Raw genomic sequence first — 140000 nt, forward strand, 5'->3', positions numbered from 1 at the left:
TTAGATTGTTTCTGTCCCTACCTGGTATTTTAGTTATTTTGAATCAAGAAACATTTCAATAAAAAATGAGATTTATTGTGCTAAATTAATTTAAATTATTTTATGAGTTTTTTCAGGATTCTACTAGATTGTTTATGTTATTACCTATATGACTTTATAAGTTTATTTTGTAACCACTGTTTGATTATTTGTACTTGTTAATTGATTTATTTTATTTAAAATCATATTCAGGATGACATATTAATTGTATTCATTCCATTACATTTTATTTAGGCCTACTAACATCGGTTGTTTAAAGTAAGTACTAAATCATCAAGGACATTTTACATAAATGAGGCAATTTTATGATATACAGTCAAAATTTACATACACTTTTAAAGAACATAATGTCCTGGCTGTCTTGAGTTTCCAATAATTTCTACAACTCTTATTTTTTTGTGATAGTGATTGGAGGACATACTTGTTGGTCACAAAAACATTCATGAAGTTTGGTTCTTTTATGAATTTATTATGGGTCTACTGAAAATGTGACCAAATCTGCTGGGTCAAAAGTATACATACAGCAATGTTAATATTTGCTTACATGTCCCTTGGCAAGTTTCGCTGCAACAAGCTTCTGGTAAGCTTCTGGTTTAATTTTTGACCACTCCTCTTGACAAAATTGGTGCAGTTCAGCTAAATTTGTTGGTTTTCTGACATGGACTTGTTTCTTCAGCATTGTCCACACGTCAGGACTTTGGGAAGGCAATTCTAAAACTTTAATTCGAGCCTGATTTAGCCATTCCTTTACCACTTTTGATGTGTGTTTGGGGTCATTGTCCTGTTGGAACACCCAACTGCGCCCAAGACCCAACCTCCGAGCTGATGATTTTAGGTTGTCCTGAAGAATTTGGAGGTAATCCTCATTTTTCATTGTCCCATTTACTCTCTGTAGAGCACCAGTTCCATTGGCAGCAAAACAGGCCCAGAGCATAATACTACCACCACCATGATTGACAGTAGGTATGGTGTTCCTGGGATTAAAAGCCTCACCTTTTCTCCTCCAAACATATTGCTGGGTATTGTGGTCAATCAGCTCAATTTTTGTTTCACCGGACCACAGAACTTTCCTCCAGAAGGTCTTTTATTTGTCCATGTGAGGCCTATCTCAGCTGCATTCGGGCAGAAGGCGGCGTACACCATGGACCTGTCGCCACCTCATCACAGGGCCAACATAGATAGACAGACAACATTCACACTCACATTCACACACTAGGGCCAATTTAGGGTTGCCAATCAACCTATCCCCAGGTGCATGTCTTTGGCGGTGGGAGGAAGCCGGAGTACCAGGAGGGAACCCATGCAGTCACGGGGAGAACATGCAAACTCCACATAGAAAGATCCCGTGCCCGGGATCGAACTCAGGAACTTCGTATTGTGAGGCACATGGACTAACCCGTTCCACCGTGCTGCCATTTTTGAATCCAACATCGTTTAATAATAATAGAACAAGGTAATCATTGGATTTCAGAACAGCAAACTTTTAATGAAGTTTAACAATTGTAATAATAAGGACATCAAATGTTATTCAAGTCTGTCTGCTCGTCTGTGCCGTCATTGCCATTAGTCGGCAAAACAAGCATGGTAGACAGCTACGGTGGCTGAGAAAGGTCACAACAAATGCAAACGCGACAAGACAACATCATAAATTACGAAACAAAAACTTTCAGATACAGCACGATTGCAAAAGCCACAACAAATACAAACGTCGCAACACAATACTATTAAGCCGCAACACATATGGGAACTGCACTTTTTTTGGAATTCTGCCTATCATTCACAATCCCTATGAGAGACAAGAAGACAAACGTTTTTCGTTATTGGTGGCTAGAAATGCAGCTAATGGGAGCAATTAATTCTACTTTTAAAAATGCATTCAAAAACTGTCTACAATACTTCATGTACGTTCCGTAACCTGTATAATAACCAAACTGTAGCAACGTTGTTACTGTAAGAGCGAACACTGAGGACCTCTTTTTCTAGCGTAGTAACTGCTACAGTAATAGCCGTAAAAGCTAGCTACAGCGAGAGATAAGCCAGGTTCTACGTCAGCACGAAACGCGTTTGAGTTTGTAATGCACAACACTGCGATAGGACACCAGTTTGTACAGACTGAAAAACATGAGGGTACAGGGTCATACATTGGTCATATTCAAAGTCCTCATGTGTCCAGGGACATTATTTTCCTGAGTTTATAAACATAATATACACTATAAACTAAAGAAGTTGTTGCTACAGAGCTCCAAACTTCACTTGACCTTCCAATTAGCCCATGTACAGTATGCAGAGAGCTTCATGGAATGGGTTTTCATGGCAGAGCACAGAGTCTGGTGTGGATGAACTTGACTGGCCTTCACAGAGTCCTGACCTGAACCCGATAGAACACCTTTGGGATGAATTGGAACGAAGACTGAGAGCCAGGCCTTCTCGAACAACATCAGTCTGTCACCTCACCAATGCGGTTTTGGAAGAATGGTCGAACATTCCTATAAACACACTCCGCAACCTTGTGGACAGCCTTCCCAGAAGAGTTGAAGCTGCAATAGCTGCAAAAGGTGGACGCGACATCATATTGAACCCTATGGGTTAGAAATGGGATGGCACTTCAAGTTCATATGTGAGTCAAGGCAGGTGGTTAAATACTTTTGGCAATGTAGTGTATGTTTAATGATAAGTTTTATCATAAATGTTATTTTTTTAAATGAAGCCAATAATTACATTTTTTGTAGTCCCCTTTATTTTGAAAAGTATCAAAACTCTAGGTGGGACGTATGTGCAAACGTAGCTATGTAGTCACTTGAGTGCCTGAATGTAAACTAAGCAGTGACGTAAACTAAGCAGTGGTGTCCCAATTACTAGGGAAGATTGCAAAGCGCTACCCCTTTTTACTTCATTTCGAGGGTGTAGTGGTAGTGGGTGAGGGCTCACGGTAAATATTGTACATATTACATATTATGTATGTGTCTGTTACTACATTATGTATAGACTTGCAGTGTGTATACAAAACGTTGATGGAGGGCTTTGAATGCTACAACAGTGACTCCCAATAACTGTATCTACCAAGCGTTTTTTATCATCTATAAACCCCCCCCAAAAAAACCAAAAAAAAACATGTGTGTTCTTGTCTCTCATAATGATTGTGAACGATAGGCAAAATTCCCCCAAAAATTCAGCTTTTAAGCCACATAGGACACGGCGGACACAACGGAAGTGACAGCGGAACAAGTTACGGTGAAGGACCAACTTCCTGAATATAGTATATTAGTATTATAGCAAGTATAAAAAATAGTTACTTATGACTATAAAAGTGGTCACACCTCACTTACTCTTTGTCCATTCCACTGTTTTCACCTTTCTGTCTGAAGTCAGTGAGTTGCCGAAACTTGTCCGGTGTCACTTCCGTTCCGTCTTTATATTATTGTGTCTTGGCTTATAGTTGTTGTGTGATGGCTTTATGTAATTGTGTTGTGGCGTTTGCATTTGTTGTGACTTCTGTACTTTTGTAGCTGTTTATTAAAACGAGAGAAGTAGCAGGTCAAACAACTGCTCATTTACCCTGAAGAGGTTTGGATGCAGTTTATTTTGTTTTTGGATTTCCATGTCAAAAAACTACACTAAAAGTAGCAGGTAAATCTACTATTAATTCAATCTTAAGAGATGTTGGTTGCACATAATTTTTTATTCTCATATTATATTATTTCATGATGAAAAACAAAAGCAGAAGAGGCAGGTAATTCTACTGTTAAAATGTTGGTTACTGCCATTTATTAAAACATTATTGAATATTGAAAAGAGCAGAAAAGGTTTCCGATGGTTAATTCGGGGGTCAGCAACCCACGGCTCTAGAGCTGCATGCGGCTCTTTAGCGCCGTCTTAGTGGCTCCCTGGACCTCTTTCAGAGATGTGTGAAAATGGAAAAAGAGAAGAATATAAAATCAATATATTTTCTGTAAGAGGACAAACTTGACACGAACCTTCCTAATTGCTAGAAATCCCACTGTTTATGTTATACATGCTTCACTGATGAGAGTATTTGGCAAGCACTATTTTGTCCTACTATTCTCAGCAATCCTTGAACTCATCGTTGTTTGTTTACATTTACAACTTTCTACGATGCTGCCACAGAAAGACGTGTTTTATACCACTTCTTCTTTGTCTCATTTTGTCCACCAAACGTTTTATGATGTGCGTGAATGCACAAAGGTGAGCTTTGTTGATTTTATTAATGTGTTGGAGTGCTAATCAGGCATATTTGGTCAATTCATGACTGCAAGCTAATCGATGCTAACATGCTATTTAGGCGAGCTGTATGTACATATTGCATCATTATGCCTCGTTTGTAGGTATATTTGAGCTCATTTAATTTCCTTTATTTATGTCCTCTGTGTATTTAATTTATATTTGCATGTCTCATGACACATTATATGCAACATCGGCTGCATTTCTGATAGTTGTTTGGGTACCATGTTGTTCCAGACCACAGCAAACGTTACCCAGCTTGCAAAGATTGTAATAAATCCATTAGAAGAAGAGAGCCTGCTGTTTCCTTAAACTTGGACACACACATCTATACCTTTGGCCATTCTGAGCCAGTAATTTCCAGAAGTTATGTCATCCTGTGAGAAGCCTCCATTTTACTAATGATTTCCAATGTTGCAAAAATGTGTAGAGTAAAAATTGTAATACTTAAAATAGTTTTTTAAAAAAAAGGTTGGTCCAATATGGCTCTTTTAATATTTTAGGTTGCCGCCCACTGGGTTAATTCAACCTAAAGTGTTGGTTGCACTTTGTTCAAATAAAATGTGAATGCATTGGCCATTCATTGTTGTTAACTTGCTTGTTTGTATCCATAATTAATCTATACCTAATTTCCTTACACGAAATAACAGAAATATAGGAAACTTCACCTGCAATGTCCAGTATCCAGTAATTATTTCACAGTCAAACTGTTTTGTTTTGTTTTCTGCTAAAAAGTTACTGAATCGATTTTAAACTAACTGAATGGTTTTGGATCGTATCGTTCTAAAAATAATAATATTGTCCCTGAATTGTATCGGCAACCACACATTCTAAATCGAATCGAAACGTTGTCAAAACAAGTCCTAGTATTTTCATTCATTTGGTATATCTGTATAATGACACACATTCTGATTAATTGAATATTGTATGAAGAAGAAAATACAGGTAGTAACATACCATTTTCATTTGTATTCAAAAAGTGCAGCCCTTTAATAAAGATATCTGTGAAACCCACAATTCCACTCTGCGTGTTTGGATTAGCGGCTGTCTCATTTGACCTTGATAAGACACGATATGCATTTCGCCCCATTGCGATCTATTAATAAAAGTTACCATTAAACAATTATTGCACCCATGTTATTGTTATTCTATTCAGAGAATACATTTGACTTCTAATGCCATAGTTTGGCATTTCGTTAATTACATGCTATGTATGTGTCAATGTAGGATTCGGTGATCAATTTGCAGTTACCATAAAATAATCATGATGATTCCAAATAATATCAAATAATGATAATACATTTTTTCAATGGATTTATTGCTGTTCCCTTGGTAACAAGAAGGAAACCCTTTGCCCTTCTAGCCTCACGGCATAGGTTTGGACTCAACCACTTGGTTGTGATAGAGGGGTGTTGCCAAATGAAAACAAATAAAGCCGTTCAATGTGTTAATATTTTGGCTACAATTAATACACACGGTTATTTTAATGTATTAGTATTGTACTATACATAATTAAAAATCGTTAAGGTGGATTATACGTTGTTTAAGTGTCGTATATTTTCCACACCCCCCCTCCGTGTGACATCACATTAAAGACCGTACAGTAAGCTGTCAATAGCTTGTTGCTCAAATCAGTGTAATGTCACAAAGTAATAGCTGTTGGGAATGACTTCCGGTAGCCTTATAAAGCATTAAGCCGACATTTATTACAACCATTCGGGCTTGTCAAGCGGTCATTTCGGCCCAAATCGAACTCGCCGTGTCCGTGTGTCCGAGAAGTCCGTGTTCACCCCTCCTGCGGCGGGCAGCAGCAGCTCCATCCACGGCGATGAGGTAAGCAACTTCCGGAGCTAGCAGCTAGCATGTTGCTAACTGCTCACATACAGACGCAGCTTGCTAAAGCGCCTCGGGATGTTAATGTTAAAATGCTATCTTCCCAACACGCCCAATGTTAAACAATATCCAACTATAAAGAGGGCAGTGACGTTAAAATGATGACTTGCTTGTTGTCTTCGCCGACGTTATCTTATATAAAATGAAACGTCGTTGATACGTCTCGAAAACTGAAATTATTCTCAAATCAGTCGTGAGTTGGCTTCTTTTTCGAGAATGTTCCATGTGTAATCATTCTCTAAGTCTTACCTATGAAGCAGTAACTGTTTTCATCGAGGTTAAATTGTGCCCACGGTGATGAGTTGTACATTAACCGTTCTGGCCTTGCAGTTTGTTAGTTAAGCAAACGTCTAATTATTCAAAAATAATAATCCTGATTAGATTTAAGTGTACATTTTAGGCTGCACGCTAATGCAGCGTAACATGTTGATATAAATGAATACTATAATCATATATGTGTCATAACGTACGTGAATGTGCAGTCTTCCTGAGAGCTGATAAAGGAAATGCCTTATTTGGTCATGACAATAATGCTAATATGAAGTCAACCCCTGGTGGTGTATTTATTCTGCTAATGACATTTAGACGTATGAAGTGTACATTGAACACACTTATTGTCACACACACTTGCAAAGGATGTACACACACACATATATATATATATATATATATATATATATATATATATATATATATATATATATATATATATATATATATATATATATATATATATATATATATATATATTGCCAAAAGTATTTGGCCACCTGCCTTGACTCACATATGAACTTGAAGTGTCATCCCATTCCTAACCCATAGGGTTCAATATGATGTCGGTCCACCTTTTGCAGCTATTACAGCTTCAACTCTTCTGGGAAGGCTGTCCACAAAGTTGTGGACTGTGTTTATAGGAATTTTAGACCATTCTTCCAAAAGCGCATTGGTGAGGTCACACACTGATGTTGGTCGAGAAGGCCTGGCTCTCAGTCTTTGTTCTAATTCATCCCAAAGGTGTTCTATCGGGTTCAGGTCAGGACTCGGTGCAGGCCAGTCAAGTTAATCCGCACCAGACTCTGTCTTTATGGACCTTGCTTTGTGCACTGGTGCACAGTCATGTTGGAAGAGGAAGGGGCCCGCTCCAAACTGTTCCCACAAAGTTGGGAGCATGGAATTGTCCAAAATGTTTTGGTATCCTGGAGCATTGAAAGTTCCTTTCACTGGAACTAAGGGGCCAAGTCCAAATCCTGTAAAACAACCCCACACCATAATCCCTCCCCCACCAAATTTCACACTCTGCACAATGCAGTCCGAAATGTACCGTTCTCCTGGCAACCTCCAAACCCAGACTCATCCATCAGATTGCCAGATGGAAAAGCGTGATTCATCAGTCCAGAGAACGCCTCTCCACTGCTCTAAAGTCCAGTGGCGACGTGCTTTACACCACTGCATCTGACGCTTTGCATTGGACTTGGTGATGCATGGCTTAGATGCAGCTGCTCGGCCATGGAAACCCATTCAATGAAGCTCTCTGCGTACTGTATGTGGGCTCATTGGAAGGTCACATGAAGTTTGGAGCTCTGTAGCAACTGACTGCAGAAAGTCGGCGACCTCTTTGCACTATGCGCTTCAGCATCCGCTGACCCTTCTCAGTCAGTTTACTTGGCCTACCACTTGGTGGCTGAGTTGCTGTTGTTCCCAAACTCTTCCATTTTTTTACAATAAAGCCGACAGTTGACTTTGGAATATTTAGGAGTGAGGAAATTTCACGATTGGATTTGTTGCACAGTTGGCATCCTATGACAGTTCCACACTGGAAATCACTGAGCTCCTGAGAGCAGCCCATTCCTTCACAAGTTTGTAGAAACAGTCTCCATGCCTAAGTGATTAGGACACCTGATTCTGATCATTTGGATAGGTGTCCGAATACTTTTGGCAATATAGTGTATATTCTTTTAAATATGTTACACTTATGCATTCCTAATTTCCAGCAGCAAGGCATTGCATTCCTAATTTCCAGCAACAAGGCATTCCATCCTCCCTCCTGCAAATATGTTATTGCATTTTACAATTAAAGTCACATTTGACAATCATACTTTGCTCACTCAGACCCTTCATACAAACCCCGTTTCCATATGAGTTGGGAAATTGTGTTAGATGTAAATATAAACGGAATACAATGATTTGCAAATCATTTTCAACCCATATTCAGTTGAATATGCTACAAAGACAACATATGTGATGTTCAAACTGATAAACATTTTTTTTTTGCAAATAATCATTAACTTTAGAATTTGATGCCAGCAACACGTGACAAAGAAGTTGGGAAAGGTGGCAATAAAGACTGATAAAGTTGAGGAATGCTCATCAAACACTTATTTGGAACATCCCACATGTGAACAGGCTAATTGGGAACAGGTGGGTGCCATGATTGGGTATAAAAGTAGATTCCATGAAATGCTCAGTCATTCACAAACAAGGATGGGGCGAGGGTCACCACTTTGTCAACAAATGCGTGAGCAAATTGTTAAACAGTTTAAGAAAAACCTTTCTCAACCAGCTATTGCAAGGAATTTAGGGATTTCACCATCTACGGTCCGTAATATCATCAAAGGGTTCAGAGAATCTGGATAAATCACTGCACGTAAGCAGCTAAGCCCGAGACCTTTGATCCCTCAGGCTGTACTGCATCAACAAGCGACATCAGTGTGTAAAGGATATCACCACATGTGCTCAGGAACACTTTAGAAACCCACTGTCAGTAACTACAATTGGTCGCTACATCTGTAAGGGCAAGTTAAAACTCTCCTATGCAAGGCGAAAACCGTTTATCAACAACACCCAGAAACACCGTCGGCTTCGCTGGGCCTGAGCTCATCTAAGATGGACTGATACAAAGTGGAAAAGTGTTCTGTGGTCTGACGAGTCCACATTTCAAATTGTTTTTGGAAACTGTGGACATTGTGTCCTCCGGACCAAAGAGGAAAAGAACCATCCGGATTGTTATATATACAGTGTATATATATTGTGATGGTATGGGGGTGTATTAGTGCCCAAGACATGGGTAACTTACACATCTGTGAAGGCGCCATTAATGCTGAAAGGTACATACAGGTTTTGGAGCAACACATGTTGCCATCCAAGCAACGTTACCATGCTTATTTCAGCAAGACAATGCCAAGCCACGTGTTACATCAACGTGGCTTCATAATAAAAGAGTGCGGGTACTAGACTCGCCTGCCTGTAGTCCAGACCTGTCTCCCATTGAAAATGTGTGGCGCATTATGAAGCCTAAAATACCACAAGGGAGACCCCGGACTGTTGAACAACTTAAGCTGTACATCAAGCAAGAATGGGAAAGAATTCTACCTGAAAAGCTTAAAAAATGTGTCTCCTCAGTTCTCAAAGGTTTACTGAGTGTTGTTAAAAGGAAAGGCCATGTAACACAGTGGTGAACATGCCCTTTCCCAACTACTTTGGCACATGTTGCAGCCATGAAATTCTAAGTTAATTCTTATTTGCAAAAAAAATAATAAAGTTTATGAGTTTGAACATCCAATATCTTGTCTTTGTAGTGCATTCAATTGAATATGGGTTGAAAAGGATTTGCAAATCATTGTATTCCGTTTAAATTTACATCTAACACAATTTCCCAACTCATATGGAAACGGGGTTTGTACATGCACACATCCACTCATCCACACTCACGTGCACACTTGAGGAGAGAGGTGCACTTGTACTTTAACAACTCAAGGTTTACAGTATAGACATTATTAGGAAAAAGTACCCAGATATTGTATATATTAGGGCTGGGCGATATATCGATATACGCGATATATCGCAGGTTTTTCTCTGTGCGATATAGAAAATTACTATATCGTGATATTCGAGTATACGTTCTCACGCAGTTGCTCTTAGCTGCTGGCATTACACTACAGGCTCCTCCCACTCCTTCTTGTGTCTCCTTCCCACAGACAGCAAGCGCACCTTCTACATACGTCACATACGTATACGCTCTCACGGAGTAGAGAGGTAGCGGCATGGGTAACGTTAGCTGTGGTGCGAGTGGTAATACGAGAGAAAGAAGGTGCGAATCTGGTAACAAATGAAGGAAGAATTAATTCCCAAGAAAAACAGCAGTGGTCCATCGTCTGGCGGGGGTTTGGCTTTAAGTGGGAATATGTTGAACAGACAACCGTAATTTGTCAAGTGTGGGGCAAAAGCGTTTCTACAAAAAGTACCATTACTGCTAATATGTAGCATCATTTGAAAAGTCACCTGCTACGCATGTCAACATCTCCGGCCGGTGCCACACCATCAAAATGCCGAGGCAAACATTTCCAGATCAACACCGTATGAAAAAAAGAGTCGACAACAAACGGAGATAATGTCCGCAGGAACTTACCACATAGCGAAGGACGAACACTATTTGATTTCCTATTATGTAGCTCATTTTTATTTGACACCTTATTGAAATATCTTGTGTGACATCATGTTTTTAAACTATTGTAGTGGCGTTCTGTACAAAAAGTGCACTTTAATTTAGTGTTGTTTTGATAAGTCATCTTAGTGACACCATGCACAAAAGTGCACTTATAGCTTGTTTTAAAATGTCTCTGACAATCTTGCACTTTCTGTTTTGGAAATAACATGAATGTTTATGCCACTGCTTAATAACACTTTAATAAATACAGTTTTGGTAAATTAACTTAGTTGTGATTTCCTTCTCTGCCTGAAAGTTTAAAATGAGCATATATTAATGCAGTATGAACAAGAATGTTTTAATGTAGACACATAGAATCATCATACTGGTGTGATTATATGCATCAAGTGTTAATTCAAGGCTAAGGCAAAATATCGAGATAAATATTGTGTATCGCGATATGGCCTAAAAATATCGAGATATTAAAAAAAGGCCATATCGCCCAGCCCTAGTATATATCCATCCATCTTTCACTGGCTCAGGATCAGCATACGATCCAGACCATAGCAAGATGGATGAATATTCCTCGGCATCAAGGATCCTCAGGAAGTGATTACTTGATCACCTCCCGGGGACCTCTCCACCTTTCACACTTGAAAAAGAAGAGGAAAGTCAGATTTTCGTGGCTTGATCAGATGCAAAAAACACACAAAAAAGCAAGTAAGCCATGACAAAACCATATCAAAAGTGACACAAAAAAGCAATGGTAGTGTGGGAACAAAACAAAAATTAATAACAATAAGAAAAAAGGAATACAACTGCAAAAAAGATACAACAAATCTTTTTTTCCTTCCTCTCCTTCCCTTCTTCTATCCGTTCTCCATTCTGAAGGAAGTTTTATTCCAGCCAGCAGTGTTTTGCTCCAAGCTGTTTATCCGGCTTTCACTCTTGACTGTGTATTCTGTTCTCCTTTCCCATTGGCCAATTCCACACTGGGAGGGTCTTCCAGGCAGGAAGGGGGGGAAGGCTGGGAATGTTGCAGCCTGAACTTCATGGGACGCTCTGGTTTCACTGTTGTTGAGGAGAAAATGTCCAGAGTACAGATACTTTAGGTAAAGAGATGGATCAGCTTTGACCGTGCGTATCTTTTAAACTTTTTTTTCCCCTCAATACTCATGTTGTGGACATTTGGAAATGCTGCCTTTAAGTGAGAGCACTAAGGTAGGTTGGCTGGACTATTTCCTGACTTATGTGCCCAAAGGAATGTTCTCTTGTGTGCGATGGGATTTCACGATGCCATGCGACAGTAAGGTCTTAGTCCACGATCAGCCAAATCTTAAGCCTTATTCAGTCTTGATGTTAATTACGCCCTATTTTCCACTAGAGTAACTTCTTACAATACACTTAAAATACCACAAATACATGTTTTCCAGTGGATCTGTCAACTTCCTGTGTGTGTCAAGTCAAAGTGTAGAGGACTGTGCATCCTGTCCCGTGTTTGACTAAGACACATAGTGTTTAAATGTTGTCTTAACCTAAAGTAAACCTACTTGACGCGCTACTGTAAAGGGTGTCTAATTGTGGCACACCCAGTCACAATTACTGGGACGTTTTTGCCTTTTATTTCACGTCCTACTACTCACAAATCCCATACAACGGTTGTTGCCTGTGGTTCTCATAAAGTAGCCAATGGCTTTTCTTTACTCAACCTCAGAAGTTTCCAGGTGTTTATTAGGGGTAAAGATTCAATTAAGGAGAACGACAAATAAATTTTTTTAAATAATCTACAAGTTATATAAATGATTGTTGCATTTTGTTGAATTTTCTGCCAATGTTGGGATTAGTGATTAGTCTTAATTAGGGATGGGTACCCAATTTGTTACTTCTTTTAGTACTGACCGAATTTCGCTGGTAGGCTACTACTGATTACCGATTTGCATAAAATCAAACAATACCATATTTTAATAACTTTTGTGCCACGTGACATCACGGCACCGGCTCAAGTATTTGGTGGACAAACAGGCGTATTCGTAGCAAACTGCCTCTAGGTAATGATACAATCTTCCATGCCAACAAAGCAAGCATGCTCAAAAGTAAGGCTTCACTTTTCAAAACGCACTGGCTCGATGTTAATTTCCATTGGATATGCCATATACAGTACATGCTATTTATTAGAATTAGAGATTTTACATGATTTCAACACCTCCAAAGTTGGTAATGAAAACTACAACTAAGATTCACATTCGAATCAAACAGCTAGTGTGTAATAGGTACGAAACTTAGGGCCTGATCTGGGCGCTAAACCTTGTGTGCAAACTAGAGCTGAGTGATTATATGATTGTGATCGTTGATCGCGATTAAATTGAGTTTGATCACGGTGAATAGCTCTTAGCATATTTCCTCGATCAAACATGGCAGAAAAGTCTGTTAGAAATAGAAAACAGTAGGGAAGCAACGATGCTTGGTATTATCCTGCACAGAACAATCCACCTTTATTGACTGTGATCCCGTGTGTGTGTGATCTTTACTTTCACTATCTGCTGCAGCTCACCAGTAATCCTGCCCCAAATGTGGACTGACAGGCACTCAGAGAACGTCTATGTGACTGTATTGGTCCCGACTGGGAGAATCAACGCACTAGTGTTGTATGGTATACCGGTATTAGTATAGTACCGCGATACTGCCCCCGTCATCGTCACGTCGTGTCATTGCTGGTTTACGAGCAGACAAGCATGTTCGGTAGTGCACAATCACGGAGTACTTACAAACAGACACAGTGTGTAGAAAGTAAAGGACGAATGGATGCATTTTGGCTTAAAACTTAACGATAAAGGTGAAGTTATAACACTGAAACGCCCACCAGAAGAGGTGCTTTAAGACATGGTTAGCTAGCCCCAGTTGTCAGTGTTGTAGCTACTTCTAAATCACTAATCCTCGCCTCCATGGCGACAAATAAAGTACGTTTCTTACAAGTATCATCCCTGCAGGACGAGGAATAGCTAAACATGCTTCACTACACACCGTAGCTCACCGGCGTCAGCATGTAAACAAACACCATTGGTGGATCTACACCTAACGTCCACTGTAATGATATAAAGTACAGGCGCGTATCTAGTCGATACTACTATGATTTTTCTTTCGTTTTTAAAAAAAAATGTATATTATGTTTATAAACTCAGGAAATATGTCCCTGGACACATGAGGACTTTGAATATGACCAATGTATGATCCTGTAACTACTTGGTATCGGATTGATACCCAAATTTGTGGTATCATCCATAACTAATGTAAAGCATCCAAACAACGGAAGAATAAATTATTATTACATATTAACAGAAGTGTAGATAGAACATGTTAAAAGAGAAAGTAAGCAGATATTAACAGTAAATGAACAAGTAGATTAATAATACATTTTCTACCACTTTTTCTTAATAATTTTGACAAAATAATGGAATGGAAAATGACACAATATGTTACTGCATATGTCAGCAGACTAAATTAGGAGCCTTTGTTTGTTTACTTACTACTAAAAGACAAGTTATCTAGTATGTTCACTATTTTATTTAAGGACAAACTTGCTATAAGAAACATATGTTTAATGTACCGTAAGATTTTTTGTTAAAATAAAGTCAATATTGCACTTTTTTTGTGGTGCCCTTTATTTAGAAAAGTACCGAAAAGTATCGAAAAATAATTTTGGTACCGGTACCAAAATATTGGTATCGGAACAACACTACAACACACCCACTAATTAAATCAGAAAAGGCATATGTATATCTAAATATTTTTTAATCAGACTTTTTGTTTATAGGTCTGCAAAAATTCCACTCCTCTGATATAACGTGCGCTAAAAAAAACATGTCCCTGTTGTTGGAGTAACAAACATAGTAGTACCGGTATACAAAAACACTTTGTGTTCTTTTTGTTTGTTTGTGGATAAAAAAAACATTTTGTGCCTGAAATAATCATGAAACTGGTTTTATTTGTTGGTACACATAATTTTACATTCCCTCAAATTCAAACTGCACTTTAAACAAACTGTATTTTCATTTAATATAAGATACAGAATTTGAGTTTTAAAAACTCCACAATCTGGGTCACCGCTTGTTGTTTGCCAAAACACTGCTGAGAAGCACTGATGCATACAAGTAATCAAAGAATACAAATAATAATTTCTCATTTGAAAGTGTTGTTTAGTAAATGATAACTTGAAATAAAAGTCTTATAGTATTCCCAACACCAATTATACGTTGTTTACTGCCGAATGTTTGTGATGACAAGCAAAAAACAAAAAAAACTGAGAGGAAAAAGAGTTGTTCTTTTTACCCCCACAAAATGTACCTAAAAAGAAGCAAAACCATGGCCCTAAAACCAGTGTTGGGTTAGTTACTGAAAACCAGTAACTAGTTACAATTACTAGTTACTTTATTTCAAAAGTAACTCAGTTACTAACTCAGTTACTTACACCAAAAAGTAATGCATTACTGTGAAAAGTAACTATTTAGTTACTTCTTTCCCCCCCCCCCCTTTTTTTAAGGCTCCCATTAATGCCCTTTTAGCCTTCATTTCAGTACTGTTATTGCACTGGAGAATAATACAATCTGTTGATCAACTTGAGATGCATTTGCATCACTGAACTCAGAAAGCAATGTGGTCTACATACAACACACAAAGACAAAGATATGTTTCAAAGGGCCAATTTATTTCAGGCCAGAAAAAATTGACAAAACTATTTTAAATAGCTGCAACATAATGGCACTTTAACTTTAACTCTAAGTAGATAGGATCTTTGATCCAAGACACAACTTACATTTAACTAAAATGTTATTTTCTTTGTGCTCGACAAAAGAAAAGTATTGAGAATGTCTCCACGTTAAAAAACTCGACTTTTGGCTTCGCCATGATGTCTTGTTAGTTGTTATGAGAGTAGCGTATGTGTGTGTGTGGCCCTTTAAGATATGACAGCATGAGAGGTGAGTGACATCAGTGAGTGAGTGGGCGGGAGAGGTGAGGGAGCGGCGACAGTGAGTGCGTGTAGGTGCTCTAGCTTGGTGGATGGCTGCGTGCAATAAAGTCACAAAGTTGCAACAAACCGCCGGGCTCGTCATTCACCCTCAGCTGTAAAGACCCTCTTCCGGGTAAAGTGAAGGTTGTTAGACCCGAAGTACGGCTCTGCGGGGAGGCATGCTTTCTGTGGGTGGGGGAAAGCACGCCTCTTCTTTTCCACCGGAACGCTCCAATAAAACACACTCAGATCTTCAGTTTCTAGCCGATACTACATACAAATAACGTAAAATAACGCAGTAACGCATCATGCAGTAACGGTAACTGAGTTACTGTATATAAAAAAATAACGCGTTAGATTACTAGTTACCGCCGAAACTAACGGCGTTACAGTAACGCGTTACTTAGTAACGCGTTAGTCCCAACACTGCCTAAAACCAATTGTGATATTAATAGAGATCGGATGATATGAAAAAAATAATTGTGATCTTTTTTTTTTTTTGCCACATCGCCCAGCCCTAGTGCTAACTATACAATTGTGTGTAAAAATTAGTGGGTGCGTTGCGTGTGATCTACTAAGACTGCGTGTACAATTGGTAACAACTGCAAACATGGTGCAGACCGCCTTATTTAAATGAAATGTTTGCATGTCCTACCTGCTGTCAACATGGAGACACTCCTTACTGCACGTTCATGTTATCATGCTCCTACCTTTGTCTAGGCATTTTAGAAGCAGTCCTGCAGTCCATCTACAATGGAACCCTGTTTTTTTAGCGCGACAAAGGTGCACGCTCGCATTTAGTGTTGCGAGCGTGCTCTCCAGACGTAATAAATGGATTTTGCAAGAAGCTTTTTTCATACAGTATGTATTAAAAAAACAAAACAATGTCATTACAAAAATGCCAGCATACAGAAAAACGCATCCATTTATTATTTTTTTAAATCAGCCCCGTAAGTCATCCATCGGCTGTAAAATTAGAAAATGATATTACTGAATTGACAGTATATCTAATACTTTTTTTTTTTTTTTTTTTTTCCCAAATATTTTTATTGAATTTTGCAGACAATACAGCATGATGAATCATGGCAACAGCAAGTTGGAGTATCTGCACATTTTTCAATAAGTAACATAATAAACCCCATCCCTTACCATACCCACCCACTTAATTCCCAAGGTAATTGTCGCCTAGTGCCCACAACAAATATAGACACACATGAATATATGCAAACTTAGCTTCAATCTAACAAACTATATTGAAGTAAATAAAGAGTAAATAAGGTGAAATAAATAAATAAATAATACCTAAGATATACAATAAAATATAACGTAAAAGTAAATAAACACAAGGAATGAGGGGGGGGGGGGGTCTTCAGCGGTCAGTTCTGTCTAAGTTGGGTTACCCGAATCGCTTGGGGTGATGTCAAGCTTGTCCCTAATAAGGTCCAGGAGGGGGCCCCAAGTTTTATGGAAAGATGCCACAGATCCTTTCTGCGAGAACCGAAGCTTCTCTAATTGCAGACACCGCAAGACATCTTGTATCCAATTGTTATGGCTCGGCGGAGACGCAAGCTTCCATTTAAAAAGAATTGTACGCCTAGCCAGCAGAGTCGTTAACGCAATGACATGACGAGCGGTTGCAGGTAAACCGTCCACCTGCGGAACGCCAAAAAGGGCAGTCAGCGGGCTGGGTGTTATTGTTCTATCAAGGGCCTGCCCGACAGTGTCAAAAATAGCCGACCAAAAACTTGAGAGTTTTGGGCACGTCCAGAACATATGCAAATGGTCAGCTGGGGATTGTCTACAGCGGTTACAAGCGTCGCTATGGTTGGGGTATATTTTAGCCAGTCTAGCATTAGTAAAATGTGCTTTATGTAGTATCTTACATTGTATTAGGCCATGCCTAGCGCATATAGATGATGAATGCACCAGCCTCAAAGCTTCTCTCCACCGCCCATCAGGTATAGGTGCCCCAAGGTCGTGCTCCCAGGATTCTCTGGCAGGTGAAGTGTTGAGTGGATTCAGAAAGCAGATTTCATTATATATTACAGATATCAAACGTCGTTTGTCAGAGTCAAAGGAGAGAAACCGATCAATTTCTGCTTCTGGGGGGCGGTTGGGAAAATGGGGAAATTGTTTTTTAATAAAATGCCTTATTTGAAGGTATCGGAAGAAATGTGTATTAGGTATATTGTATCTTGTTGACAGAGAAGCGAACGAAGAGAACACTCCATCGTGGTACAGGTCGTTGAGGATTTTAAGGCCGTTAGTTGACCAGGTGCGAAACGCAGAATCAGAGCAGGCAGGGATAAAGGCGGGATTGTTCAAAATCGGAGCACCGCTGGAAGCTTTGTGCAGGCCATGATGTTTCCTAAATTGAGTCCAAATTTTAATAGTATTTTTAACAACTGGGTTTAGGGAGGTCCCCAATGAACATAAGGGTAGCTGTGAGCAAATCACCGCGTGCAGGGAACCATTAGACGATGCTACCTCTATGTGAGCCCAAGGTGGACAGGCGGCTGGGGAGTCGCAGCGGACCCAGTACAGAAGTTTATTGATATTGCAGGCCCAAAAATAAATTCTAAAGTTTGGAAGTGCTAGACCACCCTCCGTCTTAGGGAGCTGTAGAATGGCTTTCCTAAGGCGGGCTGGCCTGTTTTGCCAAATGAAAGCAAGAAGTTGTTGATCAAGGCCAACAAAAAATGATTTGTTGAGACATATAGGGATGTGTTGAAAGAGATATAAAAATTTCGGAAGTAAAATCATTTTTATGAGGTTAGTGCGGCCAACCAGGGAGAGGGGGAGGGCAGCCCACCTGGACAAGTCCGATTTACATTTGTCTAACAGTGCTTGAAAGTTTTTACGAAACAGCTCTGTGGGAGAAATCGAGACAAACACGCCCAGATATTTAAAACCGTCCTCCGAGATCCTAAAGGGGAATTGTGAGCGCGGGAGTGACCTTGCCAAATTATTCACAAAAAATAGTTCGCTTTTCTGAATATTCAGTTTGTACCCTGACAAGCGACCGAACTGATCTAGAATCGATAGTATATGGGGAAGCGAGGACGATGGGTCCGAAACGAACAACAGAAGATCATCTGCATATAGGGAGAGCTTATGAACCCGACCAAAACGAGTGATACCCTTAAATTCCTCCGAATTCTTAAGCCAAATAGCAAGCGGTTCAATGGCTATATTAAACAGCAAGGGTGAAAGCGGACATCCCTGCCGGGTCCCACGCTGGAGAGGGAAGTAGGCTGAACGGATGCCGTTAGTATGTACGGAGGCAAGCGGAGTCTCGTACAGGACTCTAACCCAAGAAATAAATTTAGGATCAAAACCAAATTTCTCCATAATAAAAAATAAATAGCCCCACTCCACCCTATCGAACGCCTTCTCCGCATCCAGCGCCACCACAACCTCCGGAGTATCAGATGGCGGAGTGAGAACTATGTTCAACAATCTTCTGGTATTGAAGAATGGAGTCCATATATGTTGACAAGCTTACGTAGGGCAGAGCACAATCGCCTTCTTTCTCAAAGCCATTTCTGCACAACTGCCAGTTTGCACGTCCTTTCTAGACATACTAAATACGGATGCAAAACAGCGGCCGCAGAACAGTTTCAGCTATGATAAATCAAACTTTGTGTGCTAAATAATTGTATTTTAATTTGATCTTTCCAGTATGATGGGCGTTCTGATAATTTGCATACAATATATGCATATTCAATCTTCTGCCCTACAAGTTAAGTGCATCAGCTTTGTGTGGGCTATCAAGTTTGCACATGTTTTATTTATGCACACCTTTAGTAGATCAGGCACTAAGAGTATAAACACTTTGTAGAGTGCAACAAAAGACAAGACTGGCACAAAGGCCTGGGCCAATATTCAATAAATCAAATAATAAACGAAAATGAACTCGATAATTTTGCCGGCATCGATAAATTGTCTTGTCTGTGTGTTTTGATTTCTTTGTTTCTTGCTTTCAAATAAGGCACAAGAGGGTTCACTCTGTGCATTGCTCTAAGCACCTGAGCGCGTTTGTTAAATAGCAGAATGAAATGAACGAAGTGAACCTTCTTGTCAATCATCCATCATCTTTGTTTCTGTGGGTGGAGGTGTGGAGACTGTTACCTTAAGCACACATGGTTCAGCGACAGAACCTCGCGAGTCGCTAGTTAGAAGCACCATAAAGTGGCCAAAATTAGGAGGAGAAAGATGACTGCATAGTAAAATGTCCCTTTGTGGGAGTATTGCAGCCTCAAACCGGATGAGGAGGATGAGCCCAGCCCATCAACACGGCTGGGCTGGGCTGGGCGAGTCAATATGCCAAATTTGTTGGAAAGTGATGGCAACAACAAAACGAACCACCTGAAAGGTTTTCCAATTAAGAATAACTCTTCCATATTTATTGACGTGCAAGTTGCTAACACATTGAGTGTCCATTTTATTTTTATTGATAGTTTACAATTGAGCAAAATGCATGGGGTGCACTACTTAAAAAAAAATTACATTAACGACAAAATAGAAGAAAACACAAATAAGCCACGTGAGCTCTGGAAAATTCTCAACAACCAGCTTCCTGGTTGCAGCCAGAAACTTAAAACAAGACTCACCAACATCAGCATCAAGGAGGGTGACTCCCTCATTACAGACAAAATGGAGGTAGCTAGCAGACTTAACATCTTTTTCCCCAGCATAGCCGCAACTCTTGTCAACAAGCTGTCCCACCACTCTGGTCGCTTTGGTGTAGAACACATCAAAGCCTTATACAGAAAGCTAGGAGTATCCAACGATGATTTCAAATTAGAAATAGTCACAGTTGATGAGGTGTTTAAAAAATTGAGCGCGCTCCACCCTAACAAGGCCACCGGCCTTGATAATATTCCCTCCAGATTCCTCAGGGACTCTGCCTCCATCATTGCCCCGATCATCACGCACATAATAAACCTATCAATTACACAAGGCCAAGTACCAAAAGATTTTAGGATAGCAAGAGTAACTCCCCTCTTTAAAAAAGGAAGCAAATTGGAACCTGGCAACTACCGACCTGTTTCTATTCTCAGTTCCGTTTCGAAAGTAATGGAGAAAATAGTTTATGAACAGGTCGATAGTTACCTTGCCACTAATAAACTCATGTACAAATTCCAATCCGGCTTCAGAACTAACCACTCCACTGACACATGCCTTCTCTATCTGACCGACCACATCAAACATGAGGTGGACGCGGGCAAATACATGCTGGACCTTCAGAAGGCCTTTGACACCGTTAACCACGCTATACTGTTGGATAAGCTCAGAGCAATCGGATTTAACAAAACCTCATGGAGCTGGATGCAATCTTACTTGGAGGGGAGGGAGCAGGTGGTAGAGGTGAACGGCACCTCTGTATCATGAATCAATTTAAGTGGACCCCGACTTAAACAAGTTGAAAAACTTATTCGGGTGTTACCATTTAGTGGTCAATTGTACGGAATATGTACTTCACTGTGCAACCTACTAATAAAAGTCTCAATCAATCAATCAATCAATACTTGGCTGCGACCAGTAGAGGTGCTGCTGATTCAGTCTCAACTAGTTTGTTGCCAAAACAACATAACACATAATGTCAACTAGGGCTGGGCGATACATCGAATATACTCGAGTTTGTAATATATATCGATATATTTTTAAACAAGATATGAATTAAGAAAATATCGTGATATCAATATAATTCATTTCACATTAAAATGACCAAACGTCGCTTATTTGTTGTGTACCTTGTTCTCCCCCGCTTCCCTCCATGGGCTACTAAACCCCTCCCCTTCCTCCTTCCAAGACATGCTTGCACATATAAGAACATCATGGTTGGTTGTTTACTATGATGAGTCACAATTGGTTGAGATTAGGCCAATCAAAGGCAACATTGGGCAGGTCATGGAACCAGGAAGGGAAATCACAACATACATCCCAAATGACGACAAAAGAGTCGTAGAAGAGAAGAGGGAATTTTCAAGCGGGCGATTTATATATTAAAAAAACTAGTGGAAGATGGCAGAGGGATTTTCTTCCTTAGATTTTTCTTTTAGCGATGTAGACGACGTCCAGGAAACCCACAAAGTGTCTACTTGGCCACATTTGGACACATGTATACATCTGGATAAAACATTCATTTGAGTTGTTTACCAAAAGGCTATACTTTTGTTACAGTATAGCCCAGACCTGGGCATTCTGCGACCCGCGGGCCGCATCCGGCCCTTTGTACGTCCCTGTCCGGCCCGCGTGAGGCCAATCATAAATTACAAAATACATTTTAAAAAGTATCTATCTCGAGTGTGCAATACAACGGTGCTGCTTTTGTTTTGAAAAGCGTTATTTGTATGACTTACGTGTGGACGTATGCTTGTGCGCGCAGCGGCAATCACAAATTACAAAATACATTTAAAAAAACATCTATGTCGTGCGTGCAATACAACTGTGCTGCTTTTATTTTGAAAAGTGTTATTTATGGGCGGTCCGCCCGGTTATCCCCGAGACGCTAAAAAAAGAAAAGGTGATGACGAATGGCGTGTTTTCAACAAGACATGGACTGCCAAGTAAAGGTAAAGCCGTGTGCTTAATTTGTGATAGACATGTTGCTGTGTTTAAAGAATATAGTGTAACGACCTGCTGAAGTTGATGTTGTCTTCTTGAGTTGCGTAAATGAGGAGTGAGGATATGTGCGTGTGGAAGGAACGAGATAAGTTGAGCTGTGTTAGTATAGCTTGCTCAATAAAAGTTTAAAAAGAGCGTCAGACTTGGTGTGCACTTCTTCTGGACGCTACAATTGGTGGCAGAAGTAAAACTTTGCGCATACTACACTGCTTAATTTTATGCGCAGCCTGCTACGTCATCGAGAGAGAGAGGCAGTGTCTACAGGTGCAGCTCACGCTGCTTGCCATGGGGGAATTCCGCCCTCAATGAAGACTCCCAGGTTTGATGGCAAGGCAAACTGGGAGGCATTTCATCCCACTTCTGACATCAATTGTAGAGTCCAGAAGAAGTGCACACCAAGTCTGACGCTCTTTTTAAACTTTTATTGAGCAAGCTATACTAACACAGCTCAACTTATCTCGTTCTTTCCACACGCACATCTATCCTCACTCCTCATTTCCGCAACAGCAACGCTTCCTCCTTCTTCGCCAATCACCTTACAGGCGTGCTGCGTTCACAACAAAGAGGATGCAGGATAGAGTGACAGAAATTGAAATTTTTGCATGGTATTATACATCAGGAAGTGTTGTGTAAGAAAGTGTTAAAAATAAAACCATCAAAAGCCATCTGCTTTTGTATAAAGATAAGTTAGGTTAAATGAAAATATTATTATTTTTTATCTTACGGTATATCAAAAATAATTTAAGCAAAATTGAATTGAAATATTGTCGGTGTGGCCCTCCAGCAGTGCTCGGGTTGCTCATGCGGCCCCCGGTAAAAATTAATTGCCCACCCCTGGTATAGCCTGTCTAAATGCTACATTTCAGTTTCATTGGTGTTTTACAACAAGACAGTAGCTGACATTTTGTTCATTATTTCTACTCCTTATATTTCAACATCTGCGATGAGGTGGCGACTTGTCCAGGGTGTACCCCGCCTTCCGCCCGATTGCAGCTGAGATAGGCTCCAGCGCCCCCCGCGACCCCGAAGGGAATAAGCGGTAGAAAATGGATGGATGGATGGATGGATATTTCAACATTGAATAGTTGAATAATTTTGAAACAACAAGATCATAGTCACACTATTAAGTCAAGTCACTTACTTGGCGCTGACCACAGACATGTGGTCGAGTAGGACCACAGAACCATACGTGTGTGACAGTCCATTACATCGTCGACTGGGAATTAAAAAGTGTGTGCCTGCAAGTGTATTTTTTATCTGAGTTTGATACATTTTGTATTATTTGCACAGATATGTTATTTATTTTACGTATTAAGAATATTTTTCTTTTTTATTTATGTTATGTAATTCTGTGCTACTTAAACAGTTTATTTTCTGTGCTGTTGATACCCATCTTCACTAATTGGGTTAATAAAAGTGCCACTGACTGTTTACAGTACAGTTGTCATTCACTTAAATTTCAGTGAATTTCGCTCAAAAATGTATATTTTATATAAAAAATTTCACCGGAAAATATATCGAGATATATATCGAATATCGAGTTTAAGTAAAAATATATCGAAATGTACTTTTTCGTCCATATCGCCCAGCCCTAATGTCAACTATGGCTGTCTTGTTTCTGTGGCTCTATACAAAGCATTTATTGCTAAATTGTTAAAATAGTCATTTATTTTAAATGAAAGTAAGCTACACTATACAGAAAATTCATGTTGTTTTTTCGGCCCTGTCATTTTCTCCTCCAGCAAGGGCACTCTATTCTTGTCAGTATTTATGATTTGGTCACTGATGAAATATCAAGCAGTTTTACACCATCCATCCATCCATCTTCTTCCGCTTATCCGAGGTCGGGTCGCGGGGGCAGCAGCTTAAGCAGGGAAGCCCAGACTTCCCTCTCCCCAGCCACTTCGTCCAGCTCCTCCCGGGGGATCCCGAGGCGTTCCCAGGCCAGCCGGGAGACATAGTCTTCCCAACGTGTCCTGGGTCTTCCCTGTGGCCTCCTACCGGTCGGACGTGCCCTAAACACCTCCCTAGGGAGGCGTTCGGGTGGCATCCTGACCAGATGCCCGAACCACCTCATCTGGCTCCTCTCGATGTGGAGGAGCAGCGGCTTTACTTTGAGCTCCCCCCGGATGGCAGAGCTTCTCACCCTATCTCTAAGGGAGAGCCCCGCCACCCGGCGGAGGAAACTCATTTCGGCCGCTTGTACCCGTGATCTTGTCCTTTCGGTCATAACCCAAAGCTCATGACCATAAGTGAGGATGGTAACGTAGATCGACCGGTAAATTGAGAGCTTTGCCTTCCAGCTCAGCTCCTTCTTCACCACAACGGATCGATACAGCGTCCGCATTACTGAAGACGCCGCACCGATCCGCCTGTCGATCTCACGATCCACTCTTCCCTCACTCGTGAACAAGACTCCGAGGTACTTGAACTCCTCCACTTGGGGCAGGGTCTCCTCCGCAACCCGGAGATGGCACTCCACCCTTTTCCGGGCGAGAACCATGGATTCGGACTTGGAGGTGCTGATTCTCATCCCAGTCGCTTCACACTCAGCTGCGAACCGATCCAGCGAGAGCTGAAGATCCTGGCCAGATGAAGCCATCAGGACCACATCATCTGCAAAAAGCAGAGACCTAATCCTGCAGCCACCAAACCAGATCCCCTCAACGCCTTGACTGCGCCTAGAAATTCTGTCCATAAAAGTTATGAACAGAATCGGTGACAAAAGGCAGCCTTGGCGGAGTCCAACCCTCACTGGAAACGTGTCCGACTTACTGCCGGCAATGCGGACCAAACTCTGGCACTGATCATACAGGGAGCGGACCGCCACAATCAGACAGTCCGATACCCCATACTCTCTGAGCACTCCCCACAGGACTTCCCGAGGGACACGGTCGAATGCCTTCTCCAAGTCCACAAAACACATGTAGACTGGTTGGGCAAACTCCCATGCACCCTCAAGGACCCTGCCGAGAGTATAGAGCTGGTCCACAGTTCCACGACCAGGACGAAAACCACACTGTTCCTCCTGAATCCGAGGTTCGACTATCCGGCGTAGCCTCCTCTCCAGCACACCTGAATAGACCTTACCGGGAAGGCTGAGGAGTGTGATCCCACGATAGTTAGAACACACCCTCCGGTTCCCCTTCTTAAAGAGAGGAACCACCACCCCGGTCTGCCAATCCAGAGGTACCGCCCCCGATGTCCACGCGATGCTGCAGAGTCTTGTAAACCAAGACAGCCCCATAGCATCCAGAGCCTTAAGGAACTCCGAGCGGATCTCATCCACCCCCGGGGCCTTGCCACCGAGGAGCTTTTTAACTACCTCAGCAACCTCAGCCCCAGAAATAGGAGAGCCCACCACAGATTCCCCAGGCACTGCTTCCTCATAGGAAGACGTGTTGGTGGGATTGAGGAGGTCTTCGAAGTATTCCCTCCACCGATCCACAACATCAGCAGAACACCATCCTCACCGTACACGGTGTTGATAGTGCACTGCTTCCCCTTCCTGAGGGGGCGGATGGTGGTCCAGAATCGCTTCGAAGCCGTCCGGAAGTCGTTTTCCATGGCTTCCCCGAACTCCTCCCATGTCCGAGTTTTTGCCTCCGCGACCGCTGAAGCCGCACACCGCTTGGCCTGTCGGTACCTGTCCGCTGCCTCGGGAGTCCTATGAGCCAAAATAACTCGATAGGACTCCTTCTTCAGCTTGACGGCATCCCTCACCGCCGGTGTCCACCAACGGGTTCTAGGATTACCGCCACAACAGGCACCAACTACCTTGCGGCCACAGCTCCAATCAGCCGCCTCGACAATAGAGGTGCGGAACATGGTCCATTCGGACTCAATGTCCAGCACCTTCCTCGTGACATGTTCAAAGTTCTTCCGGAGGTGGGAATTGAAACTCTCTCTGACAGGAGACTCTGCTAGACGTTCCCAGCAAACCCTCACAATGCGTTTGGGCCTGCCAGGTCTGTCCGGCATCCTCCCCCACCATCGCAGCCAACTCACCACCAGGTGGTGATCGGTAGAAAGGTCCGCCCCTCTCTTCACCCGAGTGTCCAAAACATGAGGCCGCAAATCCGACGACACAACTACAAAGTCGATCATGGAACTGCGGCCTAGGGTGTCCTGGTGCCAAGTGCACATATGGACACCCTTATGTTTGAACATGGTGTTCGTTATGGACAATCTGTGACGGGCACAAAAGTCCAATAACAAAACACCGCTCGGGTTCAGATCCGGGCAGCCATTCTTCCCAATCACACCTCTCCAGGTTCACTGTCGCTGCCAACATGAGCGTTGAAGTCCCCCAGTAGAACGAGGGAATCACCCGGGGGAGCACTCTCAAGTACTCCCTCGAGTGAATCCAAAAAGGGTGGGTACTCTGAGCTGCGGTTTGGCGCGTAAGCGCAAACCACAGTCAGGACCCGTTCCCCCACCCGAAGGCGGAGGGAAGCTACCCTCTCGTCCACCGGGTTGAACTCCAACATGCAGGCTCTGAGCCAGTTTTACACGTTCTCTTTAAACCCTATTTTAAAATGTCAGTTTTACAGATGCCATGTGTGCTTCTGCTCTGCAGGCAGTGTTAGTTCATTCAAGCAACTTAGCTTAATCAACCAAGTTTATTAGGCAAGTGTTTGTTTGAGGCAATGCATTTTTGTTTTTGCTTAAACAGACAACAGATCCATCAGTTATTTGATGTCAACATTTATTCCAACATGCCTGCTATATTGGGCTATTGGAGGAGCCTGATTAAATCTTATTTTGTTTGTGTGAAACGTGCATACTGTACATATCGCATATTATGTTGCTCGTACGAGTGTAGATTTGTAACGGTTAGCTGTTGTAATGAATTTGTACATATCTTGCTTTCTCTACCCTTTATTATATACTTTATAAAAGCACTGTGTGTGTGCCTGAGGATAAAGAGTGTAACAGTTACGCTCAAACTAACAACATGTGATCACAATGGGGCTGTTGTAAAGATAATTAAAAATATTGACTAAATCTTAGAGCTGGGTTTTTATTGTGCTTTCAGACACAATCAATTATGTAGACACATCTGTGAATATGTGTCACTCTAAATTACTCGGCAATTTGTTGATAATATAGTGAAGTACAAAATTATTTGCTGTTAATTTTGATCAAAGAGCCCAGTGTAATATTTTACAAAGTGTTTGTAAGTTCTTAAAAAAAAACCCACACATTTACTGTCAAAAGTCAAATTTCCTGGTCAATATTTGATTTAAAGTGTATTTTTATTAGGGGTCTATTCTTTGTTGTAGGTTGAATTGCTGTGTCAAGAGATAGTCATTGACTATCATTAATTCTACCGCATTTTCTTCGAATTACCTTCCGCCTGTCCGACTAAACACACCAATAAGCTTGTTAATAGATGTATATTACAACTCTTTTGTTATAGTACGTGGGACAATGCACATTAATGGACATATAAAATATTATTGTGCCAGAATGTAGCAAAGGCTAATTTTTCATGCTAATTTTTTTGCTGTTTTTATCTGCCACACGTAGAAAGCCGGTCCGTGAAAATAATACATACATTAAACCGGTCCCTGGTGGAAAAAAGATTAGGGAACTCTGGACTACAGGATCCATTCTAAATGTTCTATATTTATAGTTTTGTTTTGAGAATGTTCCAGATTGTTTGACATTCTTTACAATTGTGCTATATGATCAGGGATATGAATACTGTATGTTTATAACACCAATCATTATCTATAGCCTGTTGCACGTTCTTGTGTCATTTTTGTAGCCAGAAAATAACTCTTTAATTTATTTGTATTCAGCTGTATTTGCTTGATGAAGATCAATGGGCAAGTAATCACGTTTTTTTTTACGTCTTTCAGCTCACCAACCTAAAGTGCCTTTGAAAAGAAGTTGGTTGCTGCACATGGAAACCCCGTTTTTTTCTTGGGGCCAGCGAAAAGATCACAGCTTACCTTGGGCCCGCTTTTCTGCACACCATCAAAGTTAAGTAATGGTCTGAAAAAGCAAGCAGCCTTGCAGAGTTTCCAAAGAAAAGCCAATGACTGGCGGTGTCTGACTGATGGGTCATCTCCACCTCAGTGACCCTCCATCTGATCCTTCCGCTCCAGCTAATGGAGCACTCATCAGCTTGTTTTAGGAGAGGACTTTGAGCGCACATCCAAATCCTGTGATCTGCCTTCTGCTTTCGGCATACCGAGATTGTCTTATAATAATAAAAAGCAGTTTATGATCGACATTGACATGGCGTCGCTGAACCTTGCATCGGGAAGAGACACAAAATGGCTCACCCTGGAGGTGTGTCGACAGTTTCAGCGGGGAAATTGTTCACGCAGCGATGAGGAGTGCAAATTTGCTCACCCGCCAAAGAGCTGCCAAGTGGAAAACGGGAGAGTCATCGCCTGCTTTGACTCGCTAAAGGTAAGAAGATCACGTTGGTTCAGTTTCAAATGGTTATGATTTGGCTGGTTGTCAGAATTGGGCCCTGTAGCCATGCTCTCCAAGATGTTTTGCTTTGTGCGCTAATGGCATCCGCTTGCCATGTGATCCCGCAATGAGCATCCCATGACTGTCATAAGCGGCAAACATCCACTACTGACCTCCCTCTGTGTGTATTGTTAGCAACAATGCTCCTGAGGTCACAACTATTAAGACACCTAAAGCCTTTATGTATTGATCTCATAAGCCCTCTAAACAAACATACATTGTGGTGACAACCTTCATTAGGGACATTTTGTAAAAATTCCACACTCAAATCCACAAATAGATACAGGGTTTCCCCCAGATTGCCATTATACATGTGGCGTTGGGGGCATGGCTAGGAGCATAATTAATATGACCTTGTCATATAATTTGCACAAACACCGGTGATGCATATATTTTCTTTAAAAGGGCAAAGAAAAAGTTATACATAGATTTAAAAACATACCTGTTATTAGCATATACACTGCAGTACAGGCCAAAAGTTTGGACACACCTTCTCATTCAATGTGTTTTCTTTATTTTCATGAGAATTTACATTGGAGATTATCACTAAAGGTATCAAAACTATGAATGAACGCATGTGGAGTTATGTACTTAACAAAAAAGGTGAAATAACTGAAAACATGTTTTGTATTCTAGTTTCTTCAAAATAGCCACCCTTTGCTCTGATTACTTTTTTGCACACTCTTGGTGTTCTCTCGATGAGTTTCAAGAGGTGGTCATCTGAAATGGTTTTCACTTCACAGGGGTGCTTAAAACTCATCAAAAGAATGCAAAGAGTGTGCAGAGCAGTAATCAGAGCAAAGGGTGGCTATTTTGAAGAAACTAGAATTAAAAACATGTTTTCAGTTATTTCACCTTTTTTTGTTAAGTACATAACTCCACGTGTGTTCATTCATAGTTTTGATGCCTTCAGTGACAATTTACAATGTAAATAGTCATGAAAATAAAGAAAACGCATTGAATGAGGAGGTGTGTCCAAACTTTTGGCCTGTACTCTATATACTTTCCTATATCGTGTTGCTCCATCTTTCAACTGTCGCTGCTTATTGTACATTGTACTTTGTTGAGAATTTTTCAAGACTTCTTTAATCTTTTTAGTGACTTGTGCTTTATTGAAAACAACTAACAACAAATCTAGCATCTTTTCTGTTGTTATTACAGACTGTACTTGTGTTTAGAGACTCTTTACTGCTGTCGCTCCATGTTTGCGACCAACAGCGAGGGCTGCAGCGAGCCTGACGTCACACTTGCTTGGCACCTTTGCTCCAGTCTTCCTCTCTTTAAAAGCCACCATTGTCCTCCTAATATTTGCAAATTGCACATTTTGTATATCTCTGATATATTAAAGTACATCTGCAATGAAGGCATGCGGCCTCCGCTCCAGACGTGACATGGGTTTGATTCTCGGCAACAGCAGCTCTCGAATGTGTTTATCACTGTAAACATTACGTTTAATAAAGTAACGCATTCTGTATTTATTCATTTTTAACCAGCCACCAGAAACCAATAGCTGGAAGATAGAGAAGTTTTGTCAAGAAAAAACAGAATCACTTAAAACAAAACAAAACAAAAAAACATGAACTAACTCTCCTCTGTTCTGTCCATCATTGTCTGGGTTACATTATATTGTCATCTTCCTCTTTATGCCATTTCATCAAGGTGACAGAAAAAAAGCATTATGCAACAGGCCCTATCATATGAATCTACCATGTTGGCAAAATACACAAACACACAATACATATATAATACATACAATATATTTATTATACTTTTGATTTAACTAGCAAAACCATTCGGTCAAACATTCATTGTGATCTCTTGTTATTTCCAAGAGCCATAACACAGTGTTTTTCAACCACTGTGCCGTGGCAGATCATCTAATTTCACCTATTTGGGTTAAAAATATTTTTTGCAAACCAGTAATTATAGTCTGCAAATTATGTGTTGTTGTTGAGTGTCTGTACTGTCTAGAGCTCGATAGAGTAACCGTGTAATACTCTTCCATATCAGTAAGTGGCAGCCAGTAGCTAATTGCTTTGTAGAAGTCGGAAACAGCGGGAGGCAGAAAGCAGGTAAAAAGGTAACTGATGCTTAAACCAAAAATACACAAAAGGTGAGTGCCCCTAAGAAAAGGCATTGAAGCTTAGGGAAGGCTATGCAGAACGAAACTAAAACTGAACTGGCTGCAAAGTATACAAAAACAGAATGCTGGACGACAGCAAAGACCGAACATGACATTACAATCAACAATGTCCCCACAAAGAAGAATAAAAATAACTGAAATATTGTTGATTGCTAAAACAAAGTAGATGCGGGAAAATATCGCTCAAAGGAAAACATGAAACTGCTACAAGAAAATACCAAAAAAAGAGAAAAAGCCACCAAAATAGGAGCGCAAGACAAGAACTAAAACACTACACACAGGAAACCAGCAAAAAACTCAAAATAACTCACGGCGTGATGTGACAGGTCGTGACAGTACACCTACTTTGAGACAAGAGCTATATTGATGCATGGTTGGTTATGGTTTAAAGTCATATCCAACAATTGCGACAATGACTTTTTACTGTCAACTGAGTTTCGTTTTTAATTATTTCTGCTGGTGGTGTGCCTCCGGATTTTTTCAACGCAAAAAATGTGCCTTGGCTCAAAAAAGGTTGAAAAACACTGCCATAACAAATGCAAAAATTCAATGCATCACACTTTATGTGGTTAAGATGCAGCTATTTGTAATAATAAATTTCACCAGCAGCTGGTGGCTTGTGCCAAAACATGTATTGAAGCTTTGCGAAATTCTCGAACCAATTGGCTCATGTGGTTCAATGCCCTATGAGGCTTCATTTGACCATCACTACTGAGAGACAACAGAAAAAATAAATACTAAAAACAGAACAACAAACACTACAGACTGTGTAACTCCAACAATGATCCAATAACTAACTAAGCTGAGAGAGAGGGTTAAATAGTTCTCAGGTGCTCATGAGCAGACGGTGAAAAACATAATTACTAATCACCCACTGGTGAGGATGAGAGTGCTCAAAAATAGAGCTGAAGCTACAGCAGGACAAGACATACGGAACAGGAAGTGGAGACAAAATAAGAGTGCAAAACAAGAAGTGAACCAAAAAGTGTAAAAGCACCCACAAAACAAAACAAGGAATGACCTGACGTAACAGGTCATACCAATAATCAGATCAGTCATACTAGCAAATTGGAAAAAGGTGTGCTGTCTATCATTCACAATCCTTATGTAAGACAAGAACACATGCTTAGCTTTTTGTATGCATTCGAAATTGTAAATAAATAGCTAACAATTAAGTGAACAGATTGAGGGGGTCCTCCACTGCGCCCACTATACCCTCTCTAAAAACATCCAGAAACCGCCAACAATACTCAAATATTGGAATTATTTCCTACTATTGGCTCTTCAAATCGTTTAGTTTTTGCCCTTAAACCCCTTCTGTGTCCAGGAAAAACAAATATTAGTTATCCATCCATCCATCCATTTTATACCGCTTATTCCCTTATTAGTTATTAATAATACCATTAATATACAATAATATTAACATGTTTTCTTACAGTATATCATCAGAATTACAATCAGCTTTAACACAAGAAATTTGACTTGATAGACTGTGCTCTCTTTGTTCAATACAGTTTCAATTGCTGCTTACTTTAAAAGGTAACACAGGCTAAACTTTATTCTGCCCTCCCTGAATGTTGCAATTTAGTTTGCCAAATATGTCAACACTCCTTTGAATTAGATTTTAAAAAATAACTTTAGGTGATTTGTTGATATTCTTCACAATGAAGTCACTGTAAAACTAACCACACTAAAGAATGTACATTATAAATACACATGAAGTGCACATACATGTAGGAATCCCGTTAGATTAATAATATAATTTGGAATAAACTGGAAAAAAGCAATACAATTACACAGGATCAAAGTTAAGTTCTAACGCCGCTAGTTTAATGCTAACTTACAATGGACTAGCTCATAGACATGCTAACTCAAATTAGCATGGCCAATCGCAGGCACATAGTATACTGTATGTAGACAATAATTGTGTGAATGTTCCAAAGCATTTACACATATGGTTTTCTACACCAAAATTCATCTATTTATTATTCGACTTGTCCAGGGTGTACCCCGCCTTCCGCTCGAATGCAGCTGAGGTAGGCTCCAGCACCCCCCTGCTACCCCATAAGGGACAAGCGGTAGAAAATGGATAGATGAGAACTTCTTCTTCTTCTCCAGATTTTGGCGCTCTCAACCTTCCACATTTTTCACTCGATTCAAAACGTTCCAACTTCAAACTGTTCAGCCTATTCCAGAATCGCGGGCTTTCCCTTGACAAATTCCAAACATTCTCAGATTTCCCAGAATTGCAGGTTTTCTGGGACATTTTTCCCATTCAAAATGAATTGGCCATTTTTCAAACTTCCACCATTTTCAAATTTTTTAACCGATTCAAACCATTCCACCTTTAACACATTCTACCATACTGGAAATTTAAACTACTCTTTTTCCAAGTTAAAACAAATTCCAGGATTTTCTAGAATTCCTGGTTTTCCAAAGCCCTATTTCCACCCTTTTTTCTGCCGACTACTCCTTTCACATTTCCACCGTCAAAACATTCCTCTTAATTAGGACAAAAACAAAGTTGTTCTTTGAAGTGCAAAAATTCACGGTTTTCTCGAAATTCCATATTCCGTAGTACCATTTCTCAACTCAACATGTTACTACTTCAACATTTCTCGACCGATTTGAAAAATTCCAACACCAACCATTTCAACTCATTCAGAACATTCAAGTTTTTTTTCAAAAAAATTCCCGCTTTTCCCGAAATTCCCTAATGTTTTGGAAATCCCCATTGAAATCAATGGGACGTTCAAAGTTCCACAATTCCCACAGATTCAAACTGTTCCAACTTCAGCCTGTTTGGGAATTGTGTGCTCTACTTCAACTTCAGCTTTGGAGCATTCACACGCAATTCCTTAAGGAATTGCCTCATGTAGTTCACTACAACATTCATACATATGGACAATTTACAGTCTCCAATGAACATAACATGCATATTTTTTGAATGTGGGAGGAAACTGGAGTGGCCGGAAAACCGACCAAAGCACAGGGACTAACTAACGCATACATCCACACAAAAATGTCCAAACGGAAGTTCGAAGACTGACTTAGCGTAAAGTTAGACGTTGTTGTCGGTAGTAATGTCAAAAGATTTAGGGTAGTTGACACTGGCCTGAAAAAGTAGTGCATTAATTAGTTTAAAATACCTTTTATTTTAAATTTCCCTCCTTACTTTTGCCAGTTTTCAACTCGTTTAGGTGCGCAACCAGCTTTATTGCTTCTGACAGGTGATTTAGATGCACATGTCATTTTTTTTTTTTTTTAAATAAAGCATTGAGGAACATTTTTATGAGCTGTGTTTCAAATGTATTATAGCCAATAGTACATAAATAATAGACTACATATGGTATATCCATTCATACAATATATTACATACATTTGTTTTCATGTAACACACAAAAAAAAAACAACATTATTTTGAAGGTGTGACGGTAGTAATCTTGCCTTGGCGTTGCGCCACGATCGATGTTGGGGAAACCCTGGACTTATTTCCCGAGTTCGTAAAAAATAACAAAAACGAAAAAGTATTTCGTAATAATGAAAAATATTGATCTAATCACTGTGGTATCGACCATATACTGATACTATACTTACTTTTGATATTTCTTTCAATACGCCCACATCTATTTACATTCAAGAGCTCTAGCTTAGTAGTTAGCATGGCTTATTGTATCCTCCTCCGGTGTGTAGTGTAGCATGGTTTTCTGTTCTTTGTCCTCAAGTAATAATCATACTTGTAAGAAAACAGTTTATTTGTCGCCAAGGATTGAGGAACATTTAGTCAGCCTGCTAGTGAGGACGCTACAGTGCGTTAAAGATGCATTGATTCTCTTGTCAAATTTGCGGGGCACACCGACACAGCTATAATGTGTCATCAACATCCATTATCACAATACATAACACTAGTGTTAAAAGCAGTCTATCGTCAACCAAATTGATATCGTATATAGTCTATATCTTGCAACCTTAGTATATATTCATGTTCTGTAGTGTTTATTTTGTTATCCACATTTTTGGGCCACTCGTATATTACTGTATTTTCTGGACTATAGAGCACACCGGACAGTAAGCCACAGATATACTATATATGTTGTGTAACGAGTTATTTACACAGAAATATTTTGTAAATGTTTATTTAAATACTTAAATTGTTTCCAAATGGTGTCTGTAACACGGCAGTAAAATGGTTGATCTAACAACAGAAGTCACTGCAGCTGCGGAAGCTAACTCTCCAATCAGGTAAACATACTCAATAAGTCCACAGTGACGTTTTAATGAATTTAGGGAGAAGTTTGTGAAACGGAAATAATACACAAATAATGCCTTTAATAATATTAACACGTACACTCATAAACGTGTTAGCATATTAGCTCATTTTAACGTCAGCTTCATTACATTATGATAGCACAGACAAATATGCATGAAAACACTCCTACAAACATCACATATGGGACAGTTTGGTAACTGAATTGTTTTAGTCAAATTTTAAAACTTACAAACGTTCCTTGGAGTGATGAATGAAGAATCCTTTTGAGCAGAAACACAATGAACTGTTTTTACTTTTGGTTTGAGGCAAAAGAGGAAGTACATTTTCAACTCGCAGCCTCTGCAGTCAGCGAACTCGTCCAAAAGATGGCGCCTTAGCACAAATAATAACACACCATTCCAGTCCTGTGCTTGGGTTTAATGTAAACTATTGACCACAAAACATTATGGCAATTAGCGGAAACAAATCCATAAATTAGCCGCACCGTTTTATAAGCCGCAGGGTCCAAAATTTAGGAAAAAAGTAGCGGTTTACAGTCCGGAATTTACCGTACTTATGTGTTAAGTAATATATACCGCATAACTTGACTGTATGTATTATCCTAAACTGCAGTTGCCTCAATCTAAAAGTCAGTTTCAGTTCTAGTTCATTCTTCACTGTTCGGAAAACAATCATTTCCCTGCATTGTGTGAAGCATGAGCCAGCACTAGAGGGAACTAGCTAGCTACCACGTCACTGTGGTTCGCACACTGATGACACCACCGCCACTGTGGAGGAGTGTGGTGATGATCCTAGAGAATTGATTATTCGGATGATGAAACCTTGCTCGAGAACGTCTGTGCTGAGAGACATTTCATTAAACAATGTACTTTCTTTCCCGTTTTCTGAACGCAGGGCCGATGCTCTAGAGAAAACTGCAAGTACCTTCATCCGCCTTCGCACTTAAAGACTCAGTTAGAAATAAACGGGCGCAACAATTTGATCCAGCAGAAGACAGCGGCTGCAGTGCTTGCCCAGCAGATGCAGCTGATGATCCCGACAGCCGGTCTACAGACTGTGGTAAGTACTCTACATGGTTCCTGTGGAGGAAGAACATTTCCACCTTGTGTTTGTCTTCTCACTTCACAAACAACATTTCCTCCTACACAGGGTCTTGGCACAAATTCTGGTCTGGGCTACGGTTCATACTTAACACCCCTGAGCCACGGCATGAGCCTGGTTCCCACAGACATCCTCCCCAGCAACCAGGTTCTTGTTCAAGGGAACTCTCCTGTCACAGTTCAGGGTTCGCCTTCTTCTTCCTCCTCTTCCCCCTCACAGAAGCTCCAGCGTTCTGACAAACTGGAGGTACAGCAGAGCAGGACACATTGACATCTAATTAATTCATTTGTATTTTAAAGCAATGTTTCCATAGAAAAAAAGGGAAAATCCAAATAATCCATCCAAAGTTCAAATTGGCCTTTAAAAAACTATTACTGTATTTTCAGGGCTATTTAAGCCGCACCCACCAAATCTTAGAAGAAAAAATATTTTTTACATATATATTAGACCAAACGGACTATAAACCCCAGATATAAACCAGTACGAAAGATTTTGTAAATGTTTATTTACATGTCACACGGCAGTAAAACGGCTGATCAATCATTACAGAAGTCATCGTTATGGACCCACAAGCTGCGGAAGCTAGCTCTCCAATCCGCTAAACAGAATCAATAACTCCACGGTGACGTTTTGGTGAATTTAGGAAACTGAAATAATACAAAAAGAATAACAAATTATAAAAAATACTAACACAGACTCTTGTAAACGTGTTAGCAATGTAAATGCCAATGATGCTAGCTTCCATACATTATATGCATTAAAACACTCCTACAGACATAACACATGGGACGGTTTAGTAAGTGTGAATTGTTTTAGGTATATTGTAAAACTTAAAAACGTTGCTTAGAGTGATAAATGAAGACTCCTTTCGAGCAAAAACCAGGTACGGACCATAGCATGGGTTACCTGTACTGTTGCACTTCTAGTAAACACAATTATATATATGAACAAAATGACAGTTGTCAGCTGTTGCAATATACTGCAGTAGGGATGCGGTACTCGGTATATATGCACGGGACAATCCGCTTTTTTAATTTTTTTTAATCGTGATATTAATCGAGATCGGATGATATGAAAAATTAATCGTGATCATTTTTTTTTTTGCCATATCGCCCAGCGCTATCTCAAATTTGGATTTCGAAATTTCACTGTATGTCTATGTACGCAATACATAGACATAAATGGTCTCATTTTATGGCGCACACCTTAATGCTTTCTTAATTGCAGGTGTGCCGTGAGTTCCAGCGAGGAACCTGCGCCCGAGGGGAGACAGATTGCCGCTTCGCCCACCCCAGCGACAGCCCAATGATTGACACCATCGACAACACTGTCACTGTTTGCATGGACTACATCAAGAGCCGCTGCACCCGGGACAAGTGCAAGTATTTCCACCCGCCCGCGCACTTGCAGGCCAAAATTAAGTCCAGTCAACATCAGAGTGCCATGGCGGCCCAGGCCACAGCTGCAGCCGTGGTAAGACACCCGTATCCTTCCTTATCCATGACTACTGATTGATGAGTTTATTTCACTCATGTTTAATGATAGCTATTATTTATATTAATCTGTAAACTAAATGTAGGATCTAATTAAAATTGTTGAAGTAAACTGTGATCTTTGTTATGTGTGATGTTCTCCATAGATCACCTGTGTATAACTCAAACCATTTTTACATGTCACTTGTGTTATAGTTTTACTGCATGGCTCTTTATAAGGATAACTTCCTGTATGTTTTCTTAACCAAACAAATATGACACATATGCTCCATTGTTTCCTTTGTTATAACACAGCTAGGTATATTATTTGTTGTGCCATGATGTTTAAAATAACATTTGTGTAACCTTAGTTTTTCATCACATTTCCCACTACATAATATTAATCCGTATGCGTAAATAATTTTATTAAAAGCTGCAAACAGTGTTGAGAACTCTAGAAGCTACTGATTAATTGCACATGTTATATTCAATAATGGAACATTCTGATTTCTGTGCATGACAATTGTGTTTTATGTGGTATACTACATTCAGCTTATTTTTGTTTTCCCCTTCTCATCTATGCACAACGCTGTCCCCCATGATGCACCTCTGCTTGCTGTATGTTAATACGCTTGAACCCCATTGGCCCACTGCCATCATGTGCTCGCTGTCCGCTCTTAAAAGACTCAGTCGACTGCCAAAGCAATGAAGCGACCCCTCGAGGCAACTGTAGACCTGGTATTTTCACCTTTTGCTTTGCATGTAGCTAGTTAATGATACTGTAATAACGTTTCGTTCTGTCATTGTGAGCTTCCTGTAGTTCTCATTTGTGTCACAATGGGATCTTAAAATTTAACGTGATACAATATTTCCATTCGTATTTGTATCCTGAAACCATGAGTGCATGTTGTGTAATTAACAGTCACATTTGTTGTCTAGTTGTTTTCTTTGACTATTCTTTTATTTAAATTACACACCATATATTAAGAACATGGCCTTAAATAAGTCTTGTTTGTTTCCTCCCACAACCCTGTCAGGGCTTCCCCCACAGCATCCTGCAACCTCTACCAAAGAGACAAGCTCTGGACAAAAGCAACTGGGCAAGCGCACTGCTCAGTCCCAGTTTGTTGCACTACCAGCAGGCTCTGGCCAACACACAACTGCAGCAGCAAACGGCCGCATTCTACCCTGCAGGTAAATTGTTATTTACAATATGCTGTGGATGCCAAGACTTTCCTCGATTATAATCAACCACTAGTTTACCATTGGTACAATTGTGTTTGGTCAGGTGTGAACAGGTGTGGGATTTGAGTGTGGACCTAAACTACTTGTCCAAGACTATCTGTAAGAGTTAATCTTGGTACACTTCCAAACAAGCTCTCCGTGGTGAGAACAATCTGACCTCGATCAGAACCAACTTGCAAATAAACCGAGCAGGTTTGACAACAAAGAGCTTGATGTGCTTAAATGTTTGCGTGTACTAAAACACATGCAAACACGCATAGTTGATCTGCTAAGCTTGTGTACTAAGGATTGCATCTCTTAAATGATCAAATTAGCGAGTGCAATCCATTAAGCATACAGAATATACAGTATGCTGATTTCAGAGCACCCACAATACTGGAAGGAGGAGGTGAAAATATGATTATTTAGCGGCCACAATGTGAATTATCGAGCCGGAAACTGTTTTGCGTCTATATTTAGCACATTACAAATTTACATGCAAACTAACACTTACGCACAAATGTCAGTCATTTTGAGGAGGCGATCTCTGCAATGATAGATGATGAAAGGAGAATCCTCCGTCCGTGTGCGGACTTTGACCTGTTATAGATCAAAATATTAGACATATCGTCAGTTCAGCAATGCCATTTTATAACTGCTGGATGATTTAAGGGGCTGATTAAAATTAATTCAATTGATTTGTGTTGGTGTCTGATAGCATTTTGTTTTAATGCTGTTAGTTTTTTTCATAGGAGATATATTAATAATATAGGAGCTATGCTATTAATATATCTCTTATGGTATATCCCTATGAAAGAACTTCTTGCAACATGCATTTTCTCGGCTGAATCATTCCAGTTGCACCATCACAACACCCTGGCCCCTCCCAGAGCGCACCTTTGGTGTGCCAAAAATATGTTCTTTTGTCTAGATTGCGCTTCTAGAAAGGTTGGTACAAATTATAGTTGTGCGCTGCATTTTCCACAACATAACAAAACACGACAGGTTGGAGCATATGATGTAATGGGTCTGCAGTAAAAGAGTACGGCCAGTATAAACGCAAAATCCTCATTTAAATAGGGCAGTCTGCACCACTTTTGCACTTCTTATCAATTGTACACGCAGTCTTAGTTGATCACCGGCACCCACTAATGTTACGCACATTTATAGCTTGTACACTCTATTAGCAGGTGATATTTAGATAATAGTAGATCAGGGCGAAAGTACATTATGGTGACATAACTACATATAGTAAACAGGTTTCCTACGTATGCCATTAACATGAAGCCATCTCTATTTTTGCTATAGCCTGTGAGATTATTAGGTAATAAAGTTGTCAACTAAATACAATTTTGCTTTTTGTCGGTTTATCCAGCCTGCTTCACTCACTATTTCATGTAATCAACATTCTTCTTAACATTAATTAATGGTTTGTTTTGCTTCATTTATTGTAAAAATTAATTTTTGGTACCTTTGTATGTCAATGGATGCCTTGATTTGCTGCCTGCAAAACAAGTTTATTTGTGGGTATAATAAAGTAAATTACCCTAAAACACTGTACTAGTACCCCCATTTGAGAATCAGCTATCTGTAACATTGATTATTAAACAGTTTCAAGTAAGCAGGAAGATCAGGTTTTTTGTTTTTTTAGAAAAAAAAAGAATAAATAAATTGTAACAGGAAGTGGCGGTAGCAAAATAAAGTTATTCTTGAGGTGGTACTTTATGTAAAATGTTGAGAATGGTCCAGAATGTGTAGAATTGATTGTTGAGGTAAAACAGATAGCACCAGCGTAGGCGCTGTTGATTTAGGCTTAACTACATCTACTTAAGAAGAACAATCTAACGTTTTGTTATTACTTATTAGACTTAGAAAGAACAACTTGACATTGTGTTGTTACTTATTATATTGTGCTCATACTGTAATGTCATGTCCATGTCGATGCCTTCCAATGACTTTGCCTCTCTACTACTACACAGGCCCAATGAAATGACTTTGCTCCTTGCTAATGAACTTAATCAACCATGAGTGCTCTTTACCATCATGACTTTGTTGTCTTGTAACAGATGCTGACATTCAGCAGCAGAATGAAGGCTGCTACCTAGCAACATTTTAGTTGGCATGGCAACCGCTTATTTGACCACTCTGCAGTATTTTGCTTTGCACGTTATTTGTCTTCACTCTGAGCCAGTAAAATCAAAAACAGATTGTTTGAATGTGTCTGCAATCTTTAGATTAGTTTCCTGGTATTAAGAGGCATTCATTTTCTGTTTCTTTTTATCACACACAGGTTCTGTTTTGTGTATGACTCCTGCAAATGGCATCGGTAAGTTCCTTACCTTGTCTCATAGTCTGTGATACACAGGTGAAGCTTTTGCACCATCACTGTGATCATTCCCGTCATACACGCAGTTGGAAAAAGTGATATTGCAATCCAGACGACACACACACATCACTTCATTTTATTTCAGTGTTGTGTTTACTGTTTTGTTTTGTAACATACATCCACTTGTTGTGATATGGCATTAATCTTGTATTAGATATTACCACAGCTTTGTAATGTATACTGTATAATTATACACTCACCAGCCACTTAATCAGTTACACCGACACAATGCAATGGCATAACATACAAGAGCTGTTTAAAACAAAAATAATGTAGTTTTCATTGACACTATCATAGAGGTCATTTCAGCTGTATTTGTATTGTATATAGTGCCTAACTGGCATCATGTGAATTAAGGCAGAAATATCAAAATAGTGATTTTAATTCAATCAAAATATAAACATTCAGTTTAGTTAAAATTGTTCATTAACATGTATTTACGTATTAAGTTAAATGAATGTCTACTTTTTCTGGTAACCAACATGCTTGATGAGTTTAGTAAGGAGACTTTACATATAAAGTTCAATGTATTACTTTGAAAAGCTGTGCTAATATTTAGTGGTGTTGCTGTACATGTCTTTGCTTCTGGGATGTCAAACGTCTTAACTGTACAAACTTCTTATTAGCCTTCCCTTTATATTTTCCCCTCTGCCTTGCTTCACTGCGTGATCTCATGCCAGCTGCGGGTCTATCTAACCCAGTAATGCATCGCCGCTAACATCATTTTGTATTAGCCTGGCAAGACACACAAACACATCGCTATGGTTACCATAATGCTCCACCTGCCTTTTCATTGCTTTCATGGTTCCCCTTCCTGAACAAGTCCCCATGATGTACAGTGCTACGCCTGCTAGTATCTCTGCAGCAACTTCTCCCGCCACAAGTGTCCCCTACGCAGCAACAGCACCAGCCAATCAGGTTTGCTCCTTTTATGTTTTTGTTTTTTTAAAGCTTTTAGTCGAGACAACCTTGTGCTCTTTAAATCCAAGGAGTCGCTTCGTGTCCCTGCTTGCATCGGCTGTCATTGAGCTTCATGTGCCTGTCGACCGGCTACTAGGACAGGCCACACTTGTAGATACACTTTCACATCTGCAAATACTTGTGTGTCAATGATTTTTGCATGCCCTTTTTGCTTTTCTCAATGTCTTTGTCATGACATACGCAAAATACAGTGTTTCCACAAATGTTTGCTCAGACAGGGAGTGGAACCTCCTAATTCGAACGTCCAAATGGTTGTACAATTTTTAAATATATGCAAGCGTCACACAACTCTAACGGATTACAGTAGTACCTCAACTTATACAGAGCTTTTAACTTAAAACACTTGTATCTCAAATCAACGTTGCATTCACACTCACTTTCTTGGAGAAACTAAGTTATGTCTATCTCCAGCAATATGCCTAATGCTAGCAAGTAAAACCGGTTGTGTGAGCGGATTTTACGGGGTTCACTGTGGCATGTGGCATGACAACGTCAACCATAACCGTTAACCAAGAGACAGCTCTTTTCTCAAAACACTCCTAAGTTAAACTAAGGTACCACTGTAGTCCCATAAGTGTGTCATTTTGCTTGTTTGGTCACTACAAAAAGATATGTTTGATGGAAATGAGGAAAATTGTGAGGAAATCGTCAAACAAGGAATGTCATTACAATATGGCTAAACCGACAATAAGTCGAGATGAGAATCGGAACGTCTTCTGCTAAATTATCTATGTTTAGTTTTAATGTGAAGACACTACTCTGAGGCACGCGCAATAATTGTCCCTGTTTGTAAAGTTTCGGTGATTACACTATTTATCTTTCTTTTTCTTTTCTTTTTTCGCGATTTGAGTTAAGATGAAAAGGCCTTGTATGAACTCGACTGACTGAACTGGCATTTGGAAACTTCTTTAAATGCTGCACCATGCATCCCCTCTAGGGATGTAAGGATAAACAGTACTAATGATAACCGCGGTAAAACTGATAACGGTTGTTATTACTATTTTATATTTTCAATTATCAAAAACTGGGATTGATAACTGCATTTTAATAAACTTGCGAAACTAAAAGGCGCCAGCTAACTATCCTAAATACTATCGTGAAAACAAAAGACATTGTCTTTCCCCGTTGAGGAATAACATACCCCAATCTAAACTACCGGTAGTATAAACACATTGCTGTCTGAACAACTAAGATATTCAATTGTGCACATTGAACCTACAAGCTGTGCTCTCTGAGCAGAGTGAAACAAACCAATATTTAAAACGACAAAAACTCAGCCATAAAACAAATAAAATACTAAGACTAAAACACTATCAGTGAAGCATAAAAAATACAAAACATGCAACATTTTTGTAACACTGTGTTTATCTATTTTATTTTAATTTACTTGGTCAAAATATTTTAGTGTGTGTATTACTTTTTACTTTTTAAACACATTCAACAATACAGCGATGATAATGATAACCGTGATATGAAATGTTCATATTGTTACATACTCAGTCACTGTTATTTTTATTTTACGACATCAAACTTAGTTTTACGCTTGGATGACCGTTTACATTACCTGTACTATATATAAAGGTATCCTAATTATGACAGTTTATCCCTGGAGCATAATTTTTCACTTTACAATGTTTCCTATTGAAACTTCTTAACATACAAACAATATGGAGTCGAGCAGGGTTCAAGGAACTATGTTCAACCTTAAAAGTTCCACATTAATTAGTAAAATAACAATATATCTAGGATCATATGAAGTCATTTTTTTAATGTAGTGATAAATGTGAAACAACTCAGCTAATAATCAATTTGACAACTTTTCGATTAAGTTATTTATATTCAAAATTGAGCTTCTCCATTTGCCACAAATGTTGTACACTTAGGGTGTCCACTGATATACTGCACTGTATAGTGTGTAGTGGTTGTCTACAACCATGCATTATGTATGTACCTCACAGAAGTGCCCACACCACACACATTGCTGCAAATATGTTATTATATCAACACTGAAGAAATTGCTGTTTGATACAATGTAAAGTAGCTGTGTGCAGCTTGTTGCTTAACAGTGTAAATTGATTGGCACCCCTTAAAGCAGGGGTGTCCAAACTTTTTCCACAAAGGGCCGCACACTGACGAGTCAAAGCATTCGGGGGCCGTTTTGATATTTTATTTTGTAAAAAAAAAAGAATCTAAAACAGACATAAATTTACAGACAAAACAATGTGTCTGCTTCGTATTAATTATTAGTATTAAAATAAGCTACCATAATTGCTTATTATTATGCTTACATTTTTACTGTTCTTTTTTTGTCTGATTTTATTTCGACAATATGCCGCGGGCCAAAAAAACTTGAGCTGCGAGCCGCAAATGGCCCCCGGGCCACACTTTGGACACCCATGCCCTAAAGTTACTCAACACAGCCATTAATGTAAAGTGAAAATGTAAAAAAATCTGGCCAATGTTTCAATATTTTCTTAGGCTACCATCATTTTTTAGAGCTGCCTTAATTCTCATGCGTATGGAGTGTTTAAAACCTCACAAGTTGTTACTGGAATTGTCTTCCACTCCTTCATGATGACATCACAGAGCTGGTGGATGTTGCACCCTGTGTTCCTCTACCTTATATTTGAGCATTCCCCAAAGATGCGCAATAGGGTTTAGGTCTAGAGACATGCTTTATCACTCATCACCTTTACCCTTGGCTTCTTTAGCAAGGCTTTTGTCAGTTGGAGGTGTGTTTGGGGTGGTTACAGTGTTGGAATACTGCGCTGCTGCCCAGTCGCTCTGCAGTGGTATGCAGTCCCTCCATTATTTTGCAGGCTTTTTTAAGTGATTGTTGCGGCCTAAAATGGCTGAATTCCCTGCATCTTTTTCAAAAAGTTGCTGCAACAGTTGCAACGTTTTGTTGATTATTTTATAACATTGAATCAACTTGGCAGCACAGTGGTACAGGGGTTAGTGGGTGTTCCTTGCAGTAAAAGGTCCTGGGTTCGATCCCCGGGCTCGGGGTCTTTCTGTGTGGAGTTTGCATGTTCTCCCCATGACTGTGGGTTCCTTCCGGGTACTCCGACTTCCTCCCACCTCCAAAGTCTAGATTAATAATTCATTTTGTACCACTTGTCCTTAATAATGTTGACAATAATAGAATGGAAAATCACACAATATGTTAATGCATACCTCAGCAGACTAATTAGGAGCTTTTGTTTGTTTACTTACTACTAAAAGACAAGTTGTCTTGTATGTTCAGTATTTTATTTAAGGACAAACTTGCAATAAGAAACATATGTTAGTGCGTATGAAGGTCCTGGGTTCGAACCTGGGCTCGGGATCTTTCTGTGTGGAGTTTGCATGTTCTCCCCGTGACTGCGTGGGTTCCCTCCGGGTACCCCCGGCTTCCTCCCACCTCCAAAGACATGCACCTGGGGATAGATTGATTGGCAACACTAAATTGGCCCTAGTGTGTGAATGTGAGTGTGAATGTTGTCTGTCTATCTGTGTTGGCCCTGCGATGAGGTGGCAACTTTTCCAGGGTGTACCCCGACTTCCACCTGAATGCAGCTGTAATAGGCTCCAGCAACCCCCGCGATCCCTAGAGGGACAAGCGGTAGAAAATGGATGGATTGACTCAACTTTTGGTTTCATGAATTTGTTGTCATTGTTTTTATAGTTCCTTTGTAATCTTAACCTCGAAAAGCACAAGAGTTCAACAAAAATTGGAAAACAAATAGTGAATTGATATTTTACTTGTTTTATACCACGCAAACCTAAAATAACACATTGGATGGCACTAAAAGCACATACTAAGTGTGCATTCTCAAATTACTTCACTGTTTTAATATTTTTAACTAAAGATGAATTATATCTTAAACATTGTTCTATTTTCCAACATATTTACCCTCACACGTTAAGAGCTTTTGTCAACTGTTGCCAGTGATATATAGCGGTCTTTTTGTTTGTAAACGAGAGACGCTGAGAGATTATCATCACACATCAACATCTCCGTCATGTAAATGCTGTGATTTTGCTATGTTGGCATTGCATATGAGAAATAAATATATAAATATTAAAATTGTACATGTAAACTAGAAAGCGAGGACGCCAGTCTGATGCTAAATGTTTATATACTGCTTTAGCACCGAAGACAGGAACTGGAAGTAGTTCTGAGAACAACAATTGTGCCGTTTGAGCAATAACAAGTTGATGTATTGTTACATGTTGCTTTTCCTGCCTCGTCTTCACAAGAAACAAACATAAGTTTTGATTAAACATGCGTGATTGGCCGAAATGCGCAGGGAAGTTGCGGGCGATAGACAAACTTGCGAGGTCACGCATCATTTTCGGGGACTACCGTAAAGTCCAGACTAGTGTTGTCCCGATACCAATATTTTGGTACCAGTACCAAAATTATTTTGATACTTTTTGGTACTTTTCTAAATAAAGGGGACCACAAAAAATTGCATTATTGGCTTTATTTTAACAAAAATCTTACGGTACATTAAACATATGTTTCTTATTGCAAGTTTGTCCTTAAATAAAATAGTAAACATACAAGACAACTTGTCTTTTATTAGCAAGTAAGCAAACAAAGGCTCCTAATTTAGCTGCTGACATATGCAGTTGGATTATTTTGTCAAAATTATTAAGGACAAGTGGTAGAAAATGTATTATTAACCTACTTGTTCATTTACTGTTAATATATGCTTACTTTCTCTCTTAACATGTTCTATCTACACTTCTGTTAAAATGTAACAATCACTTAGTCTTCTGTTGTTTGATACTTTACATTAGTTTTGGATGATACCACGAATTTGGGTATCAATCCGATACCAAGTCGTTACAGGATCATGCATTGGTCATATTCAAAGTCCTCATGTGTCCAGGGACATATTTCCTGAGTTTATAAACATAATATACATTTTAAAAAAACGAAAGAAGATGTTGTGATGCCAGAAAATATCGCCGTAATCACAGTAGTATCGACTAGATACGCTACTCTACTTGGTATCATTACAGTGGATGTTAGGTGTAGATCCAGCAATGGTCCCCGGTGAGCTACGGTGTGTAGCGAAGCATGTTCAGCTAGTCTTCGTCCTGCAGAGATGATACGGAGGCGCGCGGGGGGTGAGGCCGTGGGGGTGGCGGACCGGTCCTTTTTTTTAGAGGTGGTATAGTTCCGAAAATGATTCATTAGTATCACGATACTATACTAATACTGGTATACGTAAAACCCTAGTCCAGACGATAAGCCGCTACTTTTTTACGCTTTGAACCATGCGGTTTATAAACCGGTGCGGCTAATTAATGGATTTTTCTTTGCTTATAGTAATATATGGAAAAATATTATTTTCTTCTAAAATTTAGTAGGTGCGCCTTATGTCCCAGTGCGCTCTATAGTCTGTAAAGTATGGTAGTTGAATTTGCGTGAATTGGGACTGATAATGTTACAGAAAATGTTGGTATTCAGGTTTCCTTCAATGAACTGTAGCTCTCCAGTGCGAGCAGCACTCATGTAGCCCCAGAAAATGACACTCATACCACCATGCTTGACTGGAGGTACTCTGGTAAGACATAGTCATCCTTGTACTTCTCACCTGATTTGCTGCCACTCGCTTGCCACTATTTGAACTAAGTGAGTTTCTCTTGGTATCATCAGACCACAGCACAAGGTTGCTGTAATTCATGTCCTTGGTCTGCTTGTCTTCAACAAACTACTGGCTTTCTTTCCCCACCTTTAACCTGCGCAGCACGCATATGTTTATTGTCTAAACACAATCTCTGGATATGACGCTGAGCACATGCACTCAACTTCTTTGGTCAACAATGGCGAGGCCTGCTCTCTATGGAACATGTCCTATTAAATCGCTGCAGTCTTAGCCACCATACTGCTGGCAACCTTCTTATAGCCTAGGTAGGACATCTGTACATAGAATAACAGTTGTTTTCTTCACTTTTCCAGAGAGGTGCCATGTTGAACTTCCATTTACAAGTATGAGAAAGTGTGAGAGTGATAATACCAAACTTACTATAGAGGGAAACTAGCTCTGGGGGCCAATTTTGACATTTTCGCAATAGGAGTGTATTCCCTTTTGTTGCGGTTTACACAATGGGGCAGTAAAATAACACTGTTATACAAGCTTTACACAGACTACTTTACATTACAAGTGTAATTTCTTCATTGTTGTCCCATGAAAAGATATAAAATATTTCCAAAAATGCAAGGAGTGCGCTCACTTTTGTGCAATACTGTATGTCTTCATTAATAATGATGCCTCATTCAGGAGATATGCATTACAATTAGGGCTAATAAGTGACATACATTCAAGTAAAACATTTAAAAAATCTTTGTGTATGACATTCTGACAATACAATTACATACTGGGGTCTTTTTTTAGGGTAATTTTATATATATTTTCATGTAAATTACTGTACTAAGGGCAGCACGGAGGAACAGGGGTTAGTGCGTGTGCCTCACAATACGAAGGTCCTGGGTTCAATCCTGGGCTCGGGATCTTCCTGTGTGGAGTTTGCATGTTCTCCCTGTGACTTTGTGGGTCCCCTCCGGGTACTCCGGCTTCCTCCCACCTCCACAGACATGCACCTGGGGATAGGTTGATTGGCAACACTAAATTGGCCCTAGTGTGTGAATGTTGTCTGTCTATCTGTGTTGGCCCTGCGATGAGGTAGCAACATGTCCAGGGTGTAACCCCCTGAATGCAGCTGGTAGAAAATGGATGGATGGATTACTGTACTAATCATGATTAATCAAAATTCAAAAGTGTGATTGATTTAATTAAAAAGATGAATAATTTACAGTACTCATAAAGATATATTATTTTTAAAAAAAACACTAGTGAATACATCTAATCCAGGGGTGTCAAACTCATTTTAGCTCAGGGGCCGCATGGAGGAAAATCTGTGCACACGCGGGCCAGACTATTAAAATCATGGCATTAAAACTAAAAAATAAAGACAACTTCAGATTGTTTTCTTTGTCTTACTTTGGCCAAAAATAAAACAAACACATTTTGAAAATATTACAATAAAAATATAGAAAAAAATACAGCTAGCGGTAAAGTTTAGATCCAGGAAGGAAAAAAAAGAAAGTGAATGAATGTTTATAACTAGAGATGTCCGATAATATCGGCAGTCCGATATTATCGGCCAATAAATGCTTTCAAATGTAATATCGGAAATTATCGGTATCGGTTGCAAAATTATCGGTATCAGTTTCAAAGAGTAAAATGTATGACTTTTTAAAACGCCGCTGTGTACACGGACGTAGGGAGAAGTACAGAGCGCCAATAAACCTTAAAGGCACTGCCTTTGCGTGCCGGCCCAGCCACATAATATCTACGGCCTTTCACACACACAAGTGAATGCAAGCATACTTGGTCAACAGCCATACAGGTCACACTAAGGGTAGCCGTATAAACAACTGTAACACTGTTACAAATATGCGCCACACTGTGAACCCACACCAAACAAGAATGACAAACACATTTCGGGAGAACATCCGCACCGTAACACAACATAAACACAACAGAACAAATACCCAGAACCCCTTGCAGCACCAACTCTTCCGGGACGCTACAATATACACCCCCCCTCGCCCCCCCTCCCCCCACCCCCACAACCTCGCCCACCTCAACCTCCTCATGCTCTCTCAGGGAGAGCACGTCCCAAATTCCAAGCTGCTGTTTTGAGGCATGTTAAAAAAAATAACGCACTTTGTGACTTCAATAATAAATATGGCAGTGCCATGTTGGCATTTTTTTCCATAACTTGAGTTGATTTATTTTGGAAAACCTTGTTACATTGTTTAATGCATCCAGCGCGGCATCACAACAAAATTAGGCATAATAATGTGTTAATTCCACGACTGTATATATCGGTATCGGTTGATATCAGAATCTGTAATTAAGAGTTGGACAATATCGGAATATCGGATATTGGCAAAAAAGCCATGATCGGACATCTCTATTTATAACTGAATACATTATGCATGAACATTTTATTTCTTTTGTATTCTTTTTTTTAATGAATTAAGTAATGTTTATGACAACCTTTTTTCAAAACACAATATAGAATGTGAGATATAACAGGATAATGCATATCATTTGTTTTCAAAACGGTTACAAAAAAGTGAGACCCCAAAAATGTACTGTGGGACGCCATTTTTATGACTTGATGGGGTCCCTGGGATTCCATTTTGAAAATTCCTAGCGCCAACACTGATGGAATATTAGTGCGTGCAAAACAGCGGCTGGTGGCTGTGGCCTGCGGGCCGGTTCTAATACTAATGAAATATCATCCCGGGTGCCATAGATAATTAATTACAGCCCGCGAGCCTTGACTTTGACACCCCTGATCTAATCAAATCGCATTTGTTTGCCTTTATCTTTTTTGTGTTGCAAAAACATATTTTTGTCTCCCCCCCTCTGAAACAGATCATTCTGAAGTAACCACCAGATCTCAGTGCCACAATGCTGCAGTGGAAAAGCAACAACCCGTGTGTACATACTGTGCTCACAGCGCACGTCACCTGCAGCAAGCATGCTGAATGCATCACCAGTCAATAGGATGGAGTAAAGAACTACAATACACTAGCTCATTTCTGGATTGTACGTGGCACCTGTAAAGTTGTTGTAATATGCATCATATTTATACTACCCCCAGAGCAATTGGGAAAAAAAAGATGCAGAAATACAGTAACTCCAAATTAAGGTAATGTACTGGATTATATACACACAAACTACACTAACAGCTATCGGTACAAACATTATTGTTATGTCCTGACATTGTAACGATGTAAATAGTCAAATCAGATGTACGTATACATGGTTTGGTAGCCATGCTAGAGATTGTTCAACTTTCTTGGATGCTTCATAACAAATGTAATGATTGTTTTACCTTGTGCCAGATTCAAATTATTTTAAAGAAACTAGTGAAAAGCACTTATATATTTAACTTATATCCATATGCTCTTAGAGATGAAGACCCGCAGGACTGTATGGCCCTAAGCGTACAGCAGTGCTCCCCCACACCTGGCGTGCCTTTGCATTGCATAGAAAGTCTGTTTGCCGATATTGAATATTGCATAACCCAATCAAACGTCACTGCTCATGCTCTGCGAAGGCTGAGATTCAACCTTTTTTTTTTCTGCTTCATTATAGAAAAACAAGCTACTTAGAATGTCTTTACCCATTGAATTTCCTCTAGTTAAATGTGTATTAGTCCAAGTGAAGTGTGACCACGGTGTGGGACTGTAACTCCAACTGTTCGAACACTGTCTTATTTGAATGTTACAAGTGCCTAAAGAGTTGTCATTTTAAGGAGCTTTAGATGAGCTTGACGTGTTGAATCTATTTAAATCAGATGTAGAAAGACGTCTTAAATGCTTTGTGAAGACTCACGAGTCTATATGTACCCTCATTATTAGCTATTCCTTATTTTATTGTATTTCCTATTTAAGATGAGTTTGTAGTTTTCTTCCCCAGCATTGTTTCTTAATAGTTGAACGTGCAGATAATTAGAGTTTAAGGAAGAACGTGACGTGTAGTTAGGTTACTTGAATGAGTACCGGGTCATCGTAAGAGTTCTGTTAAGCAAATTTAAACCTTATTTTGTCACAGACTGAGTATGTTTGATCCATACAATCTTACTTAAGAAGTTATTCTTTTTATTTCCTCTCCATGATGTTCTCTTTTTATTGTGAATACTTTGGATTTTATTGTTGCTGTCTGTATGTATGTAACTTTAAACAAGAAGACACTAAAACATATTTACTCTGTGAATGTAACTTCTTAAAGCGGACTTTTTGTTGAGATTCCTCCCAAAGTGAGGGAAATGATCTCATTGCCTCCATAAAAGTCGTCATTGGTGTTCAGGTTTTTGGAGCTCCAAAAGACTGTAGGGTGGTTGACGTAACAAAGTGCATTGTAAGTGGGGGGAAAAAATCCTTATCTTGTTAGTCATAGTTGTTTGTCTCTGTTGTTGCAGCGATTCAAAAAAAACATTAGATTGTATTGTCACAGATATTTGACTTTATTATGTTATAAAGTTGGACAGAATGAAATGCATAATATGTGGATTTACACCTAGGATGTGCAATTTTTAACACATTGCAGCAATTAATCCACTCAACCCACCAGGTTTTAATTTTATTGTTAAGAAAATAAAGTTTGTATTATTATTTCAAAAAACATTTTACCTGCTACCAAAAAGTTACATTTTGCTTGCCCAGACAAAAAAAAGAAAAGAATGTTCTGTGCAACTGACTAATGGAAACATTTCTTTTAAAGCACTTTCACAGCAGTCAAGATGCTTTTTGTCATATTTGCCTTAGTCTTCATTATACACATTTGATTTCTTTTAAATCCAAATAAAAGAAGATTTTGGGGAAATGATGGCCGCACTGATGATGATGTCATACTGCTATAAATGGTCACATTAAATTGATGTTGATAAAAAGGTACCAGTGTCATCTGCAGCTTTTAACACCGGACCTAATTTTAAAATGCATTCTCTCATAATAGTGAAGCTTGATTTACTGTTGTGTAATTATCCATTTCATGTGAATAGTGATTTCTAAATTCTGTAAAAAAAAAATATGAAAAAAAAAATGTCAATAAACACTGTCAAGTAAAGGCAATGCTGTCATATTGAGTTTTTTCCCCAATACATTTTGTCTTGTATTTTTATTAGTTTAAATATGTTTCAGTCATTAAACATGATTCATTTTAGAATTCCTACACTTAGCAAAAATGTAATTGCATCAAGCTGAGAAATGTTTCCAATATTTTGGAGCCAAATAAATCGAACTGCCAATAAAACCCTCAACAATCAAAATAATGATAAGCTATGGACAGTAATGCGATATATTATGTGAATGTGCGTAATTAGAGTACTTGTTAGTCATAGTTGTTTGTCTCTGTTTTTGCAGCGAATCAAAAAAAACATTAGATTGTATTGTCACAGATATTTGACTTTATTATGTTATAAAGTTGGACAGAATGAAATGCATAATACCGTATATTACCAAATAGACGCCCTTGTGCAAATAGACGCCCTTGTCCTAATAGTCGCCCGGGGTCTGAGCCCATTTTGTGAATTAACAGCCTCTTCCTAATAAACGCCTATGTCCAAATAGCCGCCCATGGGCTGTTATTTGCATAATTTAGATTAAAATCATATTGATTTAATTTTCATTAAACCCAATTTATAAGCTAAAAGGAAAAGCAAAGGTGCAATAATTCTGGTCATTACGGTAACAGCAGACGTCACGTGGGGATTCTGGGTAATCAACATATTGCAATGGGTCACCGCATATAGCGTAACACACAACAAACCCACGAGGAAAAGTTTCAACATGGCAAGCAACAGTAGCAGTGAGTTGAATGAACAGGATACCGCTACACCACAACTGATGGACGGGAATACTTTAAGGGGGAAGAAGAGAAAGTTTGACTTGACTTAAAGTTCAAGCTGGCGATTGTGAAGTATGCGGAGCAGAATTCTGGTTTGGCAGCGGCCAGGCAGTTTAACGTTGACCCAAAACGTGTACAAGAATGGAAACAAAAAAAGGGAGAACTACTATCTCAGTCGGCAATCGATGGAAAACGCCCCCCCCCCCCCCGGATGGAGGTAGGAAGAAAGTGAGCGACGAGCTTGATGCTAATTTGTGTCAGTGGATACATCACGTGCGTGGACTGAACCACCGTGTGTCCCGCAAAATGATCCGCATTAAGGCAAAGGAGTTGTATGTCACCGCGAGTGACACGAGAGACACCGGAGTGGTGTTTGGTGCAACAAGTGGCTGGCTTAATCGTGTGTGTGTGTGTGTGTGTGTGTGTGTGTGTGTGTGTGTGTGTGTGTGTGTGTGTGTGTGTGTGTGTGTGTGTGTGTGTGTGTGTGTGTGTGTGTGTGTGTGTGTGTGTGTGTGTGTGTGTGTGTGTCCGTGTTGCAAACTGTAGCCATAGCTGAATGTTGCTTTCTGGTATCCTACAAGGTGTGTGGGCTGACGGTGGCAGCTGATGGGAGTGAGGACCAGCTCATTTACTGCTTCAAGAAAGGACAGCCATGTCAGGCAGGCAGAGAGATGCTGTTGAGGGCTAGACAGCAGGCTGCTGCTGTGGTTCAGGAAGAGGAGGAGAGTGATGAGGAACAGCAGTTCCTCAATGAACTTGTGATTGAAAAGGAGGATGATGATGAGGGGGGTGAGGAGGAGGAGAAGGAGGATGATGAGTGGGGTTGAGTTGCATTTGGGGTTGCGTTTGCTGCAGTATTATTGTTTTGATGGTTTTATAGAGTACTTGGTACCATAATTGTATTTTTCCTGTATGCTGCTTTATTTAAAACTTGGAGTACTGTAGCCTTTATTTTATTTAAGTGACAATATTATTGTTCTGTTTTGATGGTGTGTTTTTTAATACTTGAGTACTTGGTACCATAAATTTATTCTTCCCAGTAGGCTGCTTTATTTAAAAAGTGTATTTATTTTTAGTATTGGTATTCTATTTGACAATTGTTGCAGTACTGCCATGTTGAGGCCTTGTTGATCTCTTGTCTTTTGATAGTCTTGTTTTTTTGTTTGTATGTTTACAATAGCTTTTACATTTAAAATTGTTTGTACGAAAAAAAAATACTGGACAGTAACCATTGTAACCAAATAATGGCCTGGTGCAGGCTGGTGCAAAAATAAATAAAAGCCTTGTGCAAATAACCGCCCATGTCCTAATAGCCGCCCGGGGTCTGACCCCATTTTGTAAAATAAACGCCCGGGCTACTATTTGGTAATATACGGTATGTGGATTTACATCTAGGATGTGCAACTTTTAACACATTGCAGCAATTAATCCACTAAACCCACCAGGTTTCAAGTTTATTAAAAAATGTTTTGTTTTTATTATTATTTCAAAATACATTTTGTCTGCTACCAAAAAGTTACATTTTGCTTGCCTAGACAAAAAAAAGAATGTTCTGTGCAACTGACTAATGGAAACATTTCTTTTAAAGCACTTTCACAGCAGTCAAGATGCTTTTTGTCATATTTACCTTAGTCTTCATTATACACATTTGATTGCTTTTAAATCCAAATAAAATAAGATTTGGGGTAAATGATGGCTGCACTGATGATGATGATGATGATGTCATACTGCTATAAATGGTCACATTAAAATTGATGTTGATAAAAAAGGTACCAGTGTCATCTGCAGCTTTTAACACCGGACCTAACTTTAAAATGCATTCTCTCATAATAGTGAAGCTTGATTTACTGTTGTGTGATTATCCGTTTCATGTGAATAGTGATTTCTAAATTCTGTAAAAAAAAAAAAAAAATGTCAATAAACACTGTCAAGTAAAGGCAATGCTGTCATACTGTGTTTTTTCCCCAATACATTATGTCTTGTATTTTTATTAGTTTAAATATGTTTCAGTCATTAAACATGATTCATTTTAGAATTCCTACACTTAGCAAAAATGTAATTGCATCATGCTGAGAAATGTTTCCAATATTTTGGAGCCAAATAATTCGAACTGCCATTAAAACCCACAATAATCAAAATAATGATAAGCTATGGACAGTAATGTCATATATTATGCGAATGCGCCTAATTAGAGTACGTGTATCAGGTATAACATAATGCCAATGTAATTGCGAGTATCAATAAATGAAGACACCATTCTCAAATATGGACAGACAATGACGATGCAGCGTTACCATAGCAACAACATCCGGCTCATTGTCCTCCTCTTGGATACACGTCCCCGAGCTGCTTTCGTGATTGGACGGGTGCTGCTCGGGTGTCACTAGGGCAACCGAATGATGGTATTTTTTTTTTTTTAAATATATATTTTTCTAACACATGAACGGAAATGAGAAGCATCCAATCCCTCTCGGCTCCCATTCAAAGGCTGCACGTTGCTACGGTCGCCATTGGTGTCCTCACACGTCAATAACCAGAAGTGGGCGGGACCTTGCGGGTGTTTCGCCTCCCTACGGCAGCCGAGAGGGGACCAGTGGGGGTGCGTGCTTAACGCAGCGGCCGTGGGTCTCCACCCGAGACTATGGCGGCTGGCATTGCACCGGAGAGGGGCGGAGAAACATGATTAAGATGGTGTAACTAGGAATAAATCGTTCAAATGTATTTCTTTTTTGCTAAAAAAAAAACTAACTAAAAAAAACGCGCGTCTTTTCGGAGGCGGGGCGCCATTTTTTTTTAACAGCAACTTAGTTTTTTGTGTGTCTAAACACGCGAAAAAAAACCCACATATTTCCCTCCTTCAACCCTCCACATTCCAGATGGTGGCGTAGCCGTCAAGAGCGTGGCCTGCTCGGGGGGCGAAATTGCCACAATGGAGCCCCGCGTCGGAGCACCGGGTCTTTGTGCGCCGCCGTAGCCGAGAGCGCGGCGAGCTCGCACCGCGTCGTCGTCGTCAAAACAGGCGCCTTAAAAAACGGCCACGCGAAATGGTGAACGGTCCTCGGCTCGACTGAGTGACACGATGCGTGAGTACAAAGTGGTGGTCCTGGGCAGCGGAGGGGTGGGCAAGTCCGCCCTCACGGTGCAGTTTGTCACCGGGACGTTCATTGAGAAGTACGACCCCACCATAGAGGACTTCTACCGCAAGGAGATCGAGGTGGACTCCTCGCCGTCGGTGCTGGAGATCCTCGACACCGCCGGTACCGAGCAGTTCGCCTCTATGCGGGACCTCTACATCAAGAACGGCCAAGGGTTCATCCTGGTCTACAGCCTGGTCAACCAGCAGAGCTTCCAGGACATAAAACCCATGAGAGACCAGATCATAAGAGTAAAAAGGTTGGTGGACTAGACTACACACATACATAAAACATACATATAGACCTTGTTGGAGGTACCAACCCCACCAGTTTTATATGCGCATTCACTGAACCCTTCTTCAGTGAAAAATAAGATGTTGTTTTTTTTTCAAATACAAGACAAAGTTATATGTTTTTGGTAACACTTTAGTATGCGGAACATATTCTAAGTAACAAAGACTTAATTTAGAGTTTGTTGGACACTAGGGGAACATATTCTAAGTAACAAAGACTTAATTTAGAGTTATTTGGTTAGGGTTAGGGTTAGGGCCAGGGTTAGAGGGTTAGGGTTATAATAAGGCCATGCCGAATAAGGCATTAATAAGTACTTAATAATGATTAGTTAAGAGCCAATATGTTACTAATTTGCATGTTAATAGGCAACTAATTAATGGTGAATATGTTCCCCATACTAAAGTGTTACCAAGTTTTTTTTACTGGTGCACAAAATGAACCGTGCATGAATATCACCTTGTTCAAAGAACAAAACCAACACAGTGCATAAACTCAAAACAAATTACACACCTGCAAACCAGTCTGACTTCTGCTGTTGTTGTATCCGTAATACGCCGATAGGGAGAAGTTTTTATTTACACGATGAGTCGGGTGTGTCTTGACCTCCACCGAACCCCTGAGCCCGACTCACCGAACCTCTAGGGTTCGATCGAACCCAGGTTAAGAACCACTGATATAGACCCTATACCAGTGTTTTTTAACCTTTTCTGACCCGAGGCACATTTTTTATTTTATTTTTGAAAATATTTTTATTGTCAGTTTTCTTAATACAAAGATGTACAAATATAATAAAGTAAATAAATAAAATATGAAAATATATCTATATTTTTTTTTAGTTACCGGTAGTTTATTATGTCTTCGGTCAGTGGTCAACAAAATAAACAAACAGTTTTACATAAACAAACAGTTGTACGTTCATAAATTGAAAATGTTGCAGACCGAAAGGGTTTAGGCTGAAGTTGAACACTTATTGCGTCTAACCCTATAAACAATGTCAAATACAAGACGAGCTTCCAAAAAATATGAAATTTCCTTTGCACAACATATTATAAATACACCTTGTACACAACATAAACACTGTTCAATTATATACACAGTAAAGACATGTGAAATATCCTTGTACACGTGTTAGTTAAACCTTTGTACCAATTATATACTATATACAAACAATTATACTTGCATTATTATTTATATCCAACATTTAGTTTGTAATTACCGTATTTTTCAGAGTATAAGTCGCTCCGCAGTATAAGTCGCACCGGCCGAAAATGCATAATAAAGAAGGAAAAAAACATAAGTCGCACTGGAGTATAAGTTGCATTTTTTGGGGAAATTTATTTGATAAAACCCAACACCAAGAATAGACATTTGAAAGGCAATTTAAAATAAATAAAGAATAGTGAACAACAGGCTGAATAAGTGTACGTTATATGATGCATAAATAACCAACTGAGAACGTGCCTGGTATGTTAACGTAACATGTTATGGTTAGAGTCATTCAAATAACTATAACACATAGAACATGCTATACGTTTACCAAACAATCTGTCACTCCTAATCGCTAAATCCGATGAAATCTTATACGTTTAGTCTCTTACATGAATGAGCTAAATATTATTATTTGATATTTTACAGTAATGTGTTAATAAGTTCACACATAAGTCGCTCCTGAGTATAAGTCGCACCCCCGGCCAAACTATGAAAAAAACTGTGACTTATAGTCCGAAAAATACGGTAACATTGATCACAGTATTAACTACTGTGTTGATTCAAGAGTGATATATTTTTCCAAGACATTGGTCTTAAAGTGTTTTTTAAATGTGTGAATGGAACTGGAACATTTTAAGAAATCATTATAAATAAATAAATGATAAATGGGTTATACTTGTATAGCGCTTTTCTACCTTCAAGGTACTCAAAGCGCTTTGACAGTATTTCCACATTTACCCATTCACACACTGATGGCGGGAGCTGCCATGCAAGGCGCTAACCAGCAGCCATCAGAGGCAAAGGGTGAAGTGTCTTGCCCAAGGACACAACGGACGTGACTAGGAAGGTAGAAGGTGGGAATTGAACCCCAGTAACCAGCAACACTCCGATTGCTGGCACAGCCACTCTACCAACTTCGCCACGCCGTCCCGAGAAGTTTTTTTTACACAGATTATAACATGTAAAAACAAAATACATACAAAGAGGCTTACATATATCAGTTGAATGTCCACTTTCATCAATCACATCAATTATGCCAAGACAGGTACTTCTTAGGCTCCGGTTAGGTTATCCAGGGTAAGTCACACCTAACCTTATCGGTGTCCACACACAACAATGCCACCGTTTAAGACCCTCCATCCGCCGGCGCAACGCGACCGAGTACGCATGCGCATAAAATGTGCACGTCGTAGTCATCTCCAGTGTTGCTTTGTGCAAGTTCTTAAATGTAACTTATCTGAACAATATCCAGTGTTGTGGTAGTTCAATGAACTGGAATCCAGTGTACTGTGGGGCCCTATTGTAGTGAATCACACCTGGGACATCATAAATTAATCAAATCTTTATTAGACACGTAAAAAATGTGATAAAGAACATTTTACATCAATCAAACTAGGGATCTAGATATCTGGTCAGGACACTCCTCACTCTTTTGCCTTCACCTTCATTGTCCATTAGTTTTTGGTGACTTTATATACTCTGGACCTAAGCGTCGAGTCCACGACATACAATAACTGATACAGTCTGCTTTGCCAGTCCAAATGCTTTCAACGCTTTCCCCGACGGCCAGGTAATACAAAGCACACGCTACCTTTTTTATCACATCCACGTTGTCTCTCTTTCGACAAATGGACAAAGTTTTTCGCTAAGTAGAAACACAGCTGACCCGGCCGGACATTGGAAAGTTCTCTTGCCGTCTGAGAAGTGTTGTATCCCAAATAGCTGCAATCGCTTTCTCTTAACAGGCATGTGATTTTTCCGTCTAAAGTCGGAATTCCGTCTTTTTTAATCTCGGGGGGAAAAAAATTTATCTCCCGTTTTTCCGTTTTTTTTTCCGACCCTAAATCAAGATTCGAGACGTAGTTTATATTACGCCGTAGTTGATTGGTCGATATGTTCCTTGTGACCAATCAGGACATCTGTTATGAATGATGACGTTAATAACGTCATCATTTATAATGGTTATTACGGCCATTTTCCATATGTAAACAATGCCGGTTCTCGAGAGAAAGGACGCTTTACGAGTAAAAGAAATTGATAAACATGTCAAAAATAAGTTTCGATGGGACTGGATGGAAAGGGAAATCACTGATACTGTTGGGAAGAAGAAAGTTACGACTTTGTTCGGTGATTTTATTCAGAAAATCGATCGTCTCGGAAAGGTTTTGTGCACGTGGTGTCATGATAATATTGACTATGGATCACGAGGTTTCAAGGCTTTGGAAGTACATGCGAAACGCCAAAAACATATGAAACAACTTGAAGCAAGGAAAACGAACTTTTCACTAGCTGGTACTTTTGGATGTCAACCGAAAGTGAGCAAACCTTACGGACTTCATCTTTTGTTTACATCGACAACTGCCGTAGACATCGAGAGGAAAGATCCACCCACTTCAGTTGCAGACAGGGTTGTTAATAATGAGGTAAGCTAAAAAATATTTGCTTGCGAAATATGCATGTTTGTTTTAAATATTAACCAATTATTGCTTAGCGAAATATAAATGGGTTTTTCTAAAAATAAAAAGCCACGTGAAAATATATTATGAAATTACAGAAATTCAAAGAGTCGCATTATTGATTCCAGTTAACAATTTATTTGAAATAAATTTGCATATAATACTATTTTGTAATATTAAGTTCTTATGTAGTCTGTTGAAACTATTGTCAGTGGTGTAACAATCTTGAAGGTAAAATTTTCACACTTGTTTCATGCAATATGTCAGTGTCCTCACATTATTATTATTTCCTATATTCAAATATAAGTAAACAATACTAAACATGTCTAATTATTTTCATAAATGTATATCCTATTTTGGCGAAAATAATGAAATGTTTACATTACATTACATTACATGAACTGAAGTAATGTGGTAATACTGTAAATAAACTGTAGATAATAACACTGATCAATGTGACACCTGTGGATGTGAAATGAACACAAGATGTAAATATTAGTGACTAAATACTGTTGGGACTGAACCATATACAGTGATTCATTAGGGTAATTGGGTTATGTATGTTCTATTGATGATGTTTTCATGTCTTTAAACACTAAAATATTTTCATCAAATGGTGCTGTCTTTGTTAATTTTAGCATGTTAAATTGGTGAAAAACCAGGAGCTTCGGGGGGCGTTGCCCCCCTTGTCCCCCCACCTGGACCTGGCTGGGGGCCTTCGTCCCCCAAACCCCTGGAAGTTTTTTCAGTCTTTTTCATTGTGGTCAAATCACATGCCTGCTCTTAAGGTATTCATGTGTGATTTCCACAAGCGACTGTACATGTAGAAGAAGGAGAAACACGGGCATGTCTAGATGACTCGCCCTCATATTTCCAGTGTTTACCTCCGAGTTACCAAACCGCTTTATTATGAAGATGGCTGTGGCGCGTTCTTTCTGATGTCACTTCCTGTGTGGGCGTGGTCTTTCTGGCGTAACTTCCTCTCCGAACTCACTTTGTAAACGATCAATGAGTCCATACGAAGCTAAGTGCCGGAGATTCAAGAATTACACGGCTGACTTACCCGTGTAAAAATTTGTCCGAGGAGGGGTACCTTAAACGCTGGTTTAGTGTGGCTGAAACGGGGCTTAGGCTAAATGATTATTCGTTTAAGGGGTTAAACGACTTAGTTTAGACATGGCCTTAGGGGGGGTTGACTACAGTTTCAGGTATTCCAAGATAGATCCCCACACATTACGAAATGTATGTAAGTTACCAGAAAGCTCATATCTCAGTTTTTCAATGTGGAGGATTCCCACTAGCTCCCTCAACCAGGCTTCAAACTTAGGTGGTGAGTCAAATTTCCACACTCTCAAAATGCATCTCTTTGCTATGACCATACCATAGGCCACCACTGTGCTAACATTCCGACCCATCTTGTGTAAAGTGTTAGAAATGCCAAGCGAAGCCATCTGATCTCTTGCATCTTTCACACAAGGGGGAAGTTTGGGGAAAGATTTTATACAACTTAACCTTCGAGTAGTGTAACCTGTGTATAACTCTGAATTGAATCAATTGTAACCTAGCATTGACTGAGCAATGGTGAATGTCATTTAAGGCTTTTTCCCATATCTCATCTTGGATAGTGATGTTGAGGTCATCTTCCCACATTTGTTTCAATTTAATATCAGGCTGAAGGAACATTTTTTTCATTGGCACACCACCAACAGAAAACTTAAAAAAATGAAACTCAGCAGCCGATATTGACAATAAAAAGTTGTTCTCGCAATTGCTGGATATGAATTAAAACCATAACCAACCATGCATCCATATAGCTCTTGTCTCAAAGTAGGTGTACTGTCACGACCTGTCACATCACGCTGTGACTTATTTTGAGGTTTTTGGCGTTTTCCTGTGTGTAGTGTTTTAGTTCTTGTCTTTCGCTCCTATTTTGGTGGCTTTCCCTCTTTTGTTGGTATTTTCCTGTAGCAGTTTCATGTCTTCTTTGAACGCTATTCCCCACACTTGCTTTGTTTTCGCAATCAAGACTATTTAAGTTGTGCGGACGCTATCCTTCTTTGTGGGTACATTGATGATTGTCTTGTCATGTACTTTGTAGACGCCGTCTGCTCCACACGCTGTAAGTCTTTGCTGTTGTCCAGCATTCTGTTTTTGTCTACTTTGCAACCAGTTCAGTTTTAGTTTCGCTTTGCATAGCCATCCCTAAGCTTCACTGCCTTTTCTTAGCGACACTCGCCTTTTGTTTATTTTTGGTTTAAGCATTAGATACCTTTTTACCTGCACACTGCCTCCCACTGTCGCCTGCATATTGTGATCACAACAAACATATACACAGCAATTAGCTACCTTCTGCCACCTACTGATATGGAAGAGTATTACATGGTTACGCTGCCGTGCTCTAGACAGTGCAGACACTCAACAACGGCACATTTGCGGATTATAATTACTGGTTTGCAAAAAATATTTTTAACCCAATTAGGTGAAATTACATAATCTCCCACGGCACACTAGACTGTATTTCACGGCACACTAGGCACTGGTTGAAAAACACTGCCCTATGGTACAAGGGTGGGCCTCTATATACAGTACAATAGACCTACAGGCAAAACACATGTCTGGTCTATTTTGGTGTTTACTGCAGTCGTGCCTCAGTTATAATACACTTCAATGAAGTCTCCCATTCATAACTCATAACCACTGTGCTACTCCTTTCAAACCAAAGTGATAACCAGGGTCACTTTAGCGATTGACATGTTTTATTTAGAGGGGAACTGCACTTTTTTGGGAAATTTGCCTATTGTTCACAATCCTTATGAAAGACAAGAAGACAAAATGTTGTTGTTTTTTTCTTTTGCAGTCTAACAAACTGGTAAGTAGTAAAAATCGGTTGGCTTTGGGTGGCTAGCAATGCAGTTTACAGGAGCAATCAATTCTACCTTTAAATCAATTTGAAAATGCATTCAAAAATCGCCAACAATACTTAATTTACGTTCCATAACCTGTATAATAACCAAGCCTAGTGTTGTACCGCTACCAAAATTATTTCGATACTTTTCAGTACTTTTTTAAATAAAGGGGACCACAAAAAATTGCATTATTTGCTTTATTTTAACAAAAAATCTTACGGTACATTAAACATTTGTTTCTTGTTGCAAGTTTGTCCTTAAATAAAATAGTCAACATACAAGACAACTAGTCTTTTAGTAGTAAGTAAGCAAACAAAGGCTCCTAATTTAATCTGCTGACATATGCAGTAACATATTGTGTCATTTTCCATTCTATTATTTTGTCAAAATTATTAAGGACAAGTGGTAGAAAATGAATTATTAATCTACTTGTTCATTTACTGTTAATATCTGCTTACTTTCTCTTTTATCATGTTCTATCTACACGTCTGTTAAAATGTAATAATCACTTATTCTTCTGTTGTTTGATACTTTACATTAGTTTTGGATGATACCACAAATTTGGGTATCAATTCGATACCAAGTCGTTACAGGATCATACATTGGTCATATTCAAAGTCCTCATGTGTCCAGGGACGTATTTCCTGAGTTTATAAACATAATATAAATTTAAAAAAACGAAATAAGATGTGATGCCAGAAAATATAGACGTAATCATACAGACCGGTACTTTTCAGAGGCGGTATAGTGCTGTATATGATTCATGAGTATCGCCGTACTATACTAATACTTGTATTCCGTACAACCCTAACCAAGGCGTAGCGACATTGTTCTTGTAAAAGCGAACGCGTAGGAACTTTTTTTCCAGCGGAGTAATAGATCGGCCTGCTTTGGTATTAGCCGTAAAAGCGAGCTTTATTGTTTTTGTGTGTTTCAAAGGTTTTCATGATCGCTTACTACTCAGTGGCCTAGTGGTTAGAGTGTCTGCTCTGAGATCGGTAGGTTGTGAGTTCAAACCCTGGCAGAGTCATACCAAAGAAAAATGGGACCCATTACCTCCCTGCTTGGCACTCAGCATCAAGGGTTGGAATTGGGGGTTAAATCACCAAAAATGATTCCTGGGCGCGGCACCGCTGCTGCCCACTGCTCCCCTCACGTCCCAGGGGGTGAACAAGGGGATGGGTGAAATGCAGAGGACAAATTTCACCACACCTAGTGCGTGTGACAATCATTGGTACTTTAACTTTAACTTCAGCTTCTGTTTTTTACGATATAGTTTCTTTTTTTGTCGGTTTCGCTTCTTTTTTTACGGTATGAAAATAATGGCACTGTTTTAGTGCCAGGTGCGGGTGCCTGTGGGCGGGGCTTATAGCAAGTTTAACGGGAAGCAGTTTCACTGGAATGTATAAACACAGTAGAAGAAGAAAGGAGGACCGATGGCTATGAAGCCTAAAATGCCACAACGGAGACTGTTGAACAACTTAAGCTGTACATCAAGCAAGAATGGGAAAGAATTCCACCTGAAAAGCTTCAAAAATTGGTCTCCTCAGTTCCCAAACGTTTACTGAGTGTTGTTAAAAAGAAAGGCCATGTAACACAGTGGTAATAATGCCCCTGTGACAACTTTTTTGCAATGTGTTGCTGCCATTAAATTCTAAGTTAATTTGATTATTTGCACACAAAAAAATACGTTTCTCAGTTCGAACATTAAGTATCTTGTCTTTGCAGTCTATTCAATTGAATATAAGTTGAAAAGGATTTGCAAATCATTGTATTCTGTTTTTATTTACGAATTACACAACGTGCCAACTTCACTTGTTTTGAGTTTTGAATGTAAACAGTCCGTGAAGTCTGTAAAACTAAGCACACAAAGGGAAGTGCATCAGTATAAACATGAAGTGCACAGACATGTAGGAATGCTGTTAAATTAATAATACAGTTTGGTATAAACTGAAAAAAAAGCAATACAATTTCACAAGAGGAAGATTGGCTCTAATCCTGACATACGATGAACCAGCTCATTGACAGGCTCACGAAAATTAACAGAACAAACTTGTACATCCATTTATTTCCTATACCGCTTATCCTCATTAGGGTCCAGTGGGGTAAACTGGAGCCAATCCCAGCTGACTTTGGGCAAGAGGCGGGGGGTACACCCTCGACTGGTCGGTTGCCAGCCAATCGCAAGGTACATATAGATAAACAATCTATCACACACATTCACACCTATGTAGTGATGTTGCTAGGTTACACGTCCTGCGTCCCTGACGCAAATCTGAAAGGATGCACACCTAATTTTTCCCATGAAAAATGCTACATTGTGAACATTGAACAACTCATTTTAATCACAGTAACTGGCAAAAAAAAACCTTGTTGTTAGCAGACCGGACAAGCGCTGTTCCAACCCTCTGCGCATTTACTCGATGCAGACATGATCCCCTGTACATGCTAATTTATCCACCACTAAGACAATTGGCCCGTCATTGCTGATTTAATTTGAAATACTAACTTCATTGTAAATAAGCCCACATTTCCACTACTCGATACTGTGCTCATTTGTCTCAATGATGTTTTAACGTTTAGGGGATTTGCTCTAATGAAGAAAATAAAACATAATCCGGTGGTCGTAATGAAATCTACATTTAATGGCAGCCGGCGTTTTGTTATGCCTAAACCGTGTCTGTGCTTACATCATTTCATTTTTCTTGAAGGACTTTCCACTGTGTTAGTTATGTTTCATTTTTTGCTAATACAGTAGCTAAATACTAGAGGTGGGAATCTTTTGGCACTTCACGATTTAATTACAATTACGATTCAAGAGCTATGATTTTAATAAATATCAATTTTTGATGCATCCTTAATTTATGTATATTGATGCAGTTTTACATATCTTTTTGTTTTACTCAATAAGCATTCATCACTTGCAACTTTTAAATAACAGTGCATTTGTAATAAGAAACAGTTGACTTAATTCCCATTACATTTATTAAAATAATGGAAATGTTTGCAAAACTGGAACATGAATGCCCTAAAATAAAGGAACTGGTCGAATCTCTTGGTGAGGTGCATTACCTTATTTACAATAAATAAATAATCAATTATTGATGTTTACTAATTGATTTTACAATTGCCCATGTCCGAATTGCAATGCATCCAAAATTGATTATTTCCCCCACCTCTACTAAATACACTAAAAGTTTCATAGTGATAGTCTCAGTTTATTTGGTTCAGCGGATGTTCAGATGAGAAGATTTTGGTGACAATTCATTTATTGACTCTTGTCAGGTGACAATGTTTTGTTAATTTGTTAAAATTATCACTTTTATTGAAATTTAGTTTTGGTATTACAGACCATAGTGATGCCATTTGTTTTCATTTGAATTGTTGTTATTTATTTTATGTTGCTACAAAAATGGTGTTTGATTTAATGTCCTATGTCATGCCAAAGTGACAGTTGTTTTGAAACAAACTCTTTAGTTTTGAAATTGTATTTGTTTAATTTCAGATACATTTTGAACATATATGAATATATCTGTTTATTCTAACCATATCATACCACCATCAAAGGAGTTTAACACTCAACATTCAAGAAATAAAATAATATAAGAAAGATATCCATTTATTTTGACTCACTACATTGAAAACATATCGACATCACTGCCTATGGATAATTCACAGTCTCCAATTAAAATATAATGCACATTTTTGGAATGTGGGAGTAAACAGGAGTAACCGGAAAAAAAACACACACGCACGGGGAGTCTCCCTGTGTGTATGTGGATGGGTGAATTGAGAACATGCAAACTCCACAAAGAGATGTCCACACGGAGATTAAAAGAAAAAACAGCCTATAGTTAGAAGTTACTGTCGATAGTAATATCAAAATTAGTGTAGTTTTCACAGGGTTGAACAAGAAATGCATTAATTAGCTTGAAATACCTTTCTACTACTACTACTTTTGCAGAGTGCCAACTTCATTCGAGGGGTGAGCAGTTGCACGACCAGCTGTAGCACGAATGCTGACAGGCGATTCAGATACACGTTTAAAAAAAATAAAGCATAGAGGAACATTTTTATGATATTGGACATGTTTTTCCAAATTAACAATGGCAAATAGTGTATCAATAATGGACTATATATTATATATCCATTCATACAATATATTACTTAAATTTGTTTTTACATTAAAAAAACCCCCACATTTTTAAGGTGTGCCGGCTTTTATTTTGTTGTGGCGTTGCGCCACGACTAATTACATGTAGGGGAAACCCTGTTTCATCGAGTCATTGACTATCTTATTGATTAGTCGATTAATTGGATTATGAATTCAGTGGCTCTAATTTAGCCATCCGTTTTTAACTTTGCTTAAGATATTGAGATATATGTGCCAAAATGGGGATGTAATGACAAACTGAATTAATAATAACCACGGTAAAACCTCTGACGGTTAGTGTTACCGTTTTAAATTTAAATTAAATAAAAATCGTGAATGATAACTGCACTTTAATTAACTCGCGGACTGACTGGCCCCAGCTCGATAGCTTAAATGCTAACATGAAAACAAGAGACATTAACGTGTATGGATGTTCTCATTCATCAAGGTTAGTGTATTCTCAGGGCATTCAATCGATCGCAGCCGGACTGTTCAGTTTGCCTTTGAAAACGTTTCGCCTCTAATCCAAGGCTTCAACAGTTCATGCTCAGAGACTCGATCTGCTCTCACTATTGGTACATAAACTTTATGTAAATACATTGCTGTCAAAGCAACTAAGCTATTCAATTGTGCACATTGAACCTTCAAGCTGCGCTATCTTAGAGCTGAGTGATTGTTCTATACTTTAGAGAAAGGTGTTTTTTACAATGCGTTCAAGGTAGAACGCCACAACGCCCGCCAGAAATAATAATAGATTGTATTTGTTGCACAATATTCATTCAAATAAATCTTAAAGTGCTACAGTATAAACCAATATTTTAAACAATAAAAGCTTAGCCATCGAAATATATAAAATACAAAGAATAAAACACGATCAGTAAAGCAAAAGAAACACAAAACATGCCATAGAGGGTTTTCTGACAGTGTGTCTATTCATTTTAGTTATTTAAAACACAATAACTTGTTTAAAAGATTTCAGTGTGTGTATAAGTATTATTTGAGCACATTCAGCAATACAACAATAATAATGATAACCGTGATATGAAATGTTCAAGTATTTGCATCCATAGTGCTAACTAACATTAAAGATGACTACTTTTCCAAAATATTTATTTATATTCTCACTGTGCTGCTCATTAAGTCGTTACAAAAACAACAACTCTATGAAAATTGGGTCTGTTGTTATATTTGTTGTATGTATTGTAAGATAGCAGATGCTCAAACAGCTAAATTTGAGCCACTGAACAGTCCGATTAGTTGACTAATCATTAAGATCGTTGATAAATAGTTGACTATCACAATAGTCATTGTTTGCAGCCCTATTTTAAAGCTGGCAATTCAATGTAAAAAGGTCAAATTAAATTAGATTTAAACATGGATTTCAATATGAATGCAATGTCTGAAGTTGTTCTGATGCAGACCGCACATTATAAAGCAATTTAAAGGCCTACTGAAACCCACTACTACCGACCACGCAGTCTGATAGTTTATATATCAATGAAGAAATCTTAACATTGCAACACAGGCCAATACGGCCGGGTTAACTTATAAAGTGCAATTTTAAATTTCCCGGGGAACTTCCGGTTCAAAACGCCTTTGGAGGATGACGTATGCGCGTGACGTCGCAAGGTCCACGGAAGTGTTGGACCCTTTTGGACACAATACACAGAGCTCTGTTTTCTTCGACAAAATTCCACAATATTCTGGACATCTGTGTTGGTGAATCTTTTGCAATTTGTTTAATGAACAATGGAGGCTGCAAAGAAGAATGTTGTAGGTGGGATCGGTGTATGCGGCTGGCTGTAGCAACACAACAAGGAGGACTTTGTTGGATAGCAGACGCGCTAGCGGCGAACTCACCTTGACTTCCTACGTCTCCGGGCCGCCGACCGCATCGTCGATCGCTGGAACGCAGGTGAGCACGGGTGTTGATGAGCAGAGGAGGGCTGGCTGGCGTAGGTGGAGCGCTAATGTTTTTATCATAGCTCTGACGAGGTCCCGTTGTTAAGTTAGCGTCGTTAGCAACAGCATTGCTAGGCTTCGACAGGCGTCGAATACACATTAACCGTGTATTTACATGTCCAGTGTTTGGTTCGGTGTCTCCTGATAGTAGTATTGTTGATCTTCTGTCTATCCTTCCAGTCAGGGATTTATTTATTTTGTTTCTATCTGCATTTGAGACAGATGCTATCACGTTAGCTCATGCTAAAGAGCTTCGTCGATGTATTGTCGTGGAGATAAAAGTCACTGTTAATGTCCATTTCGCCTTCTCGACTCTCATTTTCAAGAGGATAAAGTATCCGAGGTGGTTTAAAATACAAATCCGTGATCCACAATAGAAAAAGGAGAGAGTGTGGATTCCAATGAGCCAGCTTGTACCTAAGTTACGGTCAGAGCGAAAAAAGATATCTCTTGAACTGCATTCTAGTCCGTCACTCTAACGTTCCTCATCCACAAATCTTTCATCCTCGCTCAAATTAATGGGGTAATTGTCACTTTCTCGCTCCATTGTAAACAACGGGGAATTGTGAGCAGCACTACCGCTTGTGACGTCACGCTACTTCCGGTAGGGGCAAGGTTTTTTTATCAGCGAGCAAAAGTTGCGAACTTTATCGTCGATTTTCTCTACTAAATCCTTTCAGCAAAAATATGGCAATATCGCGAAATGATCAAGTATGACACATAGAATGGATCTGCTATTCCCGTTTAAATAAAAAAAAATAATTTCAGTAGGCCTTTAAACACATCGCTCAAAATATTAGGCATGTAATTGAAGGAGCCGCCGATTTGGGGAGAGGCGTTCTATTGTTTAAATTGATGATGTGTGACTGATTGAGGATTTGAGGCTTGCTGTGTATTAGAGCAGAGCCCGCCACTATACAATGTTAATATGGAAAGTCTGTGTTTTATTTATTTCACAAGTGTCTGTTCTTCGAGACAAGCATAAAACACATGTAAAGCAGCACAAATGACACGTAGACCTCTTTAATAGTTGCCTTTTCTACGTTTGCTCTATTAACCGCCATGTGAATGAAGTAATGAGGTCGGTGTGCTTCCTCCCTTATGAGCTGAGATGTTACTTCTGCTTGTGTTTCTTCCTGTGTGTTTATATGCTAATGTATACACGTGTGCACTCACACACCCGATGCAGCCTGGCTGTTACGTGATTACACACCTAGCACCAGCATGAGTCTGGTGTTGTTCCCTGATGTCACAGCACAGTTTATTTGCACACTTGACACACTACTCCTACACATAGTGCTTGTTACTTTATGTGCATTTTAGAATCAGAATCAGAAATACATTAATAATCCCCGAGGGGAAATTAAGATTTTCAGCACAATCCCACTCAAGAGCAGACAAACATTACAGGGAGACAGAACAAGATCGCTGACGGCTCTGCTAACTTCCGGCGCCCCTTACAAAAAAGGTGAGAAACAGGTAATCGCTGGGGGGTGAGGAAAAAAAAATTCAGTCTTAGCCTGGGCCCCTAGAGAGGGTCCAGACTAAGGCCAAGGAAAAAAACATCATAGCCATAGCACACAAACATGTGTGTAAGAGGGTAAAGGTAAATAGGTTGTACTTGTATAGCGCTTTTCTACCTTCAAGGTACTCAAAGCGATTTGACACACCTTCACACACTGATGGCGGGAGCTGCCATGCAAGGCGCTAAACACGACCCATCAGGAGTAAGGGTGAAGTGTCTTGCTCAAGGACACGACGGACGTGACTTGGTTGGTAGAAGCTGGGGATTGAACCAGGAACCCTCAGGTTGCTGGCAGGGCCACTCTCCCAACCGTGCCACACTGTCCCCAGGGAAACCACAAAAAACATAAAGGATATTAAAGACATTAAAAAAACAGAGCTGATGCAACCAGCCATTTCTACATACAGCCACAAAAGTAAAACAACTACAAAAAAACAAAACTTATACACTGTGGTGGCCTCTGCTGTGTTCCACACCATCGTCTGCTGGGGTGGGGGGAGCATGGCCAGAGACAGGAGCAGACCCAACAAAGCAACCAAGAGAGCCGACTCCACACTGCCAACTCTCGGCCAGTGTCCAGTCCGCATGGATGAGCGAGGATACGTCCAAGGAGACCGAGGTGTCCGATACCTGCTCATTCGGCCAAGACACTGTAAAGTTTGTCCGTCTCTTCATCCGCATCTCCTCCAGTCTCTCCAAACGGACTCTGGTGTGGCAGAGACCCAGCAGCTGGTCTCCATGGCCAAAAAGCTCCCTGGAGGCAGATCCAGAAGTTCACTAAAAAGCACCGCAGAAGTCACGAAAGTGCCACCCCTTGTCACACAATCCCAAAGAGTCCCAAACCAAAAGGCAAACAAAAAACACATGAAAACAAGGGGGAAACATCAGGAACACAAAAGGATGACACAAGAGCACAGAGCTTCTGCCAACAGTAGACACTACAGCGGCGCCATCTTGGGAAAAAACAGTGCAAAGCTGAGATTATGTTAGATTTGGTCATAAGGTTGTCACAAATTGTAGCACATTCTTAGATACACTGTCCATCCCTACTTGCTGCCAAAACATTGATGACCCGTCACGACCACATTAGCTCAGGTCAGGGGCGCGGCTGTGCATCGTTCTCTTTTGCAAGCCTGTCAGCATCCATCAGAGGCGGACGTCACAGAGGCTATGTGTACACATGATTACACCGTGGACTGGACCTTGTGTTAGTGCGCCGTGGACCTCATCAGTCCTCATTCCAGGGACACACTGTGATTGGTGACTTAAGCGACTATGTAAATAACAGTGCCATGGTCAAGAGAGTGATGAGGAAAGGAAAGGAGAAAAAGCAATAAACCTTGATGTTTGCACAGCCGTTCTGCACATTTGTACTAAATTTAAAGAAAACCTTTAACACTATCAATCCCAGTGGCGGGCCGTGCGTTTCTCACCTAGGCCTTCAGTGATGTCCTACTTAGTCCGACTTCACCTCTCAAAATACCGTAATTTATGTCACCACATAGACATGGCTGGAGATACTATACAGAAACACACTTGCACACTACTGGGCATTGAATGCCCTCAATAGTGTACAAAACGGTCTATTTTTCGGTGAATTTAACATTCAATAAACCTGCTTCAGCAATGAAAACATATCTTATGTGGTACTGTCAAAATTAAAATTATTGTATAAAACAAATGAAACATGAAAAAATTTAGAAATAAAATATTTGAACTCACAATTTGTAGCACCCATTCGATGCCGTATAAGCCAGTAGTACCGCTCGTACTTGGTCGTAGTCGGTTGATTCGTGTGAAAGTGGCGAGCAACCATTTCTCCGCCGGGGTAGCTTCCAAAGTCGGCCGACATCGTCTCACAAGATGTAGTTTTTCTTAAGTATCCTTCTTGAAAATGGCCTTGCAAATATATATCTGCCACCCAATCAACATTTTGCTCTCCTTCTTTGTGAGTACCGGTGAGTTTTCTGTGACTTTCTATGGCTCGCATTGCTCCGGTGCCACTTCCTGTTTTCGCAACTTGTGATTGGATACTCACTCGGGACTCCCAAGTGAGTATTCAAACACAGGACGCGTTAGGCCAGCTAAAAGGCCTTACTGACAACAACTTGTGATCGGATTGGCTAAGCTAAAAACAACAGCACTGGAAGGAGGCTAATATGACATGAAGAGAATATGAATATTTTTAGATATTTAGGGAAAGTAAATTTAAAAATTACTTTTATCTTTAATTATGATCATGATTTCTGGTTATGTTAGGCCAGTTGAGAAGGCCTTGCTGGCCCGGACCACCACTGATCAATCCATTGTTTATTATGATGGAGGATGCGGGAAGAACTGTGGACACTCTTGTGTTTTGGATAACATCGGACGGTCTGCCTCGCAGGATTTTTGAGGACCAGTCATAGACAATTTAGAGTGAAAAGCAAATTTTCATTTTCACTCGCATACAAAACATTCTAACTTGGATTGTTTCCCTGGCTTCGAGACTCTCCCGAAGGACAGTGCAGCGAAGACACAACAAACTCCCTTCTTGTCTCTCATGGACACACACCTGTTGTTGTTGACTTTGGACTTATCAGCTGCACAAGAATCAAGGCCGCGGAACAGAGACACACTGTAGGCTTTCGACGCAAATCCCATAGGGGTGATGGAAGGATGGTCAGCGCCGAGAGCTGCGGCCTACCACCATTACTCCGCCCCTTCCCTCTGTTGCTAGATATCTCGAGATGTACGTTGTAATATGTATATGTGCTTTGCTATGGAGTTTTTTCCCACTCCAGACTGAGCCCCCTTAGGAGCCCAGTCTAGATTGTATTTTTTTACTCATCCTTCCCCAGCGTTTTACCTTTTTCCCCATCTTTTACGGGGCGCCTTGTGGCAACCCATCAGCGTTCCTGTTCTGTAACCCTGTACACTGTTTGTTTGTCTAATCTTGAACGGGTTTGTGCTGAAAACAAAGTTTTGTTGTACTTGTGCAATGACAATAAAGACCTACCTACCTACCTATTATGTTTACCTGGCCTAGAGCCTATCATAGCTGCCTTAGGTTGAGAGGCAGGATACACAACTATGTAACTAACTATGGACAATACAGGAACCTCAAACTTGTTTTTGGAACGTGAGATGGAGCCGCAATGGCTCTTAATGCCTCTTACTGTAAATCTGAATTAATATCACCTGGCAACCATGTAAAAAGTTCAATGAGACATTTTTAAAAGTCCCATATTATACTATTTTTTCCAACAAATTGAAATCAGTTGTCGATTTGATTACCCAGCCGATGTCAAAATTGCCAAATTTTCCTTCTTGTCGACTGAAACTTTCTTTCTCCATGGTAGTCTCGGGCAGTATTTTTTGAGCCAAGGCACATTTTTTTCATTAAAAAAAATACAGAGGCACGCCACCGGCAGAAAATGTTAAAAAATGAAACTCCACCAGGTTGTCGTGCCTTATTTTGAGTTTGTTGTTGTTTCCTGTGTGTAGTGCTTTAGTTCCTGTATTGCGCTGTTATTTTGGTGACTGTTTTGTTGGTGTTCTCCTGTAGAAGCTTCACACCTTCCTTTGAGTGCTATTGCCCGCACCTGCTTTGTTTTCGCAATCAAGACTATTTAAGTTGTGCGTACGCTATCCTTCTTTGTGGGGACATTCTTGATTGTCATGTCATGTACGGATGTACTTTGCGGACGCCGTCTCCGCTCCACACGCTGTAAGTTTTTGCTGTCGTCCAGCATTCTGTTTTTGTTTACTTTGTAGCCAATTCAGTTTTACTTTTGTCTTGCATAGCCATCATCCCTATGCTTCAGTGCCTTTTCCTAGCGGGACTTGCCTTTTGTTCATTTTTCGTTTAAGCGTTACATACCTTTTTACCTCTACGCTGTCTCCTGCTGTGCTCTGCATATTGGGTTTACGACAAACCATCCTTGACGCGTTACGACTTCTACAAAGCAATGAACTACTTGCTGCCACCTACTGATATGGAGTATTACATGGTTACCCTGCCAAGCTCTACACAGCACAGACACTAGACAACGGCACATTATTATAATTATTGGTTTGCAAAACATTTTTTTTGGACAATTTAGGTGAAGTTTCATAATTTCCCACAGCACATCAGAAAATACCTCACAGTGGTTGAAAAACACTAGTCTAGGGGTTGGCATGTCGCACAGTCTGGAGATTGAGGTTTCAAATCTCTGTTTGAGCATGTCTGTGAGGAGTTTGCATCTTCTCCCCATGCTTGTGTAGGTATTACAGCTGCAATTGACCGGTGAGCGACCAGTCCATGTACTGTATACCCCGCCTAGCATCTAATGTGTGCCAGCCCACCCGTGACCCTAATGAGGACAAGCGGTGTAGAAAATGGATGTCTTTCCAAACAGCATTGTTGCTTTATTATTTATTTATGCATGGTGCAATTGTTTGTGCACGATATTTATTATTTATTACTAATTTTTAGTTTTTCATTGCATTTTATCTTTGTTGCTGTGTTAAAAATGGTGCCACTGAAGTGGCAGCTGGTTGCAGCAACTCAGTGCTCTTTTTTATCCTTCTTTGTGTTCTTTAATGTTTCCCTCAAGTTTTTAATGTGTTTTACATTGTTTTTGTGCACTTTCTGATTGTGCACTGTAACCACATCATTTCCCCATTGTAGAATAAATAGTCTGCTCTATCTGATCCTATCCAAACATGGCAGTATGCAGTTACACCTTGTGCTTTGCAGTTTATGCCATTATTTTCATTACATCCACCAGGAGCCTAGCAATTTGTTGTATTATTTTGTATCACACAAACATGATATCTCAATTAAGCATGATCTGTTCACCGCATTTTATTTGCGCTAGAAAGTCCCTATCATCTTTATGACGCCTGAGGCACAGAAAGAAATGGGAAAGCTAGTTTTGTAGAGCCATGGGAGAATCCTTGTTTTGAAATACCACCCTTGATCTTCTTTTCAAACCGCGTTTGTCTGTCTTAGGTTGTTTACAAAAGACATAGCAGGGATCTCGATTACATCCTTAGATGTGCCAAGAGAGAGGCGCTTATAATTTCCTGACTCAGTCTTGGAGTGGAGGAATGTTCTCAAAATAGCTGTTTGTTATCCTCCTTCCTTGTCTCAGCAATGTTGGTTAAAGCCAAAAATGTGAGCGTCTTCCACCATCCATCAGTGAGACCTAAGCGAGTTGATGCTATATGCATTATAGATGAGACGTGTCTGGGAATGGGGCGGTCATAGTAAACCAGCGTGGCCGTCCTGAGGCTCACAAGCTCGAGGCTGAAGCATGACATGTTGTCTACCATGTTTGTGCCACTACAATAGCACAACCAAACGTTGTTATTCTACCATATTATTATACCATTTGTTATTCACTTGTCACATATATATAACTAGTACCGTAAAATCCAGACTATACGCCGCTACTGTTTTCCTACGTTTTGAACCCTGTTGCTTATAAAACAAAGTGGCTAATTTATGGTTGTTTTTTTTTGCTGACAGCCATAACACGATAGTTATATAAAATAAGGTGTGATTTTGTTTGTGCTGTGGCGCCATCTTTTGGACGAGTTCGCTCACTGCAAGTGCTGCAGTGTCCTTCCATTTAGTCCATTCAAGTTAACGGAAGTAGAATTGCCGTTCAGTCTTCTAGCCGTCCATAGCGTTTCTATTCATATGAATTTACCATTCATCACTCCGAGCAACGTTTGTAAGTTTTACAATGTAACGTAAACTTTTTATACTTACTAAACCGTCCAATGCGTGATGTCTGTAGGAGTGTTTTCATGCATATTTGTACGTGCTATTGCAATGTAATGAAGCTACCGTCGTTAGCATTAGCTAATATGCTAACACATTTACGATTGTCTGTGTTAGTATTATTAACTGACAATGGCATTCATTTTGTATTGTTTCAGTTTTGCAAACTCCTTGTAAATTTACCAAAACGTCACTGTGGACATATTGAGTCTGTTAAGCTGATTGGAGAGCTAGCTTCCATAGTAGGTCCATGACGAGGATTCGGTTTTGTTTAATCAGCCATTTTACTGCCATGTTACAGGCACCATTTGGAAATAATTAACGGTATGTCAATAAACATTTACAACATCTTTCTGTGTACATAACTTATTTCGCAAAATGTATAAGATTTTTCTTCATCCTGCTCCTTCTCAGGCATTGGTGTGTAACGGTGTAACTGAATAATTGTGTTATAATTGTCTATCAAAGATGCACATCAATGAAGGAGATAAATGAAAATGAAATGAAATATATCTGTGACTTATAGTCCGGTGGGGCTAATATATTAAGTTAAAAAGTTAAACTACCTATGATTGTCACACACACACTAGGTGTGGCAAAATTATTCTCTGCATTTGACCCATCACCACCTGGGAGGTGAGGGGAGCAGTGGGCAGCAGCGGTGGCCGCGCCCGGGAATCATTTTTGGTGATTCAACCCCCAATTCCAACCCTTGATGCTGAGTGCCAAGCAGGGAGGAAATGGGTCCCATTTTTATAGTCTTTGGTATGACTCGGCCGGGGTTTGAACTCACAACCTACCGATCTCAAGGCGGACACTCTAACCACTGGAGACATATATTTTTTCCCTAAAAGTTTGTGGGTATGTCTAATATCCCGGTGCGCACTATAGTCCGGAAAATATTGTATATGTTGTATACTGTATGTGTTGCTGTCAAGTGCGGGTTGCATGTCCCTACTTGGGTGACAGACTCCAGACACAGAGTGGCCAACACTTCTTCTTTTTTTGCCAAGGCCTTCGGAGCTAGGGTGTCTTTGGCAACCTCTGTCTCACACCTCCTGAGAGCAAAAGTTTCCTAACCTTTATTTATAACTAAGTATAGCCCCCTCTCCTGTAGCCCAGATGTCTTTGTGCAACAATGAGACCCCCAGAGAGCTACACAAGTTGCATAAGCTCCTCATTAGCTTGTTTGGTAATATAACATCACTGGCCTTTAAATGGCTAATTAGGGCATGATTGAAGGGCAAGCTCCTGCAGCATTTTCTAAAAATGTAACTATTGTTTGAGGATTTTCTTGAATGGATATGACATTTGAAAATGTATTTACTCATTTTCTATCATTTAACCCATTACCTGTTCGGGGTGATGCATAAACTGGAGCCTTTCCCAGCGGGCTGTGGTCGAGAGGCGGATATACACTGTACTGGTTGCCAGTCAATAACAAAACACATTTAAACAACCATTCCCACTTACATTCACATACCTATGGACAATTTACAAAATGTATCTTGGGATTTTGGGATGTGTGTAGAAAAACTAATATACCGTATTTTCCTGACCATAGGGCGCACCGGATTATAAGGCGCACTGCCGATGAATGGTCTATTTTATTTTATTTTTCCATATATTAGGCGCACCGGATTATAGGGCGCATTAAAGGAGTCATATTATTATTATATATTTTTTTCTAAATTGAAAACACTTTCTTGTGGTCTACATCAGTGTTTTTCAACCACTGTGCCGTGGCACACTGGTGTGCCATTAGATACAGTCTGGTGTGCCGTGGGAGATTATGTAATTTCACCTAATTGGGTTAAAAATATTTTTTGCAAACCAGTAATTATAATGCGCAAATAGTGAGTGTCTGTGTTGTCTAGAGCTCGGCAGAGTAATTGAGTAATATTCTTCCATATCAGTAGGTGTCAGCTTTGTAGATGTCGGGAACAATGACGATGGTTTGTTGTGATCACAATATGCAGACGACAGCTGGAGGCAGTGTACAGATAAAAAGGTATCTAATGCTTAAACCAAAAATAAACAAAAGGTGAGTTCCCCTAAGAAAATGTATTGAAGCTTAGGGATGGCTATGCAAAACAAAACTAAACTGAACTGGCTGCAAAGTAAACAAAAACAGAATGTTGGACGACAGCAAAGACTTACAGCGTGTGGAGCAGAGACGGCGTCCACAAAGTACATTCGAATATGACATGACAATCAACAATGTCCACACAAAGAAGGATAGCAACAACTTAAATATTTTTGATTGCTAAAAACAAAGCAGGTGTGGGGAATAGTGGTCAAGGAAGACATGAAACTGCTACAGGAAAATACCAACAAAACAGGAAAAGCCACCAAAATAGGAGCGCAAGACAAGAACTAAAACACTACACACAGGAAAACACCAAAAACTTCAAAATAAGTCACAGCGTGATGTGACAGGTCGTGACAGTACACCTACTTTGAGACAAGAGCTATAGTGATGCATGGTTGGTTATGGTTTGAATTCAATTGCGAGAACAACTTTTTACTGTCAATATCGGCTGCTGAGTTCAATTTTTTTAACATGTTCTGCTCGCGGTGTGCCTCTGGATTTTTTCAATGAATAAAATGTGCCTTGGCTCAAAAAAGGTTGAAAAATACTGGTCTACATAACATGTAATGGTGGTTCTTTGGTTAATATGTTGCATAGATTATTTTTTACAGATCATCTTCAAGGTGCTGTCTGACAGTCGCTTTAGGATGCACCGTTTTGTGGGCGGTCTTATTTACGTGGCTCACCTTCGACAGCGTCTTCTCCCTGTCATCTTTGTTGTAGCGGTGTAGCGTGCAAGGACGGGAGTGGAAGAAGTGTCAAAAGATGGAGTTAACTGTTTTACCGGAACTGTCTAATGACTAAAGTTCAGTGGGTGAATTATGTAAACGCACTATACCGTTAGTTTTTAGCGCTTTCATAGCGGGCCTACTGACAGATATAAGTTCAAACTTTACACTATATTAGAAATGGCAACAGCGGAGGATGAATGCCTCAAAGCAAGAAGATTGATGAATAGAAGAAGCTTATCGACTACGGCATCGCCACAGACTACAATGGCGGACACACGCAAGTTTTCAGGACTTATGCAGATCACAAATACACCTCAGTAGGTACCAGAATGTAAGAAAAGTTGGTTTTGCATAATATTACGAAACAAAACGCCAGATAGTATGTCTGCTAATGGGTGCCTTATACACACACACCATAACACAGTGTTTCCCACGCATTCATTTATTTGTGGCGGCCCGCCACGAAAGAATTACGTCCGCTGTTTTTTTTTTTTTTTTTTGTCCTGTCCAGCTTCTCAGGCAAATCATATAGTTGATGTAGCTGCCCATATAGGCTGTTCAGATTTACTTTACAAAAGAGAAATGTAGGATACTTCTCTTGTTGCCTTATTTGTATTTGACCACTGCTGTTTTCTGTTTATTTGTTACTGACTGTGGCAGGACACCTCTGCCTCTGTTTCACTTTATGTTGCTGGTAAATAATATGGTTGTAGTAGTAGGCTAAAGTTAAATGATTTAGTATGCACTAATTAAAGGGGCAGAGCTTTAAGAGACATTTAAGCTTTTATATTTTATAAGATATATTTTTTGTAAGAACCACAATTAATAAATATATTTCAGTGAATAACTTATTGTTCAAATCTGTATATAAATATGAACATAAAGTTGTAATTATATTGTAAAATGGATGGGTGGATGGACGTTTAAAACAAAACTGTTATTATTAATTAGTAAGTATTCATTTTTTGAGCCTTTTTAGAGAAAATCATATCATTCTAGTAAATTATGCAAATTACTCGATTATGTCATGGTGACCACGCCCATAGCCCCGCCCCCACCGCCACAGGTATCTTGGCAGTTTATGGGAAACACTGTAATAATACTCGTATGTATAAGCACATTACGTCTGGCCACGGTAGCCGTAATGCTATGACAATCCATAAAGCAGTGCGGTTCCTTAGCTTACCAACGTCGTACTAAAACATTTTGACAGATTTTTGAGCGCTGAGTGTAATGTTCTATATTCTCAATGAAACATTTAAAGTTTAGTGTGGTTTACTGTCGTCATATCGTAGTCTACACGTATCTCTTATGTGTGACTGCCATCTACTGATCACACTTATCATTACACCATGTACCAAATAAAATAGCTTCGAGGTCAGTAAGCACAACCAGAATTATTCCGTACATTAGGCGCACCGGGTTATAAGGGGCACTGTCGATTTATGTGCTCTTTATAGTCCGAAAAATATGATAATCAATTTTCAGTTTTTTTGGAGTTAAGAGTATTCTGAACGCCTGTTTCCATACAGGTATTGAGCAGAAAAAATGCTGTTATAGTGGAGGTCTTTGTGGATGTAGCCCAACTTCTCAGAGCTGATCTTTAGACCGCCAACTAGTTCGGACTAATTTCACAGGACGTCTGTTTCCATTTTGCCTTAATTCTTCAAGATCAATCAATCTGCACAATCAATTCATTGATATGCACATCCATATTCACTATATTAATTGTACAGGCGGATAAACCGTCCCCTCTTGGTTAAACATGGACCAACCTGTGAAAGTGTCCTTTTTGCAGCAAGGGAGCAGATCCAAGGAAGAAGCGACTAAAGATTAAAGTTCACTTTGAATAATGTATTCATGAGTAGATCAAAACGAGATAGAGTCTCTCCTCTCGGAAACTAATTTGACACTGAAACCTGCAGCTGAGCAGAGTTATGCCGGATTCTTGACACGTGAAGTACTTCTTCGACAAACGTACACTACGTACACCTGTTAACATAACACTTAAGCAGGAATAACCTACTGCAAACCTCAGTGATAGAATATGGAATTTAACTTCTGCAGACAAAAAACTCTCATTTGTTAGTTTCACACACATGAGGATAAAAGGTTTAGCAACTCACTGTTTCTTTAAAGGGGAACAGCATTTATTTTTTAGATTATGTCACAATTATTCAAAATCCTTGTGGGAGACAAGCACAGATACAGTATGTTTTTGTTTTAAGCATTCTAAATAGTAAATAAACGCTAGCAAAAGTCAGCTACCAATGGAGCAAACGTGAGTTGCTTTATTCTGCCTAAAAAGCGCTCCAAAAGCATCCATCGTTTTGTATACACACTCTAAGTTAAGATGTAATGTAGTAACAGGCAAAATATTAACAACATGCAACAGTTATATATTTTGCACATTTTAAGTATAAGTATTAATTTCACAGACGCATCACAACCTTCTCTTTTCTCTTCAACAATAACAAACCTACTACTCATTGCAGACTACATGAGAGACAACAACGATTACTTTGGGACAAATGATCATGACAACCTTATATTTTTGGGCCTGAATATAAGGAGGATGAGCTACAAGATTTGGAAGCTCTGTGCTAAAGAGATCCAGTTTTAGTTAATCATTAAAGGCCTACTGAAATGTTTTATTTTTATTTAAACGGGGATAGCAGATCCATTCTATGTGTCATATTTGATCATTTCGCGATATTGCCATATTTTTGCTGAAAGGATTTAGTTTAGAACAATGACGATAAAGTTCGCAACTTTTGATCGCTGATAAAAAAAAAAGCCTTGTCTATAACGGAAGTAGCGTGACGTCACAGGAGGAAGGATTCCTCACAATTCCCCGTTGTTTACAATGGAGCGAGAGAGATTCGGACCGAGAAAGCAACGATTACCCCATTAATTTGAGCGAGGATGAAAGCTTCGTGGATGAGGAACGTGAGAGTGAAGGACTAGAGAGGCAGTGCAGGGTGTATCTTTTTTCGCTCTGACCGTAACTTAGGTACAAGGTCTCATTGGATTCCACACACTCTCCTTTTTCTATTGTGGATCACGGATTTGTATTTTAAACCACCTCGGATACTATATCCTCTTGAAAATGAGGGTCGAGAACGCGAAATTGACATTCACAGTGACTTTTATCTCCACGACAATACATCGTTGACGCACTTTAGCTACGGAGCTAACGTGATAGCATCGGGCTCAAATGCAGATAGAAACAAAATTTTAAAAAACCCTGACTGGAAGGATAGACAGAAGATCATCAATACTATTAAACCATGGACCTGTAAATACACGGTTAATAATTTCCAGCTTGGCGAAGCTTAACAATTGAAGCTAACTAACTTAGCCATGGAGCTAACGTGATAGCATCAGGCTCAAATGCAGATAGAAACAAAATTTAAAAAAACCCTGACTGGAAGGATAGACAGAAGATCAACAATACTATTAAACCATGAACATGTAAATACACGGTTAATAATTTCCAGCTTGGCGAAGCTTAACAATTGAAGCTAACTACGGAGCGGCGGCGGGCATTGTAGCTTTCGACGACACCCCGGCCGATATCTGAGTCGGCAAGAAACATATTTTTTCCCAAAGTTACGTACGTGACATGCACATAGCGACACGCACGTACGGGCAAGCGATCAAATGTTTGGAAGCCAAAGCTGTACTCACTGTAATGCATCTTGTATCCAGCTCAAACACAACACAACCTCCTGATTGTGTTGCTGTAGTCCGCTGCTAATAAACCGATCGCACCTACAACTTTCTTATTTGCAGTCTCCATTGTCCATTAAACAAATTGCAAAAGATTCACCAACACAGATGTCCAGAATACTGTGGAATTGTTCGATGAAACAGAGCAGTTTGTATGGTGACACATTGGGTACGAATACTTCCTTTGCCGTCGTGACGTCACGCGCATACGTCATCATACATAGACGTTTCCAACCGGAAGTTTAGCGGGAAATTTAAAATTGCACTTTATAATTTAACCCGGCCGTACTGGCATGTGTTGCAATGTTAAGATTTCATCATTGATATATAAACTATCAGACTGCGTGGTCGGTAGTAGTGGGTTTCTGTAGGCCTTTAAAGCATCAAGTCGCACTATTGCTAAGTGCTAAACAAGAACTACAAATTACGGGCCTAATAAAATAATAATTTACTGTACAATGTGTGCTCTTACTAGGATGCCGACTGATGGGATGTTCATATCTTCCCGCTTAGATGAATAATTACAAAAATTAATAAATTAAAATTAATAAAAAAACATTTTTTATGAAATATTTTTTTTAAATACGATCCACACAAAATTTGTTAAACGCTCTTTTCAGCAGTTTCTCTTGCCTAAACGCCGCACTGAGTTACAGGACAAGCTAATATGAGTAGCAGCAAAGTGGACAGCCGTCAACGGCGGGGCTCTGATTGCAAACGTAGACGACAACAAATAAGCTAGCTTGTTTCAGTGCTCCAAAATAAATATAGGAAACATAGTTAAGACCATGGTTGAGAGCACCGAAACAAGCTCGCTAGTTAGCTAACCATCTAGCTAGCTTACTTGCTGTCGCCTCTGTTCGCTCTCCGAGCCACGACGTTGACGGCTGTCTACTCTGCTGCTAATTATATTTGGATGATTACAATCCGAACACTGTTAGTTCCAAACCCGTTGTAGTTCTAAGTATTTATTAGTAGCCAGCGAGAAGGTATATTTTGATGTGACGCAATCTAAACAGAGGTCATGACACCCGAAGTATATTATCCGAGGGGGTGTGGCTGCAGGATACAGTTGCTAAATGAGAAACGTTTTCTGAGTTCTTTACATCCATGTTATAGAATTTTACATTACATTTTCAATTATAGTAATGTGAGTAATTTAAAAAACTAAAAATTCTGTGGTACATTACATAGGACATGTATCTAAAATACAGCCAAAAGAGGTTGGTAGATGAGAATAAATCTAAAGGTAAAACATAGTGTAACTAGATGAGGCAATTCCTGGAATTGTTTTTAGAATTGTTGAAGTAGAGCACACAATTCCGGAACAGGCTGAATATTTTGAAGTTGGAACAGTTTGAATCAGATGAAAATAGGGAAGTTGAGGAACTTTGAAGAATGTCCCATTGATTTCAATTGGAATTTCCGAAACAATTGGGAATTTGGTAAAAGCGGGAATTTTTTGGAAAATGGTAAAAAAAAAACTTAAATGGTCTGAATGAGTTGAAATGGTTGGTGTTGGAGTTTTTCAAATCGGTCGAGAAATGTTGAAGTAGTAACATGTACAATTGAGAAATGGTATTACGGAATTTCGGAAAAACCGGGAGTTTTTCCAGTTCAAAAAACAACTTCTTTTTTTTTGTCCTGATTAAGAGAAATGTTTTGACGGTGGAACGGTTGAAATGCCTTGAAAAATGTGGAAGGAGTAGTCGCCAGAAAAAAGGGTGGAATTAGGGCTTTGGAAAACCAGGAATTCTAGAAAATCCTGGAATTTTTTTGAACTTGGAAAAAGGGTCGTTTACATTTCCAGGATGGTGGAATGTGTTAAAGGTGGAATGGTTTGAATCGGTTGAAAAATGTGGAAATGCTGGAAGTTTGAAAAATGGGCAATTAATTTTGAATGGGGAAAATGTCCGGGAAAACCCGGAAATCTGGGAATTTTTGGAATTTGTCAAGGGAAAGCCTGCAATTCCCGAACAGTTGGAACGGTTTGAATCGGGTGAAAAATGTGGAAAGTAGAGTGCGGCAAAATCTGGAGAAGAAGTTGAATAGAGTAGTTTTGGTGTAGAAAACCATATGTGTGAATGTTTTGGAGCATTCACACAATAATGCACCCGATTGCAGAAAATGCAGTTTTGACTTTCAAAAATGTATTTCGGCGTTTGCATGGCAGCACTTCATGCTAATAGAATTGTTTTTAAAAAATTCTAAATTTTCCGTCCCTGTTGGTCGACACACACACTCAGCACACAGCATTGCATTTGCATGCACGCTCAGCATCAACTAACTGCAGCCATTTATTGATAATGAGGTGCACTGGTGTGTTAGCGCCACCCACACCAAGAGTCAGTCAGCAAGAACATACAATGACAAAATAATAGTTCTGTGTCAATGTAACAGTTTAGGATGCATGGTTAGAAATACCCATATGTCGCTGTGCCTTAGCTGCAGTTTTATAATATTCCATATACATCCATATGCTATACTTCTTGCTGCCCTCAGTGTCCTCTTGGATAAAATTGCATAGAAATAAACATTCTCTTTCATCGCCTCCTGAATTGACGCTTTCCTCTGTGTGACGGTCTCAGGTACGAGAAGGTTCCCGTCATCCTGGTGGGCAACAAGGTGGACCTGGAGAGCGAGAGGGAGGTGTCGTCCAGCGAGGGCCAGGCCCTGGCCGAGGAGTGGGGCTGCCCCTTCATAGAGACCTCGGCCAAGAGCAAAACCATGGTAGACGAACTGTTCGCCGAGATCGTCCGGCAGATGGACTACGCCGCCCAGCCCGACAAGGACGACCCCTGCTGCTCGTCTTGCAATATACAGTAGCCAACAATGACGGCGAGGAGAGGTTTGCGGCAGAGAGAGGCACGCACTGAGCACGCTGACACACATGCACATGCCAACTTGATGGTTGAACACCATGGAGTTATTGAAGCCTAAGTGACATTCATTATGTGAGGAATGGCGTCGAGAAACAATGAACAAGTACAACATACCCTCGCCTTATGTTGCTCTCATCATGGGACTTTTTTTATTTCTTTTTTTTAAAGATAACACTTCAATCTGCTGTGATTCTCTTTAGTTTCCTTGATGTATTTACTGTAACAAGCCAGCACACAACTACAACAACAGACATATTTCCTGCAAGTACCAAGAAAGGATTGGATTTGTGTATATTTTGTGCAGTGTTTTTCTACTCATCGCCGACCTGAACCAAAGAGGTGACTTATGTGCATTTGATTCTGTTTTTTTGTTAAACAAGGTAGTCTTCCACATATCATGCTGTTTGTTTTTAAAATGACATTTTCAGTCTGTCAGTATTTGAGAATATTATGAACAATTGTATGGAATATTGATTAATCCAATCTAAATCTTGTTGCAGTTGACTTCCAATGGAGTGCAGTGCTTCGCTGCAACCAGCAGAGGTGCCGTTGTTTCTATCTCGAGATGTACCCAACACATATTTCGAGGGATGTTCCGATCAGGGTTTAATGCTGCCGATTCCAATACCAATCACCCATGTTTTAGATCAGCCGATACCGATCACATGCATTAACTGTAATTTGTTCTATTCATTTATGGTGAGTGCTATTGACCGTTTAACAACATAAACACAATATTAAAACTAGTTCCCTGTTGTCTTTTATTACCTACACCTGTTTGATCAAAACAACGTCAATTCTGCACTAACTAAACAAAAGCAGGCACTACTATCGAATTCTTATTTGAATCCTTTGGGTTTTGCCCTCAAAGTCTTCTAGTGTCTAGGAAATTATTAAGCAAGTTTGTAAACCCTCCGAAAATGATTTTGCGAAAAAATTATTAACGACCTAATCATGCTAGCACACACACACAGACACACATACATACATGCATATATATATATATATATATATATATATATATATATATATATATATATATACTGTATATGTATATACAGAGACATACATATATATATATATATACATATATATGTATGTATGTATGTATATATATATATATATATATATGCATATACTGTATATGTATATACACAAATGTGTATATGTATGTATCTACACATGTGTATATGTATATATACATATATGTATATATATATATACATATGTATACATATATGTATGTATGTATGTACATATGTATATATACATATATGTATATATATACATATATATATACAGTATATATGTATGTATATGTGAGTGTGTGTGTGTATATACAGTATGTATGTATATGTGAGTGTGTGTGTGTGTATATACAGTATATATATATATATATACTGTATATGTATACATATGTATATATATACACATATATGTATATATACATATACATATATGTGTATGTATATATATACACACATATATATATGTATATGTGTGTGTATATATGTATATACATACATACAGTATATATTTACAAATACTGTATGTATACATGTTTGTATATGTGTGTGTATATATATATACCTATATATATATATATATATATATATATATATATATATATATATATATATATATATATATGTATATACATACATACAGTATATATTTACAAATACTGTATATATACATGTTTGTATATGTGTGTGTGTGTATATATATATACCTATATATATATATATATATATATATGTATATATATATATATGTATATATGTATATATACATCAGGGGATCCAAACTGGAAACCTGCAAAACAGGCTTGTAGGGATGATATAGCCTCTGGTTTTTTCCTGACCTAACGTATATTCCTCTCTACCCCGGTATTGAGCACTATATAATGGATAAACCTAGGGATGGCCACTGAGCATCCAGCTTGTGGTTAGAGTGTCCCCTGGGAGGTTGTGAGTTCAAGCCCCGGCCGAGTCATACCAAAGACTACAAACCTGCTTGGCACTCAGCATCAAGGGTTGGAATCGGGGGTTAAATCACCAAATGATTCCCGAGTGAGGCGCACACTGCTGCTCACTGCTCAACGCTCCCCTCACCTCCAAGGGGGTGAACGTGGGGATGGGTCAAATGCAGAGGATACATTTCACCACACCTATTGTGTGTGTGACAATCATTGGAACTTTAACTTTAACTACAAATTAAAAAATATATATATATGTTTTCTCCAAAAAAAAAAAAAAAAAACTGGACAAGCAATGTGAAGTTGAGGGGCAACCAATTCAACACATGGAAACAGGAGTTCAGAACATCCTACCAGAAGCCACAATTTGAATAACTTCACTGTCCTCTGGTACTGATTTGAAATGAATGCCATTGTTTCTCATGTGCACAGAACATTCTCGTAACAAGTACCAACGACGCCAACGACTAATAAAGTGAAGATGGTGTAAATATATTGTATTGGAAGAAATCGACTGAAGGCGTGTTATTTGTATGCATGGCTAGTAAACCGGTCACATTCAGGTGAATATAAGGTTGTAGAAGTGTGCAAACCAAACAAACAAAGTTTTGTTTTTTTAAATTAGTTTTTCAACCAATTTCTTTCCACCCATGTGAGCATTTTCATTTTGATTTGATATTATTTTTTAACGTGGCCATTTACCCTTGAATCCTTCTCTGAGTGCTACTATTGACACCTGAGTAATAAAAAGTGTGTTCAACACTTGAAAGGAGGCGTGACTGTGCAGAAGTGTCATTTGCTTAATGCATCACAAATACTTCATTAGCGTGTCTTGTATCCTACAGGTGCTTATTCCCCAATCGCCTCCTTCCATCCGAGGAAGAGGGAATAGGGACTTGGCAAGTTGCTCCCAGGATCTTCTGGAGGTTGTGTTGAGTCCAGTGTGGACCAACCTATGTCTATACTTGTGTTACCAGTGAGGCTTCGACAACAATCCCTATGTTTTGTGTGCTCTATACTGCAGGGCAACTACACTACAGAGGTAATATCTCATTTGAAAAGAAAGAAAGCACATTTATACTGAAATTGGAGCCAGGAAATGTTCACATCTGCTTACATTGCTTTTACAATAATTTACTATAACACATTTTTACAGCAATTTACTGTACCAGCAGTGCTGGGATTATACAGTTATTGCTGTAACTTCTCAATTGTAATTTTATAGTTAAAGGCCTACTGAAATGACATTTTTTTATTTAAACGGGGATAGCAGATCCATTCGATGTGTCATACTTGATCATTTCACGACATTGCCATATTTTTGCTGAAAGGATTTAGTAGAGAACATCGACGATAAAGTTCACAACTTTTGATCGCTGATAAAAAAAAGCCTTTCCTGTACCGGAAGTAGTGTGACGTCACAGGTTGAAAGGCTCCTCACATTTGCACATTGTTTACAATGCAGCGAGAGCGATTCGGACAGAGAAAGCGACGATTACCCCATTAATTTGAGCGAGGATGAAAGATTTGTGGATGAGGAACGTGAGAGTGAAGGACTAGAGTGCAGTGCAGGACGTATCTTTTTTCGCTCTGACCGTAACTTAGGTACAAGGGTTCATTGGATTCCACACTTTCTCCTTTTTCTATTGTGGATCACGGATTTGTATTTTAAACCACCTCGGATACTATATCCTCTTGAAAATGAGAGTCGAGAACGCGAAATGGACATTCACAGTGACTTTTATCTCCACGACAATACATCGGCGAAGCTCTTTAGCTACGGAGCTAACGTGATAGCATCGTGCTTAAATGCAGATAGAAACAAATGAAATAAACCCCTGACTGGAAGGATAGACAGAAGATCAACAATACTATTAAACCATGGACATGTAAATACACGGTTAATGCTTTCCAGGCTGGTGAAGCTTAACAATGCTGTTGCTAACGACACCATTAAAGCTAACTTAGCTACGGGACCTCGACAGAGCTATGCTAAAAACATTAGCTATCCACCTACGCCAGCCAGCCTTCATCTGCTCATCAACACCCGTGCTCACCTGCGTTCCAGCGATCGACGGAGCGACGAAGGACTTCACCCGATCATAGATGAGGTCGGTGGCCCGGAGACGGAGGAAGTCAAGGTGAGGTCGGCGGCTAGCGCGTCTGCTATCCATCTCAAAGTCCTCCTGGTTATGTTGCTGTAGTCCGCCGCTAATACACCGATCCCACCTACAGCTTTCTTCTTTGCAGTCTTCATTGTTCATTAAACAAATTGCAAAAGATTCACCAACACAGATGTCCAGAATACTGTGGAATTATGTGGTGAAAACAGCTTTTTGTATTGGATCTAATGGGGTCCGAATACTTCCGTTCACTACGTGACGTCACATGCAAACGTCATCATACAGAGACGTTTTCAACCGGAAGTTTCGCGGGAAATTTTAAATTGCACTTTATAAGTTAACCCGGCCGTATTGGCATGTGTTGCAATGTTAAGATTTCATCATTGATATATAAACTATCAGACTGCGTGGTCGGTAGTAGTGGGTTTCAGTAGGCCTTTAATTACAGCTATATGCTGTAACTTCGCAGATGTATTTTCCATCCATCCATTTTCTACCGCTTATTCCCTTCGGGGTCGCGGGGGGCGCTGGAGCCTATCTCAGCTACAATCGGGCGGAAGGCGGGGTACACCCTGGACAAGTCGCCACCTCATCGCAGGGCCAACACAGATAGACATACAACATTCACACTCACATTCACACACACTTTTATTTTAGTTAATTACTCTCGATTTAACAGCATACCACCACTTACTGTACAAGAGTGTGCAACGTAGTCCAAGGAACCCCTTCAGAGACAAATCAGTTTAAATGTACAGTCATTTGTTGTGATTTTACAGTTAGTGTTGTCCCGAAACTAGTATTTTGGTACCGGTACCGGCTGCTGATTGGGTCAGCCTCAGGCAGCATGACTGGTGACTAAAGGATGGTATTATCATAATGTCAAAAGGGCTCTCATAATGTTTAAAAAACTTACTTAGAAGTCATAAACATAGTTTCTATACCATAGGTATGAAGATATTTGATTTATTTTTAAATAATACATTAGATTTTCTGTTCAAAAACCTCACAGAATATCAGTCCAAGAAAATAATACTGTAGAGAACAATCCCAAATCCAAACCGATCCCAGCCCCGCAACACTCCAAATAGTAATGCACGTAGCAATTGAGAAGACGTAGAAACATAACACAAAAAAACGAAAAGGTCAAACTAAAATTAATAATATCAGCAACAGTATCAACAATAATGAAAATACCCACATAACAGTAGTTAACGCATTAAACAACAGCAAGTAAACAAATCACTGTTATCAATCATCATTTCCATGACCATTCCAGCCAATAAAAACAAAACAATAATAGTGTCACAGTGGCTTACGCTTGCATTGCATCTAGTAAGCTTGACAAAACATTGTATCCAATATTTACCACAAGGATTTTGAAAAATAGTTTTGGTTCATTTAATAGTTAAAACAAATTCATTAAAAGAATCTCATATTCCGAGATATGACTCATTATAATGTAAGCTAAATGTAGTTTTTTCAACTGATATCATCTCCATCGCTAGCATAGGAAATTAATTTGTCGCGATCAACCGCGATAAACGAGGGATTACTGTACTTCAAATAAGCAAATAGTTGTGACATACCGTATTTTCCAGACCATAGGGTGCGCGCACCAGGTTATAAAGCGCACTGCTGATGAATGGGATATGTTTGATCTTTTTTCACATAAAAGGCGCACCAGGTTATAGGTCGCATTGAAGGAGTCATATTTTATTCTATTTTTTTCTAAATGTAAAACATTTCTTTGTGGTCTACATAACATGTAATGGTCAAAATGTTGCATAGATGATGTTTTACAGATCATCTTCAAGCCGCTTTCTGACAGTCGCTTCAGGATGCGGCGTTTTGTGGGCGGTCTTATTTATGTGGCTCACCTTCGACAGCGTCTTCTCCCCGTCATCTTTGTTGTAGCGGTGTAGCGTGCAAGGACGGGTGTGGAAGAAGTGTCAAGAGATGGAGCTAACTGTTTTAATGACATTCAGACTTTACTTTAATCAATAACGGAGCAGCATCTCCTTATCCCTAAACAACAACAAGGCCGGTAATATGTCCCGTGACTAACCGTCCGACCGGAACTCTGATAACTAAAGTTCCTGGGGAGAATAATGTAAACTCACTACATCGGTATGTTCTAGCGCTTTCATGGCGAGTTTACTGACAGATATAAGTAAGAACTTTACACTACTTTATATTAGAAATGGCAACAGCGGAGGATGAATGTCACATAACAAGAAGATAGAGAAAAAGAAGAAGATTATCGACTACGGTGTCGGTACGGACTACAAAGGTGGACGCGCGCAATTTTTCAGGATTTACGCAGATCCCAAATACAGATCAGCAGGTAACAGAAGGTAAGAAAAGTTGCTTCTGCATAATATTGCGAAACAAAACGCCAGATAATATGTCTTACCTTATACACACACCATAATAATACTCGTGTTTAATGCGCCGACCTTCCACCAAGCGGAGCGGCTTCATAGCTTATCAAAGTCGTACTAAAACATTTTGATATATTTTTGAGCGCCGTGTGTAATGTAAAGTTATGGAACATTTAAAATGTTGGTGTTTACTTGAGTCATATTGCCATATTACCTCTTACCACATATATATAATGTTTGACTGCCATCTACTGGTCACACTTATCATTACACCATGTACCAAATAAAATTGCTTCGAGGTCGGTGAACAAAACCAAAATTATTCTGTACATTAGGCGCACCGGGTTATAAGGTGCACTGTCGAGTTTTGAGGGGGGAAAAAGGATTTTAGGTGCGCCTTATTGTAAGAAAAAAAAGCTTGTTTGTCAGAAATAAAACAAAATGTATTCAGATATTTAATCGTGTAGATTGCAGGTTATTTCCTCAATGGCTACAAACAGGTTTTGGCATGAATTCAGTCAAAAACGTTCCAAAACGCTTCCATATGTGTGCTTTAATCAGTTCTTGGTGATTAAAATAAAATAATGATGGTGTAGACTAAAAGCCTGCAAGTGTTAGATAAAGTGTGCAGGTTTGTGTAAAAGTCATTGAAGATGATGGCTTCTGGCTGAACTCCTAAATGTAATCATGGCTTAACAAGTCCTGGTTGTTTACCCTTTTCTGTTGTTGTTCAAAGTCCTTTTCACTTCCTGTTTATTGACCCAAGGCAAAGTGCCAGGTGCTTGTAATAAAGACGAAATAAAACTCCCTCAGGATCTCCCTAAAGACTGTTCTCTCTGTTAAATGTTGTTTTCTTCTAATTTATGGTCAAGTATGTTGGAACAGGAAGCAGGTGATTTGTTTTTCTCCTGAAGATGGCACAAGGGGAGCACAGTGAACTTTCCCAAAGGGCAATTAGTTATTTTTCTCCTGCAGATGAGTTTTGGTCATTCCGTTAATCATAGACAACATCGGGCCTTAGAGCTAACAGGATACAATCACAAGAATAGACTTAAATAGTCGTCTTTCCATCTTTCGCTCCTTGCGTTCCATGTTTTTTAGAACACTTTGACTCAATCGGCGCCCGGATCACAGAGTCACGCTTTGCTGCTTTTTATAGTCCCTCTCCTTTTGTGAGCGGCGAGCAGGGAGGGAAAGGACGCTGTAATAACTACTGTGATAGATTCCAGCTTTCAGCAATTACATCCCAGACAGCAGTTGGCCATGCAGCCGCAATGACTTCTTGTCCTCCCCCCTCAAAGACCGAGACACGACTGATCAGGAAAACCAAGCACTTCTTTGGATCTTTTTCATGAATATTCTGCTTTTGGAGAATCTCATTAGCAAGATGAAGCCGCTGATGTTGATGTCCAAGGTCGGTCACGGTCTGATCGGACTGAAATTAAAACCTTAACGTCTTGGGCTGGAAACTGTATACTTTTCTACCGTAGAACCGAGCTATTGTTATTGTAAGGTGTTGCGTATGACCAGTCTTCCTCTCAGAGAATAAAAGTCACTGGTCAAACCCAAATTCTTTCGGATGACATATATGTTGAGTAAGAAGGACCATTAAGACAGAATAGCAATATTACCAAGTTTTACTAAAGCTTTAGGAGACCAGTCCTTACAAATGTGGTAATAACAGCATCAAGAAGCGGTCTGAAAATCAAACGAAAAGAGTCAGCTTATTTGTTGAAAGAAATACAGCCTTCTTGTTCCAAACTGATAAGGTAAAAAGGGAGTACATTATACTCCCAATACACATTCCAGCGCCTTCAAGGTTAAACACAGAGTTTACTAAGAGACATAAGATACAAGCACAAAGTGTACACATGGGAAAATATTAGCTGCTTTAAAAATGACTATGAATAAAGAAAGAACTCTTAAAAATATATGCATTCTCACAAAGGACACACACAGAGAAACTACTTTTCTGGTGTAGTGGAAAACCAGGGCCGGCCCCTGGCATAAACATAATGCAGTTGTTTAGAGCCGCATGGATTAGGATTGTGGCGAGCGGTCACTTCAGTAGCTGATCATCAACATTGTTGTCGTGCTATGCGAGTGTTAGGTTGTTCTACAGTACTTAGATGGACTGAATTACCTCATTGTTCCAATTACACTTAGTTTCTGCTTGACTTCTATTCAGTAGTGAGTCAGCATGTCCTTTGTAATAGTTTTAGTTATTTTATCTATCCATCTTCTTCCGCTTATCCGAGGTCGGGTCTCGGGGGCAGCAGCCTAAGCAGGGAAGCCCAGACTTCTCTCTCCCCAGCCACTTCGTCCAACTCTTCCCGGGGGATCCCGAGGCGTTCCCAGGTCACCTGGGAGACATAGTCTTCTCAACGTGTCCTGGGTCTTCCCCGTGGCCTCCTACCGGTCGGACTTGCCCTAGGGAGGCGTTCGGTGGCATCCTAACCGGATGTCCGAACCACCTCATCTGGCTCCTCTCGATGTGGAGGAGCAGCGGCTTTACTTTGAGCTCCTCCCGGATGGCAGAGCTTCTCACCCTATCTCTAAGGGAGAGCCCCGCCACCCGGCGGAGGAAACTCATTTCGGCCGCTTGTACTTGTGATCTTGTCTTTTCGGTCATAACCCAAAGCTCATGACCATAGGTGAGGATGGGAACGTAGATTGACCGGTAAATTGAGAGCTTTGCCTTCCGGCTCAGCTCCTTCTTCACCACAACGGATCGATACAGCGTCCGCATTACTGAAGACGCCGCACAGATCCACCTGTCGATCTCACCATCCACTCTTCCATCACTCGTGAACAAGACTCCGAGGTACTTGAACTCCTCCACTTGGGGCTAGATCTCCTCCCCCAACCCGGAGATGGCACTCCACCCTTTTACGGGCGAGAACCACGGACTCGGACATGGAGGTGCTGATTCTCATCCCAGTTGCTTCACACTCGGCTGCGAACCGATCCAGTGAGAGCTGAATATCCTGGCCAGATGAAGCCATCAGGACCACATCATCTGCAAAAAGCAGAGACCTAATCCTGCAGCCACCAAACCAGATCCCCTCAACTGCCCTGACTGCACCTACAAATTCTGTCCATAAAAGTTATGAACAGAATCAATGACAAAGGGCAGCATTGGCGGATTCCAACCCTCCCTGGGAATGGGCCCGACTTACTGCCGGCAATGCGGACCAAGCTCTGACACTGATCGTACAGGGAGCTTTTGGTTTTCAGGTCCCATTTTGGGGGGGTTATCTAGGCCAGTTTAGTTTTCTGTGTGTAATGTCCAAATCTAAGCCCAAAAAAAAATAAATCGAGCTGCAGGCTCCAAATGGCCCTCAGGTTTTGGACACCCCGTATAAGAGACTCCAATGTATAGAAGACGAACAGACAGGTAGATGGATAGATGGACAGACAAATGGACAGATGGATGAATAGTTACTACTACTATAATAGTTACTAGGGGACGGCGTGGCGCAGTTGGGAGAGTGGCCGTGCCAGCAACCTGAGGGTTACTGGTTCAATCCCCACCTTCTACCAACCTTGTCACAATCCATGTGTCCTTGAGCAAGACACTTCACCCTTGCTCCTGATGGGTCATGGTTAGGGCCTTGCATGGCAGCTTCCGCCATCACTGTGTGTGTGTGTGAATGGGTGAATGTGGAAATAGTTTTAAAGCGCTTTGAGTACCTTGAAGGTAGAAAAGCGCTATACAAGTAGAACCCATTTACCATTTACTACGGTATTTGTCATTTTTTAATTGAATGTCAGGTTTCAGACTTAGTTGTGGTTCAGTCATTTTTACAGGTTCAGTAGTTGCAAAGAAGAGTGTATAAACTGCGTGTTGTGTTCAAGTGCTCCATTCACCTTAATGAGGATCCTCCATGAAGGCCTCAGTGGGCTTCATTAAGGCTCCATCCTCTTCCACAGCATCATTTACGTTGATATACAGTTATGTGTGCAGTCGTGGACCACTTAAAGAGAATATGAATTATTGTTGCTATTGTTTTGCAGCAGAATATTTCAACATGCCTGGGCAGAAGTGACATTAAAACAAGGAGGTAGATGGGGGCGGGGGGCGTTCAAATTCTGTTTGAAAGGATCCCACCGGGTGTCACACAGTGTGTGAATTAAGCCGCCACTGAGTCCTTCCTACCATTTCTCAGCTCCGCAGCGTTCCATGTTTGACACGGCACGCCGCATCTCTTTCAGCTGGGATGCTTCACATCGTTTATTGACAAGATGGAAAGGGAAGTGTCCCTGTTGTCTGTCTTCTGTGGCCTCTCCATCCAGGAGATTGGTTGACATCACACAAACAAATAAAGCTTTTAGGGTTGTACGGCATACCAATATTAGTATAGTACCGCGATACTAATGAATCATATTCGGTACTATACCGCCTCTAAAAAGTACCAGTCCACCATAACCCCATCGTCGTCACGTCGTGTCATTGTTGGTTTACGAGCAGACGAGCATGTTCGGCAGCGCACAATCATGGAGTACTTACAAACAGACACAGTGTGTAGACAGAAAAGGGAGAACAGACGCATTTTGGCTTAAAAACTAACGATAAAGGTGAAGTTATAACACTGAAATGCCCTCAGGAAGAGGTGCTTTAAGACATGGCTAGCTAGCTAGCGGCTAAAGTCCAGCCCCAGTCTGCAGTGTTGTAGCTACTTCTAAATCACTAATCCTCGCCTCCATGGCGACGATTAAAGTAAGTTTCTTACAAGTATCATCCCTGCAGGACGAGGAATAGCTAAACATGCTTCACTACACACCGTAGCTCACTGGCGTCAAAATGTAAACAAACTCCATTGGTGGATCTACACCTAACATCCACTGTAATGATACCAAGTACAGGGGGCGTATCTAGTCGATACTACTATGATTACATCGACATTTTTTAGCATCACAAAATCTTATTTCATTTTTTTTAATGTTTAGATTATGTTTATAAACTCAGGAAATATGTCCCTGGACACATGAGGACTTTGAATATGACCAATGTAGGATCCTGTAACGACTTGGTATCGCATTGATGCCCAAATTGGTGGTATCATCCAAAACTAATGTAAAGTATCCAAACAACAGAAAAATAAATGATTATTACATTTTAACAGAAGTGTAGATAGAACGTGTTAAAAGAGAAAGTAAGCAGATATTAACGGTAAATGAACAAGTGGATTAATAATTCATTTTCTACCACTTGTCCTTAATAATGTTGACAAAATAATACAATGATAAATGACAGGAACATCATGTCTACCGTCAAGCATGGTGGTGGTATTATTATGCTCTGGGCCTGTTTTGCTGCCAATGGAACTAGTGCTTTAAGGAGAGTAAATGGGACGATGAAAAAGGAGAACTACCTCCAAATTCTTCAGGACAACCTAAAATCATCAGCTCGGAGGTTGGGTCTTGGGCGCAGTTGAGTGTTCCAACAGGACAATGACCCCAAACACACGTCAAAAGTGGTAAATGAATGACTAAATCAGGCTAGAATTAAAGTTTTAGAATGGCCTTCCCAAAGTCCTGACTTAAACGTGTGGGCAATACTGAAGAAACAAGTCCATGTCAGAAAACCAACACATTTAGCTGAACTGCACCAATTTTGTCAAGAGGAGTGGTCAAAAATTCAAGCAGAAGCTTGCCAGAAGCTTGTGGATGGCTACCAAAAGTGCCTTATTGCAGTGAAACTTGCCAAGGGACATGTAACCAAATATTAACATTGCTGTATGTATACTTTTGACCCAGCAGATTTGGTCACATTTTCAGTATATTTTCAATATATAATATATATAATAAATTCATAAAATAACTAAACTTCATGAATGTTTTTTGTGACCAACAAGTATGTGCTCCAATCACTCTATCACAAAAAAATAAGAGTTGTAGAAAGTATTGGAAACTCAAGACAGCCATGACATTATGTTCTTTACAAGTGTATGTAAACTTCTGACCACGACTGTATGTACAAAGGAGGAAAATGCACTTGGCAATACGCAGGAAGGTGAGGATTTATTTTATTTTTGCACTTTAATTTATAAAAGTGTTCATTAAAGAACATGTTCTCTCTTTTTTACAGTGCATATGCAGTGTAAAGTATAACTATAACTTGTTAATTGAGTACATTTTTAGCAAAATAGTACTACTTTCTCATAGGTATTCCACCTGTTAGTATTAGTGCAAATCTGCAAAACTACCAGGACAATAATAAACCTATAATCAGTATTATTATCTTTGTAAAGGCTTTTTAATAAAGCTCATGTGCATGTTGGATGCAATTAGATGGTGCAGATGTACTCACTAAAGTGCCAAGCAAGCAACGTTATAACTATTCTCAGCTCCACTTTATGCCATTTCTTTTTAAACATGAAAACAAACTGGCAGCGTGATGAAGACAGAACAAACAAAACCACCACAAGACCTAATAACAGGTTGTCATGGCAACAGATGTGAATTTCACAATCAACTTTTTTTTTGCCTACTGGAGAGAACGTGTGCACAGGGAGACAACAACTGCAAATAATGCTCTCTGTCTTGCGCAGGTGCAAAACAGGACTTGGGTGAAAAATGGGTCATTTCCTCCTGCAAGCTCAGCAGCTGTCCAGTGCAAGGTAATAAGAAAGGATACAATTATTTAGACATTTTATCAGTGTTTTTACGCAATCCTGAGAAAGGGTCACATGCTGCTACTTTCGCTTTGACACATGATCACACAACTATTGTGGTTCTTCACCACATGTGATCTTTGTAAATCCTCATTTTGGGGGCCCATGAGGCTTTGGAAGGGTTCGTGACCCTCCTGCTGTTTTAGGGGTCTGTGTTGGCGCCCTCCTAAAGCTATGATGTACAATTGTTTTTAAATGTCGGTATGTACTCTTTCTTTCGGTTTCTACTTATTGATTGATTGATTGAAACTTGTATTAGTAGATTGCACAGTGAAGTACGTATTCCGTACAATTGACCACTAAATGGTAACACCCGAATAAGTTTTTCAACTTGTTTAAGTCGGGGTCCACTTAAATTGATTCATACACGATTCATTTATGCAATTATTGTGTGGTTTTACATGTCATCAAGCACCAACCTAGGAATCACAGTCGTCTATCATACTTGACTATTTTAATAATATTTCCATTTTTAATCTAATTAATTTTATTGTATATGTTTTCCTATATTTCCTGAACAACATTATTATGTTGTTTTTTTAAGGAGCCAAATGTTGCATAGGAAGAATTAAAGGTATCTTCTGGAAGTAAAGATTTGGCAGGCTTTTATGACATGCATTTTATTTTAATAAATGCTAATAAATAACCATGATTAAATTGTGCAACATACAGTCTGCATATTGAGATATCAAAAGTATTACTTACAGCAGTGTTTTTCAACCTTTTTTGAGCCAAGGCAAAAGCCCTTAAATTGATGTATTTGTTAAAAACATTTAAAGGTATTTAGGTAGCCCTTTTTTTTCATATTTTTTATTATTATTATTTATTATTATTTAATACCCTGTCTGTATTTGCTTTTGTTTTCTTTCCTTACCATGAATTGATTAACGTGGACCCCGACTAAAACAAGTTGAAAAATGTACTCGGGTGTTACCATTTAGTGGTCAATTGTACGGAATATGTACTGTACTGTGCAACCTACTATAGACTGACCATACGTCTTCTTTTCCCCGGACATGTCCTCTTTTGCGGGGCTCTCCGAGCTGTCCGGGCGGAGTCTCTTAAATGCCTCAAATGTCCGGCATTTTGAGTTAGGGTTGCGTGTATTTTCAATGTACGTTCAGGGTTAAGAAGGGGTTGAAAACAAAACAAATTGTGAAGGTGTGTGCAAGCAGCAGCATTCGTGAGGGAGGGACAGAGACAGAGAGAGCGAGGGAGTTCACATTCTAAAAATACTATTAAAATAAACAAAAACATAACAAAAATTAAATAAAAAAGCTTTTAAAGGTTAAATGTAATTTAGAAAAAGTTGCAATGTTGACTAATAAAACAAAGCTGTTTGTTTTTCTTTCAAACTGTCATTGCTCAAAACATAATATTGAATCAAAATCAATGTTATTATGAATTATTGACCTATCAAAGGTTCCGATTACTTCACATCAAATATTACACTTTGAAAAATAGTTTTTGGTGGAAGATTTTGCATATTTTGTGTGTTTGCCATTAAAAACATTGTTTTGTTTGACAAAAAAGGGCGGAAAACAAACAAACAAACAAACAACATAAAAAAAACTAAAACATTTTGAAATGAGGGATAGATCTGAAGTTGATGTAGACTCTAGAGATTTAAGCATTACATATACAATTTATGTATGCCCTGGCACACCATTATCATCATTTCAGGATCAAAGCAAAACACATTTTACACTTTTATACTGAAATAAATACACCTACAACTTATTAAATACAAACATAGAAAAAACTACCAGCAGCGGTAAAGTTCAGATCCATGAAGGAAAGAAGAAAGTGAATGAATGTTTATAACTGAATACATTTAGATATGTATACACATTTGTTTTCTTTTTAATGAATTAAGTAACATTTATGACAACCTTTTTCCAAAACAGAATATAGAATGTGACATATAACAGGATAATGCATATGTTTATTTTATTTTTTCAAAACGCTTACAAAAAAGTGAGACCCCAAAAACTTATTGTGGGACCCTATTTTTATGACTTGATGGGGTCCCTGGTACCCCATTTTGAGAATTCCTAGCGCCAACACTGCTGTCAACAGAGGAGAAAAAATGCTTTATTTAAATAAATATATTACGGTATTTATAAAGCAAGTTTGAGTATCATTGGCAAATTTTCACCAAGTCCCGGCCTTGGCGTGCTGCCCGCCTTGGCACGCATATATGTGTCCTCTTTTTGGGATTTCAGAATATGGTCAAACTTATCTACTAATAAAGTCTCCTTGACATGTTTCGCTGATGTCGTAATTTGCTCAACCTGATGTGTAGATTGTTGGTTTTTCAGTATTATTTTTTGTTTACACATTTAATTTCAATTGGATGTATGTAATTGTAAAAATTTAAAAAAATTTTGCACGCTGAATCTATGAAAATTTATTTTTTGCATTTGTATTTTGTGAAATGAAAGGTTTTACATTACATTATGCTGACAATTTCATTGGATAGAAATGTGTCAGCAAAATGTGTGTGTTTAAAAAATAAGTTTGTTAAAAATACTAAATATACCAAAATACTAAAAATCAGTGTAAAAAAAAAACGAAGACCGACATTCAGTAAATTAAGACTAAATTAATCGGTCTTGTTTCAGGACAAGCCAATGAGATGTCAAGTTTGAGGTCACGTGACACAGATCTTTCATCGGCTGGTTCTGAGACCTGATCAACTGCTTCAGTCTTAATTTACCGAATTTTGAAACGACGAATATTTCTGCACTAAATTTTTTTAGACTGAATTTTCATACACTGACTTTTTACACACGGTATTTTGACAAAACTGAATTTTCAAACAAAAATGTTTTGTTTACAAATTTAATTTCAATTGGATGTGTGTAATTGTAAAAATTGAATGAGTACAATGTAGCAAATTCGTCACCACTATCGTCCAGAGATTCAAAAGTATTCGATTTTTTTGTTTGTAAATTCTAAAAAGTTTCTTCTTTTAGCGTCTGACAGCAGTGCGCATGCGCCAAGGAGCCGCCTCCCTCCCTTACGCCAGCTCAGCTGACAAGAGCAGGCAGCGCAGCAACAACCGCTGATGATGGCAGACTCTGGAAGTCATGAAGAAGTGGCAGTTATCGGCAACACTGACATTACGCCCACGGAATCCGAGAACAACATAATCAACACGGTCGTAAAAGTGTTCATTTATGCGGCACCTACTTCCATTGCAACGAGGCTACTATCAAGCCTGCTAGTGTTAGCCTCTTTAAGCTAGCAATAAGCGGCGAAGCCAATGATATATTTTCAGATACATTTTTTAATCCCTCAAAAAGTGTGTATTTTTCGACACATTTAATAGTTTTAGCTGTAAACTATGAATAACAAGTTATATCTCTCAGCGGGAATGTTGGCTCTCGTAAACTTCATGCTATGCTAGCTTATTAGCTGGCTTACATTTAGTGTTTATTTACTGTCAATAACTGTAACGCAGTTAATTGTAGTACTTATGGGAGAGTTTATGCTTACTAATGTCTTTTTTTGGCGGAAGTGACGTATGCAGAGGAAGGGGTCTCGCGTCGTGTGACCTGCAAAAAAAAGTTGCCACAAGTGCAATCCTAGCAATAGACGATCTTTGTTATTTTTTGCTCATTGTCCTTTGCAGATGGTGGAGAAGGGGAGCTCCCTGCTGAAAAAGCTGGAGATCAATGTGGCGGAGGCTGAGAAGAGAACAGGCAAAAACACCGTCAACATGCAAGAAACGTATACGGTCTACCTCATAGAAACACGGTAGGTCCAGGATGAGCAACATTGTTCAGCTGACCAAATCGCAACAATTGCATTCTTGCTCTGTCTACTGTGCGCTCCCGAGACCGCAGACATCTAGGTGAAAAAGGAATTAGAAATAAGGTTGTACGGCCTTTTGAAAAATACCAGTACTTTTCCTTTTCATGGACATGAGAGCGCGCCTAGGTTACAGTTATTGTACAGAAATATGGGGTAATAACTACAAAAGCACACTTCATTCATTAACGGTGTTACAAAAAAGATCAGTTAGAATAATACATAATGTTGGATATAGAGAACATACAAACACTTTATTTATTAAATCACAATTCAACTATTTGGTGCGTTTGCATACAGCTAAAATGATGTACAAAGCAAACTATATCCTGCTACCCGAGAATGTACAACAATTCTTCTCAACAAAAGAGGAGAAATATAACCTTAGAGGAAAATCTAGTTTAAAACATTTGTATGCACACTTAAAACCTTTATTATATCAGTATGTGGAATTAAATTATGGAACGGATTAACCAAAGAAATCAAACAAAGCACCAATATGATTCAGTTTAAGAGACGGTTCAAACTACAAGTGTTCACAAAGTACACAGAACAGGAATTATGATGAACATCTTCAACCCTTTTTTTCCTTTTTTTTTTTTTTATTGAGACAAAGATTATTTATGTATTTAATATTTGTATGCTTACTATGGTATATTATTTAATTATTATTTATTAGTTCACTGTTCTGTTACAGAGAATAAAGAAATTGGATACAGTTGCTATGGTATGAAAAGGGGTAGGATTAAATAAGCTCTGCTTCTTCCTACTGCTTTTCGGACGTGCTGTAATGAAACAACTGAAAATATGTGATGAATTACATTGTATCGTATGCATGTTCGAAACAAACTGGAACTGAACTGAACAATTACATTCTTGCTCTATCTCCTGTGAGCTCCCGAGGCCGCAGACATCTAGGTGAAAAAGGAATTGGAAATAAGGTTGTACGGCCTTTGAAAAATACCAGTACTTTTCTCTTTCATGGACATGAGAGCGTGCCTAGGTTAGTTATTATGTAAAAATATGGGGAAACAACTACAAAAGTACACTTCATTCATTAACGGTGTTACAAAAAAGATCAGTTAGAATAATACATAATGTTGGATATAGAGAACATACAAACACTTTATTTATTAAATCACAATTATTGAAATTCAACGATTTGGTGCGTTTGCAAACAGCTAAAATGATGTACAAAGCAAACTATAACCTGCTACCAGAGAGTGTATAACAATTTTTCTCAAGAAAAGAGGAGAAATATAACCTCCATACACATAACCATCATGTGTGTGTGAGGGGGGGTGTATTTTGTAGCGTCCCAGAAGAGTTAGTGCTGCAAAGGGTTCTGGGTATTTGTTCTCTTGTGTTTATGTTGTGTTACGGTGCGGATGTTCTCCCGAACTGTGTTTGTCATTCTTGTTTGGTGTGGGTTCACAGTGTGGCACATATTTGTAACAGTGTTAAAGTTGTTTATACGTCCACCCTCAGTGTAACCTGTATGGCTGTTGATCAAGTATGCGTTGCATTCACTTGTGTGTGCGTGCAGAAGCCGCACATATTATGTGACTGGGCCAGCACTCGTTGGACTGGATGAAAAGCAGACGTGACGATTTTCGGGAGGGGCACTGAAATTTGGGAGTCTCCCGGGAGGGTTGGCAAGTATGAGAATTAGCGGTGAATGCGGCGTTACTGTGGCACCGCTGCTGTATATAATCGGCGGGCCAGCTCTAGTGTTAATTTGATATCGCCTCAAGGGCCAAGTGAAATTACACGGCGGGCCAATTTTGACACCCATGCCTTAGGGAATAAGCGGTAGAAAATGGATGGATGGATGGATGGATGGCAATGGGAAATGACAATATGTTACTGCATACGTCAGCGGCCAAATTAGGAGCTATTGTAACCCGTTTGCTTTAGAGAGAAGTTGTCTAGTAAGTTCACTATCTTATTTAATGCCAAAATTATTATTTGACTGCCATACAAAACAAATTAATGTATCATAAAAAGTTTGTTAAAATAAAGACAAACATGTTTTTTTTAAAGAAGTATCAAAATACTTTTTTTTTTTTCAATTTACAACACTATTTGGAATATAGTTGCAGAAATATCTGAATGGAAATGGTTTTGTCTTTTCCAACAATCATAATCTAAATATATTCCCATTGCGACATGTTGATGTTGTGTCTGCAGACCAGCTGAAACGGTGGCAGACGCATCATCACCCTCCACTCCCGACTGTCTGTGGAGGCGCTACAGTGAGTTTGAGCTGCTCCGAACATACCTCCTGGTCACCTACCCTTACATCATAATCCCTCCACTACCAGAGAAAAGGGTAAGTGAAACAAAGGTGATTAAATACAACTGCATTGTTTCTAAACGTGTGAGTGTGCGATTCCATTTATAGGCGGAGTTTGTGTGGCACAAGCTGTCGGCGGACAACCTTGACCCGGACTTTGTCGAGCGGCGGAGAGTCGGCCTGGAAAACTTTCTGCTGCGTGTGATGTCACATCCTGTCCTTTGCAAAGACAATATATTTTTCCTCTTTCTCACAGAGGTTTGTATCGTCGTTAAATCATGGTGTGCCGATCCGATTTTTATATTGGTCTGATACCAGCAAAAAAATAAATAAATTAAAAAAAAAAGTATCGGATGATATATAAAATCTCTGAATTAAGTTCTGATACAAGTAATCCATCTAGAATTCCTACAGTAAGCACACAAGTGTGAACTTTTCTTGTATTTTAGTGATCATTTACAAAAGGTAAACTTAGTACCACATGTCACACAAGGTAGACATGTGTAATAAGTGTCTATAATTGCACAATATTGCAGTCTAAAACACCTTATTTGTCAAAATAAACAAGTACAGAATAATAATATTTGAATATTACCTACAGATAGAAAGTCTCCAAGGCAGAAGCGTATTAGAAAGTATTCAGTAAAACTTTCACTACACTTCAAAAGCACAAATCTGTGATACAGTTAGTATTTATCATATCTACCATTGTTCTCTGAGTAATTTACCTTGATCAAACCTTTTTTAACATTCTGATCTACAAAATAATAAAAGTATGTAGTATGAGTCATGCTGATATAATTTCGTAATATTATCAGTATCAGACAATACTCAAGGCCCCAATATTGGCATGCTATGGTAAGTGAAAAAGCTGCCTTTTAACATAAAAGCAGTAGTCCTAGCAGTTGTCTACAGTGACCATTTACATGGAGTGGAACCGCAAATTATGAAAAAAGCTGACTCGCATGTATAAATCACTAAATAGAATACTTTTTTCTGTAAGAAAAAACGTTTTACATTTGCAATAATTCAATATTATTATTGCTAACTTAACCACATTGTACTGAGCAGCCAGGACAGAGACGTGTGGGACGCTTTTCTGTGCGGAAAATTTTTATCTTTTCAGTTCTGTAGTTATCATTAAATTTTTCCTCATTGCCATCACAAAATAAACAACATTGTACAGTAGCTTGTTTAGTTACTGTCAAACCTAGGTTGGACTGAAACAGTTTTCTAATAAAAACTAACTCAAGTCGATCCAGACACTAAGTGCATTTAATAGAAAATAAATATAGTTTTAAATGCAGAAAAACATTGCAATGAATGACTAATTAAATTAATAAGAACACCTTTGCTCTCACTCTTACCATTTATTGAAGACTATTTGTTCTGTTCAGATTTACTTTACAAAAGAGAAGTGTAGGATACTTCTCTTGTTGCCTTATTTGTATTTGACTTTATTAAATGTATTTATATTAGAAACACAACATGTGTATATAACAAAGGGTGCAAAGTCTGCAGGCAGTAGGAAACACATGGTTAAGTGTAGGGAGTAAAACTGATGGCAGTCTAAAGTTCAAGATTTTTGGAGCTCTTTGTTCATTGGATCAGATGTTTGATGAAGCTCTGTGTCTATCTACCACCACTACTGTTTTCTGTTTATTTGTTACTGACTGTGGCAGGACACCTCTGCCTCTGTTTCACTTTATGTTGCTGGTAAATAATATGGTTGTAGTAGTAGGCTAAAGTTAAATTATTTAGTATGCACTAATTAAAGGGGCAGAGCTTTGAGACATTTTAGCTTCTATATTTTATAAGATATATTTTTTGTAAGAACCACAATTAATAAATATATTTCAGTGAATAACTTATTGTTCAAATCTGTATATAAATATGTACATAAAGTGTTGTAATTATATTGTAAAATGGATGGATGGATGGATGGATGGATGGATGGACGTTTAAAACAAAACTGTTATTAATTAGTAAGTATACATTTTTTGAGCCTTTTTAGAGAAAATCAAATCCTTGTAGTAAATTATGCAAGTTACTCGATGATGTCATGGTGACCACGCCCATAGCCATGTCCCCACCGCCACAGGTATCTTGGCAGTTTATGGGAAACACTGACCATCTTTATCAAACTATCTCTCTCTCTATCACAAGTTTCTTTGGCCCCATATTGGCTCATTTTGCTATTAAACATACATGTTCTGCTAACATCCTGTTGCCAGCTTGCACCAGTGCAACCCTAGGTGGTTCTTTGAAGTACTGCAATGACAACTGAAACGCTCCCGTTTTAATCTGTGAATTAATTTTCATTTAGGAGAAATCCTGGAGGGATGCCGTTCTGGAAACGGGTTTCCAAGACAAGGTACTTTTGAGCTGTTCTGGAAACATAATTAACAAAGTTACTGCAAAATGAGGCATTTTTTCTAGTGTTAAAGTATGTCTTCCTTGTTAGGCTGATTCCAGGTTGAAGTCCTTGAGTGCCATGTTCAGAGTCAAGAACCCTGATAAGTAGGTGTACTTTTTTATCTCCCTCATCTGGGAACATCGTCACACGATCAACATAGTACCAACCTTTAAATCAATAGCATGAGCTAGTAAGAACTATTTGCTTGGGGAAATTGTGAATTTTATTTTGACTCCATTAAAACAAATTCCACCGTCATATAAACTGCTAACATTTTGCTGCATTTTCTAGACGATTTACAGCGCTGAAACAATATAGTGATGAACTGAATGCTGTCATCTCTCAGCTTCTCAGGGTGAGAGCGGTGAGTATTGACCTACACACAAACTAATGTACATAAAATGCTCTTGTATTGCTGCTGTTGAACACATGTGTTTAATATATAAATTATTAATCTGTCGTCATAAAACATTTACAACTGATCAAATTCCCTTCATTATAATAGTTAACTGTGTTTATTACAGAGAGTTGCGGACAGACTATATGGCGTTTACAAAGTCCATGGTAACTATGGCCGAGTTTTCAGGTGAGCGAGTTTGCCCTAGTGTGTGAATGTTGTCTGTCTATCTGCGATGAGGTGGCGACTTGTCCAGGGTGTACCCCGCCTTCCGCCCGATTGTAGCTGAGATAGGCTCCAGCACCCCTCGCGACACCGAAAGGGATAAGCGGTAGAAATTGGATGGATTGATGGATGGAGTTTTGTTTGTTCCTGCATTTTCATCTACTGCCACCAGAGTGTGCTGCATTGACACAAACTACACAGCATCTCATAAACATACTGTCTTTAATAAAGTACTAATTTATTTGACAAGGCATCAGGTTATCCATCCATCCATTTTCTACCGCTTATTCCCTTCGGAGTTGCGGGGGGCGCTGAAGCCTATCTCAGCTTATTGTTAGTAATTTTAATTCAACATAGATAGCAAGTCACATGTTTGTGTCTTCAGCGAATGGAGCGCTATAGAAAAAGAAATGGGAGACGGGCTACAAAGTGCTGGTCACCACATGGACGCGTAAGTTATGAACACTACCTAACTAAACTCAACTTGCCTCCACATAGTAAACAGCAAATAAATGTGATACATTTGGTTCTTTGTGGTCAGCTATGCTTCATCCATTGATGACATTTTGGAGGAGGAAGAACATTATGCAGACCAACTGAAGGAATATCTCTTCTACACTGAAGCTGTCCGGTAAGTTGGCCACAACATTGCAATTAAAAATATACCATGCCTTAATTAGTCAGCTGTGATTTGTCACAAACACCTTCATTGTTATTTTAGGAAAGGTTTTAGTATCGAACAGGGGTCAGCAACCTTTTCTCTCAAAAGAGCAATTTGTCTTTTCTTCTACGAACTAAAATTAGTCTGGAGCTGCAAAATATAACCCAGCTTATAAACTTTCAAAATATTTGATCTTTTAATTTTATTTTACAGGCAAAGCAATCTGTCCATACGGAATTGTCTCCAACCTTTGTTTTTTCTGAGAGCAACTTTTACAAAATGAAAATTGACAAGAGTTACTCATTTTTGAATTGTTTATTTAAATAACTTATTGCAACCCAAACAAAGGGAATACGCTGATTTTGCCAGATCATTCACAAAATGTTCCTATTCACAACTCACATTTTGTATTAAAGGGACCCTGTAAGGCAAAAACAATACCTGTTGGTACCTGTTTTAGTGTATTTGGGATCCCTGTATGTCCCAAAAATGTTTAATCAAGCCATCGAGGCATGGCAGAAATATTTATAAAACAATTATGCCTTCTTCCAAACTTGCTCCAAACAAACCATTTGGAATTTGAGACTTCAGGAATGTTTTTTGCCTTTGTTACGTCAGCAAAAATCTCCATATATGGTAGAGGTTTACTCAAAGAGCTTTGTGCGAGTCTGCTATTTTTATACAGTCAATGAGTTCCTTATTTTTCTCTATCCTCTTGTGGTGCAGACTGGATCGCAATATACATGCATGCTAAGATCCTGCGCTGCTGCCATTTCTAATAAAATGTAGCATATAGTTCTAACTTTTATCTGTCAGTAGACCCGATATGGAAGCACTACAAACTACAACATGGCTGACGGGGTGGAGACGCAGTTGAATGGGGCTTGTTACTGTCGGATGACAAAGGATGACTTTGGCATGTTATATAAGACCGCCCACAAAACGGCGCATTCTGAAGAGACGGTCAGAAAGCGGTTTGAAGATGGTGTGTAAAACATAGTCTATGCAAAATTTTGACCCAAGCACCACCAACATAACTTATATAGACCACAAGAAGATGTTATACACTATATGTATATATACAAATCACAATACAACATTTAAAAAATGTGGTACTATGTCATTAAATTGAGGCTCATTGTCTGAATTGTACAAATACTGAGAGTTTAAGAAAATATTATTTGACCCTTTAGTGAGCTACTCAAAATCAACTGGCAAGCTATTGGTTGGATACCCATACTCTATTTTATTATGTATTTTTTTTCATTTTGGGATGTATTCATGGTTAGTTTACCAATAGGGGTCGCACATTCATGAAGTCTCTCACACCGTACACACACCGTCTCACTCTCCTTTTTCCATGCCTTCCTAACACTCATCCAATTCCCAGTCAGGACACATTTATGGCCTCCAAGTCAGTTGGAAATGATATAACTGGTTTCTCCTCTGACCCCAGTGCCAGCTGCCAACCTCTGATTTAGAGGATGACCACAATGTTTGTTTTTGGTCTTAGGTCGGTGTGTAGGAAACATGAGCTGATCCAGTACGAGTTGGAAGTAGCAGCTCAGGATCTCGCCAGTAAGAAGCAGCAGAGAGAAGAGCTGGCCACTGGGGTAACACACATTCATTAGCTGTTGCTGCTTTGGCCTGTTGGGCATCGACATCAACAATACAATGTGCACCCTTGTGATGTTGTAAGGTGCTATACAAATGCATCTTGATTGATTGATTGAATTTGCCTGAGTAGCTGGACAGGACAACAAAAGAAGAAGCTGTTGCTGCATTTAAACTTCAGAATTGAGAGTTATTACTGCTAATTGCCTTTTGTTTTTGTGTGCATCTTTTAGATGGTGCGTGTTTTCTCCCTAAAAGGAATGACCAGTAAACTGTTTGGCCAGGAGAGCCAGGAGCAGAGGGAGAGCAGGTTGGCATCCTTGGAGCAGAGCATCCAGGAGGGAGAGCAAATAATGAAAGAGAAGAACACAGAGTGCCAGTGAGCTTTTAACCCAACTTTATCTTGTCTTTTCTCCATCAATAATGAACTCTTTGCTGACTATAATTAATATGGAGTGTGTGTTTACTGTCACACTGACTAATTTAGAGATCAAATCAAGCAAAGTTCCCCATTCTATGTTTGCCTGAACTTTTACTATTTTGTCTCCATCATCTGTTCTTGTCTTCAGAGAGTTTGTGCGAACAGCCTGGGAAGATATAGAGCGTTTTAAGGAACAGAAGGACAGAGATCTGCGTGAAGCACTCATCAGTTATGCTATCATGCAAATTAGCATGTGTAAGAAGGTAGGTGTGGCCTGGCGGTTTCTTCAGTAGTTTGTTGCCTCTTATGTACATACACACAGAGGTCAGAACATGACTGCAAAATGTATTGAGATTAGTGTATCATGTACATAGTAATGTACTAAGAGTTTATAACTGGGTTTGGCACAATTTTTTAAATACAGTGTTTCCTGAAATACAGGATAACATTTTAATAGATTACATTTTTTGATTTGTCTGGTGCATTTTTCCACTTGAAACAAACGAAATTCTCATTTGTCCCCTCCATTGTTAAAAAAAACAAACTTAAACATGTAGCTAACTACCTTGAATGTGACTCATGCCCCATATAGCAGTGTTTTTCAAACTTTTTTGAGCCAAGGCACATTTTTTTCATTGAAAAAATCCTGAGGCACACCACAAGCAGAAATCATTAAAAAAACGAAACTCAGTCACCGATATTGACAATAAAAAGTCGTTCTTGCAATTGTTGGATATGAATTTAAACCTTAAACAAGCATGCATCACTATAGCTCTTGTCTCAAAGTAGGTGTACTGTCACCACCTGTCACATCACGCCGTGATTTATTTTGAGTTTTTTGGTGTTTTCCTGTGTCTAGTGTTTTAGTCCTTGTCTTGCGCTCCTATTTTGGTGTTTTTTTCCTGTTTTGTTGGTATTTTCCTGTTGCAGTTTCATGTCTTCCTTGAGCACTATCCTCCACACCTGCTTTGTTTTCGCAATCCAGACTATTTAAGTTGTGCGGACGCTTTCCTTCTTTGTGGGGACATTGTTGATTGTCATGTCATGTACGGATGTACTTTGTGGACGCCGTCTTTGCTCCACACACAGTAAGACTTTGCTGTCGTTCAGCATTTTGTGTTTTGTTTACTTTGCAGCCAGTTCAGTTTCGTTTTAGTTTCGTTTTGCATAGCCATGCCTTAGCTTCAATGTCTTTTTCTTAGCAGCATTCGCCTTTTGTTTATTTTTGGTTTAAGCATTAGATACCTTAGTACCTGCACGCTGCCTCCCGATGTCGTCTGCATATTGTGATCACCACATGGCGTGTTTCCGACATCTACAAAGCAATTAGCTACCTTCTGATATGGAAGAGTATAACATGGTTACTCTGCCGAGCTCTAGACCGTACAAACACTCAACAGCGGCACATTATTTATGGATTATAATTACTTGTGTGCAAAAAAGATTTTTAACCCAATTGGGTGAAATTACATAGACTCCCACGGCACACCAGACTGTATTTCACGGCACACTAGTGTGCCGCGTCACAGGGGTTGAAAAACACTGCCGTATAGTGACAGTTTTTTAAATTAATAATCGCCTAGTATGTTAGTCCACTTGAAACAAACATCTCCTTTGTCCTCGCCATTGTAAAAACAAAACTAAACCCATAAACATGTGGAAACTGAAACTACCTTGACCATGACTCATAACCCATATAGTTTGTCATTTCCGGCATTGTTCAAACGCAGAACACTGCAGCACCTAACTATATTTGTGATAATATACCTTTATTCTATGTATTTGTGCTTGTGGGTATCCGATGCACAGTCCAGAGTATAGTCTCGTCTGCTCGGTAGGAATGGGTACCGAATTTGGTACTTTTATAGGTACAGACTAAAGTCGTTCCATACTACCGGGTAAGGATGCTATATTTCCACTTTTTGTTGCACGGGAAGTCACGTCCGGTTGCAGACTTACAAGCACTTGGCCAGAAAACAAGCAGTCAAGCACTTAGAGCAGATTCAGCTGGACGGCCTCTTCTAGGTAATGTTAAAATGTTCCATGTCAACAAAGTAAGAAGGCACCTAAAAGTACAAAAAGGCTCCACTTATCAAATATTGTTAGCATAATGCTAATATTCCTTTGAGACTGCGTTTACTTATTTACTAATAAAACACATCAGTTTTCATACTGCACTGTCAATAAATTCATTATTCTGCCCTCACTACTTGTTTCCAGCATGTGCAGCTAGACAGATAGTTAACAGCATTAAGAAACAAAAGCTAACATTTATTTGCCATGGACATGCAAACAATTAGCATTAGCGAATGGCGATTTTACATGGTGATTTCAACACCTCCAAATTTGGTCATGAAAACTACAATGCGTGTTACATTAAAACAGCAAGTGTGTAATAAGTACAATACTTACATTTTTATCACTTAGTAGGGATTAATAAAATAAAAACTGGCACATTCAAATTAATGGTTAAGACTACTTACTACAACGGCTATTCAACTAGAAGAAGGCCGCAGTTTCAAGAGCCCAAGGTCTCAGGGGCCGTATATCAAAATGTGGATGTTTCTTTAGAAAGTGCCTCTGCAGGTAATATTTCTTTGAGACTGCGTTTACTTATTCACAAAAAAAACACATCAGTTTTCACACTGCACTGTCAATAAATTCATTATTCTGCCCTCGCTACTTGTTTGCAGCATGTGCAGCTCGACAGATAGTTAACAGCATGATGAAACAAAAGCTAAGTTTGGTACTGATTGATGTTCCTTCTTTTGAATTATTTTTCTTCCTCAGTTCTATTTCTCTATACGTCTTCCTTTATTTAGGTTTGTCAAACTGAAAGTATAAACATTACAAAAATATAACGTCCATTGTCTATTTTACATAAATAAAATAGAAGATTTAGTGTTAATACACCCAGCAAACATTGCACACATGGGGTTTAAAACAGTTAAACCTAAGGTTCGGCTTTATCGCCCTCTGCTGGTCAAATTCAGCTCTACATTTAACCAGTTTTGATTGTCCGAGTTAAACAGCCAAAAACAACATGACCACAAATACAAAAGACATCACAAGGTCAGCATTTTCAATACATCCATACTTTGTTGTCCCATCGCTGTTAAAAGTCAGATTTTCGCGATTTGTTTCGATTTTTTTCATGGTCGATAGTGCCATCTTCTGTTACTCACCCATCCATCCATCCATCCATTTTATACCGCATATTCCCTTCGGGGTCGCGGGGGGCGCTGGAGCCTATCTCAGCTACAATCGGGCGGAAGGCAGGGTACACCCTGGACAAGTCGCCACCTCATCGCAGGGCCAACACACAGATATTATTGTGACACATATGCTTCTTTGTTGCCCCCTGCGGGGTGCCGGGAGTACTGCATACATGAGCAACCCTGTTTTGAATGGTTTCATCAAGCCTACTTGGGTGATGGTCGACGGACCAACTTAAAAGGTTTGGCGGGCCGAATGTTTTCTGAGGCCTGACTTACTGGCTATGGCAACACATCGTAGTCTATACACTACTGCCATCTAATGTCCAAGAATTGCAACTGCATGCAAAGTCTTCTATATCATACAGTACAATACTTGCAAATGAGACGCCGACGTGTAAGAAAACAAGATAACTGGACAGCACAGCTCAGTGTAAAATGTCAAATAAAAGTTTTGTTTGAACAATTAATATTTACTAACACTTTTGTATACACAAAAGAACAGAAAATTGGTACCGTTACCACCGGTTTCGATCCCCACATACTGGCTTTTGGTACTATATCAGTTCAAATGTGAAACGGACCCATCCCTACTGCCAGGGTAGGCTCTCGCTAACCTGATTAGAAATAGCATTACAAAATAAATGAATGATCAAAGCTGTTTAAAACATAAGACATCTAGTCCTTTCTGTAGTTAAGTAAACCCTGTCCACTACACGTGGCAATATGGTTCCCCTTACATTGAGTCTCATTAGATTTTGCACACTGCAAAAAATCAGTGTTCAAAAACAAGAAAAAAAAAAAAAATTAGGGGTATTTTATTTGAACTAAGCAAAATTATCTGCCAATAGAACAAGAAAATTCGGCTTGTCAAGACTTTCCAAAACAAGTCAAATTAGCTAACCTCAATGAAGCCAAAAAATACCTTAAAATAAGAATATTCTCACTAATAACAAGTGCACTTTTCTTGGTAGAAAAAAAATGAGACCTTTTTGCTCAATATGTTGAAAAATATCCTTAAATTAAGTAAATGCTAGTGCCATTATCTTGACGTAATGATATGCGCTCGGCATTACATTTCTTGAAACCAGCAAACTTATACTAAAAACTAGTTTATTGTTCTTAATGGAAAGGCAACAAGGCAACCGCTTGTTACTCTCGGGGTCTCCTAGCCGCTCAGGCAAATCATATGGTCTAAAGATGCATTTTTCCATCGATAACATGACATCATCGCGCCAAGTGCGTTCTCTTTCAGTCAATTAGTGCGCATATGTACAGCCCGGCCCGCGGCCAAATTTTTTTTCCTTGTAATTTTGAAGAATTTATCTGAATGTGCATGAACTATTTATGTTCAAAATTGTTTGAAATGTCACATGTTAAATGTTTAGATATTAACTTTTAGTTTACTGTACTGTGCGAACTGTACTACTATATGAGTACGTATTTTCTCTTGTTTCATTGAAAATAAAACAGCAAAGTCCATTTGGCTGTCATCTGTTTTAATTATGAGACACATTTGTGTCAAAATCATGATTTTTTTTTTCATGCTTGAAGTAAGAAATTCTTACTTTAATAAAGCAGTTTTATACTTGTGAGTGTTGATGACACAGCTTTGCAACACTTGATATTCTAGTTTCATGCATGTTTTACTCAATATAGGTCATAAAATCTCAGCAACAAGCTGTAATATCTTACTGAGATAATTTAGGACCAAAACCCTTAAAACAAGTAAAACACTAACATAAAATCTGCTTAGTGAGAAGAATTATCTTACCAGACAGAAAATAAGCAAATATCACCCTTATTTGAGATATTTAATCTTACTTAGATTTCAGTTTTTGCAGTGCAGGTGTTGAGTAGCTAATGTTGTGGCCAATGATGTTGTGAGTAATTCTCTTTAATTTCTCTTGTTCTGTCACTGCCTCAGGGAATCCAGGTGTGGTCCAATGCCAAAGAGTGTTTCAACAAAATGTGAGCCACGTTGAAGCCAATCACAGCACCTCCACCTTCCACTCAAAAGAATCCCCACAGAATGTTCAGACCAGTGCCATACTGGTCAGTTTATATCTTGCGGCCTAATGGGGATGTAACATGAGCGCACAAATACTTTGTTGGACATGCTAATAACGCACACTTTGTTGTGACTGCTTGAATTATTCAGTGATCGATATTCAATTTTCAATCAAAGTTTGTCAACATGACGCAGAATCATTTCATCCTGCTTGGTTGTACGGCTGACCCACGTAAGGTACGACTAACACCAGACTCATAAATAACACGGCTTGAATATTTGAGAAGATGTAACAAACTTTCTTTGGAGATAACAGTGGTTTCCCTGAATGTGATGCCTCAAAATGTTCATTTGCTTTGTTCTTTTTTTTTTTACACTAAATTAAACACAGTCAGTTGGGTTGAGTAAGTAAACATTTTAAAATTAATACTGATTTTTTTTGCTCAACACCTGTCATTACTCCACTTAAGCATTGAGCTTTGAACTTTAATCTGATAGAGTAAACAATAGTACAGCACTTTTTAAAAAGTGCAATAAAAGTCAGTAAGAGAATGTTGGAATAACTGTCACTCCCACAAGGGTTCAATTTATCAATGACCAAATGTACAGTGCATGTTTATATTCTCATAAATGGAGCCAAATGAAGCAGAAAACCCATTTTGAAGCTTAAAAGTCATGTTTTCAATGGGAGACATGCTATTGCACGGTAAGACACTAATAAACATTTATTTGTTAAAAAACAACAACACCTGTTGTGTTCTCCATTTCTCAGGTAAAATGGTGGTTATAGAAACAGTCTGCAAAAATAATGAATATTCATGCTTGGATACGCCACTGATTGTTTGATTATTCCATACTAAAAATGTGGTACAATATTATTTTGTGCACTTAGTGACTGGAATAAAATACATGTTTTTTGGACACTAATTGTGTCATCAATAACCATATATTTGTTTGTAAACCATTTGCAAATAAAAAAAATATTTATCATTTTTGTTATTCCATCTATCATCATTGACCACAACGTGACCAAAGCAACACAATGGTGGCTCGGAAAATGGCAGATTAATATCCTGGAGTGGCTCTCCGAGTACGCTTCCCTGGTATCCTGGCAAATTTCCATTTTGTAGTCGTATTTGGCATTTTTCAGCATTTTTATTTTGCTTTTTTTTTTTTGGTTCCAGCATACTTGCTATGGCGCCCCCTGTCGGTCAGTTGTATTTCTAACACTCCAGAGCTGAAGACAAGAACTACTGCCACAATATATACACCGAAAACTGTGCGTTTTTTCCACCGACAACCACCATTGACTTATAATAATACAACGTTTTATTTTGATATTGTAGGGGTTTATTAAAGTGGAAAAAAATGTCCAGGGTATGTCTTGAGTATAAAAAAGCCAGTTTGCCTCGCCATGTGCACCCAGTGAGAGGGGACTCAAGGACACGCCCACCTTAAGAGAATTTCCGCGTTTTATAGGGAATCGGCTTTTCGACATTCTCCATGCTAAAGAGCCGTGGCTCCTGATCGGCTCTTGATTTGGGGGCGGAATTACAAAATACAATAAATCGATATCAAATGTAAAAATATAATTAGAATTATATATCATCAATATGACTTGATTTACATGATTGGGCTCAGTGGGTGTATATCGTTCAAAACAAAAGAGTCAACCTCGGCGTTAACTTATAAAGCCAGATCGTTTGCGAACGACCCATCACTCCCAGACAAAAGATCCTCGCCAGACATCTGAGCACCTTGGAGACAGCAGAGCACTCACACTCACACTCACACACACACCGAACACAATCGAACCTTCACACGCTGCCTTTATTGTCCAGGATCAGCAAGCAGAAGAGGGTCCACTCGCACGCAGTGTTTCAATGATGTCATACCTGTGGATTCTGCTCGTGGGAAGCTTGCTGGCTGGATGTGCAAATACACAAGGTAATGATTTAATTCTTAGATTTATTTATATATATATATATATATATATATATATATATATATATATATATATATATATATATATATATATATATATATATATATATATATATATATATATATATATATATATATATATACTTATATATATACATATACATATATATACTTATATATATATATACTTATATATATACTTATATATATATATATATATATATATATGTATGAATGTGTATTTATTTGTGTATATGTATATATCTATGCCACTGTGTGTGTGTGTGTGTATATATATATATATATATATGTATATGTGTGTGTGTGTGTGTGTCAGTCTATTTGCATGCTCATCTGGTAACCAAGCAGGCAGACTAAAGACAAGCTCCTCATCTTCATCAGTAGGAAGATGAATGATGATGGCCCAAATTGTGCCATTTTTTTGGGCCTCCGTGGGTGTGGCGGCCACATTGTCTTTAAGCTCCTTTTAGTCCAAGTATTTAAAAAAAAAAAAAAAAGATTTTTGCCTTCATACATCACCTCATTGTCTGTGAACTAAAGTGAGGTACTTGTGATTAAAGAGTAGACTTTCAACTTAAATGTTTGACCAAAAAACAACATTTCTACCAGTGACGTGCGGTGAGGTTCATGGCTGGTGAGGCACTGACTTCATCACAGTCAGATTTACAAACATATGAACCCTAAAGAGTATCTTATTCACCATTTGATTGACAGCAGTTAACGGGTTATGTTTAAAAGCTCATACCAGCATTCTTCCCTGCTTGGCACTCATCATCAAGGGTTGGAATTGGGGGTTAAATCACCAAAAATTATTCCCGGGCACGGCGCCGCTGCTGCCCACTGCTCCCCACTGCTCCCCACTGCTCCCCTCACCTCCCAGGGGGTGATTAAGGGGATGGGTCAAATGCAGAGGACACATTTCACCACAATTAGTGTGTGTGGCAATCATTGGTACTTTAACTTAACTTTAACTTTACACATACAAACTGTAGCACACAAAAAAGCACATTTAATAAAAAAAACGTTATTATGGTCTTACCTTTACTTATAAATGAAGTCCATGCGCCGCTGTTGTGCTGGATTAATGAACCCCCGCCGTAGAATGCACCCCCTGATGGGAGTGTTATATCAACTAAACGTGCAAGATTGAATCTATTTAAAAAAGTTATTTAATAAGAAGCCAAAAAGTGCAAAAACAATAATGTTCGTGTTGGAGGAGTTGTGAATGAATGAAATATGAAATCCGTGTTGCAGTCTGCAGGTGTACCTAATGTTGTGGCCATGCAGTCATTCACAACTCCTCCAACCCGAACATTATTGTTTTTGCACTTTTTGGCTTCTTATTAAATAACTTGTTTAAATAGATTAAATCTTGCTCGTGGAAAGTTTAAGTGTGGGCTTTAGTTGATATAACACTCCCGTCAGGGGGTGCATTCTACGGCGGGGGTGCATTCTCTACCACCAGGAGGTGGGATTACTGCGAGCCTCAGCCAGTGCGTCTTCGCAGCAGTTTTATGATTGCTCAGCACAAGAAATACTTACACACATACAGTTGTTGACAAAATACACTGTACAATATTATGCTATTATCAGCTAACTTGCCCGTATGTGGGCTCTGTACCGAGGATGTCGTTGTGGCTTGTACAGCCCTTTGAGACACTTGTGATTTAGGGCTATATAAATAAACATTGATTGATTGATTGATTGATTGATTGAACTAAACTATGGAAATGTATAATATAGTTCATATAGCAATACGGTCTCACTGCACAGTTAGCAGTTAGCCGAGTCATTGCGCAATCCATGTGAGGCTCAAATGAGTGACGTGCCTCAACTGGCTGCTGATCACAGCAAGTCTCTTCTCAGTATTTGAACGGCAAATGTGAAAATTCAGCGATTTTGAATAAAAATAATCGAGTCTCTTCTCAGTATTTGAACGGCAAATGTGAAAATTCAGCGATTTTGAATAAAAATTATCTAAAACTTGTGAAGTTAAATGGAAATTAACTTTATAGTGTAATCACTGGATAAATATAACAATTTAATTTTTTTTCTTTTTACATTTTTTTTCTTTCCATGATGGCACGTGAGGCCCCGCCTCACCTGCCTTCAGTGACTGCACGTCACTGATTTCTACCATAGTTTTGGACAAAGCGAGTGATGCGATAAAAATGTAGCCATCAATTGGAGTATGACTGCATGAAGCCTAGAGCATCTTGGACATCTTCAAAAACTCTCTAGAGACATGTACATTTTGCTTCAAAATACAGGACTTTATACATTAATAGAACTGTTAGCTTGAAAAAAAAGAAAAGAAAATATAGATAGATAGTACTTTATTGATTCCTTCAGGAGAGTTCCCTCAGGAAAATATGACCGTAAGATTGCATTTGGGTTAAAAAAAAAAAGGGTTCTTTTTTAAAGTTGATTTGAATTACGCAAATAATTTACTGTGATTAATCAAAATGTAAAAGTGTGATTAATCTGATTTTAAAAAAGTAAGTTGTATAACGGCACTAATAAAGTTCAAGTAAGTATTTAATAAGCACGAAAATGAGAATTGTTTGTAATAAATAGGAAATAAGAACATCAAGACAAGTGAATAAAAAAAATATTGAGAATGAAATCTCAGAGTAAAAAATTGGATTGAATCGCTCAGCCTATGTAGGTTTAAAAAACAAAACAAAAGAGGTTTTCTTGACTTTTTTCAAGCTGCTGCGCCATGCACCACTCCTTTTTATTGAGGGCCACATCGCAGTCACGGCTGCCTTCAAAGGGCCGATTGTAACAGTCATTATACTGTGTATGTATAAATGTGTAATTACCTCAAGATTATTGCCAAGGTTCAAGGTTCAACTTTATTGTCCGCGCGGGGAAATTTGTCTTGGGCACAGTGCATCATTGCTTTCTTAACATACACAAAAACAACAGAACAAAAACACAAGCACAGACACAACCACAACCAGACAACTAACATTTAAACATCAGAACATGGAGCTTGATAGACATAGGTGGCACTTTGATGTAGGCATAAAATCTACAGTATGGAGATAAAGATAAAGTACCAGTATGCATTGCACTAGAGCTCATGGATAAAGTGCTTAGTTCTAAAGTGCTATGTGCTAAAGTGCTATGCGCTAAAGTGCTATGTGCTAAAAAAGTGCTAACCTATGTATTAACATTCTATTGCACATTGTTGGTCAGCTTAATGGAGGCTGGGACAAATGATATATTTGTCCCATATTTTCCCACAATTTTGTACACATTTGATTATCATGGATAACTTTCTTCGAAATCATACTGTAAGTCAAAGGAAAAGCAGATATTCAAATATGTATTTTTTGAAAAAACAAAATAATGCTTGGAATATCCATCCATGGAGCTTATCCCAGATGCACTCGGACGGAAGGCGGGGTACTCCGTGGACAAGTCGCCACCTCATCACAGGGCCAACACAGATAGACAGACAACATTCACAATCACATTCACACACTGGGGACCATTTAGTGTTACCAATCAACCTATCCCCAGGTGCATGTTTTTGGAGGTGGGAGGAAGCCGGAGTACCCGGAGGGAACCCACACAGTCACGGGGAGAACATGCAAACTCCACACAGAAAGATCCCCCGAGCCCGTATCGAACCCAGATCCTTGGTATTTTTTATTTATTTTATTGTCATAAAGAAATACAATCATGTGTGCTTATGGACTGTATCCCTGCAGACTGTATTGATCTACACTATCGTTCAAAAGTTTGGGGTCACCCAAACAATTTTGTGGAATAGCCTTCATTTCTAAGAACAAGAATAGACTGTCGAGTTTCAGTTGAAAGTTCTCTTTTTCTGGCCATTTTGAGCGTTTAATTGACCCCACAAATGTGATGCTCCAGAAACTCAATCTGCTCAAAGGAAGGTCAGTTTTGTAGCTTCTGTAACGAGCTAAACTGTTTTCAGATGTGTGAACATGATTGCACAAGGGTTTTCTAATCATCAATTAGCCTTCTGAGCCAATGAGCAAACACATTGTACCACTGGAGTGATAGTTGCTGGAAATGGGCCTCTATACACCTATGTAGATATTGCACCAAAAACCAGACATTTGCAGCTAGAATAGTCATTTACCACATTAGCAATGTATAGAGTGTATTTCTTTAAAGTTAAGACTAGTTTAAAGTTATCTTCATTGAAAAGTACAGTGCTTTTCCTTCAAAAATAAGGACATTTCAATGTGAACCCAAACTTTTGAACGGTAGTGTATATTGATATGTAATGTAGGAACCAGAAATATTAATAACAGAAAGAAACAACCCTTTTGTGCGAATGAGTGTGAATGAGTATAAATGGGGGAGGGAGGTTTTTTGGGTTGGTGCACTAATTGTAAGTGTATCTTGTGTTTTTTATGTTGATTTAATAAAATAAAAAAATAAGAAATATATATATATTTTTTTTAATTTCTTGTGGGGCCCGGTACCAATCGATCCACGGACCAGTACTGGGCCACGGCCCGGTGGTTGGGGACTACTGCTTTAGTGGACAACATAAAAAATAATAATAATAATCTTGACTTTTTTCAAGCTGCTGCACCTCCACTGAACATTTTATACTTTAGTGGACAACATTAAAACATTTTTTTATTTTTAAATCTGCACTTTTTTTTTAAGATGCTGCACCTCCTCTGAACCCATTATAACTTAGTGTAACTTGACTTTTTCAAGCTGCTGCACCTCCACTGAATCCTCTGGTGTCCTCCCAGTGGAGGCACTTTAAGCAGGCGTACCTAATGAAGTGGCCAGTGAGTGTAGAAGTACTGTACTGTAAGTACTGTATTGATGTTGGATGGATGGATGGATGGATGGAGGCCAGTGTGGCTCTACCGGTTCCCTTTAGCAATAGCCGACACACCATTAAAGGGGAAGTCCAGTACAAAAACACACACACACGCACACACCTCATTTTGTGCAAGCTCACTAACGGCCAAGTGGGTGTCAACATTGAAACAGGAGAAGTGTGTGTGCTTGCCGGTCTGCGTGTGGGTGGGTGCTTTATTAGTTTCACACAGGACAATGTGAAAGTGTGGATAAAAGTGACGTTTTTAGGGAGTTTCTCTGTAATAAGAGATGACGTCCAGCTGTAGACAACAGCGAGATAGCAACTTCCTCCCTGCTCAGGCCCCTCGGCATGTAAGCGTGTGTTATGTATGTGCGAGGGCGTGGACCATGTTCAGAACATGGGTCAGGTGAGTGCGTACGAATGTCTCATAGAGGCTGATAAATGCGTGCCAGGTGTTTATGTGTGTGCAGGCTTGTCCCGTTTGCACATTTCACATTAATCAGCCTCTCCCGTTTCTATGGCGACCACGTGCATCATCGAGGTAAACAGCACTTTCTGTCCCACAAACACACAAAAGGAACATACCTGACAGAACAATGTCCTGTCAGCTGACACACACACACATATTGAGGGGTACTGTTACGGCTAAGGTTGAGTTTCATGTACACATCACACATTATTTCCACTTGAGATGCACGCGTCATGTTCACTCTGTGGCACACTTAGTAATATAATAAAAATACTCTATGCATACTTTAGTGTAATGTTAAACTTTTTGAAAAATACAACATTTGGGGTACAGTTTGTGGATACCAATGTCCTAACTTTTATCTTACTTAAAAATCAAATCAAATGAGTCATTTGATAATTGTAATTATGTAAACAAGCTCAAACAAACCTGTATAGCAGTTAAGTCAGGGGTCGTCAACCCAAAACGTTGAAAGAGCCATATTGGACCAAAAATACGGCTGCTTAGAACATGTCGACGTTGAAAGGAGGAAGGAAGGAACTTTTATCGTCATTGCAGAAGTACAAATTCATTTCATTTTCAGCACAATAAAAGTCTGCTTACAGCGAAGCCAATGGGAACGCCACTATTCCGTCCATAAAATCCGAAAAAATAGCCATTCAAAAAGCGCCAAAAATACCCCATTTACATTTCGTGACTGGAATATCAACCAAGTGTTAGTGATATTGTTATTCGAAGCGCTAACGCAGACAAACTATTTATCGCGGCGATGTGATCACTTCACTATTATGTTAGATCTACTATGGACTGGACTTTCACAATATTATGTCAGACCCACTCGACGTCCATTGCATCCGGTCTCCCCTAGAGGGGGAGGAGGTTACCCACATTTGCGGTCCTCTCCAAGGTTTCCTATAGTCATTCTCATCGACGTCCCACTGGGTTGTGAGTTTTTCCTTGCCCTTATGTGGGCGCTGAACCGCGCATGCCGTTGTGGCTTGTGCAGCCCTTTGAGACATGATTTAGGGCTATGTAAATAAACATTGATTGATTGATTGATTCCTGTGTGCCTATGCTTACATCATCGAGTCATCTGCTGCTTCCTCGCTTCCTGTAATATTATTGTAGATCATAAATCATGCCTCTCACCTGAAAAGTCGATGGAGGAGGATATAATCCGACAAGTTGGGACACTTTGACGGTGATTTAGGTCCTGGAACTGGCAAGGACGACACAAAAAGCGCTTGCTCTCCCCTGGCCTCGTTTTTGTTTCGCAAGGAATATGAGACATTCTTTATCTAAATGGGAATATATGAACATCCTAGCAGTCGGCGTCCTGATGACAGCAGACATTGTACAGTATGTGATGTTTTATTATGTTTGTTGGCTCCCATAAAATCTGCAGTAAGTAGTACTCAGTGATGAAGACGATAAAACTTAGATCATGTATATAAACCTTCATGGAGATGTTTGGATTATTTTTAAGAGCTCTATAGGCAGAATTTAACAGCTCCCATAGGTTCCATTGTAAGTGGACATGTTTAGTATTTAAAATACTTTTATTTTTTTTAAATCCATTCGTCGTCATGTCTCTCATAATGATTGTGAACAGTAGGCAAAATTCCCAAAAAAGTGCAGTTCCCCTTTAAGGAGGTGGGAATCTTTGGGCACCTCACGATTTGATTACAATTACGATTCAGGAGCTACGATTTGATTAAAAATTGATTATTTATGCATCTTTAATTTTTGTATATTGATGCAGTTTTAAATGTATTGTCGTTTCACCAAATACGCGTTTATCACTTGCATTTAGAGATGTCCGATAATGGCTTTTTTGCCGATATCCGATATTCCGATATTGTCCAACTCTTAATTACCGATTCCGATATCGACCGATACCGATATATACAGTCGTGGAATTAACACATTATTATGCCTAATTTTGTTGTGATGCCCCGCTGGATGCATTAAACAATGTAACAAGGTTTTCCAAAATAAATCAACTCAAGTTAAGGAAAAAAATGCCAACATGGCACTGCCATATTTATTATTGAAGTCACAAAGTGCATTCTTTTTTTAACATGCCTCAAAACAGCAGCTTGGAATTTGGGACATGCTCTCCCTGAGAGAGCATGAGGAGGTTGAGGTGGGGGGGAGCGTCCCGGAAGAGTTAGTGCTGCAAGGGGTTCTGGGTATATGTTCTGTTGTGTTACGGTGCGGATGTTCTCCCGAAATGTGTTTGTCATTCTTGTTTAGTGTGGGTTCACAGTGTGGCGCATATTTGTAACAGTGTTAAAGTTGTTTATACGGCCGCCCTCGGTGTGACCTGTATGGCTGTTGACCAAGTATGCCTTGCATTCACTTGTGTGTGTGGAAAAACCGTAGATATTATGTGATTGGGCCGGCACGCAAAGGCAGTGTCTTTAAGGCATGCCCCCAATATTGTTGAGTGGGTGGAAATCGGGAGAAATTTGGGAGAATGGTTGCACCGGCAGATTTTCGGGAGGGGCACTGAAATTCGGGAGTCTCCCAGGATAATCGGGAGGGTTGGCAAGTATGACTGGGAGACGCAACTGCTCTGTACTTCTCCCTACGTCTGTGTACCACTCCGTACAGCGGCGTAATTAAAAAGTCATACATTTTACTTTTTGAAACCGATACCGATAGTTTACTAATCAATTTTATAATCGTCCATGTATCTAAAAATCGGTTATTTCCCCCACCTCTATAAAGTACACAGTATTGTACTTACTAAACGTAAGAAATATTTCGTCTCGTCATAGCATCTTGTTGAGAGACTTGACTTTTGAGACAGCGCCCTCCGCTGGATACATAACTGCAGCGCTATTTTTCCTTCTGCAGATAGCGCCATCGAACTACTTCCCATTTAAGTTAGATAGAAAAAATTTAACATTTACAATTAAAATCAGAAAAAAGAACACAAATGCCTAACTGGGAATAAATCTACAGTATACTCAATTTAAGACGGATAGCCTCTTTTTATTCTTTTTCGAGACTTCATGTTAAAAGCTTGACGCAGAAGGTTAACCGACTCATTGGGCATTTCCTCAAACACTGCATCAGATAGGTGAGTAATTCAGTAGTGGGATTATACAACAGCACACTTGACAAACATGCTTTGTAAAGTTAGTGAAGGTTGACCCCTGAACAGATAATCTATTATGGGAAAATGTGTTTCTAAATTCAAACAAATCGGAGGTGGACCAACATCCATACCTCGCTTCCACTCTTTTGGAAAAATAACCAGCATGTTCTCCGGTAATCTCGTGGAATATCGTCATGTTATGCCAAGATGAAATGTTCCATCAACAATCAGGATATCACAATAGTGGCGCCTGCATCAAGCAGCTAGGAAGTGTGTGAAATGCAGTATAAGTGAAAGTCGTTTTTACCGTACATACACTATATTGCCAAAAGTATTTGGCCACCTGCCTTGACTCTCATATGAACTTGAAGTGCCATCCCATTCCTAACCCATAGGATGATGATGTCGGTCCACCTTTTGCAGCTATTGCAGCTTAAACTCTTCTGGGAAGGCTGTCCACAAGGTCGCGGAGTGTGATTATAGGCATTTTCCACCATTCTTCCAAAAGCACATTGGTGAGGCCAATGCCCAACTCCTGAAAAACAACTCCACACCATAATACCTCCGTATGCCTCTCTGTCAGTTTATGTGGCCTACCACTTTGTGGCTGAGTTGCTGTTGTTCCCAAATTCTTCCATTTTCTTATAATTAAGCCGACAGTTGACTTTGGAATATTTAGGAGCGAGGAAATTTCACGACTGGATTTTGTTGCACAGGTGGCATCCTATGACAGAAATCACTGAGCTCCTGAGAGCGGCCCATTCTTTCACAAATGTTTATAGAAACAGTTTCCATACCTAAGTGCTTGATTTTATACACCTGTGGCCGGGCCAAGTGATTAGGACACCTGGGGCCGTATTTATCAAGCGTCTTAAAGTGCCATTTTACACTTAAGTCCTGAGAATTTGCGAAATTTAGTCCTACTCTCAAACTTAAGAATAAAAGCTAATTATCAACTTTCTTAAGTCTAAGAATCACTCCTACTCTCCACGATATTTAAGAGACCTTCAGAGGTGTCCTAAGTGGTTAGGAGTTGCCAGCAGGGGATGGCACTGAGGCGAGAGAGACGTGCACGAACGTTCAGGGAGCGGAAGAATGTCCTGGCTTTGTTTGATGACGAGCAGCTGATCAAACGGTATTGTTTAGACAGAGCAGGTATTATTTTTGTCACAGATTTAATAATTTTTGATTCCATGTTGATTTCTGCATGTGGCTGCAGTGGGCTAGTATATATAGAGCCACCCACACCCGTTTCAAATTAGTTGCCTAATTAATGAATTGGAAAGAAAATGTTATGAGAGTAGCGTATGTATGTGTGTGGCCCTTTAATAGGTGACAGCATGTGAGGTGAGTGACGTCAGTGAGTGTGTGGGAGAGAGAAGAGAGGGAGCAGTAGCGTGAGTGTGGGCGGGGACTAGTTTGTTTTGTGTTGGATTGGCTGTGTGCAAGCAATCAATAAAGCAAGATTTGCAACTAATCGCCGGGCTCATCATTCACCCTAAAGTCGTCCGCTGTGGAGACCCACTGCCGGGTAAAGTGAAGGGTGTTGCCCCGAGCATACATCGGCCCTGTAGAAGTGTCTCCCCTGCGCTTTTCGACTACGGTCTGGGAGCAGGAAGCAGGAAAGGTGCAACAAAAAGGAAACATTTATTTTTGATTCATTGCCAATATTGTTTGTTTTGTATTATTTTGTTGTTTATTGTCAAAATATACACTCCCATTGTCCACTTAAATATTTCTAAGATATTTCTTTATTCTTAGACAAGGGATTCCCTTCCGTGATTGGTTATTTCTATGGACACAGAAATGACGTCACCTAAAATTCCGTTTACGGCACACAGTGATGTCGTAATTCAGCTCTGAGTGTGACACTTAAGATTCAGTCCTACACTTCGCTGAAAGTGTGAGTAAGACGCTTGATAACTATCTTTTATGTGCAGCTTTCAGCGAAGAATTTATTTACTCTTAAGTCAACTCTTAGCAGACTTCTTAGGAGTAATTCTAAGAAGCTTGATAAATACAGCCCCTGATTCTGATCATTTGGATGGGTGGCCAAATACTTTTGGCAATATAGTGTATATACATACATACGTACAGTGAAACCAAAATAACTTTATTGAAATAAGCCACCAAACATGTGTTAATATTGTCTGAAATACTAAGTAATAAAAAGTAAAGACTGTACTTAATATTCACCACCACTGTAACCCAAGAATGCAAGCCATATGTATCAGTTACAAAAGAGTCTGACCATATTGCAGCCATGTTGTATATAAAGCATTCCTTAAACCAGCTCAAAATCAATGTCAGCTTTAAAAAAAAACAAAAAAACAAATAAGTAATAGTAAGAAAGTATTTGTCTCTTTTGCCAACATTGAGCGCACAAAGTCAACAGTTATTGGTCGTTGGTTTGGAGAATGTTGCTAATACATGACACAAATGTGGATAGATGAATTTAATGGAAAACGAGGAGAATGTTCCGAAGGGTTGAACCCTGGCAGAAATTAAAAATGGAGTGCACTACTTGGCTGCAACCAGCAGAGGCGCTGTTGATTCTGTCTTAACTGGTTTGCTGTCTAACGAAGTAGAGTAGACCAACATGACAGCTGTGGGAACTTGAGCTACATTCGCGCACTAGTATTCTGGTGGCAGAATTTTACTTATTTTCTTGAGTTCTCCCTTGTTTTCCGGAAAGTTTGCCTCACTTTCAAATCCAAATGTTGACAGGTATACATATCTGGTACTTATATAATTGTTTTACTTTTATCAAAATAACTTTTTAAAGGGATCCGTCTCATTGTGGCAGCATAATTAGAATTGACCTTATTTTCAAATACTAATGTTAACAGATATCCATATTGTTGCGTAGCCAGCTCTTCCTCCCAAGGAAGTCAAAGTCTGCTGTCCACTCCCAAGTTCTTTTCATGGCAATAAGCTGATGTTTATATTCAATCAACAGGCAGTAGTTCGTATTTTGTGGTTTATTCTCCAAGCTTAGAGGACAAACGTGAGACCAATCTAGTACCCCAGCGTTCCCCAGCCCGGTCCAGATCGGTCTCCCCTCCAACCCTCGGAAGTCCCGTGATCTTCCCTCTGTCCCTCGCCCCCACTCCCTTTGTTTAGACAACTCCGACTTATCTCTACTCTGACACATTCCAATCTAGAAGGCCAACACCTTACTATGAGACTCAAAAGAAGGAAGAATACTAGCTATTCTTTATATGACTATAGGAGTTTAGAAAGAAGTAACACTTAAATATGGATATGATTCTGATCTGCTTCCCACAATATCTATCAATCAATCAACGTTTATTCATATAGCCCTTAATCACAAGTGTCTCAAAGGGCGGCACAAGCCACAATGACATCATCGGCTCAAATCCCACATCAGGGCAAGAAAAAACTCACCCCAATGGGCACAATGAGAAACCTCCCGGGTGACCGGTGCAATGGATGTCGAATGGATCTAGTTAATAATGTGAGAGTCCAGTCCATAGTGGGGCCAGCAGGGGATCATCTTGAGTGGAGACAAGTCAGCATTGCAGAGACATCACCGACTGAGTGGTCCACCCCGGGTCCCGACTTTGAACAGCTAGCTCATCTGTGGTCAACTAATAACCTCTCCACGCAGGAGAGGGGGAGAGCAGAAAAGAAAAGAGACGGCAGATCTAAAAGGGGGGTCTATTTAAAGGCTCGAGTATACATATGAGTTTAGGAATCACTAATAAGCTGGCGTTCTTAGAACGCAGATTTCTTGCCGGGACACATGGTACAATACAACCAGCAAGATAGGATGGAGCTAGACTGTTTAGTATTTTATACGTAAGTAGTAAAACCTGGTGGACAAAATGGAAACAAATTTTAGTGATATTACGGTGATGAAGGCCGTTTTAGTGACACTCTTAATGTGTGACTCAAATGAGAGAGTTGGGTCGAAGATAATACCCAGATTCTTTACCGAGTCGCTTTGTGTCAAATGTTAAAGTGGTATTATTAAATAGGTGCCGGTGTCTAGCAGGACCGATAATCAGCATTTCCGTTTTTTTAGCGTTGATTGCAAAAAGTTAGTGGACATCCATTTTTTTAAATATCTGACATTTGTTTGACTTTTGTTCGAGGCCTTAGATGGTATTCTGGTTGCAGAATTGCCCTGATTTTCCTTTATTTTCTGGAAATATACCCTTAGTTTGAAATACAAATGTGTCAGGCGGTGCCTCGTGGAGTCGACGCAGATTGTAGTGACTTTAAATGCAGACGAACGAGGAGGCAGCGTGCAGTAAAAAAGGGTATTTCATGAATAAACAAACAAACAAAAAGCGAGAGCAACAGGGGAGTGCTCTGACTGGACATACTATGAAAGAAACAAAACGAAATGCTGGAAAACAGCAAAAACACTCACAAAGAATGTGGAGCAGACGGCGTCCACAAAGTATGTGCGTACTTGAGCTCAGCATGGAAAGAATCGTCTATAATGACCAGTGAATAATGTCCCGACAACCAAATGGTGTCGCAAGTTCAACTTATATAGTGCTACTTTCAAACCGAAAACAGGTGAGGGGAAAAGTGCTCCAAGGCAGGCGTAAAGCTGCTGCAGGAAAGGGGAAAACAGGAAACGAAAAACCACAAAATAAGAGCGCAAGACAAGAACTAAAATTACACCCAGAAAATTACCAATAAAATCAAAATAAGGCACAGCTTGGTGTGACAAGCGTGACAAAATGTTACCACATATACATATCGAGCATTTTATTATTTGTTTTAATTTGATCAGAGGAGCGGTATTCTGGTGGCAAAATTAATCATAATAATAATACATTTTATTTGGTATAGCGCTTTTCAGTGTACTCAAAGATAGAATTGTGTTCCCTTATTTTTGGTTAAGGTTCTCTTATTTGACAAATTTTTCCTACATTTTCTGGAATGTGTCCCCTATTTTCATACATACATATCTGGCACTTTAATACGTGTTTGACTTTTGTCAGAGGAACTTTTTTAAGAGTTCAGATGGTATTCTGTTTGTAGAATTTCCCAGATTTTCTGGAAGGTTACCCTTATTTTCAAATGCAAATATTGACAGTCAACATATCTGGCAGGCACATTGTATTTTATTTGACTTTTGTTAAAGTTTTTTTGACATCTGTGTCATGATAGATTCCTCTGTTCACGATCAAAAAATTATAAATTTCAAAAAGTTTGTATAATAATAGTATAATTAAACACCATGAATTTTATGCCAGGTCAAGAACTAAAGGTCTACCCATTTTAGTGTACATTACAGAAAGTAAAAACTTTTAAACGAGTAGCCTTTCAAGGTTCTGTATATTTTAAAGTCAGTGTTGGAGTCAAGGGTTAACCGTTTGGCAGGTTGATGCTACATGTGGATTTGGGCTCATTGGGTTGCGTGCGACCACATTGGAAATACACAGATGACTCAGAAGCCTGGAGGGAACACTGTGGCAAGGAAACAAGGGGAGGCCAGAGAGCGCAAGACAAAAGCAAAGAAAGGGAAGAAGTGACATGTGCAACAACGTGAGACACAAAACAAAAGAATCATGTTTTCACCAATACTAGAATAAAGGTAAACGTGTTAAACCAGGGGTCCCCAAATTACCGACCGGGTCCGGCCCGCCAGGGTCCACAATCAGGTCCACGGGACGTACCGGGTACAAAAACATTTATTTTAATATTATTTTTTTTATGTTAATCTGTCCTGTCCAGCCACTTAGGCAAATCATATTGTTGATGTAGAGGCCCAAATTTGCTGGACAGATTTACTTTACAAAAGAGAAGTGTAGGATACGACTCTTGTTGCCTTATATATATATATATATATATATATATATATATATATATATATATTTGGGATGTCCGATAATATATCCGATATTCCGATATTGACCAAACCCTTAATTACAGATACCGATATCAACCGATACCGATATATACAGTCGTGGAATTAACACATTATTATGCCTAATTTGGACAACCAGGTATGGTGAAGATAAGGTCCTTTTTTAAAAAAAAAAAAATCAAAATAAGATAAATAAATTACAAAAATGTTCTTGAATAAAAAAGAAAGTAAAACAATATAAAAACAGTTACATAGAAACTTGTAATTAATGAAAATGAGTAAAATTAACTGTTAACGGTTAGTACTATTAGTGGACCAGCAGCACGCACAATCTTGTGTGCTTACGGACTGTATCCCTTGCAGATTGTATTGATATATTGGGACGGCGTGGCGAAGTTGGTAGAGTGGCTGTGCCAGCAATCGGAGTGTTGCTGGTTACTGGGGTTCAATTCCCACTTTCTACCTTCCTAGTCACGTCCGTTGTGTCCTTGGTGGCTGCTGGTTAGCGCCTTGCATGGCAGCTCCCGCCATCAGTGTGTGAATGTTTGTGTGAATGGGTAAATGTGGAAATACTGTCAAAGCGCTTTGAGTACCTTGAAGGTAGAAAAGCGCTATACAAGTACAACCCATTTATCATTTATCATTTATATATATTGATATATAATGTAGGAACCAGAATATTAATAACAGAAAGAAACAACCCTTTTGTGTGAATGAGTGGGGAGGGTGGTTTTTTGGGTTGGTGTACTAATTGTAAGTGTATCTTATGTTTTTTATGTTGATTTAATAAAAAAACCAAACCAAAAAAACAAACCGATACCGATAATAAAAAAAAGGATACCGATAATTTCCGTTATCACATTTTAAAGCATTTATCGGCCGATATTATCGGCGGATCTCTTATATATATATATATATATATATATATATATATATATATATATATATATATATATATATATATATATATGTGTGTATATATATATATATATATATATATATATATATTACACATTAATACAAATAGATAGCCCGGCCCCAGGCCATATTCTTTTAACCAAATGTGGCTCACGAGTCAAAAAGCCCTTTCCGTTCAAGGCTTGTCCTGCACTTTGGTGTGTATGTTGGCAGCACTCATAGGGAGGGAGCTGGTAATGGGACCCTTCTTAGAAGAGCTAGTTAGCAGAGGAAGTGATAAGAGAGCAAAATTTTCTACTAAATGATAACCATTTTTATTTTCCCAGGGATTGTCACATTAACAAAATCATTAGCCTGATGATTCTTCTATTTACTTGATCTTGTTATCGTTGCCAACTAAAAGTAATAATAAACGTTTCAATAAACGTCATTAAGAATAGACCACTTTGCTCATATCCCTTTTATTTTTTATTTTTAAGAAATAATGTAGAATTATTCTGTCCACAGTCAAATTGTCACAAAAGTCACAAAACTTATTTTTTAAAATTTATTTAGGAGCTATATTTTAATGGTGTGTGTGTGTGTGTGTGTGTGTGTGTGTGTGTGTGTGTGTGTGTGTGTGTGTGTGTGTGTGTGTGTGTGTGTGTGTGTGTGTGTGTGTGTGTGTGTGTGTGTGTTCTTGTGTTTCTACCCTTCTTGAGACATCAACAAGGAAAAGTACCTTCCAATACGGAAAACCATTGCATCTAATAGAGAATGTCTCATTTGCACCTCTGGTGGGGAAATCTATCAAAATTAGGGTGGTCCCAAAAAGGAGGGATTTTTCAAATTGACTGTGTGTCGGGTTTAAAAGTGCTCCCCCTTCTGGCCAACATATGAAATAACAAGTGTGTGTAAGAAATTGAAATGCGGCCCCTTTGGCCAAAATTAATTACAAAAATAAATAACATATGTATATAGAGACATACTGTAATAACTTGAAGTAAATAATGAAGATTAAAAAACAATTACAAACTAAACATTAAAAAAACAACTAAAAGCAGTCTTTTTTTCACAAGGTGTCGACTTTTTTTCTTATAAAACTGGCAACAATTTCTCATATTCTTTCTGTTTCTGTAATATTGCAATATTTTTACGTAAAATTATTACTTTTTTAATGTAAAATTATTACTTTTTAATGCAAAATGCCGACATTTGTCATATAAAATTCTGACTTTTATCACAATATTGCCAATTTTTTTGTTGTTCTTGTAAAATAATGACATTTTTTGAGTAAAATTATGATTATTTTATTTATTAAAATTATGAATTTTGCCAAGTAAAATTCTGATTATTATTATAATATTGCCAAAATTGTTAAAATTTTTCTAATAAAATTGTGACTTTTGTTGAGTAAAATTATGACTCTTTTAATCAAATTGCCAAAATGATAAGCTTTTCTTGTAAAATTGCGACTGTTATTGAGTAAAATTCCAACTTTTATCATAATATTGCACAAATGTTCAGTTTTTAATGTAAAATTTTGACTTGCGTTGAGTAAAATTACGACTTTTATTACAATACTGCCAAAATTCTAAGTTTTTCTTGTGAAATTGTGACCTTTTTCTTGTGAAATTCCAACTCATTTTTCACAACGAGCTTTTTTATATTTGCATAGTATGTAAATATTATTAATGTTGTAATTACAAATCTTTATATATGTAGAAAGGCTGGTTCTAAAGAGGTAGGCATTTTTCAGAGGTCTCAAGAAGGTAACAAATACAATAATGCGTGCGCGTGTGTGTGTGTCAGAGACAGAGAGAGACTACAATAGCATGTACTACAAAATATGCACATTTTACAGTCACTTGTGACATTATAACAGGGCTAATGATACCATAACGTTAGCTAAAACATGAAAAAAAAACATCTACAATTTACTGCAAAGTGCTTTCTCTAGTTGGAAGTTGAACTCTTGTAGGCTAAACTGTGAACATTTCTACTGACACAGATGACAGCGCATGATATAAATGTTATTTTTCCTAGTTGGTAAAGTAAACATTGAAGAGATGTGCTGCCTTCTGTGACATCATGTCACTTGTGGTCATGTGACTGCCAGGCTTTGTTTGATTGGTTAAAAGAAGTCTAACGTTATTAGTGCTTGGTGAAACAGAGTCATGTGATAGTGGCCGCTGGAAGAAGTGTCTCGAACAAGCTAACATAATACATCTTTGCGAGCAGTAATCAATAGATTATGAATAAATACCATGATGATATAAATAGATGGCGCCAATAGAATGAAACTCAAGGTAACAAGTAAAAGTAGTCTTTCTTCTTCACAAAAAGTAAAAAGAATGTTGCATTAAAACTACTCTGGCAATTGAAATATTTCAAAAATAAGTTACTACCAACTAGGGTTGCACCATATACCGGTATGAGTATAGTACCGCGATACTAATGAAACATATTCGGTACTATACTGTCTCTGAAAAGTACCGGTCCCCCGCGCCCGCGTCGTCGTCACGTCGTGTTATGGCTGGTTTACGAGCATGTTCGGCAGCGCACAATCACGGAGTACTTACAAACAGACACAGTGTGAAGACAGAAAAGGGCGAACGGACGCATTTTGGTTAAAAACTAAAGAGAAAGGTGAAGTTATAACACTGAACAACCCTCAGGAATAGGTGCTTTAAGACATGGCTAGCTAGCTAGCGACTAAAGTTCAGCCGCAGTTTTCAGTGTTTTAGCTACTTCTAAATCACTAATCCTCGCCTCCATGGCGACAAATAAAGTACGTTTCTTACAAGTATCATCCCTGCAGGACGAGGAATAGCTAAACATGCTTCACTACACACCGTAGCTCACTGGCGTCGAAAGGTAAACAAACGCCATTGGTGGATCTACACCTAACATCCTCTGTAATGATATCAAGTGCAGGAGCATATCTAGTCGATACTACTATGATTACGTCAATATTTTTTGGCATCACAACATCTTCTTTCGTTTTTTTTAAAATGGATATTATGTTTATAAACTCAGGAAATATGTCCCTGGACACATGAGGACTTTGAATATGACCAAATTATGATCTTGTAACTACTTGGTATCGGATTGATACCGAAATTTGTGGTATCATCCAAAACTATTGTAAAGTATCAAACAACAGAAGAATAAATGATTTTAACAGAAGTGTAGATAGAACATGTTAAAAGAGAAAGTAAGCAGATATTAACAGTAAATGAACAAGTAGATTAATAATTCATTTTCTACCACTTGTCCTTAATAATTTTGACAAAATAATAGAATGATAAATGACACAATATGTTACTGCATATGTCAGCAGCTAAATTAGGAGCCTTTGTTTGTTTACTTACTAATAAAAGACAAGTTGTCTTGTATGTTCACTATTTTATTTAAGGACAAACTTGTAATAAGAAACATATGTTTAATGTACCCTAAGATTTTTTGTTAAAAATCTTTGTGGCCCTCTTTATTTAGAAAAGTACCGAAAAGTATCGAAAAAATGTTGGTACCGGTACCAAAATATTGGTATTGGGACCACACTAATACCCACCATGATTTATAGCACTTGTGTTTACATTCGACTTAGCTCTGTGCTCACAAACTGGCACCCAAAACCTCGCTATTCTTATCTCGTTCCCCTCAACAACCGTGTCTCCTGTTTGGCACGAGTGCCCGTTCGATGTGTTTGCGCACGTTAAGTGTCTTATATTATGTCTATATTTGTTTTTCTTTCTTATTGACCCTGGAATGTGTGTGTGTGTGTGTGTGTGTGTGTGTGTGTGTGTGTGTGTGTGTGTGTGTGTGTGTGTGTGTGTGTGTGTGTGTGTGTGTGTGTGTGTGTGTGAGAGAGAGTGTATGTGTGTGTGTGTGTGTGTGTGTGTGTGTGTGTGTGTGTGTGTGTGTGTGTGTGTGTGTGTGTTTATGTGTGTGTATGTGTGTGTGTGTGTTTGTGTGTGAAGCGGGCCAAACTGTCCCAATCGGGAGAATTGATGTTGTGTCCATGGCGTGCTGCCTTCAGGCGCCAACTGATACACTTGGCAAACACAGCAGTTCTTTATTACAAAAACAAATTGAAGACCCATTCAATGCGCACATGTCGATCAAGACAGTAATGGCACGTATTAATTATAAAGTAACCCTTTCTTCAGCGTGCCGGCTTTTGCGAAAGAGCCGGTCGTTCTGCTCGGCGCTGACTTTGCTCCTCGCACTTAGCAGGGGAATGTCGCAGCGCTGCCCCAAAGACGCACACAAGCACACAAACAAACATGCATGCTTCTTATTTTCTCATTAGTGCAGAGTTGTAATGCCAGCGAGCAGGCCCGGACGATTTTTGTTTTTTAAACCTTTCTTTTCTGCGGGCCGTCAATGCAGGTGATTGATGTCTTCCCATTGTGGCTGGGGAAGGAACTCCTTAGGACAGGGTGGAGCTCTGACTATGGGAGTTTATTCATTCTATTGAACTACATTCAGTTTTATGGCGCACGTTTATAGATAAGACATGGACGACAAATACAAGTTTTAATTACACATCCTAACCCCAACTAGTCCCTAAAAGGAGTTTGTTAATCCCCTAGGGCAGGGGTCGGCAACCCGCGGCTCTAGAGCCGCATGCGGCTCTTTAGCGCCGCCCTAGTGGCTCTCTGAAGCTTTTTCAAAAATGTATGAAAAATGGAAAAAGATGAGGGGAAAAAATATATTTTTTTTGTTTTAATATGGTTACTGTAGGAGGACAAACATGACACAAACCTCCCTAATTGTTATAAAGCACACTGTTTGTATTAAACATGCTTAACTGATTCGAGTATTTGGCGAGCGCCGTTTTGTCCTACTAATTTTGGCGGTCCTTGAACTCACCTTAGTTTGTTTACAATGTATAACTTTCTCCGACTTTCTAGGACGTGTTTTATGCCACTTCTTTTTCTGTCTCATTTTGTCCGCCAAACTTTTAACGTTGTGCGTGAATACACAAAGGTGAGTTTTGTTGATGTTATTGACTTGTGTGGAGTGCTAATCAGACATATTTGGTCACTACATGACTGCAAGCTAATCGATGCTAACATGCTATTTAGCCTAGCTGTATGTACATATTGCATCATTATGCCTCATTTGTAGCTATATTTGAGCTCATTTAGTTTCCTTTAAGTCATCTTAATTCAATGTATATCTCATGACACACTATCTGTTTGTATTATGGCTTCTAATTTGTTGCGGCTCCAGACAGATTTGTTTTTGTATTTTTGGTCCAATGTGGCTCTTTCAACATTTTGGGTTGCCGACCCCTGCCCTAGGGGGGCGGGGGGTTACCCACATATGCGGTCCTCTCCAAGGTTTCTCATAGTCATTCACATTGACGTCCCACTGGGGTGAGTTTTCCTTGCCCGTATGTGGGCTCTGTACCGAGGATGTCGTTGTGGCTTGTGTATAGCCCTTTGAGACACTTGTGATTTAGGGCTATATAAATAAACATTGATTGATTGATTGATTGATAATGTATGACCCTCGTTTTTGGGCTAAAAATCCAAGATGGCCGACTTCCTGTTTGTTTTCAACTATGGGTTGTTTTGACTTTTACATGCATCCTGGTGGCAGGAGATAATTTTTTATTTGTTTTTATTTCGAAAGGGGTGCTAGAGAGTCAACTTGGAAATGTTGTGTTTTGGCCCCCCCCCCAAAAAAAATAAAAAATTAAATAAATGAATATATATATATATATATATATATATATATATATATATATATATATATATATATATATATATATATATATATATATATATATATATATATATATATATATATATATATATATATTTTTTTTTTTCATTTTTGAAAATGAGAAAAAAAATAAAATAATAATATAAAAAATATATATATATATATATATATATATATATATATATATATATATATATATATATATATATATATATATATATATATATATATATATATACAGGTAAAAGCCAGTAAATTAGAATATTTTGAAAAACTTGATTTATTTCAGTAATTGCATTCAAAAGGTGTAACTTGTACATTATATTTATTCATTGCACACAGACTGATGCATTCAA

General features: G+C 39.1%; 4 protein-coding genes across 15 annotated transcripts in view; all 4 read left to right on the forward strand.

The window, feature by feature from the left end:
• The first annotated feature begins 5869 nt into the window (after positions 1–5869).
• LOC133664505 (muscleblind-like protein 2a) lies at positions 5870–53912 on the forward strand. Of its 9 annotated transcripts, XM_062069185.1 has the most exons (10): positions 5870–6111; positions 28097–28655; positions 36029–36193; positions 36284–36481; positions 37463–37708; positions 38392–38445; positions 38745–38901; positions 41222–41257; positions 42141–42235; positions 50746–53907. In XM_062069185.1, the coding sequence occupies exons 2-10, from the start codon at positions 28464–28466 to the stop codon at positions 50758–50760; spliced, it is 1158 nt and encodes a 385-aa protein (XP_061925169.1). In that variant the 5' UTR covers positions 5870–6111; positions 28097–28463; the 3' UTR covers positions 50761–53907. The 9 variants fall into 9 exon arrangements, with proteins under 9 accessions (XP_061925169.1, XP_061925165.1, XP_061925171.1 ...); XM_062069181.1 differs by having other exon boundaries at positions 36029–36481; positions 50746–53911; XM_062069187.1 differs by lacking the exon at positions 38392–38445 and having other exon boundaries at positions 50746–53908.
• Positions 53913–56278: 2366 nt separating this feature from the next.
• Positions 56279–87285, forward strand: LOC133664507 (ras-related protein Rap-2a). 2 transcript variants are annotated; one of them, XR_009828591.1, is made up of 3 exons: positions 56279–57117; positions 86262–86894; positions 87056–87285. XR_009828591.1 is itself a non-coding variant. In XM_062069188.1 (2 exons), exons 1-2 carry the CDS (start codon positions 56804–56806, stop codon positions 86497–86499), a joined length of 552 nt encoding a protein of 183 aa, XP_061925172.1. In that variant the 5' UTR covers positions 56279–56803; the 3' UTR covers positions 86500–87285. The 2 variants fall into 2 exon arrangements, 1 of the variants encoding a protein (XP_061925172.1); XM_062069188.1 differs by having other exon boundaries at positions 86262–87285.
• A 15089-nt stretch (positions 87286–102374) lies between these two features.
• snx4 (sorting nexin 4) lies at positions 102375–117175 on the forward strand. Of its 2 annotated transcripts, XM_062069189.1 has the most exons (15): positions 102375–102512; positions 102696–102880; positions 103355–103479; positions 105724–105865; positions 105938–106087; positions 108156–108203; positions 108294–108349; positions 108537–108609; positions 108770–108831; positions 109253–109318; positions 109409–109498; positions 111042–111141; positions 111376–111521; positions 111712–111826; positions 116706–117175. In XM_062069189.1, the coding sequence occupies exons 2-15, from the start codon at positions 102788–102790 to the stop codon at positions 116751–116753; spliced, it is 1314 nt and encodes a 437-aa protein (XP_061925173.1). In that variant the 5' UTR covers positions 102375–102512; positions 102696–102787; the 3' UTR covers positions 116754–117175. The 2 variants fall into 2 exon arrangements, with proteins under 2 accessions (XP_061925173.1, XP_061925174.1); XM_062069190.1 differs by lacking the exon at positions 102375–102512 and having other exon boundaries at positions 102685–102880.
• Positions 117176–118480: 1305 nt separating this feature from the next.
• The window catches only part of si:ch211-39i22.1 (germ cell nuclear acidic protein), a 56226-nt gene continuing 34706 nt past the window's right edge, over positions 118481–140000 (forward strand). The window contains exon 1 of one of the 2 annotated variants that reach the window (XM_062069192.1): positions 118481–118736. In XM_062069192.1, the coding sequence (XP_061925176.1) occupies positions 118673–118736 (64 nt within the window). In that variant the 5' untranslated portion in view covers positions 118481–118672. The remainder of the gene's footprint in view (positions 118737–140000) is intronic. The other variant, XM_062069191.1, reaches the window with a different exon arrangement.

The sequence above is a fragment of the Entelurus aequoreus genome, linkage group LG14, assembly GCF_033978785.1.
Source record: "Entelurus aequoreus isolate RoL-2023_Sb linkage group LG14, RoL_Eaeq_v1.1, whole genome shotgun sequence".
Lineage (NCBI taxonomy): Eukaryota > Metazoa > Chordata > Actinopteri > Syngnathiformes > Syngnathidae > Entelurus > Entelurus aequoreus.

Coding starts and splice junctions, on each gene's coding strand:
- LOC133664505 (XM_062069179.1), top strand. CDS start 28,464: ATGATCGACATTGACATGGCGTCGCTGAACCTTGCATCGGGAAGAGAC. Junction 36,482..37,462: donor AGCGTTCTGACAAACTGGAG/GTACAGCAGAGC, acceptor TCTTAATTGCAG/GTGTGCCGTGAGTTCCAGCG. Junction 37,709..38,391: donor AGGCCACAGCTGCAGCCGTG/GTAAGACACCCG, acceptor CGCTCTTAAAAG/ACTCAGTCGACTGCCAAAGC.
- LOC133664507 (XM_062069188.1), top strand. CDS start 56,804: ATGCGTGAGTACAAAGTGGTGGTCCTGGGCAGCGGAGGGGTGGGCAAG. Junction 57,118..86,261: donor CAGATCATAAGAGTAAAAAG/GTTGGTGGACTA, acceptor TGACGGTCTCAG/GTACGAGAAGGTTCCCGTCA.
- snx4 (XM_062069189.1), top strand. CDS start 102,788: ATGATGGCAGACTCTGGAAGTCATGAAGAAGTGGCAGTTATCGGCAAC. Junction 103,480..105,723: donor GTCTACCTCATAGAAACACG/GTAGGTCCAGGA, acceptor TTGTGTCTGCAG/ACCAGCTGAAACGGTGGCAG. Junction 105,866..105,937: donor CTCCACTACCAGAGAAAAGG/GTAAGTGAAACA, acceptor TTCCATTTATAG/GCGGAGTTTGTGTGGCACAA.